Source organism: Poecilia reticulata, chromosome 1, assembly GCF_904066995.2.
Source record: "Poecilia reticulata chromosome 1, P_reticulata-male-v2, whole genome shotgun sequence".
Taxonomy (NCBI): domain Eukaryota; kingdom Metazoa; phylum Chordata; class Actinopteri; order Cyprinodontiformes; family Poeciliidae; genus Poecilia; species Poecilia reticulata.
The window spans coordinates 26,920,203-27,021,716 of record NC_088830.1 but is presented as its reverse complement, the minus strand read 5'-3'; the positions used below and the strand labels follow the sequence as shown (position 1 = coordinate 27,021,716).

The following is a 101,514-nucleotide window of genomic DNA, read 5'->3' as shown; positions in this document are numbered from 1 at the left end:
GTTCTTCAAGATATAAATGTATACAAGTCTATAAAATTAGAAATGTATTAAAAGGGCAGTATTATGTATTTTCTAGGCATAAAGTGCCATTTTACACCACAATCAAGCAACTTCAGTTGTTATAAAAATTCTATACATCAAATATACCTTAAAAATGATTTTGTAATTCTACACTTTGAAATTGGGCCTCTGTCTCTTTAAAAATTGCAGTTCTTTCTGGAACTCTGACGTCAGGAAGTCATCACATCGCTCCTCTATCAATCCTTTAACAACGTTCTTACCAGTGTTGCACTGAAAATTAGCTAGTATACTGAGCTCTAGAAGGTGTTTGCTAATTGCTGCTGACTAGTCTGAAGGAGCCAAGTCATTTGAGCTACACTAATCAGGTAATTTTGGTCTAGTTTTCATTGAAAATATCTTGGTACACGTGAAATAGGACAAAAGTGACTCAGAAGGAACTTTTCAGCAAGATATAGGAACTTGTTTTAAGATAATGATTCATTAATATTGATGAAAATACTTTAATTGGAAGATTAGTTCACTAATTACAAGACATTTTTTCATGCTATAAGTGAAATACTCTGCCAATGGAGCAAGTACTTGAATGAATGCAGGCTTAACACACTTTTATTATCATTATAATCTGTGTTCCTGCCTGTGTTTTAGGTTTATTGATTATGTTTTTGATTTTTTTTTCAGATGTAGCCCAACTTCTAATAATTTTAAAACATACGGTAGTTGTGAATTTTATAGTGTTGCTTTTTAAGTCAAAACAGAATTAGATGCAAATATATATTTAATTTTAAATGGTGTCAAACAATTTAAAATTCATTTGCTTGTTTGGTTGCCATGGCATTGATCAAAGCTGTCGCTGTCCCCTGGGGTCGTTCATTTTTTGTCATGAACGCGTGAAACTGAACTTCCGGTTTCAGCGACTCACTGGTTCTAACTTGACTTCCAACTCGGCCCGTGAAAACGGATATGGTTTAAATCTACGACACGGAATCGTCACGAGGGCGGGGTCACACGACCCGTGTTTAAGGACACCGAGAGCGGCGAGGCTGCGAACCCGGTGACCTCAGCTGGGCCCGGGGCTGCTTCCCGAGCCCGTCCCGCTGGAACCACTTCACCTCCAGACCTCCAGGAGCAGAGGCAGCAGGAATAACAGCAACTGATCCAACAAGTGTTTGTGGGTAACTTTTTTGAGGGTTTTATGAAAAAGTAAGAGTTTGTCTTTCATCCCAAAGAGTTTGTCTTTCATCCCAAAGACAAACCCAAAAATAAATGATTTTTTAAAAACATATGCTCTGAATGATGAGCTGTGCGACCAGCGGTGGGTGAGAGTACCCACAACTTGTACTAAAGCAACTACTTCAACATATTTTTACTCAAGTAAAAAGTAAAAATTAGCCATTGAAGAAATTACTCAAGTGTAAAAAATGTATTTGGTAAAAAGACAACTCAAGTACTGGGTACCTGATCAAAAGATAAATTCAAAAAATACAAAGTTATGTGGAAATTCTGGTTTTTTTTAAGGGACAAAATGACAAAAATCCATGTAAATTACATCATTACAAAGTAACCAAATCAGGCAAAAGAATTCAAATCAGTTTTTTTTAAATATAAAACTTGCAAAACTTTAACAAAACTGCAGATATGTATCTATGTGGTGATTTTGTTTAAGTTAAAACAAGCCTGTCCTTGATTCAATAAAGTTACTCAAAGAGGCTAAAGTATCTATAATTTTACTCAAGTCAGAGAAATAAAACTACCTATGTAAAAGTACAAAGTGTAGCATAGTAAAAATACTCCTAAAAGAATATTTTTTTCAAAAAAGTTACCCAAGTAAATGTAATTAGCTCATTTTTAAAAATTACTATTTAATTTAATTCAGCAAAACCTAAGATGCAGCAACATTTTTATGCACTTCTGGTTAATATAGTACTGATAATATATTTTTACTCAAGTGAAAGTAAAAAGTAGCCATTCAAGAAATTACTCAAGAAAGAGTAAATAAATATTTTTACCAACTGGTGACTTTTCAGACATTTATATTAAAAATTACATCATCAGATGGACCAACATACATAGTTAAATGGAAATGTTGGTATTTTAAGGATCAAAATGACAATTCATAGAAGTAACAACAATAAAATCAGGAAAACATGTAGCAACATGATTAAAAAAAATTTTTTTTGACATGCACAATGAAATGGGTGGAGTAAAATTTACCCTGCACCTGGATGGTGGTGGCAGCATCATGCTGTTGGAACCCTGTTCTTCAGCAGGGACAGGAAAACTGATGGGAAATTAAAACTGAACTCTGAGCGATTACCGAAGAAAACCGATCAGAGTCTGCAGAGGACATCTGTTCATTTCTAAACCTAAATCCAACTTACAAGCAGCAACACGACAACAAAGACCAGGAAGCAACTGAACCAGAACTATCAACAGTAGAAAGCAGCGAAGCAAGACGAAAAGCTAATTACAGAGGCTCAGGAAGATCCGGAGAGATGAATCACACTGAATGAGCAGCAGCTGCGAGGAATGAAAGACCAAAGAGCCGGAGAAAATAAACAGAAATAAATAATAAAAGGAAAAAAGGGAAATAACTGCCTATACACTGCAAAAACACAACATTTACTGTTTGCAAATATCTGAGTATACTAGAAATAAAACAAAACTTAGAAGTAACGTTTCATCAGTTTGTTTTAAGTCAATAATTCCTTAATATTAATGAAAAAATATTAGTTCCACTGGCAAATTATTTAACGTACATGGGAAAAACGTCTTGTTACTACTGGCACAAATATACATTTATATTAAAATCACTGTTAAGAAATTATTTACTATATCTTGCTGAAAAGTTACTTGTAGTTTGCTTTGTCTTATTTCAAGCAAACTGATAACATTTGCAGTAGAAACTAGACACAAAAAAAACTTGGTATTTTTTATCAGTGAAACATGAAAAAACTACAACAAAGCAGGAATCAGTTAAAACATTTGTACCAGAAAATAAAACCTGTGCATTAAATTATTGTGTTGTGTTTTTTGTAATTTTTCAGAGAATTTTATAGTGTTTTAAAAATAGTTTTCTTCTAGTTATATTTTTCTTTAAGATGATTTAATGCTTTTGTTTGTTGTTGTTTATCTGGGATTTTTTTGAGCGCTTTGATCAACTGTTTTTTTTTTTTTTTTTAAGATAATTTGATCATGACTGGCCTGTAGACACATGTTGTTTTTCTGAGTTGTTGCACACCAGGAGGAAGACTTAATAAAAGTGAATACCGAAAACCTCGCTAACGAGTTTTATCTGTACTGATTAGTGAAAACGACAGTTGATCATGGAAAAAAAACAGCAATAACCCAAAACCTTCTGTTGCAACAGACAAACAGAAACCAGATCATGTTTTTCTGGGGTAGAGTCTTTATCAGGCGTCTTTACATGCAGCCATCCTTATTCTGATTTGCATTAGCATTTATTTATCGGGTTTATTTTTTAACATATTTGGAATCAAGAAAGGAGAGGAGACTGTATTTTATTTTTATTTAGGTACATCATCTCTTGAAACAAGTTGTGCATTACTTGACGTTGTTTATTAACATAAAAAACATTGTTAAAGTGAAATAAGTGGGTTGTGTGTAGCTATTAATTTGCACTACAAAGGAATCTGCTTATCAACGCATGAACAAAAAGACAGGAAATGGACTAAAGCTTGTAACTGCAGCCTTGCATAATGAAATGTTCCGTATCTAAGGTACAGCCGGTTTTATATAGGTCAGCTCATATGGCTGCTTGCATAAAGATTGTTAAATCTTGATGCGTTCTCAGAGGAAAGTGGGTTGTCAGGGTGGGAGGGCACATTAAGACCCATTCTCTGAATAATTCTAGGTTGTTAGCGTTTATGTGAATGTTACTGGAGACCCATATGTGCAGAACCGGGCTGTTAGGAAGCAAAATTATGTGGTGTCTTTATTATTGCGTTGTTTAAAGGGGCGGTATTAGGTATTTTCCAGGCACATGCTGCAATTTTAAAGCTCAGACAACAGTAGCAGACTGAAAAATTCACAGTGGAAGAAGGAAAGATACCACAGGTCATTCATACCAATTACCTGTGTAACAACAGGTAATGCAGCATTAATAAATTGTTTAATTATCTGTACCTCTACCACTATTACCTTTGTTATCTCTCATCAGTTACTACTATATTGGCATCGTACTGTACCATAGCTTAAGTTTTTCTTATACATTATTTTACTAGGTGCAAAATCACAGCTTATTTTTAAATAACTAGATTTATACATTTTAAACTTATACATACGTTTTAATTTGTTTGCAGATTTCTGCCCACGTCCTTCTTGAAAATGAGATCTTGAGCTCAATGGGGTTTTACCTGGTTAAAAAAGGAAATATCTAAAAGAATATATATAAAATACTCAGATTTTTAATGTTTTTTATTATGAGTTGTTTATTGCAATTTCGTTCTTTGCCCCTTTGCAGGGTTTAATAAAGACTATCAATGAGGCAACTATTTTACCTTCAGTTATAAAAATGCTGAATATATCAAACATGACTTAAAAGAAATTTGACTGCAATTTGACGCCTTGAAATTGGGCCTCTGTCTCTTTAAGAAGCTTCTACTCTGACAGCTTCGAGGAGGAGCTTCGCTGAAATATTCCGACTCTTTTTGAGAGAAAGAGCTTAGCCCCCGCCTCCCCCCCACCCCTTCCATATCACCCATAGCAACCCTGTGGTTGCTATGGGAGCTGCCCCGTGGTTGCTATGGGAGATTCAAGAATTCCTTAAACATGAAGAATCAAAGCAACACTCCAAGTATGTTTTTGATGAGTGAATAACATTATAACCTGATAAAAAGCCAAAAAAGTCGATTTTACATACGATCTCCTCCAGCTTCCCTTTTAATTCATCAGTGGAACAGTTTCTGATGATCTTAAAGCTCATGTGTGAGGAGATATTTTGAAAACGAAACAGATTTCAGAGGCCAGTTAGTGAGAATCCATTAATAATAATAATAATAATAAAAACTCATAGCATTCTGTTCAGTCTTTGACACCCAGCTCCTTCTGCCAAAAATAAATCACTTTACAAGGTTTTTAATTCCTAAATGGGACTGGAGGAACGGGGATTCATATTTCCACAAAGTGCTGCAGCTTCTCTCTAGAAAAATGACTGCGCCTCAGATACGAGCTGAATGAACAGAGTGAATCATTCCTGCGTTTTATTTGTATCGTGTAGAAGAATCTGGACGGATTAGTCAACCTTGTTCTTGAATCTCAAGGTAATTTAACCGAACTACAGCATTAAAACAAGCAATCCAACGTCAACAGACACAAAACAGGAATGTTTTCTTTCATTTAAATCCTAAAAAATAATCCATACGTAAACCTCATATGTACAAAACAGACATTTAACTTTTTTTTTATTATTACATCCTTGAAGGACAAAATGTGAACTTTTTGAAACAGATTTTTCAAACATTAAATGTCTTCAATCAACTTATTTCCATTGCACTGCAAAAACACAAAATCTTACCAAGTGTTTTTAGTCTAGAAAATATCTTAAGTTAACTTGAAATAAGACAAAACTAACTTATAAGTAAACCTTCAACAAGCTATAGGAGCTTGTTGTAAATGAAAATGTATTTGTTTTATTGGCTGATTATTTCACTTATAACTATAAATTTTGCTTGCTACAAATAAAATTATCTGCCAATGCAACTGGTTCGTTTTTGTCAATATTAAGGAATTATTTACTTAAAACCAGCTCCTATATCTTGCTGAAAAGTTACTTGTTACTTTTGTCTCATTTCCATTGTAGTGAGATATTTGCACTCAAAGCTAGATCAAAACTACTTTGTAAGATTTTGTGTTTTTGCAGTGCATAGAAGCAGCTTTTCAGATTTTTGTTGTTGCATCGTTGAAGAATACATTTCAAACCTTTCCAAGTCAAAACTTTAGTAAAGCCTACAAAACTCAAACATGTCTGCCTACACATATATGTTCATTTGGTTGTAAATTAAATTATTTTACACTTCGTCGTGTCTTTTACAGCATGTTTATATAGCTTTCTTCGGTTTAGTTTTTTTTTCCTTTAGAGAATTCATTGTTTTTGTTCATCTTGGATTTTTGTAAGCACTTTGGTAAACTCTGGTTGTTTTAAATAAGCTTTAGAAATAATTCGCTCATGACTTTGGTCTGTAATGCAGGAGGGTTTTGTTATTGCATCCTTGAAGGATACAATTTAAACCTTTTGAAACTACTTTTTAAAACAAACTTTGTTAATCAACTTATTTCGATTACAAAAATATAAACACGTTAAGATTTTTGCTACTGCATCCTTGAAGAATAAAATTTAAACTTTTCAAAACTACTTTTTAAAACATTGAATCATAAAAACAGCTGTTATTAGCTTTGAAAAACATTTTAAAAAATGTTTGTTATTGTATCCTTGAGGGATACATTTTAAATCTTTTGAAACTACTTTATAAAACATTTCAGGTCGCAGATCAACTTGTTATAAAAGCAGCTGTCATTAGCTGGAAAAACATATTTTTTAAAGTTTCTGTTATTGCATCCTTGAAGGATACATTTTGAAACTACTTTATGAAACCTTGAGGGTCACATATCAACTTGTTTTCATATAAAAGCAGCTGCTATTAGAAGGAAAAACTAGAAAAACCGTAATATAATGACTCGATTCTACGAGACAAAATTCTTTATTGGGGTATTTCACCAACAATGCCACCAATTAACTTCACAATAACACAAGGCTACATCCATATCATACATATCCCATTTCCATCAACATTTAGATTTGCCATTTGTTGGATTTTAGTTACCGTGGAGACTCTTAACACGTGATGAAATCCATCTCTTTTTGATACTGCCAGAAGCATTTAACAGCTGAGCAGTGGGCAGTCATCACCAAAGCAGGAGAGAAGCATCGCAAAAGGAAGAAATCCCACATAGTTGACAAATGGCTGGGGTGCATTCACTGTCGGCGCGTTTGGAGGGATTTCGCTGAAGTCTTGGCTGTTCCCTCTATCAGTTCAGCGAGTTTGGCTGGGTGAGAACGATGCCATTTGGTCTCCTGTGATTCACCGACAATGAAGATGTGACTGTCCGTCTGTATGCAAACTGTTGGGTGATGAGTGGGATTGGGAACGTAATCCCAACGAGAAGAGAGACAAAGCCCAAACCACAAAAAAATAAATAAATAAAAAAATCAAGTCAGAGCCGCTTTGTCACTTTCGACAAAACGACAAAACGAGACGCCGCTTTATGAGATCTGCTGGAGCGAAACTAAAAACGAACAAATGCATCTTTACAGGAGTAAAAGGGCAGCTTCCCTTGTGTCCTTTCTTCATGCATGCCACATTATAGTCACCTATTAACTCGTTGCACGTGTGCAACCACCACCACAGCTACAGCAAAGGGCTGGGGCAAAGATACAACGCAATTTGGTCTTTCTAAAAAGTAGCTGTATTTTGATTTGGTTTCTTTTTGGCTGAAGCAAAGTGGTTTTGGAGAGGCGGACGGGGAGGGAAGGGTGTTTGAGACCGGGAGACGGGGAGTGGAGGCGGGAAGCGTAGCTGTGGTCGTGGTTGGCAGATGACACGCTTAAAGCTTCAACAGGAGGCAGGTGAGTCCAAAAAATGCTCAACATGTCAGAGGAACGGAGGTGCAATGAAGAGAAAGGGAAGGATGTGGACAGTTCGGGGCTGATGCCCCCTCCAGGGGGCGCTGTGGCATAAATATGCATTCAACAAGATAAATTCGGGTCTGCAGCCAACAATTATTTTAGTTTTTAATTAATCCATTGATTGTTCTAACAATTAATCGAATGAAGAAAATTTTCTGTAGATTTTTTTTTTAATCCTTTTCTATACAATATTAGAAATACATTCATAGACGCAAATAATTGCATTCAAATATGCATTTATTTGCATTTTTGAATGCAAATAAACGTATTTATTTGCATTCAAAGATTCAAATAAATAAGAATAATTTTTTTTAAAATAAGAAAATAAACATGTTACTGTCTAAAATGCAACAAAAGCATTCCTTTAGTGTATGCTTGATTATTTGTACCAAAAGATGCATCTGGAGAGTCTTGAGAAAACAGAGCATCTTCAGTCAGGGGTTTCTTCAGACTCGCTGCACTACAGACTGCTACAAGCTAACAGCCGTCACCATCTACAATAACTCCTTGAAGAATCTGAATCAATGAGCTACAACATCATTTAATTTTCCTTTGGGATTAATAAAGTATTTTATAATTGAATTTGAATTGAATTGACTTGTCAATACAGTGTATGGCTGATCTGTTGATTATTTTTTGAATTAATTGATTAAAAATTGGGTAACAAAAGGTGTTAAATAGGAGATTTGTTTTACAGAATTCGAACTGGGTGAAGCCAGAACTATGGCACTTGAGGAGTTTTGGGTAAAACATCTTCAATAAAATATTTTTTATATGTTAAATGCAAAATGTATATATTTTTTGTACAGTATTTTTTACTGCTCTGACTGTTGCTCTTTCAGAAAATTACTTTTTTTTGAGTCTCAATGCTCAAATGACGATTAATCAATTACTAAATTAGTTGATTTCAATAATCAATTCATCACAATTAATATGATGAATTCTCCTAAAGAGTGTGCCAATAAATTAGAGCTATTATTTTACCCATCACTGCATCGTTGCACTGGCAGATTATGACTCACTGCTGGAGTAACTTTCATTATTGTGGCCGTTCATCTCCGATATTAAACATCACCCTTAGCAACACCAGCACTGAACCGACGCCTCTGTCACACACGTCTGCATTTCATTTCACTGGCGCAGGAAGACAAGACACCACAGGAGAAAAAGACTCTGGGGTTCCTGTAGCAAACACAATCTGATCACCACACAGGCCAGGCTACCATCACTTTTTCTTAAAAATTTGAAAAATCCACTTTATGAATGCCACAGCTAGATCCCAGTGCCACTTAACACAGACTAAGGATAAAGAATTTACACAACTTCCAATCAAATATTGGAAATATATTGAAAGTTTAGTTAAAGGTCCATGACAGCCCGAGAAAGAGCACAACCCTGTCTGTGATCTGAAAAAAGGCAGATGAGAAGCCAATTTTAAAACTCCAGACTTGTCTAACTTCCTGCACGAAATAGCTGTGCTGCAGTGTTTGTGTGTGTAATGGAAGAACTGGCAGAGATTCAGCTTGGTAGCATTTCTACTTGTGCTCTCTGCTGTTGTTTGTGTTGGTATTGTTGATTTAAGCAGCCATGCTACTTGCACAGAAAGAGGGAACCGTCTACTTCCTGGACCAACACCTGGAGTGGGATTCACACCAGCCCTGTTTAGTCCACTTTAACTGAACTCTAGTTTGTTTGCCTGGACAATCTAGTTCGTTTGAGAAGGAGTGAATGTTCAATCGAACTCTGGTAAAGACAAAATTGAACCGAGTGTACCCGACTATCAGCTGTGAAAACGCTCCTAAAGTGACATTTTTAGATCATTAAATAAAAACTTCTTATTCAGAATAAAATTACTAGAGGTAAAGTCCATGTAACCTCATACTAAAAGTAAAAAAAAATATCAAAACCAATCAATTAATCTACCATAACTTAAATGAGAAAACTAGCATAAACTGCTAAAACCAGATCGCAAATTGCAGACCAACAAGCAGCAATTTCTCTACAACTGTGTCTCTGCAGCAGAACCAGACGTTTGTCTTTCCGTAGGCAGGAAATAAGGGTAGCGCTTAATCAAAAGAATCCAAGTGGATCAGGGCTGAATTGGGCGGTGAGGTCACCATGGCAACGTGGACCTCCATGGCGTGGAGCACGGAAAAGAATGTGGGAGGAAGTTTTCGTTTTGAAAATGGAGGGAATCTCTGCTCTCTGCTCGCAGTTTTTGGGAGACTCTTGCGTCAGCAGTTGCAAACTCTGCATGCTCACACTGAATCAAACACGCACACACACACACGCACGCACACACACACACGCTAACAGTTACATCACAGATAATACCAGTTATATAACAAGACCCAATGGACTCTGTGTTGATTACTACAAGCTCACATAAGTGTCCTTGCCCCGAAATAAATACACACTGAAATGCAGGTTTGCCCGACGAGAGAGCAACACACAATCCAAAATGTAAACAAATGCTAAATTAAAAGATTGCACATTTTCAAAAGGTAAAAATAACATCTACTTCTAATGTGTTTTAGTTTTTAGTTTTAGTTTGAGCACAAAAAAGAAAAACAGATTATCTCTGCTTCTTTTTTAAAATACACATCCTATAATATTCTTCAAATCTTAGACCCCAGAGGTTGCAGTGTAATCTAAACATCCGCCAAGTTTATAGAGAAAGGTGATGTTAACTTTTGAGTTGCAAAATGCTTAAAGTCAAGATTTGTATGAATCTAATAATGTTGCAGACCAAGATGTGAGGATGTTGGGAATCAGAAGTGATGGTGAAATTAAGTCCAGCAGATCAGCAGGTGGGAATTACAGGAGGCATCTGAGTCCTGGAAGAGACAGACAAGAAGGAGACAAAATGAGCAACAACATGAAAATAACTTCATTTTTACAGAAATTAGTACTAATTAACTAAATAGAAAAGTTTTGCTTTAACAAAATGAAAGTAAATCAAATTGACACACTGACATTTCCTTGACTATACTGAAGTCAGTTAAGATAATTTAAAGAAGAACTTATCAAAAGCAGAGACAGCTCCAGCCGTTTATCAGGTTTCTCAATGCATTCTGGCACAACCGGCCCTTCAAGAACATTTGTGATGTTAATGTGGCCCAAAATGAAAACAAGCTTGACGCCAGCTGCCAAGCTGAACGTACTCAGACGCTCAAATTTCTTTAGTCCAATTCAAAATACTAAATAATTTAACTGAGTCTTTTTTTTTATTTTACCTGCTGTACAGTATATTAAACATGGAATATGTTAAAAAAAAAAAAAAAAAAAACACTGCATAAACAAATAATAGTAGGCCTGAAACCTTTTTAGGTTGAATGTTTCTGGTTTGTTGGTGTGGAAAGTGCAAGTTATAAAAATGAGACTACTGAAAGAGAAAGTAAAAAAAAAAGTGTTTATTGTCAACAACTATTAATTGGAGGAGCTAATCTGCACTAGGACTGGACAATAAATCAAAAACAATATGGTAATAGAGACGTGATAAATATCACTACATAATATGTCTGATAGACTTTTCAATAATTTAGCTAAACTCCCATCCAAAACCGCACTGCATTCTGGGGGATTTAGGCAGACCTAAGACTTTAGATGCTAAATCTCTCACAGCCACTAGATAGGTGGAATCATTATACTAACACACTCACTCTTTGGTTACCTAGCAACTCACTAACTCTTTGGTTACCTAGCAACTCACTCACTCTTTGGTTACCTAGCAATTCACCAACTCTTTGGTTACCTAGCAATTCACCAACTCTTTGGTTACCTAGCAATTCACCAACTCTTTGGTTACCTAGCAACAACTCATTGAGTAACTGGCGCAGCAGTAGTTTAAGGTTTTGCCACCATGCCTCATAACTGTTTAACAATAAAAAACAATGGTGTGGAGTAAAAAACTGTGGATAAAACAGAAAAGGCCACATCAATAATTGGCAGTATTTCAGATATCTAAAACAAACATCAATAATTATCGATATGGACCAATATGAAACGCTTATGTCGTGACACGTTTTTCAGCCATATAGTTCAGCTTTAACATGTGTATTAGATATATTAAACCAAACCAAATATACCGTAAATATGTGGGTTTGTAATATATTTCCTGTCAGTGTGAAGTATACCTTTTAAGACTCTTAATTTGAAGTGAGAAAGGAAGTCGTGTGCTCCTTGAGTTGCCAGTTGAGAATGTGTTTGTTTTCTAAATTACAATAAAAAGCTGATGGACCCAGAGCAAGTGTTGCTGCTGCTTAAACTGAGACCACATGTTTCCCATTGGACTCACCTTGTTTACTCCCAGTAGTACTGCAGATACCATATAGTTTCATTCTTCAGCTGAGGACCAAACAGTGGGTTGGCCTGCGCCAAAATGGCTACTAACCAACTGAGAAAAGAAAGAGAGATCATCAGCGTAGTTTGGTATTCAAAATGTTTTTGTTTCCAGACCAGAGTTCAATTGTATTATGAATGATAGGATAAAAGTTTTATGCTACCAATGAGTTTGATGGTGAAGTTTTCTTAGCATGTAATCACGCCAAAGTTAGCAGAAGGTGGCACATCTAGCTCATGGTTTATGTAAAGCTGCATTTTTGCTGCCATGCCAACTGCCTAATGGTGCAAAAAGTATCCCAGTATTGGGACAAAAAGTTAGTCACTTCAGCTTCCAACAACTTCAGAAAGAGCGCCAAGCTAACAATTAACATCCTAATTTTCTATTATTGGTTTTTATTTTCATGTAAACTATGTGCTGCATTTATGAGTATTCTGATCTGCTGTTACTATATGCAAGAAAAGGTTAAACCAAGTACTAAGTGAATAGAAATTATACTTTTCAGAAGCCTGATATTTCAGCTTAAAATATATATTTTTTGTTAATTTTATATATTATTCAAATTTTCTGAGAAACTGAATTTTGGGTTTCCTTTATCTGTTATCCATAATCATCAAAATTACAAGAAATAAAGGAGTAAAATATATTTCACCTAGTAGTAATTAATCTATATAACATACAAGTTTTACTTTCTGAAATTAGTGGCAAAATATATCAAACTTCTTCACAATCTTCTGTTTTTATCTATATACTTGTACATATATAAATATAACATCAGGTATTATTAGATCAGGAAATTAAATTAAAGTTTTTTTGTTTTTTTTTACATATGTTAAGATATAAAAGTTCATTCCTCTTGCTGGGGATGTTTATACAGTTTCGGTGGAGCAAAAGTAATCTAGCTAGTAAGTGACGGACCTTATTCTCATTATTTAAACTTTGTCCATGTAACTTAATAACTAAATAAATGTTTTACCTTGGCTGGTAGGATTTTTAAGTCCCTAGAACTTACAAAAAACATCTGATTGATTATTTTATGCAATTACAGCATCAGAAACCCAGAAACCAAATTGACTTCCTGTCAACTTCCTAACTGCAGTGTCTACTTTACTCCAACAGGGGGCGTGCTCATTTGTAGGTAGGAGAATTAGGTGACGTGACACTGAATTTTACAAAACTACTCTGGACCTACACCTGTTACAGTGATAATAATGAAACACAACAGTGTTATTTATATACAAGGAGATATTAGAAAACATTTTTTAATCATAATGCGGTTTAGCGTTGGCCACATTCATCTTCTGTTGGACCCATGATTTCTGCTCCATATTGAGATGGTTTGGATGGTTAATGATTTGTTAGACCCAACAGATCATTAACCACAGTGGAAACACTTTTTTCACATTGAGCTTTTTTCCCCTCCATTAACTCACATTATCTCATTTAGAAAACCTTTGAATTCAGCAGCAGATGCTCACTAGACGCTAATGACTTTGCCCAAAATGCTAAAGGTCACAGAGTAATGAAAGCACAGACGAGAAAGAGCGGAAAGAAAAGAAAAAAAAAAGCCCAGACATATCGCAACTGACCTCGTCATTACAATATTTTCCAAAATTAAGTTATTGATTAATGAGTTTAGTTAAAAGTTAACTGATCTTATTGAACAACTAATGATTAATTGAAAAGCTGCCATTTCCTTAAAAACCAGATTTTTCTCTCATATCAAGAGGGCCGAAGTCATTCCACAACATAAAGGGCTACATTCTCCATAATATACTGAATAAAAAAAAACTCATTAACATTATTTTGTGTCAGCTGTATTAAATACTGGCTGAAAAAACAGAAGATTGTGTTTTTTTTTTGTTTTGCATTATTAACCAAGAGCTGTTTATAAAAATATATAAACAGCTATATATAATATATACATATATAATATATACATATATATAATCAGAAATCTTTGCCAAATAGAAAAAGAACTGATGAAAATGTATAAAATATGTGGGAAAAACTCAATTTGACATGTACAGAGAGGTGTTGATACAAGCCCCTGATTATTGGCATCATGTTTTCAGCCACCATGTTACTTATACAAAATACCGTTAGCTTTGTAGCATATCAAGAATTTTTGAATGAGAACTTGACGTCGTTCCGCATGCAGTACGGCTGAATGAGCGCTAAGAAGGGGAAACTTACGGAGCTTGTCGAGTGTTTATATTTCAATACAGAACCGCATAAAGTGCATTTTACATCTCACACCGGATTCTGTTTGGATCGTTTCTCCTTCCCGTTCTAGTGTGACTCCATCTTTAGTTCTATATAATCAACTGCCTCCGCTTCAGGGTGACCAGCAGCGCCCTCTGCTGGATGGCGGCCAGATTACATCACTAACGGGAGGTGTAAGCGGTTATTAGTTAATGGATTGGGACCCTTAATCATAAGTCCATTAACTGCTTGCGTCCCTATCACATTTGTAATATTTTCTAATACCTTACAGCATTTAACTAAACTCCCCACAAGAGACATGTAGAAGATCTGCATCATCTTGATGCAAATGCTGAATGATTTACCATAATCTTCCTCAGAAATTACAGTCAGCTCTGTCTGTCCTCATTCTCCAGCCCAGTTTGTTGTCTACAGAGGTATTTATATTTCTCCATTACCTCCCCTGGATTATTTCCCATGATGGACATAATCCAAAATCATCTCTGTTGTTTTGCTCACATTCAGCATAATCTAATGTTCCCACAGCATGTCACATTTCATTCTCCAACCTTTGGCTTTCAGGGTTATTTTTCTTATTTTATCCAAAAAAAGCTAAACTATTTTAGCCCTAACCCTTACCCACCTGCACCTGCTGTTTTCTTCAAGCTACAGAGCTCCCTCTAGTGGCGGAAAGATAAGATTGCAAGCAGCTCATATCCGTTGGCCAAATGGTTAGAGGTGAACCAAATGTTTTGTTGATTTTAACACTTTTATTTTTCCTGCCTTTGACATACTAAGAAGAAATTAAAACTACAAGTTTAAGTGGAATATATCCTGAATGACTGTGACCTTCTTGCAACTATCAACATTTTGTTGACTTCTTTTTCTCTCCTTTGCTTTCTGGGAACGGAACAGTTGGGTTCTGAGTTTTTTGGAGATACTTGACCACAACTCTAAAATGTTAATATTCTGCTTGTTTAGACATCTTCTGACTTTAGCCTTACGATAAGTTAAGTCATATTAATTGTATAACGCATGTCAGTAATGAGGCAGTTCAAAGTGCTTTACACCTGATTATAAAACAGCAATAAATATTACATTTTGTCAAATGCCATCATCAAAATAATCAAACAAATGCACATCAAATATATTGATCAGTGTTCCTGTTATTATGAATCAAAGCCAACTCTAGCAGGTAGGTTTTTAGTTTTGATTTAACAATGCTTCCATAGCTGGCCATTCAAAATTAGTTCAAATTTAGCCAGTTAAGCTCTTTGGAAAACGTTAATGAACATCAGACCACTCGGCACATTTGTGTCCCTGTGTAAGTTTTTGGCTGTCATACCTGATCATGTTTATAAAATGATGTTTTAAAAAAATATATACAACAACACAGATTATTAAATCAGAGCCCAGTTAGCTCTCAAGAAGAATAAAACATCTGTACTCACAATAAGTAACAGCAGACGGCTGTGAGGATGAGACTGGTGACGATCACACTGTAAAAAAAATAAAAACAAAAACATGAACCTCATGTTTCTTTCTAGTATTATTAATAAATGTGTTGCAGGCGGATTTAATATTACAAATATTTAAGATGCATCATCACCTCTGAACCAAATCAATTATATCATGAAGATGATTATCAAACTGATGCAACTTTTGAAATATAAACTATATAAGCTGAAACTGTGGATTAGCTTTTGTTTATATAAACATCTGGTGCCATTTTTATGGAAGCCTGTTTCTGCCCCTCTGATAAAAAATATTTCTCTTTATATTGAGATACTATTTCAATATAACGATACGTATTATTTTCTCAACAGCTACACCTAGTGTTTTAGAGGGGAACTGCAGCAACGATGACTTGTCTCATGCAGAGGCACTAGCTACCGAATGGAGGATCAATCCTGCCATAATTAAGAAGAAATACATAATTTTACTTATGGCAGGATTGGTTCTCCATACTGTGAGTGGTACACAAAAATCACCTCATCTGAATTTTCTTCAGATGAAACTGGATTTTTGTCAAATTAAATTATAACACTAGTTAGTTAGTTTTGATCAAAAATCCAGCAAACAACCAAAACAATAAAATAAAATAAAAAAAATCACTGCCTCACCAGAAAAGAGCAAAATCTGACGGAAAAGTTGTCTAGTCATTTGAAAACAGCTGAAAATAATTGAAGAATTAATGAATGCAAAATTGAATCAATAAGTGTGTAAACTTATATAACTGAAAAAATGAATCTTGTTTTATTTATTCATTTACATTTATCTAACAGATTGGAGCAAAACATGTAGCATGAAGTGTATAACATTTGTTTTGGAATACTGTTTTCATGCTGTTAATATTTTAAACAAACATAAAAAGACAGGTGTTTCAACACACTTTTCATAGTCAGCGTAAATAAATGAAACAAGAAACAATAATAAACGAATGTTTTCATTAATGTTGGCATGATTTGACCGCTGAACGGAGGAGATGACGGCGCTGGGACAGTGTGTGTGTGTGTGTGTGTGTGTGTGTGTGTGTGTGTGTGTGTGTGTGTGTGTGTGTGCGTGTGTGTGCGTGTGCGTGTGTGTGTGTATGTATGGATGCAGGGACGATGGAGGGATTATCCTTGATGACGCCAGGCCTCTATCACGATTCAAGCCAAACTCTCATTCATTTCTAAACACACTAACACAGCAAAATCACATTTTCAGGAGAAAATTATGTCAATAAAACGACTGCAAGCTTCTTAATGTTTAAAATTAAAGAGAATTTATTATAGGATGTAGCCAATTGGAGAAGCCACCTACCCGCGGTTGGGTCCTTTCGGCACTAAAAATGGAGCCACGACCCCCACCAGCGCCCATAACGTGGTGAAGCAGATCATCGGCAGGGCCAGAGAGTGAGACACCATGGCTGCAGTCGGGAAAAGCCGCAGAAATGGGAAAAATCTATCGGTTTGGCTTCGAAAAGAAGCGCATCAAAGGCTACAGTCAGTCCGTCGCACTGTTCCCGCCCACTCCCGGAGAGGTGGCGTGTGATTGGTCCAAAGCAAAAAGGCGGCTGTGTTTGATTGGTGGAGCTCCCTGTCTTTCAGTATTACAGCAGATGGCGTTAAATAGAGCTCTGCTCTCATAGATTAATATTGTTTGTGTTATTGTGTTGTCTGGTGCTGATGTTGGAGCAGAAAACCAATCCAATATTTGTTGAAATATAGGATAAATATGATTAGGGAAAAAAAAAACATTTAGAAACGGATGTTATTTTTAATAATAAAGGCATATTTTTAGGTTTGGAAATATCTATCTATCTATCTATCTATCTATCTATCTATCTATCTATCTATCTATCTATCTATCTATCTATCTATCTATCTATCTATCTATCTATCTATCTATCTATCTATCTATCTATCTATCTATCTATCTATCTATCTATCTATCTATCTATCTATCTATCTATCTATACTGTAAAGCGTCTTTACGTGCCCCAAAAAGGCTACAAAAAGTTAGACATCATTATTAATAGCACTATTTTCTTTGCAGCATTAATTATTTCATTGGGTAATCAAAAAATTTTAAATCAAAATACATTTTTGTTCTCCACTTAGAAGTTGAAAACAGAAGAATGAATTGGTTTTATTACAAAATGATAAAATAAAAATAATAAAATATTTAAATAAATGAACATCTATTTATTTAAATAAATATTACTTTTATTTAAATAGTTAGTTAGTTAGTTAGTTAGTTAGTTAGTTAGTTAGTTAGTTAGTTAGTTAGTTAGTTAGTTTGTTTGTTTGTTTGTAAAGCATCTTTGAGACTTTTGGTCAGCTCTTCTTCATAGATTCTCAAATGGATTCATGTCAGGTGTTTGACATTCTCACAGTTTCACTTTCTTTTCTGAAACCAGAGTTTGTGTAATTGTCTAGTTATAGCTTTTGCTGTAGTTGGAAGTTATGTTATCATGCTGCAGTTTTCACCAAACTGCACAATGGAAACAATAAGACAACAATAAATTTTAAGTACAAATAGACAAATGAGTAATAAATATAGTTTAAAAAGTTTACAAACTGTAAAAATCTGGTTGAATCTTCAAATCAAAACCTGTCATTCTCCATCCTGCTTGCTTATGTTCTAATGGGATGTAAAACTATTAAGATTTTCCAAACTTGTTCTGCTGCATATACAGTTTACATACAGTCCAAAGAAGTTCATTTGTAGAAAGCATCTGCAGGAATCGTTTCTTCATTTTTTTGAGCGGGGCGGAGGGCATTTACTGTCGTGTCTTCATCCATGCATATTAATAATGTAAAGAGGAACAAATGACAGCTTGCATGTTGAAGTTTCAGCTGTAAGGTTTGCCTCAGACATGTTGGAGAAAATAAAAGTTGCAAAGGTTACCAGGAAGCCGCATCAATAAATGTGGGCAACGCGCGGAAGTGACTGAAAAGAGGAGAAAAGCAGCCATGAATTTATCTGCAGCAGCGAGTCTCTTTCTTCTCGTTCTCTTCTGTGAAGGTACTGTGTCTCTACATTTTAATTAAAGTTATTTTCAACACTACTGGACTCCTATAAGTCTGTCCTGTTTAACCTGAGATCCAGTGACTGAGCTAATTCAGTTAGACATCATTCTTCTCAATGAAACTGTCATAAAAACAGGCATTTTATGATGTAATCTTGATATTGAAAGTTGTACACTTACATTTATGTATTACTGCAATATTAAGCAGTTGGAGTTGTAAATAAAATCTTAACACAGCCAACCATTCAATATCAAAGTGAAAGCAATCAGGGTGTTGGAAAGTGTGGGTTGTATGAAGACAACAAACTGTACTCAGGATGAATGCTTGTTCAAATAAACATTTTAAAATGTCTAAAGGAATTATCTGCTATGTAAAATGTGCTGTTGAAACAATGTTAAATAATGTTAGGTTTTCCATTTAATAGGATGTTTTTGCAGGTTTTAACATGTTTAAACTTAATCTGACTATGCTGATAAAGTTATATGCTGATGGTATCGTTGTCATTGTTATAAACAGTTTAGGACTGTTGACAGTTTTTCCATAATCACAACTTTAAGTTAAGTGGGCTGAGAGTGAGACTCTTATATTTACAGGCAAAGGACTGAAATGACTCAGGCTTAATGGATCTGAAAAATGTAATATAATTTAAAAAAGATCAATTTTAGTTTGAAAAGTATTGGTAGTTTTAAAAGCAACAAAATGTTAGCCTTTGGTCAGCATTGACTCTTCATCTTTTTTTCTTTGTGTCTAAAACAAACAAAAAATATGTACAAATTAATGTTGTTCTTTTTGTCTGGAAATAGAAACTATTTTTCACATGTTTTTTGAATGATATGCATTATTGCTTATCCTGTTAGAAGTTTTTAACAAAATGGAGTCCACTGGTCTGAAGTGTTTTTCATACAGATCTGGAAAAAACTGATTGAAAACCTCCTGGTTTTTCCACCAAGCACTGAGTTCTGAACTCTTCCTGAATTAAAACATCAGTATTGTTGTTTCTAAATTAATATGAACTTGTTTTCGCTGCATTAATTGAGGTCTGAAAGTTCTGCATCTTCTTCGTTATTTTGACCTTTTCTTGTTTTTTGCAAATAAATATAAAATTTTTGCTTGGAATTTCAGAGACATGTTGTCAGTAGTTCATAGAATAAAATAAAAAAATTCATTTTACTCAAAAATATACAAATGAAAAGTAAAATCAGAGAAACTGATAATTTTAAGTGATCTCTTCATTTTTTCCAGAGCTGTATTTTGTGCAGGTTATACAAAAAAGGAAGCTAGTAAGTGGAAAATATAAAATTTCCTTACTGGACAAGCAAAATATTCAATTTATATGAGTAGAAAAAATAAATTAAACAATGTTTCTGGGGGAAATGTTGACACTATGTTTACTTTGACTGCAAAAACAAAGTAAAAGCTAAATTTCTGTTTTTCTTAATGATAGATAACTTGGCTGAGTTTTTCTCTTTGTGGTATTTTGATAATGTTGTTTATTCTGTGATTGATGGAAAATTTGTTTTTAACTCTGTATTTATGTGAATGTTAAGGTAAACTGTCAAAATGAGAAATAAGTGTGTTGTTAAAAACAAAATCAACTCTTTCTTTCTTTCTTTCTTTCTTTCTTTCTTTCTTTCTTTCTTTCTTTCTTTCTTTCTTTCTTTCTTTCTTTCTTTCTTTCTTTCTTTCTTTCTTTCTTTCTTTCTTTCTTTCTTTCTTTCTTTCTTTCGCCACTAAAGACTGATCATTTTAGTTCATGGGGGTTTTGCTCAATCCTGTACAAATCTACTACATGAATAAATCAAAGTATAAAAAGCAACAAAAGGCTTCAGTGATGCTGGTAATTTTTGCTAAAGTTTCCTTTTTACATCATTCCGGTGCCTGCAGAGCAGCCAAGCAGAGCAGATGTGGTTAACTCCCTTGTGGTTTTTAATCTGTGCTTATATTTAGTAACTGAAAACAAAAAGATAATTTACTTCTGCTTCTCATATTTAAATTTTAATAGTTTGTATAAATTATATCATAGCCCTGCATTCCCTCTTGAACATAAATGAAGATTTATGTTCAATTAGCTCGATGGTCAGTACTTTGAGCTACTAAAACAGTTAGGATATAAAATCAAGAACATACAGGAGATTTATTCTGTTTAATAAGAACAAGAAACTCTGAACAAACTTAAGCTAATTGAAATTATTCCCGTCGTCTTTTTCTGCTTCTTTTGAGGGGAGTCATACTAGAATAAGCAGACAGTTTCATATCCTTAAACATGTTTCTGTTGTGCTCTGTCTTTCAGAGGTACAGACTTACTCTTCGTGGAGTGTGACTTACAGCCAAAAGAGCATCTGTGCCTTAAAAGGATCTACGGTGAAAATTAGCTGCAAGTATAGTCACCCATCCTGGGAAGATCACTTAAAAATCAGAGTCACACAAACATTTTGGTTTGCTAAAATTGATAAGGCCCCTGTAGATGTGACGACACAGGAGGAATATGCAGGTCGCGTGGAATACAAGAACAAAAACAGTTGCGCTTTGACAATTAGAGACGTGGAAGAGAGCGACTCGGCTGTGTACAAGTTTAGGTTCATTACAAACACACAACATGGAAGTTATACTGGTGAACCAGGAGTTCAGTTATTTGTCACAGGTTTGTACTTCCACATGACAAATTACTAACATTTTTGTGCTTTTATCTTTGTTTAAAAAAAATTGTACATTCTCTCCACACAGACTCAGATCCAAATCTAACTGTCAAGAGGAAGAGCTCATCCTGGAACAGTGACCTAATATGCTCCAGCTCATGTGTTTTACCTGATGATTCTACATATGTGTGGTACAAAAATGGGCACAATTTCCACACAGGAATATCTGTCTCTTATTACAAGATAAGCAACATTGACAGCATGACCTGCGCTCTGAAAGGACATGAAGATTTCCCGTCTCCTTCAGTCTGTAAGTTTATTCCAACATCTTTTTTTAGCACAACTTCATCTCCTGTCACAGTCTGTGCCGAGATGCCAGACTTCTCTTTCATTCTCATGCTTAATTTGAGTTATGGCGAGTTATAGTTTGATGACTTTACTCATGTTTTACACCAATGTTCAACTAATGGTAACAAAATAAAAATGAAAATTGTCACAGTGTATGAAGAAATGTTTCTCTTTCAGGCATCGAGAACCAATACTGCAAACAAGTGATTTACAGTCATGCAAGAATCTGTGCATTGAAAGGTTCTTCAGTGAGCTTTCATTCCAGTTACAGTCCATATTATTCTTCAAATTCTGTCACATCATTCTGGTTCAGTCCTGGACGCAGTGCACAATGGAGGAATCCCTCACTACCTGAGGACCTACAACACGACTCTAGATATATGGATCGAGTGTATGTCACTCAAACAAGACAAAAGTTCACCCTGACAATTAATAACTTAGTGGAAAATGATTCAGCAGAGTATCGATTCATATTCAAAACAGGCTTGTTTAGCTGGGGGAGTGATTTACATGGAACAACTCTGACCGTCACAGGTACTGATGATCCTACAGTTTATTAGCTTCTCATCCTGAGAGACTATGAATAATAACTGATGTGGTTCTTTATGTCATATTCCAGATCTGCAGGTGGAAGTGACAAGAACTTCAACCAACCAGGAACCAGAATATGCAGAGCTGAAATGTCACAGCAGATGCACCCCATCTGGCTATCCTTATTACAGATGGTTCAGGAATGGACAGGACATTCGTCACAATAAATCTACTTATGAAGTGTTGATTAATACGACAGACAAAATCTCCTGTTCTGTATCATCGTTTAAGGACCACAGAGCTCCTGACGTGTGTGAGTTGACTCTAAAATACACAATCACTGAGTCATTTTAAATCATTATTGCTTCTGATTTAAAAATTATTCAGTAATGAAAACTGACAGGATTGTCACAAGATCATAACAAGACAAAGAAGTTAATAAAAAGAAAGCACAACTAGTGGCAACGGCCTTCAGTGGAGCAGTGACTGCAACGTTTGTAGAGACGTTTGTTTGGATGTGTAGTCAGAGATAAGAGTGGTGGGATTGTGATGTGACGTTCTTCACTGACAGACTTCTTTCAAAGGTTTATACCATATTTTCTGCACTATCAGGCTCACCAGATTTTAAGGCGCACTTTCAATGAATGGCCTATTTTAAAACTTTTTTCATATATAAGGCGCACCGCATTATAAGGACCATAGAATAGTCGCTACAGTAGAGGCTGGAGTTACGTTATGCATCCACTAGATGGAGCTGCACTGAAGGGAATGTCAACAAAACAGTCCGACTCGGGTCGGCGAGGAGAGCCTTCCGCGACTTATAAGGCGCACTGTCGGCTTTTGAGGAAATTGAAGGTTTTTAGGTGCGCCTTATAGTGCGGAAAATATGGTAATTATAATATTCAGCCATTGTTTACAGTCGGTCTGGATTTACCAAGACTGACTTCTTCTGGTGCAGAACTATGACACGTCTCATGTCAATGATGTAAAAGTTGGATAAAATACGACACAACCTCAGACTGCAGATGGACGTCAATCAATCAATCAATCAATCAATCAATCAATCAATCAATCAATCAATCAATCAATCAATCAATCAATCAATCAATCAATCAATCAATCAATCAATCAATCAATCAATCAATCAGTTTATTCACCCAACCAAACAAATTTCATCACCAATGAAAACATTGTCTTGTAACACAGTGTTCATGAGTGAAAAGGGAGCAGGAAGAAGAAAAACCTTGTAAAAAAAACTGTCCCTTTCTCAATAATTACATAATATTTGTTTTTCCTTCATGGCTGTATACATAAAATTACAAATAATATATAATTGTCCTCATTGTTAACTGAAAAGTGTACAAGACTTAATCATTTTTTCTTATAAAGTGTTTTGACTTGGTTTAATGTAGGACATTTTTTCAAATCATAATAAAATCTATTCCACAATTTGACTCCATGCACCGAAATTCACATTTGCTTTAAAGTTGTCCGCACAATTTTACTTTTGAAATCATGCTTCCTTTGATTATTTCTGTCACTTGAGCTTCAGACAAAAAACTTTTATAAACATAAATCTGACTTTTTGGGTGGTAAAGTGGTTGAAAAATTCTTATTTCTTCCAGATGCTCCAGTTTCAACTTCTGTGTCAGTTGATCCCTCTGATGACATAGTTGAAGGCAAACCAGTGTTTCTAAAGTGTAGCAGTGATGCTAATCCACCCGCTAACTACACTTGGTACAAGAAGACTAAAACGTCAGTTCTTCAACCTCACAGAAAAGATTCAGAGTTTTACCTGAATCCCATCCAGGCGTCTGATTCTGGGGAATATTTCTGTGTAGCCAAGAACCAGTTGGGGGAAAGCAGATCTGGGAACCTCGATATTGATGTGAAATGTAAGTAAAATAGCAAGTTTGACAAATATTTTGTCAAGATTGTGAATTAATTTAACTAGAGAAATTTATTTGCTCTCTCAACCAAGTCCTTCTGATTTATTCAAGTTGTACATGTCATTTCTAGGTTGTTGTTCAAATACCTTCAAATCATAATCCAATTAATTCCATAATTTTACTCCATGCACTAAAATTCACATTTGCTTTAAAGTTGTCTGCACAATTTTACTTTTGAAATCGTAATTGGTGTTTTGGCAGAACTTATGGAAGCTAAAATTTAAATATATTATATATAATGTTCATTTGTGTTCTATGCTCCAGAACAGTTTTTTCCAAAGTGTGGGCTGTGTCCCCGCTGGGGGGCGCCAGAGCTCAAAGTAACTGCAAACATTTAGCCAACTTCACCAAACCTATATCCCGTTCATTCATCCAGCCACCGGGGGCGCTGTTATACAGGTGCTGGCTGTGCATATCTTAACTTTTACTTCTCTAAACCCCAATGAAAATTTGATGTGGCGTTACCAAATTCAGTGGCGAGTTTTTTTGACATTCAGGGTTTTTTTTTTTTGGATCCTTTTGTCGAGAGTTGCTAATTTTACTGCTAGGATCTGTTTTTAGGCCCCATTTTGTCTGGAGTTATTTTTTATTAGTTTGTGTATAAAACTAGTCAAGATAATGAAATAGAACTACTTATTATTTTCAGTTGAAGTTTTAAGAATCCTTGGCTAAACTGCCCTTTTATTTATTTTTTATGGTGTTTTTGAGATCATTTGAAAGGCTAATGCCTTTGATTGTTTCTGTGATTGGTATAATTTTGTCTGTATGAAATTATGTGGCTATATATTTATATATTCAATACTTTTTGCATTTTAAATGAAATTTACTGCTTTGCCCGTTCATTTGCCACAAGCTTCAATAACGAGTATAAAGCAGGTAAACATCACAGCATCAGTGAATGGAACATGAAGTAAAGGAAACAACAAAAAGTTGATGATTTTTTTTAGCTCTCCTAAACTTTGAAAACCCTTGTTCTACTAATCTAGAACAACAGTGAAGGCAAATCTCTGGACACATAGTTCAATGTTTCTTCTTTTCATTTTTCTTAGACGCTCCAAAACGTGCAGATGTTTCCCTGAGTCACGCAGAGATAGTGGAGGGTGATTCAGTAAATCTGACCTGCAGCAGCGATGGAAACCCAGCACCTTTTTACAGGTGGTACAAAGACAACCAAATGATGCTTCAAGGACAGGGAGGCGTGTATCAGTTCACTTCCGTCAAGTCTGAGGACAGCGGGACGTATTGCTGCGAGGTTGGGAACATATGTGGACGGATCAACTCTTCAACTGTTCTTATAAATGTGGAGTGTAAGTACACAATTGGTTCGCTCTGAATATTTGTTAAAACCTTCACAGAAGAGCCAAACATGTAAGATGGATGTTTATACCAAACCCCAAACAACCACAGTGACCTATTATTCTTCTTTGAACAGGTTAGGATAGGTTTACAAAACATATTCATTACATTTTTTTGCACAAAATCATTCTTAGATAATGAGAATGAACTGCTATCAGTTCATTGAGCTCCTTTCACAATGAGGTGTTTTAGAGGCTCTTGTCACTTTAAATCCAAATAAGCTGCTGGTGGCCACGCCCCCCACCTCAGCATTTACACTCGCATGTGAAAATGCCTGAAAATAGATTAGGAATTATAAAATACTACGTTTGAAAAGCATAAGTAGAGCCTCCTGCACAACCAAAAGGAATGCAGCAAATTTACTTTGAATTGTATGTCAACAACAAAACACTTTTCTTTTCCAGCAGCCATTGTACAACGCATACAGAAAAAAAAAAAAAAACAACAACAAAAAAACAACTGTTGACCAAACATGCTGGAGCTCTGCTTAGGTCGCTAGCTAACAAGTGTGATTGCTAGGTAACGGCTCAGTGCCAATTGATTGTGTGTCTGATTCCAGACTCCTAAAAACAATAATTTATTGCCAAAAACTGACTGGGTGTGTTTTTTTTAAAGTTTTGGTTGTTTGTAGAAGCAGTTGAAACCCAAATGGAAGAATAAAAATAGATGCAAAAAGTGAATTTTGTATAATAAATCCCCTTTAAATTGGATCTTTAGGGAATTCTCTGTATGCAGCCTTGTCACGCAGATCCAACAATTATACTAAACTGATCCAATATGCAATGAAGTACTCCAGTTCTGAAATCATGAATGGTATGCTTGTAGATTTTTGCTTACATTTTTGCACAAATAGGCAAACTGAGGTGCACATGTGCAACCGCTCTTCTGAAATATCATTCAGTCTGCTTGGAGATGCTGTCTAAACATGATTTCTTGATCATTCTCCATCAGATTCTCCGAGGCTTCCCTCCGTGTCTGTGAGTCCTGCTGGTGACGTAGCAGCAGGAAGCTCAGTGAATCTGACCTGCAGCAGTGACGCTAACCCTGCAGCTACGTATACCTGGTACACAGAGCATTCAACTTCCCCAGCAGCAAATGGACAGACGTTTACCATTGTGGACATCAGAGGTGAACATGGTGGAAATTATTACTGTCAAGCCAGAAACAGCAGGGGACACCATAACTCCACCCTTCATCTGATTGTGGTTTCAAGTAAGCTGCTGTTATTTTTAAAAATAAATATATTATGTATTCTCATCATCTGTACATATACACACATTTTTATCCTGTAAAACGACATAGAAAGTCTTCAGCATGACTTCCAGTTGAGATCCAATTTGTTTATTCTGCAGATTCAGATGTGCTTTGATCCAGTAAGTTTTTGAAATTATTCTAGTGTAGTAATATATTTTAATAAGGGTTGGGTATTTTAGTAACAGGTCTCAGATCTTGAACATTAGAAAATAATCTCCAGTTTAAAGTTGTCCAATGTTTTTGAATTGATCCTCCTTTTTTCCAGACTCATTGTACTTTCTTAAATTCTTTATGGCTTTTTATTGCAATGTGGCTGTCAAGGTTGTCAAAATAATCAATATTTCTTATATTATTAACACTAAAAACAAATTATTTAAAGATGCTCATGTGCATGTAAATGATGGGTGTCAAACCTGTTTTCATTTTGGGTCGTATCAACGTCACGATTATCCTAAAAAGGACAAGTTGTGGCAGAATGCCTTGGTAAAATATTAACAAACTATTAAAATACTAATAAATAGCTGTCTGTACATTCAATTAGCGCAGATAATATTGAAAATCTTTTCTTAATTTATCAGTATAGAGAAAAAAACTGCCTTGATTTGAGAGACTTGTCTCTACTAGGGATTGTGTTCCTTATTTTGTCGCTACACATCTGGCTCATCTTTACCATTTGCTTTATTGTGTTAGTTGGTGTCTTTCTGTGTTTACATTACTCTTCCTGCTACTTCTCCTGTATCAGATGCATACTGTTAGTTGGCAGGAAGTTTGTTCTTTTTATGTTGCCTACAAAAACAGGAAGGTTAAATAATTGCTTCATTTATTAATTGTGTGACTTCTAACTTTAAACTTCCTTTATTGGGTTTTAAAAATAAGACTGAATTAATTTCTTTAGCTTCCTGGCTCTTTTCTCTTCATTACCAGATGATTATTTTAAGCACATATTTTTCTGCATCTGTGACTATTTTAGGTATTCAGTAAATGTTCTTTCTTCTTGTTTTTGTTCCCTTATCTCAGGTTCAGTTTCATCTGCTGTTGTCGGGTCAATCATGGTTCTACTCCTGATTGGTTTGGTTTTGTCTGCCTTCATCATTTTTAGGTGATTTAAATTCTTTACCGCTGTTTTAATGCTCTATGTGGAATGTTATGTTGTTCATTCTTTTGCTTATATTTTCTTGATTTTTTTTTATATTTGTAGAAAAAAGAAGGCTGTAAGGCAAATTCGTCAGACCAGAGAGGGACCAGGAGATAACGAGGCGAAGATATTGGGTGTTAGTCTTCCTTCATCTACACACTTTGAACAGTGTTTCCCTCTCATCTAATGGGAGGCTGTGGTTCTGCAGGGCATTTCAGGAGGGTGTAGTTATTATGTTTCTCTTCTGAATGCAGCATTTGCTCTTTTGCAGAATTTGGGCCGACATCTGGAGAGTTCATCAACTGCAGGACTTGGAAATTCAGCAGCTCAAGACGACGTTTGCTATGCTAGCGTACTTTTCTCTAAAAATCAAGAGGAACCTCTTTACTCCAACTTTGTTCCAGCTGAACCCAAAACATCTAAAAACAAGGAGGAAGATGTGGAGTATTCAGCGGTGATGATCAAAAACACACCTTGGTGGGTTCAGAACGTTATTTCCTTTATATGTTCTTAAACTTAATCCAGCTGTAGTAAGTAAAGATTTTAAGCTTTTAATGATAATATCTGATACTTACAAAGTGTTTTTTTAATCCCTTTACAGTAAGAAAAGCTATGATGCTTCAGAGGAATCATCTGCACTGTACAGCACAGTCTGCAAAGTCAACAGATTATAAACAACACCTGAAACTTCTGTTGAATACTTTTTATAAATATAATACTTTATGCATTGATCAGAAATTATCCTTTTCGTTACAAGAAACATAAGGGACCTTTCACTTCCTGTTTCATAAAAAAAAAAGTTAAAATTGATTATATGCAAAGATGTGTAGATTTTAAGGTTGTTTTATGCATTCGTTATTCTATAGTGTGATCTTGTGGTTGTTATCCTTGTATTTATTATTTGCTTTAACATCAACCTGCCAAAGGGACTAGAGATGGAAATTCTCGCTATAATGTTATGTATTTATGTCAGTGTTCATTTTATGTATTGTCCCATTTAAAAATAAACTTGAACTTAAATTAACTGAGTTGATTACGTGTGATTACCTAAGAAATCACTATTTCTGTTGAAATGCCACACAACACAAGAATAATGTGTATATCTTTATTTTATTATTATTTTTATATGTTCACATTACTTGATTGGGTTTAAAGATTATATGGATGATTGGTGCTTAGTTACTTATGGTATAGTAAATTTACTTTTTCAGAGAAGGGGAAGACTATAAGATTTCTTCCATTCAAAACCTTTGTGTCAATGTGTGACATGTTCATTTTGAAGTATAAATTAATAAAATAAAACAAATAGATAGATAATGAATCTCCTGAAGAACACTCGTTTTTACTAACTTTACTCTTCTTAGTTGATCCTTTTCGGCTAACAATAAAATTAGCAACTTTATTGTTCATGTTTTATTGACCTGTCAAATGTATTTTTATTAGGTAATTGTTGTCCCTAAATCTTTAATTTACCATGACAACTACATGTTTGTTTAGGACTTAGAAGGTTAGATAAAATCTCAATAGAACTGGCTATAAGATAAAAAATTTTTAAGATAACCACAGAACTAACCTGACAAATAAATTGTGGTGAACAAAGAAAGGAGCAGTCCTTACTTTATATCAGCTGGTGGCGATAACGCTCAAATATGCTGCTTGCTAGCAGTCACTAGTAGAGGAAGAACAGGAAGCAGCGTGGTGAAGACGGGTTCAGATTGGATCAGCTGGAGTGAAAGGCCCGCCTTCTGAAACACTCTGCACCAATCAGCGCCAAGAATTACTGCAACGTCCGGCCCACGTCCTCCGTGTTTCTGATCTAATGTAACACGAGTTTAGGATTTTTCAGCACTGATAAATACTCACCGTAACTTCTACAATTTGAGAATTACATTGTTTCAAGGGTCTTTTAAAGGTGTTTTTGGAACTTTTGGCATTGCTAACTTTGATCCGCGGAAGAAAATCGTGACGGTTTCAGGAACAAAATGGTAAGAGAGGACATTACCAGACTAAGCTAATAGCATTAGCTAACAACAACTGCTCGGATTATAGTTGTAATAACTGGAAATATCCAATTTACTATGTATTTAGTGTAATAATGTTTTATAATTAAATCTCAAAACTGCTGCTACTTTTGCTTAAAGGAAAAAATGTGCTGTTTTATTGCTGTTTCTTTGCGCCTTCTGTTTATTGTTTACTTTAAAATATTGACTAGGCTGATGTGACATTGTGGACATTGGGTTTTTTATGTGTTATTATTCTGTAATAATTATAAATGGTGTCTCTTTTTAGACTTCTTTAAACCTTTTAATGTTTTGTTTTTTTTTACTACAAAATGTGATTATTGTTTATTTTTAAGCATCTCATTTGAAAAGCTCTTTTGGAAAATGTAACGTCTGAATGGTTCGGGAAAGAAGCTTGATCATTTCCCTTTGTTTTTATGTTTGTTTTTTTTTATCCAGCCTCATCGAAAGAAGAAATCATTCATTGAAAAGAAGAAAGCGGTGACCTTTCACCTCGTCCACAGAAGTCAGAGGGACCCTCTGGCTGCAGATGAGAAAGCCCCACAGCATGTCCTCCTGCCTGCTGCAAAGGTAAATATTCACAGCCTTGACTCTGGTTCTGGTTCTTTTATGGAGTTCTCAGTGGTAAATGAACTAAACTTAAACTTTTACGATCATAATAGTTATCAATTTAAGCACTTTTATAGTAGAGTCACACCCACACAGTGCTACACTGATGGGTAAAGTGTTTGGTAACTTGAAACCTGGTCTCTTGTCCAAGTCCACATCAATACACTGCAAAAACACAAAATCTTACCAAGTATTTTTCTCTGCACTTGAAATAAGACTAAACTAACTTACAAGTAACTTTTCAGCAAGATATAGGACATTGTTTAAGTAAATAATTCCTTAATATAGATTTTTAAAATGTACTCGTTCCTCTGGTAGATTATTTCACTTATAGCACATTTTCTCCATGTTGTAAGTAAAGTTTATTAGAAACAACATAGAATTTTGCAGCAGAATTGCTAACGACTTGTTCTCACTGTATAGAAATATTTGTCAGCGGTATAAATTAATGTTTGAACTCCTTATGCAAAAACAACAAACTGCTTGAAGTACAAGGTTTATGTCTCTTAATAAAACTCCATATTGCTGAAAAATAACTTTGTTTCTTCAACACCATGTTCCTTACAAAACCGCCAGAACCCAGAGTAAGACATGCAGTCTTTTCACAATAAAAGAATATAAGCAAAAATGTTTGGCTGTACTGTTTGTGAAACGTAGCAGTGAGCTTTTCACCTCTGATTGTGGAAATGCTGAAGTGACACCCTGGCTGTGTTTCCCAGGTGGACACAGACAAGAGGCGTGAAGAGCAGAGAAACTTTGGTGTTTTCTTCGATGACGATTACGACTACCTGCAGCACCTGAAGGAGGCGTCTGGCACCTCGGAGCTGGTCGCCGCCGGACCCTCACACTTCAACAGAGGGGCCTCTAATTTGAGAGATGATGAGGAGGAAAACGACGTGGAAACTGTGAGCAAGGACATTGCTGTGAGTTTGTGTCTTAATTTTTATTTCCTGTCAAGATGCACTGATCACAAATTTTTCAACTGATTTTCAACCCTCAAGCTTTTTTTTTAAAGCTTCGATACTGACTTGAGCAGATTTTACTTTAATGAAAACTCAAATGGATTAAACCTAGAAACTCTGCTGTGCCATTCAGTGGTTCTACTGTGTGTTGAAATTCTTGTTCTCTCAAAGCCTGAAAAATCACTGAGATTTCAAGACATGTAGTGAAGCTGAAAATAGTTTAATTTGAGTCTTTTCCCCTCAGAAACACCAAATAGTGATAATCTATCTGTTAGGTTTGGTGTGTTTACTGACCAGGAAAAGATTGGATTTCTGACTTTCTAACTGGCCAAGTATCTCTCTGCGTCTCTAGACCGGTTTATTATTACAAAATAGGAATGGTTAAAACAGCAGTTGGTAAATTAGCCATGTGGGATTTAAAGTTTTTTTTCTAGGCAACAAAAAAACCAAGCTAAAATAAATGTTGTAAGTTTATGTTTGCATCCTATTTTTAAAGGACATAAATCCTTCTATCATTCTGTGAAAATATGCAATGAGGAAAACTTTTGTGAGAAATACTAGTAAAGTATGTAGTTCAACTAGAAATTATTGGTTGTGTCTTGTTCTTCTTCCTCTGACGTTGCTTGTGCTTGGTCTAATATTGCTGCTTCTGGTAAAATTGCGTGGATTTTATATTTTCTCGGTTAAACAAATAAACAATAAATCAAGAAATAACCATACGAGTCTGATCCTGTCTGGTGTGATGAACAGGAAGCTACGATCCACCTGCCATCTTCGGTGTTTGCCTCGGAGTTTGAGGAAGATGTGGGACTTCTGAACAAAGCCGCTCCTATTTCAGGTAATTCACTCAAAATAGACCAGATAAATCTCTTAAACATTGTTAAACAAACACGTTCTTTATCTCTGTGGAAAAAATAAATGTGTTTTCTAGCTACTAGTTCTGTTATTTTGAATGTTTTCTTACATTAACCTAACTGTTTTCACTGTAAGCTGTGTTTTCTTTCAGGACCCCGACTGGACATGGATCCTGATATTGTAGCTGCTTTAGATGAAGACTTTGACTACGACGACCCCGACAACATGCTGGAGGACGACTTCATCCTGAAGGCAAACCGCACAAAAGGAGCTGCGGATGCAGAGTAAGAGAGAATATAAAAAACAAATGAGAAATCTGCAGAGATAAGTACCGTATTTTCCGTGCACCTTCAACGAATGGCCTATTTTAAAACTTTTTTCATATATAAGGCGCATACGCTACAGTTAGGGTTTCCACCTGTCCCGTAATATGGGACATGATTTGTTCCGTTCTCTACAAATGTGGATGTATAATAATAAAGAAGTGGTCCCGAGTGCTTTATATAGTAGTCTGCCCCAGTCGTTGTTTCACTCACGGTGTTGGTGTTGCGATATTGTGCCCAACTGCTTTCTGGGTAACACAGACCAATCGACATGCTGCCGCCGCAGCCTCTGTCTCTCTTCCCCTGCCACCCGGCTTTGGACACTCCCTAGTCCAGGAGTGTCCAAACTTTTTGCAAAGGGGACCAGATTTGGTGTGTTAAAAATGTAGGGGGGCCGACCTTGGTGGACGTTCTTTACATAGAACAGCAATATATTTAAACACATTTCAGCAAGCCATTCTGCGTTTTACATTTGCTTTTTTATTTTAATTTCAGCGATCTTAAGCATGTCTTTTGGTTCATTTGAAACATGCATATCACATGCAATTGAATATTCACTTAACTTCACTTTTTTAACACTAACTATTTTAACAGTTAACAGAAGTAATTGTACTCTTGTGTGCAAATTACATTTGAAACATAAAAAGAAATCTCACCATGGCAGTTCAATATTTACAGAATTTTTAAATGAAATAACAGAAAAAATAGCAAGTAACAGTCATATCAACAAGTGCAGGGCTCATTTGAAATATGACATTAGTAAATGTTGATCAGATTTTTAAAAGTTTATTATTCTGGAGTGAGAACTGAAAACTTGTCTGAATTTATGACTTATTTTGATCTTAAAAAACAAAAACTAAATGTATTCAGAGACTTATTGTAAATGACAAATGACTTGCCTGCATTAATGTGATACTGAGATCTGGACTGCGGCACATAGGCCAGGTCTGGCTCAAAGGCAGTGGTATTGACGCGCAAGATGTCTCGTAAGTGAGAGTCCGTTATTTAAGTTCACAACCGAGAAAGTCTTCTCACACAAATACGTCGACTAGGGTTGAAACCCGTCCCGTAAAATACGGAACCGTCCCGTATTTTACTGTTAAATGTAGCGTCCCGTATTGAACCGAAACGGGACACGATTTGTTCCGTATTCTACAAATATGTACGTGTAATAACAAAGAAGTGGTCCCCGAGTACTTTATATAGTAGGCTGCCCCAGTCATTGTTTCACTCACGGTGTTGCGATATTGCATCCAACAGCCCCCCCACCCACTCCCAGTGGCACAACTACACATTATTCAGGTGGATGCGAAAACATAAATCGGCGCCTATCCACCCCAAGGAAGGTTGAAGGAGCGTGGAAAACAAACCAGCGTTGTGACAACTATCCCAGCATGCACCGCGCACTTCTTCTGCTACGGGGGAAAATGAAGTCGGCGGCTGCTTATCGTAGTTGCTAGACCTGTTGTGGCTCAATATTGGTCCATATACAAGGCGCACCGGGTTATAAGGCGCACTGTCGGCTTTTGAGGAAATTGAAGGTTTTTAGGTGCCTTATAGTGCGGAAAATACGGTATCTGAGTCTAGAATATTCAAAATGTGAGGAAGCCCTGGAGAAGATGTGGCTTTGGTTATTCAGTCATGTTAGTGTTTTAGTATATTTGTGATGTATTAGCAATAGCAATATATTTAAAAGAAATTTGATCTATGATTTAATTTTTTTTTCCTTTAAAAGAAATTACAAATGACAGAAAATAATTTCAAAAAGGGCTTTTATTTCATACGTTACTTCTGTGGATTTACCTAAATTCAAAATCAAGGAGGAAAAAAAGCCGTAAACGACAAGATTCCTGGCTAACATCACTCTGAATTATGCAAATCCAGATTTTCCAAAATTAAATCTTGAAAAACGGAAAATTTGATTAATCGATAAAATCAGTTTGTCGCTCAACCGTACTTTCAATGCAAATAAATCTTTTTCAACTTCCTGTTTGTGTGATTCCAACAGAGGATCTGATGATGATGATGATGAGTGGGAGGACACAGACGAGGAAGGCGACTTTGACTCCGATGGCGGTTTCTCAGGTGACGAGCAGCTGGAGGGCGGCGGCCATGATGGAGAGTTTCTGTTCATGAACGAGGAGACAAAGAGTCGCTTCACAGAGTATTCGCTGACTTCGTCTGTAATGAGGAGGAACGAGCAGCTCAGCCTGCTGGACGACCGCTTCGAAAAGGTCAGAGGTCACGACCGCTACACTGAGCTCTGTTAGCAAACTAGTCAAATCATTGGGTCACTAGCAGGACTTTGGAGAACCTACTTGCATACAAAGGAGGAAGTTCATCTGAAGGTTGAAGAGCTCTGAGTAAAAGGAGAAGTTACTAATCTGCTAACGAGGCTCGTTTACGATGCGGCGTTCTTGTTTTTCAGTTTTATGAGCAGTTTGATGACGATGAGATCGGGGCTCTGGACAACGCCGAGCTGGAGGGCTTCATCGAACCGGACAGCGCCCGCCTGGAGGAAGTCATCAACGATTACTTCAAGCAGAAAGAAAAAGAGTGAGATTCTCTCCTGACCTGTGATCGTTGATTCCTGTTACCGAATTTAACAGTTTTATTGTGTTTTTGGGTCAGATCCCTGAGGCCTGAAGATTTGGGTCCAAAAGAACTTCCTGTGTTGAAAGAGGAGGAGGAAGACGAGGATGAAGAGGAGATGGAGACGGTTGTTTGCGAGGCTCCTCAGGAGAAGTGGGACTGTGAAACCATCATCAGTAAGTCTTTGTTTACATTGTTTTAGCTTCACGTTTAGTAGCTTGAACTTTTCTAAATTCTGTCACATTACAGCCAAAAACTAATATAATTTGACTTGGTGGTTCAACATAAAGTGGCACATAATTATGAAGGGAAATAAAAGAGATGCAGAATTTTCAAAAACTTTTCTACAAATAGAAAATTAAGATGTGCCTTTGCTGATGTGCTAAACTCTGATAACCTTTAAAAAAATCTAAATACGTTTATTTTTAAGTCACCTCATTGCTAAGTAGAGACCACTTGTGTGTAATTTAATCTCAGAATAAATCTATGTGTATAAATCGGTCACTAATGTTGGATCAGTGACAGTGGCGTCCCCAAGAGGGGGACAAACGGGGGCCATGGCCCCTTCTTGAAAAATGCTGGCCACCCCACTGGGCCCCCAGAGATTCATGTTATAAAGAGGGATGCAGTCATCTTCTTCAATTAAGACACATACTTAAAAGCTAATACATAACATCATATTTATTTATTTATTAATTTTCTTAGTTGTGACCCACTATAATTGTTACTGGTCTGCTCTGGTCACCAGGATGAAAATGAATAATGAGCACATCATGTCAGTTGAGACCAAAATAAAAATGGAGCAGTAATGTCCCCTTAAACCATCCAATGCCTGGAAAAGGTTCCTGTGGTGCAAATATCTTAAAATTAAAAACTTGCCAGAGTTTTACAATTTATTTGAGGAAGAAATATTGTCTTAATTTATATAACCCTACAACTTACCACTAGATGTCGCTAAATCCCAGACAATACAATATTAAATTCAGTCAGAAGTGATCAAACCTGTACATTATTATACATTATGCTTAATTTTTTTTCTAAATTAAGCATATTAATGACAAAGGAGATTGTAATAACATTTATGTTCACAAACTTCTGAGGCAGATGAAAGTTTAAATTATTTATTTTGCCCAAATCACAAACATGGCATCCAGTCTTCCTGGGTTTTAACAGAACTTTTCTTACCAAAGGTTTGAAATGTGTTTACTGTTAAATATCAATTGTTTGAATATATGAAGGGAATAAAAGAGAATATTTAGAGGATTTGGATGGAAAAGGTTGTTTTGTTCAATCAGCCTAATTTTTGTTTCCTTATTAACATCAGTGATGAATTTGACTCTCGTCTCTTATGAAGCCCCATCGTCTCCACTGACGAGAGAAAACACCTTTATCCTTCACATGAATTAAATTAACAGTCAAAAACTGAGATAAAATATTGAAACTACATAGAAATGCTGCTTCGATTTAAATGTTAACCACATACTCTTGTTTTTCAGGTACATACTCCAACTTGTACAACAGACCTAAAGTCATTGAAGAACCAGCCAAGGTATTAAATATACGATCATTTACACACATTAAGTAAGATGCACACATAATTTTCCCATATGCGGTGTGCTGTCAGGCTTAAATATCCCAGAATATTCGCCTTGTTTTGATAAGTTGTACAGTTGCAAGAGTTGCCAACTTCTAAATTCAGCTTGGAGGGAGAGTTGTTTGTTTATGGTGCAACGTACATCAACCTGATCTACAAACTATCCATCTGCACAAGCCCAGACTAGCTCAGGATGCCATGGAAACGAAGAACATGCAATACCTTGGAGATGGAACGATCACTTATTGAGCAATAGTACAGAAAAACCACTACTGTAAAGAGCATAGGAAGTTATTTTAAAGTAATTTTCAGACAGGTAGCCTATTGGTTTCATGTTGCTAGATTATGGATTTGTTTATGCAACTAATTAGATTTAAAACAAATTCCACTGAGGTTAAGTGAGTGCAAAGGGAACTCATTATGTAAAATTCACAAACGGTTTCAAAAACCTCTCGATTAGTAAGTCACAATTGCCTGGCACTGCCCTGTTACCTAGCAACCCCTGCTGAGCTTAGCCCTGTTACCTAGCAACCCCAGCTGAGCTTAGCCCTGTTACCTAGCAACCCCAGCTGAGTTTAGCCCTGTTACCTAGCAACCCCAGCTGAGCTTAGCCCTGTTACCTAGCAACCCCAGCTGAGCTTAGCCCTGTTACCTAGCAACCCCAGCTGAGCTTAGCCCTGTTACCTAGCAACCCCAGCTGAGCTTAGCCCTGTCACCTAGCAACCCCAGCTGAGTGTAGCCCTGTTACCTAGCAACCCCAGCTGAGCTTAGCCCCGTTACCTAGCAACCCCAGCTGAGCTTAGCCCTGTTACCTAGCAACCCAAGCAGAGCTCGAGCAACTCCGGTGCAGTTCAAAGGCATATGTAAATGTCAATAAGACCGTAGTCCGCTTCAAGAGCAGGACTGTAGAGCAGGGCATTCTGGGTAAATCTAGCCAAAAACAGACGCTTGTGGCTCGTCGTCTTGTAGAAAATACAAAACAGAAATCCTGAAACAGCTAAAATCTGACGCAGCTCCATCTTTGTTTACGTTTCGTGAAATATAAAGTTGCGCTCAGTGTCTTCTTCAGATGTTTCTCTTCTCCTCCTTGATTTTAATCGCTGTGGTTCACTGGAAGCCCAAAGTCTGAAGACATGTCTTTCCTAGGTTTTCTGCTTATAGAGGTTGACTTTTTCTGATGTTAAAAGTTTGCTTGATCTTAAAGACTTGAGTTTGACCAAAAAAAAGCAAAAACAGATGCTGTCATTGCCCTGAATGTTGCCATAGTAACACACATTCAGTACAGGCAGAAAAGAAGAAAATCTACATCAAAATGTTACATTAATTTCTGTTTCTATGAGCTCTAAAAGCAGAGGGAACCGAGTGCAAAAGACTAAAATCTTAAACACCAGCAGGTGGAGGTTTTAAGTTACAGGCTAAAAGCGATGACTTCATTAGCAATGTTGCTTCAAACTTGGTGAAAATATTAAGAAATTTTCAAAATGGTTCAAAAACTGCAGTGGAATCCATCTTGGTTTGGTTGTTTCAAATTTAAGGATGGAAATCTCTGTCCTTTACTGCTGTGGTGGTGCTCGATTTTCTACATTTTACTAGTTTACCGTCCTAAAATTGGGAATTTGTTTAGCCACAAACTAAACTGAACCAATTATGAGTTTAATTAAGTATCAGAGGTTGACGAATCAGACGGAAACTTCTCGTCTGTGTGCAGCCCAAGGCGATCCGTGTGTCCGGTAAGACGGGCATCCCCCTGGACGTCCTGCCCTCCAGGGGCCTCACAGCCAAGCAAGCGGAGCGCATGACGAGAATCAACGACTCGGATCTGCCGCGCGTGTCGACGCAGGCCCGAAACAAAGAGGAGAGCAAAGAGGAGAGGAGGGCGAGGAAGCAGGCCGTCAAAGAGGAGCGGAAGGTGAGGAAACCTCCAAGAGCCTCTGGTTTGGCTTCATGCGCCGTTTGTAGAGACGGATGAACACGATTGTCAGAGATCGTTGAGGTAACGTGAGGATTTCCATCGTCAAAAAGCAGATTCGTGGGTCTGTTACCATGGTAACGCATACAGATTGGTATGTTTAATATTATGGTTTTGATTACTCTGACATTTAAAGCTATTTTACACTAAAACATTGAACCAGTAACTGTAGGTTGATTTACTGAGAACCAACTTTGTTGGAATCAACCTTCTTTGTTGGTTAGTTGCAGTTTTACGATTATTTTTGTAATAAATTTATTCTGATGACTTATCAGATAAAGTCTTGCATATTTTTTAACCACAAAACATTTCTTACAATAGTAGAAATACAAAATATATATATTTTTTTAAATATTTAGTTGCCTAAGACGCAGTAACGTAGCATTCCTTTAGCATACGGTTGAACATTTGTAGCAAATAATGCTACAAATGAACCTTTTCTGCTTTAATTACTCATTTTAACAGAATTTGAAGCCAAATCTTTGGCACTTGAGTTCTAGGTAGAACATTTACAAACACCATTTTTTAATAAAAGCAAAATGTATGTCATTTTTGTACAATTTTGGTTTAGTTGCTATTCTTTTAGCAGATTTCCTTTGAGTCTCTATATTCAGTCATTTCAGCCACATATAAGGTCAAATTAGCCAAAGAATCTCAGTTATATGTTGAAGTTGCAGGCAAGTTTATCGATAAGCAAAGATGAGTCAAAGCAAAATATTTTCATTACAGCTAACGCATCTTTAGCCATGATTTGCTTATTTTGAGGGCACCACTTGTTTTTCTTGAGAAAAGGTGGACAGAGACACTCCCTGTCAGATGAGAAACATTTGAATAAACTTTGAATATTCTCTTCTCTTTTTATTCTTAGGAGAGGAGAGTGGAGAAGAAAGCGAACAAGTTGGCATTCAAGGAGGAGAAAGTGCGACAGGAGAAGCAAATGTTGAACTTAAGGACAAACATTCAGGGCCTGAAGCTGTAGCCGCCGACCGACCGCCGTTCTGCACCAACATTTCACCCTGCGGTGTTTCCAGTGGACATGTTCCCCTCTTCAGTGAAACTGAGAAACAGGACGGCGTTGACCTACAGATAATCTGGGTGACTGCAGAGGAAAAACAAACCCAAAAATAGGAAGAAGCAAGCAACTGGTTGAATGAATAAAACAGGTTCCACAGGAGGAACGAGTGTTTCATCTGCGCCAAAAACTGGACGCTGTGGGAATGTTGAGTTATTTAACTGAGCAACCAGCCCATGTCGTGTTTCTCCATTAAAAAACATTATGTAGAAAATTATTGCTTCCTGCAGCCACCTGCCTTCACAAGCTGCAGAAACAACAATGGGAAAAACAAGCACTCTAAAAATATACACAAACTTTATTGTGGGCAATAAAAGAATCAATTTTGGCAGCTTGTTATAAATCTGACAATATGGAGGTTAAAGGATTCCAACCCAACAAAAAGAGACCAACGATGCAAAAATTGGTGACGATAATATACAAAATTTGAGCAAATATGAATACATAAAATCACAAAAGTCACCAATTCTTCATGAAGTCATTTATAAGATCTAAAATGTTTCGACCTGCTTCAGAGCAGGGAGATTCTGGTTGAGCCACATGTTGACCTTCCTCCATCTCATGCAAACAAGGACGGAAGAAAACCTGTTCTACAACAGCAGGAAACTGCAGTCACTATGAGTGCAGTGAAGATCAAATTAACATTCAAACATTTATTAAAATACTAAATAAGATAGCAGCTCTGGAAAAAAGAGAAACAATCCTTCAGTGACGTAAACTTCTATAAAAAACTTCTGAAGCCAGTTTTACAAGTCGAATAGTTTCCATCTCAGTCATCTTGGGTGCGACTGTTTCACATGCTGACTGTCGTCTAGATTGATCAGGCAATAAAACATTAAACGAGATTAAAGTTTAACTTTTGGCAGATTAATCAGCACAAACAGTCAAAGCCTTTGGCCATGTGCCGCCTCTCTAATCAGAAAAATCCCTGAGGATACTTCACAGCTGCAGTAAGTAACTTTTACAAAATATTTTTTTTACATATTAAAACTGTCAGCATGTGAGAGAATCACTGAAAAGATTTACAACGCCTTATCAAAAATAACCAATCAGAGCCAGGAGGAGGGCCCTAGCGCTGTCAATCATCCCCGTGTTAATGGCAGAGAAATTACTCACTGTTACAGGAAAACTGGTCATCCAAAGTCATTGCTTCCCATGTCAACTAGCTTTAGCATTCACAACAGGCTTTACTGCACACAGCCATGATTGACAGCACTAAGACCCGCCTCCTAGCTCTGATTGGCTGTTTCTAGTAGGCACTGTGGGAAGGTAGAGAAGCTCATTTTGGGTTTTTTTCCGTAGATGATCTGCCTCATACTATACTGTCAAGACAAATATGTCAAGTTTTTTAAATAAAAAGCTGCATAGTGCTGCTTTAGCATCTACTGCACCTGTTAAAATGCTTCAGGAAGCATCTGGAAAGGCGGCGTCACCAGACTAATGCGTCTCCACCGTGAGGTCATGGATGTAAAAATGGATTTCCTTCCTGTCACTTTTAAGAGTGCATAGACGTCCCAAACATCGGTGTCCCTTTATGTTCCCTGAGGTCCATGTGAGACTCGCTGTTAACCACCAACCAAAAAGGAAAGAATCCCAGAAGCTGTTCCTGTCAGTTCCCACCATAACCAGTGACCGGCTCTCCGTCGCCCAGTTCCCTCTGGAAGTACACATGTGGCCGGTCATACGGCGATCTCTCCTCCTCCGTGGAAGATATGGAAATGCACTCCGTCTTCACGGAGCCGTCTGGAGAGTCGTCGTCCGTCCCGTTTGCCCCCGACACAAAACCCTCCGTGTCCAGGTTCGGGTTGCTGTCCTCCAAACAGCCTCCACCCGCGTAGTTTTCTTCGCCCCGACAGTCGTAATCACCGCCGTCGCCGTTGTTCGGTTCCGGTTGCTCACAGAAGTTCTGGTCCTCTGAGACGAGTGACGTCGTCTCGACGGGCGGAGAGGCGATGGAGACTCGACTGTTCTTTGGCTCTGGGTTCGGGATAAAGAAACTCCGCTGTTCGCCGTTTCCTTGCGAATTCACCTGTAAAGAATCGGAAACAAGCAAACAAGTCAGCAGGAATCAGGAATCAGGGCCATTGCAGGAAAAAAAGGTAAATTTCCCCCAGAAATCTCTGAAGTTGTTTTTTTTTTTTTAGAAAAAGACTAAAAATAAATACAATTTTGAGATTAATCTCATTTTCTAGAAGTACTTGGAAATTTCTGAGTTTGAAAAGTCAAAAATGTGCTAGAAAAAAAAAAGAAATTTTTAGATCTCAGAAACTTTCCGGAAAAGACATGGACATTTCTGAGTTTGAAAATCCCAAAGATGTTTTGAGATTAAGCTAAACATCAGAGATTTCTAGCAAATTTTCAACATTTCAAACTCAAAAAGTTTTCAATTTTTTTTCTATTTTTTGAGATAGAAAAAAAATCTCAAAGTTTTTCTATAAAATTTGAGATTTTTTTAAATAAATTTTTGACTTTTGGATCTACAAACTTAACTTTTTTTTTTTTTTTTAATTTCAAAGATTTATCTCAAATGTCAGTTTTTTTGGTGGAAATTTACTCTTTTTCTATCTACAATGACGCAAAATGCTGTAAAGTTTCTCGCAAGAAAAGAAAAGTGTTTATTCCTCTGGTTACCTGGATGTTTGGCACCAGTATCTTCACGGTCCAGGCCTCCACCTTACAGATGACGACTACAGCGACGATGATTATGATGAGAAAAATGGACCCCAGTATGATGGCAAACATTACCAGTCCGTAAATTTCTGCACCAGAAATATAAGCAGGGATAGTGATCAGATTAGGGAAAACGCCTTTCAGTTTGAAGATGTTTGGATTTTAAAACATGTCTGTTGCTTATTTTATTTCAATTGAATCAAGATCAGCTTTTTTTAACGGAAGAGGATTAGGGCCACTGGAAAAAAAAAAAAAAAAGTTCTGACTTTAATCCCAGAATTCTGAGAAAAAAAAAGTCAAATTCGGAGAAAAAAAAGTGATTTTTAATTTTTTTTTTTTTTCCCCAGTGGCCCTAATCCTCTTCCGTAGTTTTTTATTCAAATTGGTTCCAATAAGTTTTCAATCTGACAATAATTTAGTAATTGATTTTTCTATGGGTTATTCTGATGATTAATTAGATTTTAAAAATTAGCCACTTGATCTTATTTTATAATATTTACAAATAAAAAACAAATCACTAATCCAAGCTCCAATTAAAGCAAAAGTAAAGTCTTTAAGAGATTTGAGTTTCAGATTTGGATTCCATATGATCAATAATATACAGTTTGATATCAGAATCATCTATATTAGACATACATCTGCACAATTAGACCAAAATACAAGACTTTTATACGGCGGCCATGTTGAATTAGAAGTAAATGCCGTTTCAAAAGATGAATATCTGCGGAGTATCTATGCTAATCATGGTGTCTGGAAACCTTTCATGGTATGACCCATGTTTTAATGCAACGTTTTCAGTATTTCCAGTAGATACTTACCCTGTTTTTCAGAGCAGTATTTCTTCGTCTCTTTGAACGCTACTGGGTTAACACACTGGTCAAAACACAGGTCGCCCTTCAAGGTGACGCACTCCTCCGCAGAGAGCTTCACGTCGAGTTTGCAGGTTAAATCCGACACACCGCATGACCCCATAAACTGAAATCACATAATCATCACAGGTATTAGTGTTTGGTATCCCAGAAGTCCTGTTTGGATGAATTAAGTGAAATACAAACTGAGCTCCAACAAGCTGAAATAATTTGCAAATAGAGTCTGCATGACTAAAATATCAACAGGTTCCTCCTCTCCATCAACTATGTGAAGCTGTTGTCTCAGTCAATAGGAAAACGAATACATGTTTATGTGATTTGGCCTTTTATCCACAAAAAACTTAATGTCCATAAAAAAAATATTTATAAAATCTCAAAAAATCTCAAAGTGGAGATTTGATCAAACATTTTGTTTGCGTGTATACATGGGAAAACGGGGATTTAGGTTCTTATGCATCATCATCTGCAACAAATAATTCACCACATGCTTCCTTTCACACGATTCCCAATCGATGTTTGTGCTTTATTAACTTTATACTCTAAAATGCAATTTAAAAGCAGTTAAACTTTTAAATCTGTCCACACAAATGAACCTGCTGATGCCACGTTAAATTACTAACAGGAAGTGGAGGGTGTTAGAAGCAACCTGATTGGCTGACAGGTTTTAGCTTTGCACTGCACTGTCCATAGAGGGCAGTGCAGCGCCCCCTATGGGCCCCTGACCGCTCGAGGGCAAATTTGTGCAGGTTTATTTGGGTAAAAGCTTTTCTGAAACCAGTCCCATGTATAAAATATGTTTTTAATCGATACGGCGAACATATTTGTTTTTATAAAGACTCGGCTTGGTGTGTGCAAAGCCTTAGACAGCAGATTTAAAGTCAAACAACAAGAAGGTGCTTTCCAACCTCCTCTGCTCGTAAATCTGTTATCCAACAGCCAAACTCTGCCACTTATGAAGCTCAACTAAGTCACCGCCCCATAAAAAACTGGACTAATAAACCAATAAAATACAAATTTCATATTTAAAGGTAGTTGCATATTTAATTCTCTCAAAAGCTTGTGATAACTAGCATTTTAAATGAACTACACGTTATCCAAGAGGTGCAGTTTCAACAGAAATCAGATGCAACACACCAGCAATGTTTTCTTTTGCGGTGATTATTCTGTGAAACTGATGTAAAATCACTCCAAACTTTGAAAAAATCTGAGAGATTTTAACCAGAACAGAAATGTTGGCGTCAACTTGTGGATGAGATCAGGATTACAGCCTGGTGTTTTACAGCCATCAGGTCTTTTCACTGTAAAAAAATAAAGAAACACAGTTTACAGTGGTAGCTTACTTCAGATGGGTAAACTCTGAAACGGACAGCAGCGTTGCTGTTTGGCGTGACAATGCTCTTCAATTCGTCGTAGAAACGGAGGGGATTTGCAAACTTCACAGAAGCCCCATCTTCAGCCTTGTGAACCGTCACAGGAGGAAAATCCAACAAACCTGAAAGAAGATCATTTAAAGTTTATCTGCCTGACTCCTTTCACCTGAAACCCAAGTCAAGCATCCAGCGAGAGCATCGGGAAGCTGGCTGGAAACCAGTGCAAACAGCACAATCCAGCTCCAGTCAAGCTTCACTACCAGGCAAACATATTCATAACCTTCATTTATTCCTGTGTGTGTTAAACTAACGCAAAGAGAAAGGGTTGAAACACATGATTTTAACCCCTTCACCCACAGAAAAACCTGGTTTTCTCATTATACTTTAGTTTTATTTAATTTAAACAGTTTTTTTTGGGTTTAATTAGTTATAAGAGAATCATTGCTGGTTTTTATTAGTTAAATATTTCTTAGCATTAGTTTAGTTTGTATTAGTTATATTAGCTTTTAAATACTTTGGGTCATTTTGAGGTTCAGAGTATTGTGATTACAGCGATTAGGTAATAAATACTCAACAGAAGAAAACGTTTTCAAACAATATATTCAGTTATTGTTGAACTGATCTGTCGTTTTCTCCCAACGTCTGCCGTCGCCGTTTGCTGACCAGTGAAATGGCGCCAGCAGGAGAACGCAGCTAGTTTTAATATTTACTCAAGAAGCTAAAAATGCAGCCTGAAATGAATATTTAGCTTATCAAATATTTAGTTGGAGTAAAATGTTTAGTTTGTAAACTAAACTAGTAAAGTACTTTAGTACACTAGTTTAGTTATTAGTTATGATAGTTTACTAGTAGTTCAGTAAACTATTAGTAGCTTACTAGTGTTTACTAGTAGCTTAGTAAATCACTTGTAGCTTAATAGTAGTTTAGTGAATGTTTAGTGAACTACTACTAGTTTACTTGTAGTTTAGTAAACTACTAGTAAATCTGTCCACACAAATGAACCTGCTGATGCCACGTTAAATTACTAACAGGAAGTGGAGGGTGTTAGATTGGCTTCTAATCTGATTGGTTTAGTAAACTACTAGTAGTTTACTAAACTGTTGTGGCTAGTAGTTTAGTTACTCATGGTAGTAACTAAACTACCAGTAGTAGTTTAGCAAACTACTACTAGTAGAAACTAAACTAGTTTACAAGCTAAATTTATCTAGTTGGAGCAAAATGTTTAGTTTATAAACTAAAGTAAACTAGTAAAGTACTTTAGTACACTAGTTTAGTTATGATAATTTACTATTATCATATTATCATACCATTTACTAGTTTAGTTTATTAGTTCAGTAAACTATTAGTAGTTTACTATTAGTTTATTAAACTACTAGTTGTTTACTAGTAGCTTAGTAAACCACTTGTAGCTTAATAGTAGTTTAGTGAATGTTTAGAGAACTACTACTAGTTTAGTTACTATTGGTAGTAACTAAATTAGTTTAGAAGCTAAATATATTTAGTTGGAGCAAAATGTTTAGTTTGTAAACTAAATATTTTGCTTGCTTATTAACTATGTGGAGACTGGAGTTTATGAATGAATTAATAATATGGTGAAATATGACCCCCATTTTTTACAGTTGTGAAAGGCCAAATAACCCGAATTATTGCACTTCATTTTTTTTTGTTTATGCAGTTTTACAAATGGCACCCCGTAAAAGTCTGCTAGATGCTGAGTTTCTGAGCACGCTGAATAATTTTACTTACATTTGATATCAACAGTTTTAAACTGGTTGAAGGAGAAGGACTTTGACTTTACGGCTTCTGACTGTCCGCCTCCTTGGACGGCTTTTACAAAAACAACCAGGTAAGACAGGTAGCGTTCCTGAGAGCCCAACACAAACCGGCTGAGGTCGTACTGGTGGTCTGCTGTGCTCGCTTCAAAAGACCTTCAATCAAAGCAGGATAACAAGACCATCGTTTTATTTCATTGATTTTGCTCTAAATGAAAGAGAAAGGAGCATCCAGCGGAGGAGCAGCAGATACTTACCCTGCAACTCTAGATCCAGTGACGTTTACCATGAAAATGGTTTGAGGCTGATGTTCACTGTAATCCCAGCTAACTGTGATATTCAGGTTTTTGCATTTCACCATCACATTTGACGGAGGCGGAACTGCAAAAAGGAAAAGCAAATAAGACTCTGAAAGACAATTCTCCTATCAATTTCTGTTTTTTGGCAAATACAAGTATTTTACATTCTATTCATCCTCTGGTGCATTGAACAGAGTTAGGCAAACCAGAACTTCAACAATAAGCTCTGGCCAAAATATTGTAAATAAAACTATTTCCATAATTAAACCAAAACGTCTCAGAGCTGGCTTAAAAGTCCTCCTCCACACCTGTGGGGGGCGCCACAACAAAAGCCACTGAAGGAAACAAAACATTATGATATGAGAGCAACTTCCTTCTTCACAAAATGTAAACAAAAATGGAGTGGCGTCTGATTTTAGAGGTTGTAGGATTTCCATTTTATCTTTGGTAAAAGACCACAATCCATTTCTCACTCCAGAGTTTAATATTTACCCAGAATGCCTAGCGCTATAGTCTACTTCCTGCTTTTTCAGCCGTCTCCACTCTGCTTCAACCAAAGCCAGACTGGAAGATGTTTCAATTGCACATTCACAGATTCCCCAAACGATCCCAGAACTATAGTTTGATTAAAGCGAACTAAAACAGGGCTGGTGTGAACACACCTTTAGGAAACATGAGGATGTACCCAAACTCAAAGGCGAATCCCCCACTTAACATTCTGTCATACCTGCTCAGATAAAGATCTGCATAGTTCAAACAGCAAAACTCGGAGCCATCAGGGTTATAATTTCCAACAACAAGTCAGACTGCTGCCCACAGCTATAATAGAGTTTTACGCAACGCAGACAGCAACACCGCAACACTTTGTACTGCATCCAGGACCTGAAAGCCTCGTGGTGACAGATGACGGTAAATGTTTACTGCTCTTATGCATTCCAGTTACTGTTTTTTCACTGCCAGACCAGGAATCCAGCGATTCAGTTAATGGAACAAAACGATCACAGACCAAATCTAATGCAGAAAAACTGGGTTTTATTCAGAAAAACCTCAGTTTATAACGAGTTTGTAGCTAAAGTGGAAATCAATTTTTTATTTCTCCTGTTATAAAATGACCACAACCAGACAGGAAGCCTGCAGTAATAATTATTTAAAAAAATGATTTTTTTTTAAATGCAGGGCTGAAGAGATTAACCATGATGAATTGATTTTTGAAATAATCAACTAACTTTGGAATTAATCCTTAACTAAACTTGGCAAAAAGAACAACATACTGAGATTTGTAATTAAACCAAAACTATCTAAAAAAGTACATATACACATCTTAAGTTTAAGATTAAAAAGAAAAGTACTCAACAGAGCTGATGAGGCCAATTTTAATAAAAAAGAAAGTCTTTTAAACCCCTTTTGCTATCCAATAATCAGTTAATCCAAAAAACAAACAGATCGGTCGTTCACTGCACTGATGTTAAGTGGAGCGGAAAGAGCCGAGCTTTTTACATGTTGGCTTTTTTTCACTGCATTAATCACTATTGGTGAATTTTTAACTTAGGTAGTGAATTACTTTTAAAATGTTTAATTTGTGCATGTTTAAGGTTTTGTTTATTCTTTATGGGCTACTTGATTTGGCCTGTCATGGTGATAAATTTAGCTGGATAATAAATTGTGTCAGAAGTTATTGTTTTAAACGTTAATTTGATGTTTTGTACTGATAATAGCATCATAAAAGAACACAGTCCCAAAGATCAATAATAAACTTTAAATTATGATGAATATTTAACACTGGAACTGAACGATATTTAAAATATCCAAATAAAGAAAGAAAAACAGAAAATTTAAGTTAATTGTGAAGTCTAGATAAAATTATTCTTCAAAAATCCGGCTAGTTGAGTTTTATCGTCTAGTTTTTGATAAAAAAGAGGGAAAAAAAAGAAAGTAATAAATCAGGGAAATGGAAATTATTGAGCTCCTTTTAATTTATCGTTCAATTAACTGATACTGGATACTTTAATTTCCTTCTGCCTGAATAAGTCATTTAACAAAAGTTAAATAATCTTTGCAGGCAAACCAAGATCATTCTCAGTCGTTTCCTGAAAGAGTTTACATCAGCAACTAAATGTTTTTGACCTTTGCTTTACAAACTGGAGTGTTAATAGTTTTATAATCCTTCAGTTGCAGGTTAAACTCCACAGATGATGAGGGAGATTAAGAAACTCACTGAAGACAGAGCAGCAACACCAGGCCTCCTTCAACCGGTTAGTCACGTTCCAAAGAAATATGAAATAATATTCGCAGAAATATTAAGACACTCGACAAGGAAGTGGAAAAGGCAGCAGATGACCTCTGAGCAACAATCCTCCAGGAATACGTGAAACTTCAACTTGTGCCAACATGTAGTCAGATAACAGCCCACAGCCAAAGAAGAGAAATTCAGACCTACAGTCACTTTTTACACCCCACATTTTATTTATAACTGATATTTTGAATAATTTTTGGGATCTATAAACACAAATAGTTAAATATTATTCATACTTTGGATCAGTTTAAGACTCGTTTTCATTTGACAAGAGCTGACATTGTATTATGTTATTTCAGCTGTTGTATTTTATTGATTTATTGATTGATTAGTGTTTGATGATCTCGTAAAGCACTTTGGGCCATTTACATACATTTGAAACCAGAAGTTTACATACACTCTGTTAAAGACACCTACGCATTTTTTTTTAACCACACTGACAAACTTTTCCCATTTTAGGTCAATCAAGATTAACAACAGTAGCAAATGTATTACTTTCTTTAAAGTCAGAAGCTTAAATGAGCCTTTAAACCAGGGGTGTCAAACTCCAGTCCTGAAGGGCCGCTGTCCTGCAGCTTTTAGATGTGCCACAGGTACAAAACACCTGAATCAAATGGCTTAATTACCTCCTCAGTTCTCCAGAGCCTTGCTAATGACCTAATTATTCTATTCAGGTGTGGTGCAGCAGAGGCACTTCTAAAAGTTGCAGGACACCGGCCCTCGAGGACTGGAGTTTGACACCCCTGCTTTAAACGGTTTGGGACTTTTGATGCCATGTCTTTGGAAGCCGATTCATAACCTCTGAGTTAATCAGAGACACACCTGTGGATGTCATTTAAGGTGCACCTAAAACACACGGCTTCTTCGTGTAACATCAGTGGAAAGGCCAAATAAAGAGAATTGTGGCGTTTCTTTTATAACGTACGTCAACTTCTGGTTTCAGATGCGAGACGTTTATAAATAAAACTGACAGGAGAAACGACTTGCTGTTTGTGGAGAGACAGAAACATTCGTTTTGGAGCGCCGCCCTGCAGCCTGAACTCTTTGTAGACCAGCAGGTTTTCTCTGACCGGCTGAATGAAAACAGCCTGATTACCACCAAGCTATTTTCATTCATTTATTTATTTTCAAACAGACATCAAGTGAAAACATGAAAAAAAATGAAAATGCAACAAATCATGCCCCACTGACATGCAGTTTTACACATTTGATCTCATGATTTCCTCCTGCTCTCATATTCATCAACCTACAAACATTTAAATCTCCACACGAGATGAACTCTGAAATTATTCCCACATTGAAATGCACTTAAACCTCTCATTCTCTTCCTTAAATTATTCATAAATTTCACATTATGTTATGTAAAACATATGAATAAGCTTCTTTTATATCAGTTTTTTAAGGCTGGTTTATATCTGTACTTTGTTTAAACTCATCATTTAATCCAGTCCGTAGATCTCCCACTGATATATAAAAATTACATTGTTTTTTTTTATTTCCTGCTAATCTTAAATTATAACAACCCCTCGCACCCCCGTGTCACAAAACATTTTTTGAATGTTGGGTGGAAATTGATGGTTTTACAGTTTAATTTCAGTACATTTGATTTAAAAAAATAATAGATTTTATGTTCCTATGCTTCACCTCTGGTTGTTGTTTAGGGTTTTTTTCCCTCTCGAACCGTTTTGAATGCTGGTCAAACTCATCGGTTTGGTCTCATGTAACCAGAGCCTCTTCTGCCACATGTCTGCTTTGTTCCCTTCATGGCTGCACATCTTTCAACAGAGGCTTTCTTTAATCGCTCTTCAGTAATGGACTGAGACCACAAACAAATATTGTTTTTTCCCTGCTGAGCCGTATTTCTGCTTTTAACAGCTTCTCTGCTCTGGATAATAACTCGCCCCGCAAAGTAGGTCACTTTGGATGGTCGTTTCTTGTTGGTTGTGTTGTTGGTTTGTTCTAGTTTTGGATGATGGATTGAACTGTGAGACATTTCAAGCTCAGGATCTTGCTTAGAACTTTAATAAAATTTTTAAAAAGTGATGTTTTTACATATATATATATATATATATATATATATATATATATTTTAAACTGTCACTATGTCAGGACTGTTTGCTGTGAGAAAGATAGTCTGTGAAAATATCAATCTCCTCCACTTTCTCCCTGAGCTGCTATTGCCGTCTATTGCCATTCAAAGCGCCACTCGAATGTAGCAAAAACAACCAATCAGAGCAAAGAGGAGGGTCTTAGTGCTGTCAATCAACCTTATGTTCTCACTGCTAAATGGTCTAATGGCAGAGAAACAGCTTTCCGTTAGAGTAAAAACTGTTTATCTGCCGTCATCAGTGGCCATGCTAACTAGCCTTAGCATTTACAACACGCTGCTACACAGCAGAGTAAAGGAGGGAGAATGAGCAGCGCCACATGAGATTGTGATCGACAGCGATAAAACCCGCCTCCTGGCCAGGGCTGCGTAGTTTGATCAATTCCATCTATATTCATCGATATTTTGTTTTTCCTCAGAAAGTAGACATTTTTCATCCGTGAGTGTCGATACACTGAGTTTTATGTTAAATCCACATGAATTAAATGACAGCCATCACACATGGCATTTTTTACCCAGATGCACATGTACATTAAAAATGACATGTAATGAAACAACCAGTTACAATTAATTAAATAATTAAATGAAATAAACCACATTATCTAAGCGAATAAGACGAAAAAGGTTCCTTTCCTGCATAACCAAATACACAAAGCCACACAATTAACATTTAAACAAAGCAAACGTATAACAAAAACATTTATTACACCAGTATTATCATCAGTTCAATTAATTCAATCCAAGTCTATGGAACAGTCACAAAATGTCACCAAAATCACTCCGTCTCTCCAAAGCCTGTCTGGAAATCTTAAAAATGCATCAAATCGTATCGAATTGTTTGTTGAATTCCATGATATACATCGTATCGTGAGCAGAATATTGTATCGAGAGATTAATGTATCGCTACAGATCTACTCCTGGCTCCGATGAGTTATTTCTAGTTAGAACTGGGAGAATGAAGAAGAGCTCAATTGTTTCCCAGATTATACCATCACAAAATGATGACAGTTTCAACAAATATGTAAAAATAATTCATTTATTATTTACAAAAACTTATTTACAAAAGCTACATGCTCCAGTTTTAGGGAAGTAAAAAACAGATTTTTTGGGGAATTAAATTATAACTAAATTGATAATGAATTTAAAGTACTGAAGCAGATTTCCCAAATCTAACTGGTGGAAAAGTACAAGCTGTAGTCTAGCTGCATCCAAGCAGGTTGGGTAAGAGTTAAAAGAAGAGGAACTAAAAGGTATTTCCACACCTTCTGTCAAACAGGTCAGCCCTGATTACTTTCAGGTGACAACATCTCACACAATGGCCACTTTTCGGCCTTGTACAACAAAACAGAGGTTTTGATTCACAACCTCTTCAACTGAACAGATGAGACATTTACCTCAACATCAAAAAACTGATTTTCTGGGATTTCCATCAAGTTTTCAGATTTAACTTTAAAGACCTTAGTCAAGTTAATTTGTGTTATTTATATTTTGTCATGTATTCAGAAAGAAAGACCAGAAATCCACTTATTTTGTTAAAAATAAATGAAATAAGTTCATTTGATGGCTAAGTTTTCAATTGAAAATTCAGTTTTTCATTCGGGATTTTCCTTTGGTGCATTTTATCAATCACTTTGAAATAGAAACGAGATATTAAAACAGCAAAGAAACAATCCTTTCCTTATCAGTTCGTGTATGTTAGTTCTTTAGGTTGTTATACAATATTTTCTTCTAATATTAGATATATTACAGTCACGTTCTCATAAACCATTTTTAATTCTTTTTTTAAAATGTATATATATAGTCTCTAAACTAGCTACAAAACCTTATTCCAGCCAAAGAAACGTCAATACTTTTGTTTTAAAAACTGTCAAGGAAATCATCTTACCGGCGTCAGAAAAAAGCCCGCAGATGATGAGAATCAGGGCCGTGAACGCACCATTCCTCAGCATGGCTCAGGCCTTTGAAGGGTGATTGACGATCAGGTTGGACTTCCTCCTCAGGGACCGGCTGCCAGAACTAAACGAATTAAACTTAAGCTTCCCCACATTTGGTAAAAAGGATCAAAAGCCTCAGCAATTCCGTGATTTCACATCGGAGCTATTTTTAAGTCGATTTCCTCTCAAACGTTCCGTCAGCAGAAATGAGTTCGAGTTCCGACTAGTCCTCAGGCGTGTGTAGTAAAAACACTGATGGCTCATTAACCTGTAAAACACCTTGACTGACGTCACGGGTGAAGCCTTTCAAACGTCTGTTGGTTGTGCACTATCGCCGTCTAGTGGTGGAAGTCAGAATCTCAATCAAATAAATAAAATCTGAAAAGGTCCTGCAACTAAAGGACCTTGTGACATTTTTTTTATAGGATAAATGCATTAATAAAATGCTTCAGTTTGGCTTTAAATACCTAAATGATGCTTAAACCATGTTTCCACTGTGTTTTGGGTTCTAATTAACAAGACCTTTCTGGTCAGAATTCATTACTTGTCGAGTCCCGCAAAGCTGCATTTTAGACCCCATTTTGTCTTCTTTATGAAAAATTTGCCTTCATGTGACACATTTAAGAAATGTGATTTCTCGTTCCACTGCTTTCCTGACACTATTTGATTTTATTCCCACATAGAGAAGAAAACATTTATCTTGTTTTAATATTTTCTTGTTCTCTAGCTCAGGGTTTCTCAAACATTTCCATGCCATGACTTCTCCAAACAGTTTTTGCTTTACAAACCAACACACAATGCTACAAAATATTTAAAGAAACATTGACTTTTGGATTTTTTTCCCCTCACTTTTATTCTTTATTTAAAGAGACACTATTATGTAAAATCGACTCTTTTTTTTTTTTAGCTTTGCATCAATTTATGTTATTGCCTCATCAAAAACATTCACTAGCGATTTGATTCTTTTGAACGGCTCCTGAACGGTAGGACTCAAGTCTCAGTTAGTGAGAACTGTTCTTCGCTTTTTTTTTTTTTTTACTTTGCTTACTAAAAATGCTCTGCTTGCACGACAACAGCTATTGTTATTTTTAATTTAAAATGGTTTAATTGGGAAATAAATACAATTTATAGATCTGGGTGGATAACTTTTATATGTAATGGTGCAGAAGAGGATCTTTATTTCTGCCAAAGCAAGTCAAGTCTGGTTACAAATAGACCTAAAGTGTTATTAACAACTTAACTTCTTTTGTGATTTCCATGTGTTGGACGTCATTGAAATTTAAGAATCTGTGAATAACTCAAAACGCACCGAGTTGTTTATTGTTTTGTCGTGAAACGTTGCTTCAGACCAACTTCTCGCTTTAGCTCAGACGCTTGGGAGACTTTCCTAAAACACACGTTACTATTATGTCATTTTACTCCACGTGACTGAGGTTTAAGACAAGCCACGCCCTTTTCTCTCGCCAGGCTTTCCAGTTACTGTGATGAAGGGCAGACAAAACAAAGATAATCCCGTCACTGGGCAGTTGCTCCGCTGCATGTGTAAGCATGTGAGCAGCTGCTTAACCTCTGGCCCCTCCCACCATAACTGGACAGAAACACGCTCATCTCATCCTTAACTCAGCGCAGCTTTCTCTGCAGACACATATCCTGCTGCTGCAAACGGCCCCTCTCCATCCATCCATCCATCATTCATTCATTCCCTCCAGCAGCAGCTGACCATGACCCGGATGCTGCTGGACAGCAGCTGGATGAGGTTTGGACCAGCAGGCGATGGGCTGGACGACTGGGAGACAGGACGGCTTCCAACACAGGAGCAGCAGGTGTGTGACGTTACATCATAACCGAATAATTATTATAATAACACAGAGCAGCATTTTAAAGTTCCCTGCAAAAACACAAGATATTACCAAGTATTTTTAGTCTAGTTTCTAGTTTCAGTATCTTAGTAGTTCACTTGAAATTACATAAAACTAACTTACCAGCAGAGGTGGGTGGAGTAGCTAATAATTGTACTCAAGTAAGAGTACCACTACTTCAACATATTTTACTCAAGTAAAAGTAAAAAATAGCTGTTTTTGTTAAAGTTTCATAAGTTTTTTATCTAAAGAAACTGGTTTGGAAATATTTTCTTTTGCCTAAATTAGTTATTTTTTGTTACTTATATCAATTATTGTCATTTTCATCCTTAAAATACCAAAATTTCCACTTAACTTTATATTTTGGTTCATCTGATGATGTAAATTTTAAATGTTAAATTATTGATAATCACAGTTACTCAGCACTTGAATAGACTTTTTACCAAATACTTTTTTACTCTTACTTGAGGAATTTCTTGAATGGCTACTTTTTACTTTAACCTGAGTAAAAATATGTTGAAGCAGAGCTACTTTTACTCGAGCAACATTACTGGGTACTCTACCCGCGTAAGCGATTACTGGGAGGGAGCGGGGATTTAGAGACACTGAAGTAAACAACAGCAACACAACATGCAGCAGCTGGAAGGCTGCAGGATCAGCTTCATGTGTGGATCAAACATAAATTCAGCTTTTGTCTGATCCAGCTTTACGTCAAGACAAAATCCATCCATTCTTTCCCAACTGGCAAATCCCCAGAAACCTTCAGTTTTAGTGCACTATAACGTCGAGCGTCTGAATCCACACAAATGGGATTTAATGGCGTCTTGCTACGGAAAACAAAACAACATGTCTTCTACCTACAGAGGAGAAAGTAAGCAATTTGAAATAACAAAAGGTCCTGATTTTGGTCAGCTGTGCTAATTAACTGACGCAACTGACCAACATGTGACACAACGGCATAAAGAAATTAATCTGTAGGTCCAAAAGAGAAAAACACAACATAACAGAAAACAAACAGCCTTCTGGATGTTCCAGAATAACTTTGGGTAAAAATGAGAAAGAACTAAATCATTAAACACAATGACTGTAATAACAATTGCAGATTGCAGCAGTTTTTCAGTGTTTCAATCGAGTATTTGCATAGAAAAAACATGGTACCTTTAGAATTACTGCTATTAAAAGTACCAGTAATATTTTATTAGGTATATTTTTTCTTGCATTTAGGTTGGAAACTTTGCACTTTCTTTCAGAGTTTTGTAGTTTTTAAACTGGAACAGATTCAAGATGCTTAAGGGAGTGAATGAAAATGTGCATTTAATGAATGTGTTTTATTTTGATTTTGTCATTTTATTCTATTCTGATTTTATATTTTTCAGGTGTCCTTTGGTGCAGCTTCAACTTCTTTTTAAAGCAAAAACAAAAACTTGAGATAGACAGTTATTTGCATCTGCTATCATAATTTAATATATTTAATAAATTGTTAATTAAATAAAAAAAAATTTAACATTGAATTTAACGTTTATTTAATTCAATTAATGATTTAATGACGTATTTATTTAATTTTGTCCCTTTTGGTCCTCTGTAGTTATAATGCAGATTGTAAAGGTTCTAATCACTTTGTTCAGGTTTTAAAAGCAGAAATTCAGTGAAATTATTCCTTGTTTTCATGTCTGACTTTCCAGATACCATTCTCTCTATACCTGATCATGTAAGAAAATCAGGTTTTTAAAATCTTAATCTTTCTTGCTGATCTTCAGATCAACACCTGGCCAGATGTGGAGTTAGAAGAGGACAGAGGCTCAGATCTGGCATTGTACATTTGTCTCCCGATCGTCTCCGTTTTTCTGCTGGCTCTCCTGGCTGGTCTGGTCTATCAACGCTGTTTCCGCCACAAACTTAGCCTGGCCAACATAATCGCCCTGGACGTCCAGGACGCAGACGCCAACGCAGAGTTTCTAGCCTCCCTGACCAGGAACGCCGAGCGCCACACCAGCACCAGCTCTGACGGATCGGACGGCGTCTTCGTCATGGTTTACCTGCCGCCGCCGTACGAGGAAACGCTCACCAAAATCAGCCAAGCCGCCAGCCTGTCCAGCTCCAGAGATGTAGAGGCGATGAAGATAGAAAACCTGGAGGCCATGCTGGGCCCTGAGCTGAAACATAACATCCAGACTGTGTGATGAGCTCTTAAAGCTGCTCCTCATGCATTTTTATTTTATTTAAAAAAATATTATTTTGACACATTTGTTAAAACTGTCACCGTGTTGTAACAGTTTGTTATGAGAGAGATTATCTGTGAAAAAATGTATCTCCTTCTCTTCCGCAAGCTGCTACTGCTGTCTGCAGAAATGGAAAAACATCCAATCAGCAGTGGCGGAGCCAGAGGGGGGGCCAGGGGGCCAATGCCCCCCCTGTCATCTGATTGGCCCCCCTAGTGGCCCCCCCAGATGATTGACATGTAACAGCACCAGGTCATTTCTGTACATTATTTGGAATCATTCTAAGCCAACCTAATATCTAAAGAAGAAAAACAATAATAAATATATCAAAAGAAAATGTATAAAACTTTATATAAGTCCATGTGATGACATAAATAAATAGATTTTTATCAGGCGCGATACCAGCCTCCTTTATACTCATAACAACAAGCTGATATTCTTCTCCTGGGTGTTTCAGTTATGCTGCGCTGTGGTGCAACTCAAAGGCTAAAGCACTTCATACCTGGTGGTGATGGTAAAACACCAATAAGTTATTTATTGATCCTCCGCAAAAAAGAGAAAAAACCGAAGAGGGGCCGACAATGTTCCTAGTTTGGAGCAGAGGTGGCGCTGGAGTTTTTTTCGTTGTCCGTCAAAGAAAAAAATAATTTTATTTCCAATTTGTAGTCATCAAACGAAACATTTATTATTTCTCTGCTAGAACGTTTTTGAAATCAGGTAACAATTCACGAAATGACGTGATTAGAAGACGACAGAACTCTGATCGTTTCCTGATCCCGCGTCACTTCCCTCTGCGGGAGAAAATCCCTGCAGAAGCAGATCAGCTGCGCTAGGAGCTCCAAAGTGTCTGGTCCGTTAAAGCGTCCAGATCAGAGATGATTCTCTGACTGATATTGTTCTTATAATGATTAATAATGAGCTCCACGATGTTTTCTGTGCGTAAAGTTGAAACTGTCTGCGCACCAAGTGGTCAGCTGATCACATTCTGGACAGAAACCAGCGAACTGCTCTCTGTTCTTATCAAGACGAGGGAGAGGAGGGAATCTGGCATATTAACTAGGTTAAGTTTTTACTGGTTTTGTTTTTAAAACACCATTACCGTAAGCAGTGTAACTATATATTGTATATTTGGCGTTTGTCATCTCATGCAGTGGCGCAACTACACATTATTCAGGTGGATGCAAAAACATAGATCGCCCCCCCCCCCCCCCGAGGCGACGATACGTGAAGGGTACAACTCGCTACATTTACCTCGTTATGTGCGCGAGGTGAAGGAGCGTAAGGCGCGCCGCCCCCTCCAGACGGGGTTTTGGCGCCCCCTCTGGTGCTGCGCCCCTATGCGTTGCATACCCTGCATACCCACTTTTTGCGCCACTGATCTCATGTGTGATTAATTGGTGCGTAACGGTGGAGCATTTATGCGCATTTATTGCCCAGCGCTCTGCGCTTGTTTCTGCCTAACGGATCTGCACTTTAATTTATTTCCTCTCTCAACAGTCAGCTGTTATTCCTCTACTTAAACTACAATAAGTAGATCACATTCTCTTTAGGTTTTCTCTGTGTGCTCCAAACTCATTAAATGTAAACTCATTAGAAGCCCGAGCCACCATCAGGCAAACAGTTCTGGTTTGACCCGAAATATTGTTACCCGTCAAATTACCTGTCACAACAGAGTTTCCTAACCAAGGTGTCCATAACTCTTCAACACGCTGTCAGCTCCCGGTCAGAAAGACGCATTTAGTTCAGTGTCCATGAGATGATATTCAGAAAGGATCTTTTATTTGATTGATTTTAGTTTCCTCTGTGATGAACTCTTTGCGTAAAGTCTATCATGTCTCCATGTGCGACAGTCAAAGGTGTTAATTATAACATGTCAAATGACAGAGGGGCTTAAAAACTAACCAAATATTCAGTTTGGTTATTTTTTTAAATTATATATATGTGCACACACACATTTAAAATTTTGCCCCCCCAGAGGTAGTCCTGGCCCCCCCTTGGCCCCCCCAACTTTAAAAGTCTAGCTCCGCCACTGCCAATCAGAGCCAGGAGTCAGGTCCTAGAGGTGTCGATCATCCTCATGAACATGCTGCTAAATGTGCTAATGACAGAGAAACAACTCACCGTTACAGGAAAACCGATTATCTGCCGTCATCAGCTGCCATGCTAACTAGATTTAGCATTCACAACAAGTTATGCTAGCTGCAGTGTAGCAGAGAGCAATGGGGGAGGATAAACAGCGCCACATGAGATTGTGATTGACAGCGCTTTGACCCTCCTCCTGGCACTGATTGGTTGTTTCTCCTCCTACTTGAGCTGCTATTTTTGTCTGAAGGAGTGGAAAAACAACCAATCAGAGCCAGGAGGCGGGTCTTAGAGCTGCCAATCAATCTCATGAACATGCTGCTAAATGTGCTAATGGAGAAGAAACAATTTATAGTTACAGAAAAACAGTGGCCATGCTAACAAGCCCTAGCATTTGTTAGCTCTGTTAGTTTCACCTATAGGGGGGCAATGGGAAAAAAAGAGTCGCGAGCAGCGTCACATCGAAAATGATTGACAGCGCTAAGATCCGCCTCCTGTCTGATTAGTTATTTTTAGTTAGCCCAGGGAGAAGGTGGAGGAGCCTGATTTTTTCACAGATTATCTGTCTCGTATCAAACTGTCACAAAATCGTGACAGTTTCAACAAAAATGTAAAAATATAATTTGTGTAAAAAGTTACAAACTGCAACTTCAACTCCACTACCTAAAAAAAGATTTTATAACAATATGTATAATCAGTCACTAAGGTTCTGGAGAGTATTTATCTGTTTTGCTCCAGATTTTGGTTTTAGAGCTGCTTAAGGCTACATGTTCAATATTAAATGTAGTTTTTGTAGTATCAGAAAAATGGTCAGGGAAATTACTGGAAAACAAAAGAAACAGACAAAGTTACAGACAAGCAAGAGATGCTCATCCTACCAGATCAAGATATTTTTCTAAATGTGTAAATATGGATTGTGTGAGAATGTTTATATGGATATTTCATGAGCTCTAATCTCAAAGGAATAAAAAATGTTTATTCCGTTCCAATCTCTGCAGTGATCTGCCTTTTTGTGTGGGAAATAATAAAAATAATTTTCTTATCAGTTCAGGCGTGACGGGACAGAAATCATGAACATTTTGAGTAAAATCATTTTATTCTTGCCAAGTTTTACTGTAAGCAAATAAATGCTCATGTGAACAATATGTGACATTGATTATGTAAAAAATAAGCTAAAATGCCACAAAATTACCATAACGTGTTGCTCAGCAGTTTAGAGAATTGCATTCATACATGCAAAAATTGTCCAATGCAATAATTCCTATTCCTTGAGGTACAACACACATTAAAATGTAAAACATAAATGCTTCAAAATGGTCTAAAGCAGTCTTTCTCAAACTGTGGTCGTCGGACCTCTGGTGGTCCGCGGGCTCCCCCTAGTGGACCGCGAGGTACTTCATGTAAACGACCGTTTATTTGCCGTGACGTCAGCTCAAAGTGCGACCCTGCAGCTAGCTTAGCAAACTATTGTGTTAAAAATACTGATGAAAAACTGGCGCAAAACCAAGTTACTCAAAAGAAAAGCTGCAGATACCGGTGGAAAGAAAACAGCTCCAGGACTATTATATGATCACAAGAAGCTAAATAAATCATAGCTGCTGATTGTTGGTGTGTCGTTCACAGCTGGATTCCTTCAACGGCTCGTTGCGGTCAGCGGTTGGACTCGCCTCGGTTAGTGAGAACAGTTATTTGTTTTTTATTCATTTTCTTGCCTATTATGCTCTGCTTACATGTCTACAGCTATTGTTATTTTTATTTAATTAAAAAAAATATTAAATAAAATAAAATAAATACAACTGATAGAAATGGGTGGATTATTTTTATATTTAATGGTGCAGAAAATTATTTTTTGTTTCTGTTAACGCAACTCAAGTCTACTTTTCAAGTGGTCCTAATTGTTATGAATGCACATAACACTTGGTAGTAAGGAACAAATTATTTTTATTTCTATGTTTTTGATATCATTGGAAAGCTCAGACACTTTCAGAATCTGTGAATAACTCAAAATGCCCAATTAGATGGCCTTCATGTTCATGGCTTTGTCATGGCCAGTCACTTTTACTAAACAGCATCACATTAGGATGAACAAAGAAAACAACAATAAGTGAGTTAAAGACTTATATTGTCATTTCAGGTTGCATTATATATGAATATGTGTTATCGCGGGGCAATTTCAGGTTAGGTGGTCACAGTGGTGGGAAGTAACGAAGTACAAGTACTTCGTTACTGTACTTAAGTACAGTTTTCGTGTATCTGTACTTTACTTAAGTAGATTTAATAATGGGGACTTTCTACTTTTACTCCACTACATTTTACAGTAAGTATCTGTACTTTCTACTTCACTACATTTCTACAAAACTGTCGCGTTACTCGTTACATCCAAGTCGCGTTGCTCTTTTCTTCCGTTAAAATGTGACGTTCAGGGATTTAAGGTGGCGCCGTAAAATCCGAGCAATAACGTGACTTAGTGTCTGTTGTCACCCATCGGCTCAACCTTTACTCGCACGCGGAGCTCCAGACATGCGCAGTGGTTTCCTCTGAGCGGGAGGAGATGTTTGTCTATAATATAATAGCGCTGCATAAATTGATATGGCGACATGTAAAATCAGCAGCGCTTCGCTTTCACAGACGGTGGGGACTTCGTCCAACTTTTAGCGTCACTTGGAAGGAAAGCTTAAAGAAAGGTAAGATCTGTGCTAGCAAAGTTAGCTGTACTGAGACACATGTTGCATCTGATGAAAAAAAGTTGTCACTCATGCGCTGAATTATTGTGTGGAGGTTTTGACTGAGGTGTCGCATATATGGGACAACGCTGTGACCAAAGTCTGCAATATAGTGCTATGACATTCAGGAACGATCCGATTCTTCTGGACGGATCTTTACTAAGTCCTAAGGACTGAAGCCTCACTGAGAGCCGTTCTTTGTTCTTGTGTACACTGCGGTAGCTATATATATATATATATATATATATATATATATATATATATATATATATATATATATATATATATATATATAAAAATTCCCTTCTCACCCTCCGTGGGTGGTCTGTTTCATCCTCTGAGCTCGGGTCCTCTACCAGAGGCCTGGGAGCTTGAGGGTTCTGCGCAGTATCTTGGCTGTGCCTAGAACTGCACATTTCTGGACTGAGATGTCTGATGTTGTTCCTGGGATCTGTTTGAGCCACTGCTCCAGTGGCTCATTGGGTCATTGCCTGTGGCCTGTGGTCATTGGGGCCCGAGGGCCCCAATGACCACAGGCACCACTGTGGTCTTCACCTTCCAGGTCTTTTCCAGTTCCTCCCTGAGGCCCTGGTATTTCTCCAATTTCTCATGCTCCTTTTTCCTGATGTTGTAATCACTTGGTATTGCTACATCCACCACAACGGCTTTCCTCTGTTCTTTACCCACCACCACAATGTCCGGTTGGTTCGCCATTACCATTTTGTCTGTCTGGATCTGGAAGTCCCACAGGATCTTAGCTCGGTCATTCTCCACCACTTTTGGGGGTGTTCCCCACTGTGATCTCGGGGCTTCCAGTCCATATTCTGCACAGATGTTCCTGTACACTATGCCCGCCACTTGGTTATGTCGTTCCATGTACGCTTTCCCTGCCAGCATCTTGCACCCTGCTATTATGTGCTGGACTGTCTCAGGGGCCTCCTTGCACAACCTACACCTTGGGTCTTGTCTGGTGTGGTAGATCTGAGCCTCTATTGCTCTGGTGTTTAGGGCCTGTTCCTGGGCGGCCAGGATGAGAGCCTCTGTGCTGTCCTTGAGTCCAGCTTTCTCCAGCCATTGGTAGGTTTTCCTGACATCAGCCACTTCAGTTATATGTCGGTGGTACATCCCATGTAGGGGCTTGTCCTCCCATGATGGTACTTCCAGCACCTTGTCTTCTGTTCCCCATTGCCTGAGACATTCGCTGAGCACATCGTCTGTTGAGGCTTTGTCCTTGATGTATTTATGGATCTTGGATGTTTCATCCTGGACAGTGGCTCTCACTCACTAGTCACTAGTGTATATATATATATATATATATATATAGACATTCATTTAATCGCTGAATAAGTAAAAGTTGAAAGTATGAACACAGAGCATGCTCATTGCTCATTGATTGATTTCGTCTCCTGTCATGGTGGCAAACATGGCAGTGGGAGGGAGGATGAAAACAGTCACGGTGCTCATTCTGCTTAGTTACTTGTTGCGCCGTTGGACAGTGTTCATAGTTGAACGTTATTCACCGTTAATTGCGATGTTTCAGTTGTGGTTTCTGACATGCATTATGGGCAACCGCCCAGGGAGTTATTTTTCTAGGAATAGCAGGAGACCTCTGCGGATTGTAGCACAGCGATGAAAGCAAAACAGAATGAAGTGAGTTTTAATTGATACTGGTTAAATATATTTCAGCTCTAAGTATTTAATATCTAGGTGTTTTTATGGCAATGTGGATCTTTCAGATCAATCTGAAAACCAATTTTGATAGGTAAACTTAATGTTATTGTGTCATTTAGCGCGGGGCGCTGGTCTTGGTCTCGAGTTCGGTGGTCTTGACTACAACTCTGCTACATGGCTCCTTGGTTGCATGTCCTCCACCCCGCCCGCACCTTCTTTACATCCCCTTTCAGTTAGATTTCTTTCTAAATAAATGTGACTAATGAAGTTCATGCTATGTTAGGACAGGAGACAAAATGTTTCCATCCCTGAAATTATGATTCATAGAATCACATATCTAAGTCTAAACTGTTACAGAGAATAAACACAATAAGAACATGTTTAATCTGTGGTAGTGTTAATTAAAATGGCACATTTCTGATGTATTAAAATTAAATACGATCGGCACACTTAATGATATTAGCGATTAGGTTATGCATTCAGCGAGTACTTTTACTTTTAATACTTAAGTATTTTTAAAAGCCAGGACTTTTTTACTTTTACTTAAGTAAAATGTTAATGTGGTACTTTGACTTTTACTGAAGTACATTTTTGACTGTGTATTTGTACTTTTACTTAAGTAAATTTTTTGAGTACTTTCTCCACCACTGGTGGTCCATGACTGTTTGTTAAATGTGTTAAGTGGTCCTCAGCCTGAACAAGTTTGAGAAACACTGGCCTAAAGAGAAATAAAGCAACATTTTTATTGGGCTGATGGAAACCAGATTTGTTTTCAATCACAATATTTTAATAAAACAAGCAAAGTAGATGAGGAATCTCTGTAGATCCACGATTAAAAAAATCATCTCACAGGTTTACCTGCAAAAAAAATTATATTTTCTATTTTTAAGGGTGTTTTAAGGCCTCTTATCAGTAGAAATTAAATCTTCATCTGTAACAACCATCTGAGTTGGCATAACCAAATGGATACGATTCGTGAATTGTGTAAAGAATCATTGGGAAAATGGCCCCTGGGTCGCACTTTGGACATCCCTCCCCTCAGTAATTGCTTTTTCTTTGCAAAACTGATCGAAACATAAACTTTCTTTTCATAAACACAACACATGGCACATGCTTCATATTTTTTATTCATTCATAATTCTCAATAGTTTGGTAAAGGAAGACCGATCATTCTATTGAGATTAAGGGTGAAACAAAGTTTCTCAGCAACCACTGAAGTACTGGTCCAGGTTGTTGCAGTTGCCACCCACAAGTTTCTTGACACTGCAAACAAACAGAGGGGATCACTCAACAAAGAACATATTGCCATTTGATAATCAAGCTGTCACAAAAATACAAAAAACTAACAAGAGTAAAACATTTCTGTAAATTAGACTTACACTTCCCAAAGCTCCTTTGAGTTCTTCGCCATGAAGTTTTTTGTTCTGTTGAAGAATGTAAAATAAGAAAACAACCAAAATAACAAAATATGTTTGTCATTTTGTAATGTTTCCTCCTTGACTTGTTTAATTTTAACATGGTTTAGTTTTGTTGGGGGAATCTGTTTATTCCCCGACAGATTTCTTCTGTTTTTTGCTTTTGTTATCACAATATAATATTTTAGATCATCCAGCCCAACAATATGCAATCCAGTGGAAAAAAATTATGATTTCTTTGATGATATGAACATGTAATTGTGGCAAAAAAACAACAACAAACAAAAAAAACCCCAGAAGAAATCTGTAAGGGGTCAAACACTTTTTTGTCATACTTCATATAACTCAACCACCATCATGGAAATATTTAAAAACACCCAGTTTATCATCAGAAACTTGGTGTCCCTCTTTGCTACAACATACAAAATAAAAATAAAAGTGAACAAATAAGAACTTACACAAGCTCATTGATGATCTTCACCACACAGATGATGTCATCAGAGATGTCGTCATCAGTTAGTTCTAAGAAAAAAACACAAAAACAGTATTTTCCTGTTTCAGATGACAGAACAAAGAAACTTGAGACAAACAGTAAAAAGTGTTAACAGTCCTCATATCACTCTGCATGTGACACCTAAGCAATGAGTAGCTTAAAGTGTAACTCTAACCCTGCCCCAGATAATTATTGAAAAGAAAATTCCAGAAAAGTGGGCGGAGCTAAGATACGCGGATGGGCGTGGCCAAGTGTGGGTATGACCGGAGGGGGATTGTGGTACCATTGCTATGAACTTTGTAGCGCCTTTTTTTTTTTTTAAACAAACCAACAAGTGGCAAATCTAAACTTTCTTGTGCTGTTTTATGTTTGAAATGGTTTTAGACCTGAATTCAGACCTACATAATATAAAACAGAACCGTTTTAAACATCTTACGTTTGGTGAAATGAGACATTTTTAGGCAAAATAATATGAACTCAACAAATTTGCACAAAAATACCAAAATTTGCACAGAACTTTTAAGACAACCTGTCACTTAAAAAAAAGTTGATAACCCCGCCCCCACACAATAATTGAAAAATTACACAGAAGTGGGCGGAGCCAAGATACAATGAGGGGCGTGGCCAGGACCAGGACAACAGAAGTTCTGTTGCTAACTTATAAACGTTCTCACTGTATTTAGCAACTTTTTGTCAGAAATACAACGAGTGAGAAATGTAGCGGTATTTTTCTGTGTTGAAGAGACTTTTACGTTTGAGTGAGATGTTTTATATCCCTAAGTAAGCTGTGCTTGGTAAAGCTGGTCAGTTTAAAATAACAGGAGAATCAACTGCTTAGGCACCATTTGACCAAAGTAGGCCAGCACTGAGACGGTTTTAGGCAAAAATAATGCAAAACTAAACAAATTTGCACAAAAATGTCAAAATCTGCACAGAAACACAAAGACAGAACCCTAAACAACCTGTTCAGACGGTTTGTCTGAACAGGTTACCATTATAATTTTGTTGATAACTGAAAATTTAACCCCACCCCCCAACACAATTTATAGAAAAAAATTCCCCCAAAAGTGGGTGGAGCTAAGGGGGCGTGGTCAAGTGTTTGGATAAGCGGAGGGGGGCTAAAGGGGCTGTGGTCATGACAAACAAAGAATTGTAGGGGCCAGCACTGAGAAGGTTTTAGGCAATATAATGCAAAACTTTACACAAAAATGGCCAAATTCACACAGAAACACAAAGATAGAACCCTAAATAACCTGTTCAGACAATTTATCAGCAAAAAACAGTTGATTTGTGGGTTAGTTACACAATAACCGTATGCTTACTGTCGCAGCTGATACCACACAAGTTGAGTGAGGCGCTGTTGGCGCTGCTGCAGACCAAATCATCGGGTAGTTGGAAAAGGCCGTAAAGGGTCACATCCACATCGTCCTCGTTGCTTTCAGAGGACTTGCCCTGACCTTTTCCATTTGTCCTTTTCTTGCCCTTCTCCTTGGATTCAGATGATCCGCTCTCAGTTGAATCCTCCTGACTCTCTTTTCCCGTCCCATGGCTCAGATCGCTCACGGCACTGGTGTTGAAGTCTGAAAGCTGCTCCGCGTGGCAGACCACTGAAAAATTGAGAATGAAATCAGTAATCCATCTGACTGATCAGTTTTCACAAATCATTTTTCAACAATAAGCAAATACCATTATAATTTAACTTTGCCTACAATCATTTGTCCTTATCTAAAAAGAAAATCAAGTACCAACCCTTGGCTAAGAAGGCATCTTCAGTCAGTCCGTTCACCGTCACATTTTTCGGTAGGGAGCTGAACGCCACCAGCAGCTGCTGCCTCAGTTCACATTTGGTCACTTTCCGAGCCCCGGCCAGGCTGCATCCCAGCACGACGAAAGCAAAAAGCACAAGTACCTTCATCTTGACACCAACTATCTTCTCTGACTCAGCCTGTGTGTCATGGTGCTTATATGCCTCCTGGGGATCATTGGCAGCAAAGAATCACGGGACACCTATTGTCCTCCTGAATAAAGGCCTGTCCCTGAGCTCTCAATGATGATGTAAAATCTCAAAGCTATTTTGAGTTTTAGATCACCAAAGAAGCTTGGGGAAGAAACTGATACATCCACCTGAAACTATCTTTTCTCATTTTTAGGTCACATCTGATCCAGTTGAAAGAAGACTGAAAACCTGGTAAGATGAAACGATTTATCTTCCCCACGTCACCATAAGGCATTTATAATTTCCATGAACATAGAGTGGGAGTACAGAATGAAATAACATCCTGGGCACAGCTATCAGGTTAAAACAGTCTCCAAAGGAAGAACAAAAGTAAAAAAAAAAACAACAAAAAAGCAGCATAATTAATCCCTGATCATTTAGAGCACCAGACGTCTGAAAGCAAAATATAGAACAGTATTGTGGCAAAAGAAAGGTTTCGTTGTAGTCTGTCCTGAAAACCCAAACCAACAGAGGGTTATCATGTGTTAAAAAAGCTGTATGTGATGTTTGAGGAACAAAATTAGTGATAGTTTTATTTGTTTTTACGTCAGTGTCATGTGTTATTACTGTTAAAAGAGAACCTGAGTGGTTTTATTCCAGTCAGAACCATCGAAACCTTCTGAACAGAAACGGCTCGGTTCAGAGTGTCTGCAGGTTTCTGGGTGAACCAATCAGAGTCGATCGCCGGGTGGATTTCAGGACACCTCAGGTATCGTTAGGATCATCCTTCCCAGAGATCAGGTTATGTGGTGAGGTGGAAAATGGTGTCGTTGCTGCTGCTCACCACGAGACGCAGATTTTAGCAGAGAATTCTCTTCAGTTGTTCATAAGCTGAGTTTCAACAGGCCGTAAAATTGGAAATTGGAACTGTGAAAATAAATAAATTTTGAGTTTTTGCAATAGGTCAGGTGGTTTTTTTCGGCTGTATCAAGTCGTGATCAACAGCTGGATGCCATTATTTGCGGAAAACACAAAGAAAACGACAGGAAGTGGTAGGAGGATAATGGTGGCCATGATTTTTAATGACTTATCGCATGAACAAACTTATTCACATGTGATTTTAATTGTGTTTCTTATTTAATGGAAACACCGTAAATGCAAAATGTTGTCCTTTTGGCATTAGACAAAATGTTGTGCACATTTGTAATGAAAACACAGCTACTGCTTAAAAACACAAAATCAGAGAACATTCACAAGAAATGCAAACTGTTAAAAAATTCACTTGGTTTTTTAATAGACCACAATTAAAAACATGTGGATACCCATAATTAAATGTATGTGCAGTAGATTACAACTGTCCTTAAATCCATCTTTTCTCATTTATGGGTCAAAATTGATCACACATATAAGAGAAAGAGAGAACCTGGCTAGAAAACTAATTTGTCATAATAAAGGACAGAGTGTACTAAATGTGAGAACACCCCGAGTGCCGCTATCATGTTAGACAGAAACAGAACAAAAGAAACAGCAACAAAGCAGCTATTTCAGTTGGAGCAGAAGTGTTTCTACTACTTTAATCACATGTTTTCAAAATGTCTGCCTGTGCACATCTGTTGGAGAGGAGAGCAAAATTACGGTGTAAGAGAAAAGAATGAAGGTAGGCGTACCCCGTTTGAAACCAAATACAGCTGGCAGGTGATGCTAGATGTGAACCCAGGAAAACCACATGTTGAAACTGGATTAAAATGTTCATCCGACTAAATAAACATATACCTATATAAGTCTGCTGCTTAATGTAGAAGCAATGCAGCGTTCCTAAAACTAAAGCCAGGAAGATTTCAAACACAGACAGAACATGTGATGTGGTCAGTAATACACTGACGTAAGTAAAATATATCTCATTTTAATAGGTGCAGAAACGGCTAATTATGGTCATTGTAGATAGAAAAGAAAAGGAGTTGTAAATTTCCACCAAAAAGCTCAGAAATCTTTAGATTAATCTCATGAATGTTCTAGAAAATAACTTGTAAATTTCTGAGTTCCTAGGTGGATTTTTTTTCCCATATCTACTTTGGTTCAAATTTTCTGCCATAATTCAAGAGCACACATTTTCAGTCTGAAAGATTTCACGTCTTTTGTTCCCTACAAGCAAGCAGAGAGGTTTGCAAGCGAAGATTTGCTCCGAGCAGCGACTATTTCTGAGCGCGAGGAGAAGCTTTGAGTACAAGCATTACAAGTTTTGAGAAGAAAAATATGATGTCCTGCCTTCTAAATAAAAATGTAAGCAAAAGTATTACAAGTTTTAACAACAAAAGAAAAATTCTCCCATAATCTACAACGACCCTAATACACCGTTGTAAAAATGGAGAAATGAGATAAAATAGAAATATTCATTGTGCGACAGCAGTAAAGTAAAGTGATTAGACAAATATCACAATAAGTGACAATAAAAAATTGTGCATATGAAAGAATTAACCGTATAGGAATCTAAAATGAGCAGCAGTTTATCTGTGAAACTTAAAACTCCAAAAGTTTTACAAAATATACTCCAGAAATAATTTTTAATTTTAGTGTTTTATAAAAGTTATCACGTTTTGACGCACCACACTTAATTTACAGAAAAATAGATTAAACAAGTTATTTTGAGGATGAAACTGGAAAAACTGTTGGTGTTATCCATATTTAAAATTATTATATCAGGATTACATGTCATGCTTTCTTACCTCTGTTTATTTTGTCCACCATAAAGTCATTTTCTATTGACTACTGATGAGTCCATTTCAAAGTACCCAACCATCCATAAATTATTCAAAAGTGTGATTATAATACTGGACTCTAGATGGCGCAGTTGGTCCAACCAGAGCTTAGGAAAAAGTTGTTCCCATCATCTGAGGCCCTGAACGTTCATACATGACAAACTGGACAACAAATAAAGTTGAATCTGAAACAGTAGCAACAACTAAAAAATATGATTTGAATGGGGATTAGAAAGTATTAAATAAAAAAGTACAAGAATAATAGTTGTTTTTGTTTTTTATAGACCCTCATTTGTACCAGACTTATTGAAAATCTTTTACAGAAATTGTTACAGAAATCAGTCCATAGCTCCAAGTCGAATATTTCTGCATACCTCCTGGTTTACTTTTTCAAATAATAGATTTCATCTGTTTTTGCTTTTTGACTCACTTAAATGTTCCAGATCAAACACTTTTTTAATATCAGTCAAATATAACATGGGTAAACATAAAAAAGCTGCTTTTTAATTGCAATTTATAAAGGGAAGAAGCTTTCCAAATAAAAAAAACTTTTTATTTAATAACTAGTTGTGGCAGTAGCTTCACTAAGCACATTTAATTTTCCTACAGTTTCTTAACTTCACAACTAAACTCAATTAATCCCAAAATGTATCTACCTGCCTATTTTACTCATTTATCACAATATCATCTGCAAACATAGTAATGCATGGCGGCTTCTCGTTGACTTCCTGTCAATCTCTCCTTTACCACTAAAAACTGCTGCTGTGTGGAGTTTGTTGTTTTCTGATGTAATTTTACCCCAAACTTAAACCAATCTCTCACCACCAACACTTACTCCTCTGCCAATCATAACTTCCTCATCCAGTCCCACGTTTTGGACGCTAGATGGCGCAGTTGGTCCAAGTTGTTCCCATCATCTGAAGCCCTGAACGTTCATACATGACAAACTGGACAACAAATAAAGTTGAATCTGAACCAGCTCTATGGTTTTTCTTGTCTTCTCAGACATCCTTGTGCATTTGAGTATTGTGTACAATCTCATTGAAAAGTTAGATACTTTCAACCTAGATTGCTCTTTACCTCTGCAGGTGTGCCATCTGGACAGGCTACCTTTTAATCTTAATTCCCCTAATCGCTATCCTCACTTCCTCCTTCCTTATCCTCGGTACTTTCTTTTTCATAAAAATTCCTCAATTTTTTGCCTCTTTCTTTTCAAAGGTAAGTTTTAGTGCTGATATTTTAGAAAAACGTACCACTTAACACAAGCACATTTATCTCCACACGACCACAAACACACACCTACAGGGTCGTAGAAACACACGTTGGTATTCAGAAACGTAGCCTGTCTACTTTGATGGTACTTGATCTAGTCTTGAATTAATGAAGTCTATCACCACCTTGAGATATTTTGCAGGGAAAAACTGATATTGTGCATGAAGGTTTTTCTATATGAAATGCCAAGCGAGAACAAAGGAATATGCACAGGAAAAGAAAACAGAACAGAAACAGTTGCAATTCAAAGCTTTGTGGCAACATTGGAACGATGACAATGATTGGACTTCATCCTCTAGTTGGTGGGTTTGATCCCTGCTCTGTCCACCTCTGCTGCTGTGCCGTTGGGCAACACGCTTCACCCTCCTCTGGGCTTCAATTGCTATTCAAGTTCAGGCGATTTATGATGCAATAAAGATCCTTGACCCTTTTACGCCCAAGTTTCAAATGTCTGCCTATATATTTCTTCCTTATTTTAATTGTAAGTAGTTCTTTAAATGTCCCGTGAGATGATGTATTTACCCATGCATCCATAACAACTAAAACTTTCAATATCCAGCAAGTTATTTTTGCAATTTACCATCTATTAAACGAGTGCCCCCCGGATCAATTACACTCTCTGCAGCTGCGAAATTACCGTAATAACCTGATATTGGCTGGAAAGTGCAATGTCTCCTTCACTTTGGACGAACATTCAATGGGTGGTGTTTAAATTTACTTTATTGTCCTTTTGGTTTATCTAAAAGTCATTACATTAATCAGTGTATCAGTATGTGTTCTGATGTTACAAGAACCAGTCAGACCATCAGCAATTGGCCTCATATGAAGCAATCACACAAATTCACAGTCGACCTTTCACCTTTATTGTCTTTAGTGATTAGGTATTAGATAAATCATCATCAAATAACCACAGAAAACCCCAAATCAAACTGCTCCAATGTTTTTATCTCTATTGTTTAAAGAAAGCAATTACACTGATCAACAATGGAAAAGAAAGTAGTACTTCAGACTATAAGTCGTCTTATGGTGGAGTTACACCTGGTGGCAGAAAACATGCTCTCAGAGCCTTAGGAGCAATCTTTGAGGAAGGTTTTCCTCTCATTGAAGCACTCATGGGAGATGCTCCTGAAGATGTACCTGTTTAATATAAAACAATTAAAAACTGTTAATGTAACAGCAAAAATCTGCTTATAAATGTCAGAGAACAAAAACATGCAAAACTTTATCATGACACAAAGACAACGTGAAGGATCCGAATCAGGTCAGTTAGAATTAATACGATAATTTTGTATGTGTTAAATGCCAAATAAGCACGTATTAACATGGATTATTAAAGCTACAACTTTAGGTATAAGTTGGGAAAGGCTATATTATCCTAGTATATAAAGGTTCTCAACATCTGAGTGAATTGATTGAACACCTTTGGGTTTATTTGAAGGAAACACCGTAAACACACTGACTCCTCAAATGACATCATAGAAAAATCAAAATAAAAAAGACAAAATATCAAAAGGGCATATCACAGTGTGGTTAATCCCAAGGTAATCCAAATCCAGATGCCTAATTGTTCATTGTTAATCTCTTCAAAAAATTATACTGAAGCATAACATACTGTATTAGAAATGTCTATCAATATTAAATTGAAGAAGATAAGTTCTAACTGAACTGAGCAGCATGACTGTAGCAGCAGCAATTTGTGTCTGTGTTAAGCAGCAGGAGGAACTGGTGCACTTCATAAAATAGATGGCATCATTAGGAAAGAACATTATATGGAAATATTGAATTAGCAGCTCAAAACATCATCCAGAAAGTTTAAACTTGGGCACAAATCAATCAGTTCTGTCAGGAACAATTGGTGAAAACACTTTTTAACGACGTATTATATTAGTTGGTTTTAACTATGTGTGTTTTCACCCCATGATAGTCCGGTAGAGTCGGATCGATTGAGGGCCAAAATAACAACAGTTGTTACATTTTCAGCTGGCTTTCAAACCAAACAAACCCTTTGCACCAAGAACCACTGAAGGAAACGACACGAAAACATCTGAAGAAGACGTTGGGCATGATTTCTTCTTCACAAAATATAAACAATAGTGGAGTTGCGTCAGATTTTACCGGTTGTAGGATTTCTCTTGTGTCTTCGTCTGAAGACCAACAGTCATTTTTTCTTGCACATTTGTTTTGGTTGTATTTACCCAGAATGCCCTGCACTAAAGTTCACTTCCTGCTTTTGGGGCGGTCTCTGCTCCCCTTGTATTCACAAATGCATTCAAACTATGCAAGTCGAGTTCAACCGAACAGAGACCGAGGATTTTATGTGGGCTTTTTTGGTCCTCATCAGAGTTTGGTTGCGTATTCACACCTCCCCAAACGAACTGGATTTTCTTGGCAATCGAACAAGAGTTTGATTAAAGCGGAGTATTTTAGTAAACATTTTAAAATGTTGACTTTATTTCGGCTTTTTTTTGTCCTGCTGGTAGACTGTCTCCTGACGGCAGTTCAGAGGATAATAAACCTTCAACAGTTGTTGCTTTATATATTCTGCTGCAGACTAACCTGTTTTACTGCCTTCATTTTTTCTGCGTAGCTTCCCTGAAGGAAGGGAATTTGAAGCTGGTTGAAACAATGCACGAAGATAAGTGTTTACTTTCTTAGCATCAATCATCCTTTACACATACTTTAAGACCTGAATGTTTCTATGAGAGCATTAGCGTGTATTCATGACGAAATACAGAAAAAAAACTGTTCTGTTGTCTTAAATAATTTACATATGCACTACTGTATACAACAATCTTACGGCACAAATCGTTTGTTTTGCTGTTTTTTTTTTTTTATTCAACATCAAATATGAAGTTCACAATATTTTTGAACAAAATTTCCCAGGTTTTATAAAAGTTGTTTAAAGTTTCTTCAAACAGGTCAACTTTGTATTGATAATTATGTAATCTAATCAGCTCGGTACAATCCAATCACGGACATATTCAGCTTTTTAATGTAAATAGATTTGTTTTCACACATAAGGACTTTAAAAAGCTAAAAATATTTTACTTACTTTTCTGCAGTAAAATCATCTCACAAAAATACAGCTTTTTATTTTGCGTACATTCATTATTCGTTTCTTTTTACTTATAACAAAAAAGCTCTTTGTGTTTGTGCTACAAGCACCTCCTGTATTAGTTTCTGAAAATGACCACTGGTGCGAGAGTAGGTATTATTTAATGATTCAGAAATCGCAAATACTTTAGTTTTATGTCCACATTCTTACCATCTATCAATTACAACTGAAAAAGAACAAAATACACAATTGAAGACCTCTTTAACAATTAAAGCATGTAAAACAGCTGGTTAAAAATGTATGAAATTAAATTGTCAAATTTGTTCCTTTGTCCGTATCATAACAGTGGAATTGACAAATTTGGAAAATGAGGCTCCAGGTATAAATATTACCCATGAAAAGTTTAAATCTATATCTTACCACATATTTAATCAGTGTTTGTTTTGGTAGAAACTATTTGTTTACATGAAAGAAATAAAATTTGAAAATTGTCAACAAAATTCACCCAAGCGATCACAGGCACCATGAGTGTGTATTCAAAATAAATGAAATATAAACTTTTAAAACAGCATACTCATCCATCCATCCATTTTCTTCCACTCATCCGGGGTCGGGTTGCGGGGGCAGCAGCTTCAGAAGGGAGGCCCAGACTTCCCTCTCCTCAGCCACTTCTTCCAGCTCCTCCGGAGGAATCCCAAGGCGTTCCCAGACCAGCCAAGAGACAAAGTCCCTCCAGCATGTCCTGGGTCTTTCCCGAGGCCTCCTCCCGGTGGGACATGAACACCTCTCCAGGGAGGCGTCCAGGAGGCATCCTGACCATCTGGCTCCTCTCGACGTGGAGGAGCAGCGGCTCTACTCTGAGTCCCTCCCGGATGACCGAGCTTCTCACCCTATCTCTAAGGGAGAGCCCAGCCTCCCTGCGGAGGAAACCCATTTCGGCTGCTTGTATCCGTGCATACTCAGTTCAAAAGAAATGTACAGCTGAGTAGGTAGGAAAAAATGTATAAGTATGTCAGCCTGGTAAAACCAGAACCTTGTTCTAGATGTTGCTTCATTCAGAGGGTCTGGACTCTTGGCTATTGAAAAATAATTGCTTTCTGGAGATGTGGACTCTTAAGTTTTAATCATGCATGTCTTTCGACAGTTCCACGCTATGGAGCTCGAATTTACTGCACTAACTGCAAATAAAGCTGTGTTGAGCTGAACAAGACGGCTGTTAACGTGTGGCTACACAGTTGTTCATGCGACTAAATAAATGAAACTGCGATCAAACTTCTGTGTAAAGACTTTACATCCCAAAGCGACACGTATGTGTAGAAGACCTCACAACAGCCAAGTAATAATGGATCTGTGGCTCAATTTTAACGTTTATTCAGCAATGGCAGCCAACAGTATCGTCACAAGATCATAATAAAATGGCAAAGAAGCTGATTAAGGGACAGCTCAGCTAATAGCTATGATCTTTTGTGGTGCATTGACTGTCACTTATTTAGAAATGTTTTTTTTAAATAGTGTAGTCAGTACCTGGAGGGACCTGATTGTGATGTGCTTCAGTTCAAGTCCATAATTATACCGTTTAGCCACTGTTTACATCCAGGTAGTTCAGGCTGCTGTGAAATAGTTGGATTTTGGTTATATTTGGGTAAAAAAAAAAAAAGGATTTTGAGTCATTTGCCTGCTGTGTGAATGTAGCCTATTTACGAATAGTGAAAAAACTGCAAACAGGCCAGGGATTATTTTTGCAAGAAAAAGACAAAGGTTATTAAACACATTTTTAAAAGATTACACAAACTGCTCTGTACCAATCAAATGCAATGAATGCACATAGGTTGGGCCCCCATTTGCATTCATAGCAGTTTAAAACTTGCTCAAAGATTTTGGTTTCCTCGTGATTCTGCCATACCAAAAGGTGCTGTTGACTGGAGAGCCTGTTGGAGTAGTGAATGTATCGTCATGTTGAGGAGCCCAGTTGGAGATGATCTGAGTTTTGTAACATTCTTCTGAAAGTAGCCATCAGATGGTGGTACATGGGTGGTAACCTGTGGTGTTGAAACGCTGCTCAATTGGTACGAATGTGTCAAATATTAAATAAAAACAACCATATTATCAGTCATTTAAATCACCTTCCCCATTGTGATGCTCAGTTTTAACTTTAGCAATTAATCTTCACCATGATGCACAGATGCATTTTAGTATTCAAGTATTTAAGCAGATGTGACTAACAAAGTTAGGCAAGTGTGCATGAAGTAATATAAAGAAATCAGTGCGACAAGGCTTGTCACAAGAACAAGTCTATTTTTGTTCAGATTAGTCAGAAGGGGAAACTGGTTTGTCAAGGTAATCGTCACGATGTGGCGACTCTTTGCAGGAAGTCTAGACTCTTAACTGGAGCCACAAACAAATGCGTCTTTCTTTAGAACAGAATCAAGATTATGTTAGTTTTATCATAGTAAAGGTATAGTTAAAACGTGTCTTAAAGGTATTTCAACAACACAGAAAGGAATTGGAAAAAATGTAACTTAATCTTTGCTTCTAATACTTGATTGTTCTTAGTCTAATAAATAATAGAATGTGTTTTGCACATAATATGCTGTGCATGATCAGTTCTCAAAAACGAATTTACTGCAAACTAAATCAGAAATGAGGCAACCTGCGTGCCAACTGAAAGTCATCCAAATGAATTTAAAAAATGTATAATTCCCTCTTGGTGTTAACTTTATTTATTAGGAGTTTATGTTAATTTATGCTCTTCATACTTACTTTGTAAAACCAGTATAAGATGTCCTACCGCAGTGAAGGGTCTGTTTTTCTTAAGGTTTTGGAGATGTCCCTTCTCCAAAAAAGATTGAATTACGTTCTTGGTTTGTCAAGAGGTTCTCCAATGGTCTGGTGACAAACTGTCTTTGTTTAAGGGTCTCTGCAGTCGAGAAGGGGGCAGTTCCTGTAAAGTTCCTGGATGTGGGAATTTATGGAAGACAGTGTGCAAGCGTTGTTGCACGGTTGCGCCGTGCAACCATTTTTTAAAAAGTACTTTTTATCTCAGTCATATTTACTTACATAATGTACCTAAAAGATGTTCAACTGGATCTGGAGCTGTTACAGTAAGAAAAAACTGTTTTAATAAGAGTTCCTGTCATGGTTAACTTGAAAAGGAATGTGTCTGGCAGTAACTTTTGTCTTTGTGCTCACACACACAACCCCACCAAAGCCAAAGGAGCCATTTGTGACAGCAGCTTCCTTATTCTGTGCACTGTAAACCTGTAAATAAACACAACGAGACAAGTGGAGCATTTCATGCCATCATACTCCTGTGGAGGAACTATTCTCTGTGCTACCTGCATGTATCTATGCTTCCTCCATTTCTTGAATTTCTTTCACCGGGGTTGACTGTGATCCAGAACCTTCCTTCCTCTGGTGGTCATGTAACATCACAGCACAGAACCACACATTTCAAACTGTTTTAGAAATGGGACCATTGCACTCCGGAAGTGAAGGGGGCGCTATTTCCTATATTATCCGCGGTCTCCCGTTTTAATTTTCTTTTGAAATCTGTGATATATCTTCAACTGTAGAAAGGAGTTTCTCTCTCAGCATGTATTTCAACTTCTCTCTTTTATTTACTTCAGCGCAGCTCACAGTTTTTAATAATTTCCGTTGCTTTCTGTGTACTTCTAAATCTGCTCCTTTTTCGCATTTTTTCGGGCCTGCTACTGCCTCTAGTGGCGTGGTGGTGGTAGCACACCTAATATAAATACATTACTAAATCAGAATACCAAAGTCTTTATTATTTATTATTAATTCTCGCATAACTGGAACCGCAAAAGATAAAGTCCCTCACAAAACACCATACCTTTTAATTTTCTTAAGGAAGTAGAGCTAATTAAATGACATAAACAAGACCTGAAAGTGGTTCCAGTTTCACTCGTTGGCCAACCTGTTGGAAGTGTGGCAAATTTTAAATACCTTGGATCATTCCTGGACAATCAGCTCAACTTTGCTGAAAACACTGGCTACATTTTTAAGAAACATCACTCTATCTTTTAAGAAGACCCAGTGATCTTGGGGTTACCTAACAAGTGCAACTCGCGCAAAACCTCTAGTTAGTTAAAGGTAACATTAGCTAACATTACTTCTAGTTAAGTAATGTTAACATTTTAACAATGAGTTAAATGTAAACATAAAATATTTCAGCAGAGGGCATCCATCCTCTTTATTTATCAGTTTGAGCTCATGAAGGCGTTACTCTGTTCCTCTGGTAAATATAGAACATCTATTAGACGTCATTCACTGACAGTGCAATAATTATTCTTAGCCAAATTAAATGATAACATTTACCTGCAAAATGCTAAGTGTTTACTTGATGCACAAATTGTTGATATTGTGATGCTATTAATTAGTTTTATTTTATTGTTTTAGAGTCAAAGAAAAATTTCCACCTTGGAAGACTAAATAGTTTAATCATATTTTTTCCTATATATAGGACTCTACCAACAAAACAAAAATGTGGCTTATTGCTTGTTTAACAACCCTGGGTATTTGTCTGTGAACCTAATTAATTTGTTCGTTATTGACTTTTGCTCAATTAAATTTCTTATGTATACATTGTATATGGTATTTTTTATTGTTGTTGATAATGTTTTTCATGTCTTATTTCTTCTGTTCCTCCTATAATTGATGGAGATACATAGATATTATTTATAATGTATAAAGGTATTGTTTATGTAACCTAATTAGCTATACATCCTGAAGAAAAATATGGTATTTTAGAAAATAATTTATCTTTCACGTTGCCAGTAATGGCGAAATTAATAGTAAATAATAAAGATTTTGTGGTAGTGGCATAATTATATTAGTTGTGTTACCAACCCCTCGCCACTAGAGGCAGTAGCACTGCAGGCCCGAAAAGATGCGACTAAGAAGCAGATTTAGAAGTACACAGAAAGCTACGGAATTTGTTAAAAAACTGTGAGCTGCGCTGAAGAAAATAAAAGAGAGAAGTTGAAATACATGCTGAGAGAGAAACTCCTTCCTACAGTTGGAGTTATATCACAGATTTCAAAAGAAAATTAAAACGGGAGACCGCGGATTATACAGGAAATAGCGCCCCCTTCACTTCCAGAGTGCAATGATCCCATTTCCAAATAAGGTAAGAGACTGACAGTGGTTCGTCCCCGCCCCTTTCTGTTTGCTGCAGCGAGGTGTACTTGGTTCACACTGGTGAGTGAAGTTGCCCCCACACTATCTTCAAATCAGACAAAATTGGTGTCATACGTTTGTGCGGGTTTGTGCAGCAAAAACTTTCGTTTGTGCTGCTATCATTTTAAGACAGGAAGAAATGTCATCCAAGGTCAACCAGCCCCCTCACCTTCTTCAAATCAAACAAAATGGGTGTCAATCAACTCAGCTACGTTTGTGCGGGTTTGTGCAGCAAAAACTTTCGTTTGTGCTGATATGGCTTTGAAGATATGAAAGTGTAAAGATCAAAAGGTCAACTGCCCCGCCCCCACTTTTATGAAATCAAACAAAATTGATGTCAAACGTTTGTACTACGTTTGTGCAGCAAAAATTTTCGTCGGTGCCGCTATCATTTTAAAGACAGAAAGAAAAATATTTCTTTATGTCTTTAAAAATGTTCTTCAGGCGTCATCAGAGGTCAACTAACTCGGCTATGTATGTGCTGGTTTGTGCAGGAAACATTTTCATTTGTACTGCTATCATTTCAGATATTAATAATTGTTTATGGAGGTCAACCCCCCCCCCACACACACACACCTTCTTTAAATCAGGCAAAATGGGTGTAAATCAACCTGACTATTTTTGTGCTGTTTGCTATGGCTTTGAAGATAAAAATTTAAATTTAAACTTTTTTTAAAAAAGTGCTGGTTTTACTTTGAAAGTATTACTGAAACCTTAAAGCAGAGAAGCTTCACTTATTTCATTATAACCAACTCATGATCACAATGGTTTACAAATGACTTTTATTTATCTTGATTATCTGGCTTTACAATTAATAGCACAGAATATTCAACAACATTCTACAATAAAAGATTAATTTGCTAAATAACAAAAATAAATGGGCTGAATTTACTTCTGGCCCTCCATGTGCATTGGGTGACGTCGGTGCTACGTCATCTGAAACCCAGCAATAAGACGCATGGTTCAAAAAAGTAGCAGCTTATTGTCCAAAAAATATGGCAAATTAAACCAAACATAAACCAAACTTAATGTGATAATTAAGGGGTATAATTATCACAAATAATTATAGGATATATGAAAAGCCCCATAAGCCTTACAGTATGTTAGCCGGGTAACTTAAGGAAATCACTTGCATTAAGGCTTAAGCCAACCCTAATCTTTAAAGACCCTTCCGGATCCGGACTGGTCTTTAGTCCCCATTAAACCTGTCAGTCTTGAGAAGGTTAATGTACCACAAAGAGTCCTAAATAGGTAACAAAAATGAGTACACACACACTCATGATTACTTTGTTAATCACATAATTAGAGTACTGTTTGGAGATTTCCTTTTTGTAGAGTAAAAGGTTCCTGACACATGCAGGCAACCAGCTCCTCCTTGTGGTTGCTCCTGTAAGTCTGGCAACAAACACAAAATAGCAGTAATATTGTTTTCCACTGTTTTCCTGTAAAGATTGGATCACTTTTTATTTGCTCTCAGACTTTATTTCAGTCTTTTTCACATAGTAATTTTACAGCAGCAATGTATTTTTTATTCATACGTTTTCCTACATTGTAATGAAGGATTTTGGTATTGAAGCCCTTCCTTTTGCTGCCATCATCAGGCCACGGTTGATGTTTGCACTTCTTTTTTTTTTTACTTCAGAAAAGTTAATATAGTTTTGTTTATTTTCAGTTTAAAAATCAGTATTTTAAAAATCAGTGTCCTTTGATTTCCTCAACCATACTTGTCTCCTATAATAAAGGCCATCTTCTTCCAGACGTGGCATTCTTTACATTTTCAGATTTATTTAATTCATATAAAGTGTTTCAGTGGATAATAGTCTTTTTTTAATTTTGCCTTAAAATGGGTTTTTTATCATGTGTTTTTAGACAATTCTCATCCAATTTCCTTGGACAGTGACAGTTTTTAACTGTAATATTTAACATTGAGTTGTCTGTTCCATGTCATTAGTGACTCTAAATAAGATTTATTAGGCCGAACCAACAGTAAAAATGGATTTTTGAATCGTACATGTTGCAGAACTCTGGTGTCGTCCTTGTGTACAGTCAGATCCAAAGTTATTATATCTTAAAGAAATAGGGTTAAAAAAAACAGTTATGACCAGACAAAGAATAACCATTCATTTGATTCTGTTTTATTCACCTGTGGGGGTTTTAACATTACAGTATTTTTTCTAAAATAAGCAATGGTGAACACTAAAATGTCAATTGATTTCTTATACGTTGTATTTCATTTGTTATGTACCAACAACTGATGATGAGAAATGTCCATAGGGCAAAGACTGCATCGGGTGTGAAACAGTGAAGCGGTAAAATGTCAAAATTACATTCGGTCACAAGACAAAAACATAATTAGTAAGCAATTCACACACGTCTGTATCGTAAAACAGCAGACTGTCCTGATTTGCGGTTGAGAGGTGGTGAGGAAATAATGGTTTAATGATGAAATGAAGCACAAAATCCAAAAGTCCAGGCAGCACAGATGAGCAGAAGGCTAGGAGCTGAAAACTGGTAGCAACTGGTAAGAATAATCCATAAACGAGGGCCCATCGAGCACGCAGGTGGGTTTAAATACACAGGGAGACAATCAAGGGAAACAAGGAACAGGTGTAACTTATCAAGGGGTAACCGGGACAACACAGACTCAATTTACACAGAAACCAAAATAAACACAGAAAAAAACAAATCATCACACAGACAAGATCATACTTAGAAATAAGTATAATCTAAGCATGTAGATGTTTAGAACTTAAATTTTAAAATTGCAGGTGTTTGGGATATAAACACCTGTATATTTATAATCTAAGCTCACAGGTGTTTAGATTTAGGTATTTTTTCACTCTTCTTTGGGTTGTGGTTGCCACTAAATACATCTTGTATTAACTTGTACCATGGAGTTTTCAGTGATCCATCCATTTTCTAACACCCTTGTCCCTAGCGAGGGCAGGAGGGTTGCTGGTCTCCAGTGAACGTTTCGGGTGAGAGGCGAGGCTCACCCTGGACAGGTCGCTAGTCTGTCGCAGGACTTTTCAGTGATGTTATATATGCATATGTTTGTTGATGTAGTTTCTCAGTTTTGTTTTGTTTTGTTTTCTCTCTTTCTGCAGATGTAGAGGCAGACTTCACGATACTGGTTTGTGTTCTCTCTTTGCATCTCTCTTCTATTCCAATCTCCTTACCCTTTAGATCAGGGGTCCCCAAACTTTTTCCTGTGAGGGCCACATAACTTTTCCCTTCTCTGGAGGGGGGCCGGAGTCAGTTTGTAACAGAAAAAGTGTGACGATTGCAGGAGTGCCTAAATGTAAAAATTTATTGTTTTCCAGAAAGCACAATCAAATAACATTCTCTGGGTTCTTCACAAAAAAAAAAAAATCCAGGAAATAACACTATTTATTAAATAAATACCATATTCGCAGATATCTCTGCCGCTCCAGGTTTTCCACAACGATGCAGCAAGCAGTCGAGGGGGGCGGACACCCAAAATTTGAGTCATAACAGGTCAATTGAATATCACATTTATTACGTTGAAAAAGAAAAGTTGCCAAGTTTAGATTTAACTGAACTGATTACTGTAGTTTCCGAACTGTAACAGTAAAAGTGCAGATCCTTCGTGTTGCTACTAGCATGTGACAAATGAAAATGGGCGCCTTCTTCTTCTTTTTCTTCAGATTTCAACGGCAGCTTGCAGTCATTATTGTTGCACTACTGCCATCTACTGGATCCTAACATCTATGCCTCAAATTCTCATAATGATCCCAGTATTATTTAAAAAACGAAAAATCTCCTTTTCCCCCTCAATGCTATTTAACTGATCAACAACATTCTCAAATTTCAATTCCCTATTAAAAACTAATTCCGTTTTAATGGACGCTTTCTTCTTTTATTTCCAATTTTGACTTTCAATGATTCAATTCCTGCTAAAGAGCCCCCTGGTGGTTGAAGAAAAATCCACATATAAGCCACAAAGTTCAAAGCTTAGGAAAAAAGTAGTGGCTTATAGTCCGGAAATACGGTATATGAAAAAAAATCTAAAAGCTCTCTGGTATTGTTCAGGGGGCCGGACCAAATGTGAAGGCGGGCCGGATTCAGCCCACGGGCCGTAGTTTAGGGACCACTGCTTTAAACATTTTCTCCACCTTTCTCTTTCTTTTCTCCTTTCTGTAATGTTCTGCTTGTGAAGGTAAGTCTGTTAGGCCTCAGCTTGACACTCAGACCATAACTCATCATTCACATGTCCTCTTATCTGTTCCTTTCTAAATGGATGTCTTCATATTTTTTTCCACTGTTATTTCAAAGATCTTTGAAGGTAAATTCTAAAAGAAGATTTTGCATTATAAAAACTTGACAACAGAGAACAATTTTAGAGCATTTTTTATTATACACCTAAACTGTTACATTTTGGATAAACGTCACCAGGTCCTATTGATGTATCTAAAACGTGATCAGTCACGAAATAGATGATAGATATTATATGAACTGTTTATAGATAGTCAGATAGTTACACTCGCATCATTTTTCACCTTTATTATAAAGAGACTGCTATAAATCACAAGTTACTTAAATCATAAAGTTTTCAAACATCCACTGTAAGCCCTAAATCCAACAAAACATTTTTTGTTATCTTTAAGAAAATAATTGATGAAAAGGTAATGCTGTGATAGTCAACAAAAAAGAGAGCAATGCTTCAATTCAGCGATCTACAACCCGCAGTGGGAGTACACCTGGTGGAAGAAAATGTGCTCTCATGGACACTTAGGAGCAATCTTGGAGGAATGTTCCTGCTTCATCTTCACATTGGTGAGAGTGGGACCTCTGAAGATACCTGCGTAATTAAAAACAGACATCTTAAAAACGATTCAAAAAGCAGAACAAATAGATTAACAGCTAGCCTTTTTGTTTTTTCTGGCACTTGTGTTTTGTTCTACTTTTCATTACAATATAAAGCAATAAGAATTATCAGTACACTATGAGGAAAACAATTTTAAAGGGGTTGTTAACTTTTTTTAAAACATATCTGTATTAGTGTTTGCACATTGCACACATACAAATGTATGTAATTATAAATAAACGTAGATACAGAATTTAGGAAGCATTCAAAATCATCTAAAAATAACTGCAGCAGTCCTTTATAGCATAACTAATCTGCCTGAGAAAGCATAACTTGATGGGCTAGGATAACCTGACAAATTTAGAAAAAGTCCACCAAAGTGGGCGGCACCAAGAGATGCAGTGGGCGGAGCCAAGAGATACAGTGGGTGGAGCCAAGGGACACAGCAGGGTGTGGTCCAGTTTGGGGTTGAGCGGACAGGGGAAGCAGGGTGTGGTCAGGACAAGAGAAGCACTGTTGCCAACTTAGCAACTTTGTCACTATATTTAGAATTTTTTCAGAATCTGAAGTGACTTCCAAAAAAAAAACTGGGATTGACTAATCTAGCAAAATGTTACTGGTGTCGGAGATTTTAATGCCACAAAAACTTTGCAGTGTTATTGGCACTGCCAACCTGACTTTGTCCTGAGCAAGCAGTGATGCTGCCATCAGCCCCTCCGGCTTCCTGTTCTGCAGTATACCAATAGTCAGAGCGGAGGAGAGCCATTGCACTCTGTGTCCGCACTGTAACGCCATCGATTAATGCTCGCCGCGGTCACGGTCGCTATTGAAGTTCCTCACTCGCCACTGGGAATGGACATGTCTGAGTGAGATGGTTTTATGCCCGAGTGCAGGTCTGTAGCGAAGTTGTACCAAGCATCACCGCTGGTACAACTGAAATTTTAATATGGATACAAAATCAATGACTAAGTGTTTTAGTGTACTGAAAGACTATTGGACTAATAAAGTAAGGAACAAAACAAATGTATAGATGTATTTTGGTTTACCCATCAAAGAATGCCGTCAGGAAACACTCGATGTCATCTGTTATGTCATCATTGGTGAAGTCTTAAAAGGGGAAAAGAACAATTCATATCATTAACATGTGGGTAGTGAGTTGATTCTTTGTTTTTTATTTGTTTCGGTGTAATGAACTCACCTGTGCAGGACTTCTGACAGAGATTTCTGGACAAATGGTTACCGGAATCACAGAAATAGCCATCACTCAGCTGGAAGATACCATAAGAGGCAGAGGCTGCAGTTGTCTCATAGCTCTCAGAGCTGTGCTCACTTCCACTGCTATCATGCCCCTTCTTTCCTTTGTCCTTTCCCTTTCTTTCTCCCGAGTTGTCTCTTTCATTGCCATGGGCTCCACGCTTTCTTCTGTTGTTTCCAGGAGCTGCAGTTGAGTTTCCAGGAGCTGCAGTTGAATATGAGGGCACTTTTTCAGTTGTCTCATGGCTGTCCTCGTTGCTCATGTCCTCACTTTCACTGCTATGATGTCCCCCCTTTCTCTCCTGAGACTTTCCTTTGTCCTTTCCCTTTCTTTCCCCCGAGTTGTCTCTTCCATTGCCATGGGCTCCACGCTTTCTTCTGTTGTTTCCAGGAGCTGCAGTTGAGTTTCCAGGGGCTGCAGTTGAATATGAGGGCACTTTTTCAGTTGTCTCATGGCTGTCCTCGTTACTCATGTCCTCACTTTCGCTGCTATGATGTCCCCTCTTTCTCTCCTGATACTTTCCTTTGTCCTTTCCCTTTCTTTCCCCCGAGTTGCCTCTTCTATTGTCATGGGCTCCACGCTTTCTTCTGTTGTTTCCAGGAGCTGCAGTTGAGTTTCCAGGAGCTGCAGTTGAGTTTCCAGGAGCTGCAGTTGAATTTGAGGGCACTTTTTCAGTTGTCTCATGGCTGTCCTCGTTGCTCATGTCCTCACTTTCACTGCTATGATGTCCCCTCTTTCTCTCCTGAGACTTTCCTTTGTCCTTTCCCTTTCTTTCCCCCGAGCGGTCTCTTCTATTGTCATGGGCTCCACGCTTTCTTCTGTTGTTTCCAGGAGCTGCAGTTGAGTTTCCAGGAGCTGCAGTTGAATTTGAGGGCACTTTTTCAATTGTTTCATGGCTGTCCTCGTTGCTCATGTCCTCACTTTCACTGCTATGATGTCCCCTCTTTCTCTCCTGAGACTTTCCTTTGTCCTTTCCCTTTCTTTCCCCCGAGCGGTCTCTTCTATTGTCATGGGCTCCACGCTTTCTTCTGTTGTTTCCAGGAGCTGCAGTTGAGTTTCCAGGAGCTGCAGTTGAGTTTCCAGGAGCTGCAGTTGAATTTGAGGGCACTTTTTCAGTTGTCTCATGGCTGTCCTCGTTGCTCATGTCCTCACTTTCGCTGCTATGATGTCCCCTCTTTCTCTCCTGAGACTTTCCTTTGTCCTTTCCCTTTCTTTCCCCTGAGTTGCCTCTTCTATTGTCATGGGCTCCACGCTTTCTTCTGTTGTTTCCAGGAGCTGCAGTTGAGTTTCCAGGAGCTGCAGTTGAATTTGAGGGCACTTTTTCAGTTGTCTCATGGCTGTCCTCGTTGCTCCTGTCCTCACTTTCACTGCTATGATGTCCCCTCTTTCTCTCCTGATACTTTCCTTTGTCCTTTCCCTTTCTTTCCCCCGAGTTGCCTCTTCTATTGTCATGGGCTCCACGCTTTCTTCTGTTGTTTCCAGGAGCTGCAGTTGAGTTTGAGACCTCTTCAACTTCCTCACTAATCTCAAAGCTATCTTCATCGCTGTTGTGCTCACGGTTTTTCTTTGTCTTCCTTTCCTGAATCATGTTTTCCTCATAACTATCTGTCTCCTCTGAGTGGTGCCTCCCTTTGGAAGAGGCTTCTCTCTTATGTCGGCTGCCAGATGTGACATCTGAAGTCTGACGATGGTGAAAGTCCGTAGTCTTTACCAGGCTGGTGTTCAAATTAGATCTCCTGTTGACCTCACAGATAACTAGAGCAAACCAGTCATGCAAGGTGAGGAAGACAGCGGACAAAGACAAAAGGAAAAAGGAAAGCAGATTAGAAGGATGGGATTTAACTTGACTTTTCCAGCCCCTTTCAGATCACCCTTTTGTTTTGTGAAATACATGCACACAAAGACCAGAGGTAATTCATGACCTTCCATTGTCTGTCTGATTTGAGAAATACATTCAAGTATATGGCAACATGTTGATGGTACACAACAACTTTTCTTGTATTTAATCGTCTGCAGTAATTTGCCAGTGTTAGGATTGTGACATAGAGCTCAGCACTCTGGGATACCCCACACATCAAACGAAGGAGTCAAGAATCTTTTGTTCTCCAATCACAGAAAGTACATCATAGCTGTGTCCGAATTCAGGGTCTGCATCCTTCGAAAGATGGATTTGTAGGCCGATTACGTCATAGCGTGGCGACAAGGCATGTCCGAATTCAAAAGCTGTGTCCGAATTCAGGGTCTGTATCCTTCGAAGGATGCATTTGTGGGCCGATTATATCATAGCGTGGCGACAAGGACTCTCCGAATTCAAAGACTCTTTCAAATGCATCCTTCAAATGCGTCCGTCTTTTCCCCAGATTTGAAGGATAGGTCTGGTGTATCCTTCACGGCCCACGATAGCCCATAATTCATTGCGGGTTCCAACTGGGTGTTTAGGAAGAGCGTCAATGGCGGTGAATAGCAACAAATTACTTAGCTATATAACACTTTAAATGACACAACTTGATTTGGTATAACGTTTTTAGGTGAGAATGTAAGTGTGTAAATCTCAAATATCTTCTCGGTTCATCAAAACATCACCTAATTGCAATATTGCTCTGACATTTTCGGACCTGTCTGCTACCGCTGCGTTAACAGCCAGCTCCCCCCCGCCAGCTGTCAGCTGGCCGGGCGCTCCGGGTTCGGTACACCGAGAGAAAACGCCTAACTCCTGGCATATTGTTATAAAAACTCACGCTAGCTTTCCCCAATGAGTGGGAGTTTAACACCGATATTATTTAGACAGGTCTGGTTGAAAAACGTTTGATTTGAGCACATCGGTGTGATTGATTAATTAAAGTTAAGCCTTCAAACATAATAGGTTTATTTAACCGTAATGTCCTATCTGCGATGTGGAGAGTATTATATTTGTAAATGAATAATTTGTTTATATGTATTCCTTGAAGAAAAGTGCAGTACACATTTGAACATTTTAGAATCAAACTAAGAGATTTCCTGTTTACTATGGAACATCCTTTAATATAAAAGGTGAAGAATAATATAGAAATCAGTAGTGATGGGTAAATGAGGCGTCATGAGGCGTTTTGACTCATAGCAACACTGTATTGATACTGTGTCGATACTGTGTCACTCAATACTGACACCTGCTGGACATTAAAAATTCCTACAGGCAACGTAGTGATTTGATGACCAAGTCTATACAATAAGATTTAAGTCTTTGTATTTTATTGAATATTATATGTTGTATTATGTCATATCTTCAGTTACATTTAAAATACATTTGATATAGTCAATAAAGAATGTGAACATGTACCATAAAGTGAAAATTTAAGTGAATGTGTTTGGAATGAGGATGTTTTTTTCCCCACACATTTTTATAAAAAAGAAAGTTTTTACAACCTTTTGAAATTTAACCTGTTACGCTTTTTTGACAAAACTTCTGCTGTAGAAAAAAATTAAATAAACTCTACATTTACAGCGAACCCTTGTTTTTCTTAGGGGTTGCGTTCCGAAAATAACCCGTGATAAGCGAAATCCGTGAAGTAGTTACCTTTATTTTTTACAGTTATTACACGGCATAAATAAATGCATTTACATTGAAACCAAAGAACAAAACCTGTTTTCAGGTCAGCGGATGTGGGTGTGCATCAATCGGGCCTTAATGTGATCCGCAGTCATGTCATTAAAGCGTTTCCTCCAAGCTGCCCCGCGAGATTCACAGCTGTAACTACGGCAGAGAGACGGATCTCATCAAACGAGCATCCGGTCGGGTTTTGCGCCACAGTTTGTTTTTTTTTTCCAGTAGACATTGAAAGTTTCAGTTTCCATCTCCTGAATGGCAAATCTGTATCAAACACCGTAACGTTATTGGCACTCAGGTAGAGAAGAAGCGCGGAGACTGTTTTTTTACCAATCATATGGTCAATCAGGATGAAGAACACTGTGGGGGAAAAAACTGCACAAAAAAATCTGCGAAGCAGCGATACCGTGAAAAGTGAACCGCGTTACAGCGAGGGATCACTGTATATGAAATAATTTATAAAAAGCAACTGAGTAATTTGTAGACTGGCTGCATGTCTGAGTTTATATCTGGGACTTCATTCTCATGCCTGGCCTCAGCATTGAAAAAGTGGATTTATTTAAATAAGACAGTTTAGTTAAACATATGCGACACTTAACCTGCAGAACATAATATGAAAGTAAACTAAAAGTCAGTTTCAGCTGAATTTGGGTTCAGATAGATCAAGTAGAAACTGACAAGAACCGGATGAAACGACAAAAATGAAAACAAATTTATTTTCCAATATAAGATCAAAATGGTCCCACACTGCAGAAACATTTCCTTTGAAGCTGCTCCATAGATGACAATGTAAAAAATCAAGAATTTGTTTGGCAAATGCTTTTGACAGATTCTCTTCCTTATAAACACAGTTTGGCGCGTTAATGTCATTTCGAAACAGTTCCTGTATCCGTCACGTGACTTGTTGATACCAATACGCGCACCGACACGGGTTTTGGTCTATGGGCTTGATGCATGCGTCGATGTTGCTGGACCCATCACTAGAAATCAGTAATACATGACTGAAAAACAAACTTCGGCTGCGTTGTTTGTTTTTTCTTCTCCCCTCTCTGCTTCACGCTGTCACGGTTGCTAGGCAACATGAGTTACGCTGAGGTGGGGGCGGGGACAGTTGGTGAATTCTAGACCTGTCCGAGTCCACAGATATTTTTCTTCCGGTCTTAGTTTATTCCCGGCCTTCGAAGGACCCGTCCTACGTAGACCAGTCCTTCGAAGGATGCAGACCCTGAATTCAGACACAGCTCGACCTTTATATGGATGTGTGTTTACAGAAGCACAATGATCTGAAAGGGGCAATTATTACATAATATATTTTTGATTTGCTTAAAAGTGTTGTGGGTACTAAATGTCATGTCACTGTTTGGTGGGAAATGTGAAATAAACCAGTGGTCCCCAAAGATTTTCTTCTGGGCCCCCCTATGGATTACAGTAAAATCTCTCTGGAAAAAAAATCAACTGGGCACACACATCGTTGAACCAGACACAAACCTACACACACATTTTGTTTTCAAACTCCACTGAAGTTTATTTCACACTTCAGGTTGCAACAAAACAAACTACAAGCCATCTTTACAGTGAAACACTTTTGTGAAACTGTTTTTTTAGTTCTATACTGTTGAAGTTTTCTTTGCTGTCAGTATTATTTCAAACATATTTATTTTTTTGTTATTTGTAACAATATTCAACTTTGCTGTCATCAGTACATTTAAAAAAAACAGTGCAAAAAGGGGTTAAAACATGAACAGCTCGCCCCCCTGTGCAATGGCGCTGTGTCCCCCCTAGGGGGCGCGCCCCACACTTTGGGAACCACTGAAGTAAGCCACCATATCTTGCATAAATTGCAGACTTGTTTCCCAAAAGTAAGAGAACCTTATTAAAACAGTTTTATGTGGAACTGAGAAAGCAACATATCATTACTTTTTCAAATGCCATTTTTTTCCTAAATCTATTTTTCCAAGTGATTTTTTTTCTGTGGAGTAAATAAGTCTCAACCACAAGTTACAGTCATGAAATGTAACTATATAACTTACTTTCTGCCAAAATGTCTTCCGTAACCCCATCTGGCCCTCTGGTCTTATTGATTGCCTCTGCAAGTTTGTCCTTCAGCTCGCATTTGGAGACAATGCGACTGTCAGAAAGGTTGGGCAGCAGTGCTGCCAGAACCAGCAGCGCCAGCAAACCCAGCTTCATCTCAGCTCTAATAGAAAAAATAAGGATTGTTTGTGAGTACAAGAAGTGACATCATCACTGAGTTTAATTTAAAATTAAAAAAAAAAATTATGAGAATGGCATAAAATACTTTATGCATTCAGGGAAAAGACATTGGGAAAATAAAGCATCAGTACTCTTTAAAAAATATGACAAGATCTCAAAAGGTTTTGGTTTATTATAAGCAATTATTTTTCATGCATTACCAAGAGGAAATATAGCTAAAAGTTATATTTAGCTCAACATTTTGTTGTATTTTATGTGTTGGGACATATACTGGCAGCATGCACACAAAGGTAAAAAAATATAAAAACAACACAGAAATAAAGAGACGGTACAGGAAGGGCAAGTTCACAACGTAAGAATAATAATACAGCAGTTTTAATAATAAAAAGAGAAGACTTCTTACTTTATTATTTCTGCTGGTCGACCCGTATTCAGCTGATGAATCCGGAGTGTGAGAAACTTGGTGTGTGTTGTTGCTTTTTAAATGATGGGCTCCATGGTCAGAGCAAGTTGACCAACCTGTTTTACCACAATTTGCATCGCCTCCCTGTAGGTTGGATGTTTTAAAAGGGAAGTGAACGCTGTAATCTGCTGGGGGGGTTTTAGATGGGAAACTTTAACCAATTTAAATAATTAAACTCGACTGCATTATTTAGAGCCAGGATCAATTTTAGACATGTGGACGAGGTGGAATCTGTCTGACCTGCTGCACTGACTTAAAAACTGAAATTGAATGACTTTTCATTTATATCAGCACATAGACAAATAAAGCATCACTGCACCGTTCTGAACTGAGACCTGATGTCAAAGTGAGTTTAAATGTAAACAATATGCAAAAGTTTTGAATGCAAATCTCCTCTTTTGAATTTTGCTAAAAGAGAGCACTATGTCTGTTTGTAGTGATCCTCTAAAGTCGGCCACGGAGCTCCGAAAGCCTTCTGGAGGTTGTTCAGAAGTTAATTTTCAAGATTTTTAATAATTTAAGCACTCTAACCCAATGCAGTTTGGATTACAAAGTACACATCAGAGTTGTTGAAACCTCTTTAGGAACCTTCTCTTAAAGACTGACCTTTACTTACTTCTTTTTCTGCATATTCTCGACATTTTTGACACATTTGATTGCAATGAGCTATTTGGACGATCATCTTTTATGTGTGATAGCTTTTAAATATTTGTTGTGAATATAGTTTTATGTTATCTGTTACAGCTTAGTTTTCTGGTTTATGTTATATTCTTTACCATTTCTCTGTTTTCCTTTAAAATATGCTCTGCACCATTATGCAATGATCAGTCCAATGACTCTATAAAAATGTTTGTATTAATGCAAATAAACGATCTATTTACCAGTTTCATTATCTTCTTTCTGACTCAGAAAGAAGATAATGAAACTGGTTTGACAGGATTTTTTTTTTTTTTTGCTGTGTCATGTGAAGATCTTTGTCTCGCAGCTAATGAGCGTCACAAATCTTTAAAGGAAGTTTGGGCAGTAATAGGCTGTAATCTAAGGTGTGTAATTAATAAAGAAGCAAATTAGCTGACATAACCTAGGATTAACTTCTAGGTACAAATCAGACGCTGTGTACTATTGTGCCATAGGTATTTTTATACAGGGATTTTATTTCTCTTTTCTGTTCGTGACGTATGAAAAGTGCACCAAATGGTGGCATTTTGAGTATAAACATACAGGCAGCACTGGAACATCTGACGGTCACGGGACACAGAGGATGCTTTATGCATCACACACAATTACAAGGGTTGTTGTCTGATGAAGTTTGCATTCTGGGTTTGCATAAGGCCGGGTTTTCAAATGCTGCAGTCGTGTCTCACGTTGGGTGGAAAGTTTCCAGAAAGTGAAGACAACACTAAAGCTACAGGTCTTGATGTTCAAGATATTTTTTTTTTCTGAGATTTTGCGTTTTTGCTAATTAAATATCAATCAGGAAGGTTTAAGTTCCCAAAGTGAGCCACATGTTGAGCTGTAAACACTGTTTACAGCTGTAATAATGGATGTCGCTGTTTAAAGTTATTCAAAGCTTTAAATATTGTCACAAAATCAAAGTAACACAAAAGATACTAGTAAAAGATAGAACTAATACACTGCAAAACCAAAAAATTTTACCAAATATTTCTGTCTAGTTTCTAGTGAAAATACCTTACTACACTTGAAATATTTTATTCATTTTATTACAAACAAAACAATTGTATACAACAGAGGAAAATATACAAATCAATAAAATGAAAGGCAGCAGAAAGAAGGAAAAAAAATCTCATAATATCTACATCTTTTGTCCCATAAATGCAATAAAACAATAGAGATTTATATAAAACATACACAAATATCAACTCAAAAAGCAATTCGTACGGATTCACATTATGCTTCTTCATATTCCTTCAAAAAACTAACTTTTACCATTCTCTTAAATAAGTATGTTGATCTGGCATTCTTCATATCATTCTCCAGAAAAATCCTAACTTACAAATATCTTTTCAGCAACAAATATGAGCTTATTTAAAGCCAGTAATTCCTTAATATTGATACTTTTTCATCAATATTAAAGAATTATTCACTTCAAACAAGTTCCTGTATCTTGCTGAGAAGTTAATTGTAAGTTAGTTTTCTCTTATTTCAAGCGTATGAAGATTTTTGCACTAAAAAACAGACAGAAATACTTGGTGATATTTTGTGTTTTTGCAGTGAAGCGATGGCGTTTTGTAAAGCATTGGCTGCAACTTCTGTAGGGAAGTCTAGAAAGAGCCCAGAGTCATTGTGATGTGATCCACTGATACAGACTTCCTTCATAAGTTCATAATTATAATCGTCAGCCATTGTTTACGCCTGGTGTTACAACGCCTGGCTTCCTGTGGTGCAGAATTATGATACATGTCTCAAACAAAGACAGAAAAGTCGGATAAAATGCGACATGACCGTTCTGACTGCGTACGCTTTGAAAACAACCGGATACGTGTCTGTTTTAGTGCAGCATGTGGACATATTCCTTCCGATTCTCATCTCCCTTCAGTTTTGTGTCTGGAATTTCTTCCATAGAATTTCAACAGGCTGATATCGTTGATTTTAGATCTATGGTCTTCTCGTGTTTGTAGTTTGGCAACGGCAAAGAAAGTGACAGACTGACAGAGCATAAAACTTGTTTATGGTTGAGATTCTATGTTTTTTTAAAGACTCTAGCAACTTAGCATGTAAGATTTTAATAAAAGATTATTTTTAATTAAAAATGAAAGCTTCTGGAAATCCCCTGTCCTCAAAGTGTAAATTCAAGGCTCATGTCATTTTGTTCAATGGCATCTGACTTTCTGACATTCAATACATTTTTGCTACTAATCTGTGCGGAACATGACAACACCAGCTATCGGTTCACACACTTTGGCACAAGCTGTTCTTTCCATTCAGAACAAAGAGGCTGTGAAAAAAGCAATAACCAGAATGAAATCAGACACGACCTGTACACACTGTGCATACCCTGAGATTTTCTTTTGAGTACCAAAAGTAAAAATTAGAGCAGAACCAGAAGCCCTGAGAGATCTGGACGGTTGAAACAACAGCAGCAGATCTGTAATGTATTTTGGTGGTAAGCCAATCAGTGATTTATAAACCAACAACAGGATGTTAAAGTCTATTCTCTGAGGGACTGGCATCTGCTTCTGGTTCCACTCTGCATCCCCAGAACCAGACATGGAGAAGCAGCATTCAGCTTCTATGCACCACAAATCTGGAACAAACTTCTAGAAAACTGCAAAGCAGCCGAAACACTGAGTTCCTTAAAATCTAAACTAAAAGCTCACCTGTTTGGAGTTACTCTTGAAACATTAATCAACATTTTGATGTGAATTGATGGCACTTCCAAATTGTTTTTTGTGTTCTATAACTTTGTATTTTTTGTGATTTTATGATGTAAAGACATTTGATCTGCCTTGTTGCTGAAATGTGCCAGACAATTGAACTTGATTGATCGATTGATTCAGAAAACACAATATTGCAATTGATGTGTTTCCTTTAAGTGAGAAATTAGATTTAAAAAATAAGCTCATTTATGTCATTAAAAATCAGGTAAACAGTTTCATGAGATATATTTACAATTCATCCATGACTTTAGCGCTCATCATCCATCAGCAACCACAGGAAACATCAGCGTCTTATTCAGGCGTTGGAGCAACAAACCTCTTATCACACACAGCTTTTTATGAACTGTGCGATGCTGTGAGAGCTCTGAGGGAGCCAGATGCACATTGTCCAGAAAAAACAAAAGCCAACCATCATCCTCCTGCTACTTCCTGTCGTCTTTGTTGTCGTTTCTGCCAGTGGTAACGTCTGGCTGTAGATCATGTGACTCGTGTAATGCAAAAAAAAACGTGTTTCGACTCAGCTGGAAAACCCACCTCATCCTAGCCCAAACTATTTTCAATGACAAACGTGACATTTTTCCGAAACTGGAGCGTTTCCACTAAGCACATTTATGCTCCTAATTTCAATTTGTGCAGTTTTACGGTTTATGAAAACGCATCTACTGTTGCAGTAATCAATACGACTAAAGATAAACGCATCTATGAGTTTCTTTACATCTTGCTGGGACCAAAGTTCAGGACTTGATGGCTTTTGTTCAACACCTCGATTTATCTATGACAAAATTATTTGTTCTGTCAACAGATTCTGTCAGCTGAACTTTACGCTCCACCGTAAAGTCAAGTGGCGCTTTGAGGGAAGCGCATTAACAATGAGCTTCCCTCAAAAATCGAAAAGTCAAGTGGAGCTTTGAGGGAAGCACATTGTCAATGAGCTTCCCTTATTGTCACTAAGGGAAACTGGGTTTTAATGGCGTGACTTTTTTTCATATAGTATTCAGTAAAGAGACCTGTAATGGACTCAGGGAATCATTTTGTTTTGTTGTTTGATTGTTCTAAATAATATGCTTCTTCCTCTTGCCTCCAACCATTAGTTCAAATAAAAATATGGAATTACTATCGAGATTCACTCAGCCGTTGTGGTTCAGAAAGAAATTGATGTAATACGCAGTTTAGTCTAGTTTTTGGTGCAAATGTCTTAGCGCAGTTGGAATAAAGCAAAACTAACTTACAATGAATTTTTCAGCAAGATATGGACGCTTGTTTTAAGTAAATAACTTTTTAAAGTGTTTGTTTCTAGCAAATGTTCAAACTTTTCAAGTTTTTTGGTGAAAATTTACATGGGACAAATGTCTCGTTATAAATTAAATAATCTACCAGTGGAACCAGTACTTTTTCATTAATATTGAGTAAGAATTCAGGAATTATTTTTATCCAAGTAATTCTTGAATATTAATTTTAAATACTACTAGTTCCTCCGACAGGTTTTTTCTTTTTACTTTTCTGAGTTTCAAATGTCAAAAACCTAAAATTTCTGAGGTTTTTTTTCCTGCAAATGTTCAACTTTTCAAGCTCAATTAATATGTTTAAAAAGAAATTCTAATGGAAAAAAATGTTATTATAAGTTAAATAATCTACCAGTGGAACTATTACTTTTTCATCAACATTAAGGAATCATTAACTTAAAACAAGCTTCAATTTCCTGCTGAGAAGTTACTTGTAAGTTCGTTTTGTTTTATTTCAAGATATTTGCACCAGAAACTGGACAAAAATACTTTTTTGCTACCAAGTTTTTTGTTTTTGCAGTGTAATTTGCCTCCAAGGAGCAACATTTTCAAGCCATCCTTAAATGGGGTCTTGAGAAATGTCTGTACTTCATGCATGTCATAAAAACATATCCATATTGCTGGGTCTATTAAAAGCACACTTGGCACAATTTTAGAAGATCTAAGCTTCAGTATAAAAAACCAGCAGCATTTTCCACCCTGTCATGATTTATTAAGCAAAGAGAAACTTGCGTGTAACAAACTGGATGTACCTGCCAGGTGTGGTGCCTTGGAGAACAATGGCGTCATGCCAGCCACTGGGCTCCGGGGCGTAGAGGCGGCGGTTTGTTTGTTTTGCAGAGACAATGGCCGGGCACCTGCTCCATCATGAACTCATCTGTTTGCCAAACTACTCATCCTGGAATCAAACCTGTGCTCACCTGTCAGCAGGAAGGCCTAATCAAAGTCTAAGTGTTCTCCTTTTAATCAGCTGAAAACGCTCAGTGTAGTTTGTAATTAAAAAATAACTTCATTTATATTTGCTGTATTCCCTCAAATAAACCAGAAGTCTTAAAAATAAATTATTTAAAGCTACAGGCTTCTGGAAATCCCCTTGTGAAGTCTTTGTACCTTTACCTCACATGGGTTTAGTCACATTCTGCAAACTCATGTTTCTGATCTGCTCTAAATTTAGCCCCAGCAGCTCCGTGCATGACTTTGTTCATCCTCCTTGGCGCAGCAAGCAGAGAAGAATGCAAAGGATCAAGTTTAGTTAATGAAGGTGTGGTGTGATGTTTACTTTCCAAGAACGCAGCTGCTATTAAGAAGAAATGGAAAAAGAGACAATAGTGAAAAGGAAAAATATTAAAAGACGACAGCGGAAAACTTTAGTTATCTTGTAAGTATTTTATAAAGATCAGCACTAAAAAACAAGATTCTTGTTATTTTAATGCAAATCAAAAGAATAAAGACTATTTGCTTTCTGTTTCATTTATTTGAATGTGTTTTCACTTTTATTTATTTATTTTTATCCACCTACATCAGTATGAAAATATTTGATGTTTTTTCTTTGTTGTTATTTTTGCCATTTACTTGTTGGTGTTTATTATTTTACTGTTGCAGGTTATTACTTGGATTTTTCTGTCTGTTTTGCACTGTAGTGTGAAAAATCAGAAATTAATTATGCTTAAATAAAAAGAAGAAATACTTTTCTGCATGTTTTTTCTTTGAAACATGTTGTTTTCCAACATGAATCAGTAAAGTCGTCACACTGTAAAACATTTGAAGTTGGTTTAACTTGAAAATGAAAGTCCACCTCCTGCCTTGAAAATGTAATTTAAGTCAACAATGTCATGATTTGGGTTTGAAGTGGTGAGGATGGACACGGCAGGACACAGGAATGGTGGAGAATGATGATTTAATGGCAAATTGACAGAACACAAGAAATCCAGGTAGCACAGGTGAGCAGTGGCAGTAACTCTGACTCTGGTAGCATCTGAGGAGTAACTAAAGCACAACCGTAAGACAAGGACCTGACAGATACAAGGGTGGGTACAAATACACAGGGATGGGAAACGAGGGAAACGAGGGACAGCTGGGAACAGAAACTATATCCCCACAAACAAGAAAATTGTATTTGTTTTAACTCAGAAATTAAAGTTCATGAAGTCGATTTAACAACAAGAGACAATTTGTCTAAACATTTTTTAAAGTAAAATAACCTTGAATTGTGAGTTTTAGCTTAATGCTGCAATTTAAACCAAATAATTATTTCACAATATGCAAGAAAAAAAAACTGCCCTCACCTGGTTAAAGAGCCACATTTCTCTCTTATTTCACTCACAATATCAAGTTAATATAACTACTTATTTTACTTTAGAATAATTTAAATTCTTGCTTCAAATTGCACGAACAAAATTTCTGACCTGACAACATTTGTCTTAATAAAACACCAGAGTCAGATCAATGTAACGCACTTCCATCTCAGGATACAGAAACATGCCGCTAAGCATTCTGGGAAATAGTTCCCACTCCCGTCTTTTTCCTCTGTTTTTTAAGTGCTAACCTAAAAACTCTAGTTTATTCAACTCTTGGAGGCTTAAAATAAAATAGTTAACACAACTTACTGCTGTAAGTTTATCTTTCACAGACTCACATTTAGGTTCAAAATCTAAAACTGGCTAATTTTTTTGACTTGAAGAGTAAATGATAGTAGACACAACTGAATGTGGCTTAAATGTTTTACAGTGTATGCAATCCAATGAGGCTCATTTATCAGATTAAAAGACCTTTTAAAAACTGAAACACACTTTTCAATAAAGCTACAATATTTAACTTTTATATTTAAAAAATATATAGGTCTTCTACATTTTTGCTATATTGTCACGTCATGACAGATAATCGGTAAAAGAATCGAGCTCCTCTGCCTTCTCCAAGTGCAAACTAGAAGTAACCAATCAAAGCTGGGAGGCAGGTCTTAGTGCTGCCAATCACCTTGTGTGAAGTGCTGCTCGGCTCCCCTTGTTTAATAAAACTTTAAAATCGACCCGTATTAACAGTTTGGTGTTGTGTGACGTCAACGTTCTTCTTCTGTGTACAATATTTGCTTTGGGGCTGAAAAAGGGATTTCAGTAGACAATCTGAACTGAGCATCAAGACCTGCTGTGTGAACGTAGCCTTTGTCTCTCCTGTGATGAATGTAAACCTGATGACCAACTACAAAAATTATATTAAGACTCTGGTTGCAAGGCAGTGAGATCATGCTTTCAGCAGACACCTAGAGCTGCGTAAACAAGGTGGTGTGGCGTGACTCAGCAGCAATCAAACAGGATGTGCAGAAAAGGCGGTTATGGATTTCCCCCGTACCCAATGGAAACCAGTTTAACTCTTTGTCACATTCTTCATATTCTCCCATCCTTGTTTAAGTGCATTCATGGCTTCAAAACACAATTAAAGTTCCGCATCTCATGATTCGCTTCGGATTGTGCCAATCAATGTTTCGTAAACGTTCTTCTTGCAACCCAGTTTCTATCTAAATTTTAAAAGTTTGATCAAAACCACATGGTAGCGAGAGTTAGATTGTGGCAGCTGCATCTAAATAAACCAAATGCGATCAAGAGCAGTTGTGTTTTTTGGCAGAAGAGCTCAAAAGTGAAGACAGTTGGGCTGCTGTGGTGGCGCAGGGGCAAAGCACGACCCACATATTGAGGCTTTGGTCTTCGTGCAGGTGGTCACAGGCTCAATTCCCAGCCTGGTGACATTTCCCCCTCCTTCCTGTCAAACTACCTTCAAATAAAGGCCACTAGAGCCAACAAAACTTTAAAAAAAATAAAAAATAGTAAAGATGGTTACCAAAAATAAAATTTCAGCTCATACGAAACTAATACTGACTGTCATGCATGAAGGTGGAGTGGTGATCGCTCAAACCTGGTTTTAGGCCAAAGTGAACATGAAAACATTAGTCACTTCTCCATGGGAGCAGCTTCACAGTGAGACTTTACAATGGAAAAGCAGTTATTGAGTAAACCATGAACAGATTATACCACAGTATTCTATCAATGCATCTGATCACTGAAGCTCACAAAGGTACTAAAAACTGCAGCTAATCAACACAGTGTAAGGCTGAAAAAGAAAATATTCAACATATTGTCATGGTCCTGTCAGAAAACTTTTCCAGAAAGTCTGATTAAAGAAGATGTTTCTGTTTTACTACAACCGCATTGACATATATTAAAATAATGATGCATTTTTCAGGTCCTGTGTCGATTCTCTGGATTTGTTCATTTGTTCTGAAGATTCCTTGAGTTATAAAACCACATCGTCTGTCACTTTGTTCTTCAACAACAGCTTCTTTCACAGAGTTTATTCACACAAGCCCCTGTCTAGTCCGTTTTATTGCAACTCCAGTTCGTTTGTCTAGAAAGTCCAGTTTGTTCTGGGGAGGCGTGTTTACGCAATCAAACTCCGATAGGCTTGGTCCGGTTTTAGGCGGACCAAGCCTAAAAACTTCGGTCTCGGTTCGGTTGA

The 101,514-nt window shown here is 37.2% G+C and overlaps 7 protein-coding genes across 7 annotated transcripts; 3 read left to right on the top strand and 4 right to left on the bottom strand.

Moving 5' to 3' along the window:
- Positions 1-6,718: 6,718 nt before the first annotated feature.
- atpv0e2 (ATPase H+ transporting V0 subunit e2) lies at positions 6,719-17,303 on the bottom strand. Its single transcript, XM_008418177.3, has 4 exons — positions 17,076-17,303; positions 15,722-15,769; positions 12,021-12,119; positions 6,719-10,560 (listed from the first exon to the last, which is right to left on the bottom strand). Exons 1-3 carry the CDS (start codon positions 17,177-17,179, stop codon positions 12,026-12,028), a joined length of 246 nt encoding a protein of 81 aa, XP_008416399.1. The 5' UTR covers positions 17,180-17,303; the 3' UTR covers positions 6,719-10,560; positions 12,021-12,025.
- Positions 17,304-18,271: 968 nt separating this feature from the next.
- On the top strand, positions 18,272-29,020 carry LOC103470941 (B-cell receptor CD22-like). The gene is made up of 12 exons (XM_017304441.2): positions 18,272-18,782; positions 21,078-21,428; positions 21,512-21,733; positions 21,949-22,305; positions 22,391-22,615; positions 23,928-24,197; positions 25,301-25,558; positions 26,559-26,819; positions 27,879-27,960; positions 28,060-28,132; positions 28,268-28,473; positions 28,598-29,020. The coding sequence occupies exons 1-12, from the start codon at positions 18,731-18,733 to the stop codon at positions 28,668-28,670; spliced, it is 2,430 nt and encodes an 809-aa protein (XP_017159930.2). The 5' UTR covers positions 18,272-18,730; the 3' UTR covers positions 28,671-29,020.
- Positions 29,021-29,761: 741 nt separating this feature from the next.
- ltv1 (LTV1 ribosome biogenesis factor) lies at positions 29,762-40,095 on the top strand. The gene is made up of 11 exons (XM_008418165.3): positions 29,762-29,981; positions 30,456-30,587; positions 31,346-31,549; positions 32,339-32,426; positions 32,595-32,727; positions 34,775-35,000; positions 35,195-35,322; positions 35,398-35,534; positions 36,855-36,907; positions 38,661-38,861; positions 39,790-40,095. Exons 1-11 carry the CDS (start codon positions 29,979-29,981, stop codon positions 39,898-39,900), a joined length of 1,416 nt encoding a protein of 471 aa, XP_008416387.2. The 5' UTR covers positions 29,762-29,978; the 3' UTR covers positions 39,901-40,095.
- A 178-nt stretch (positions 40,096-40,273) lies between these two features.
- ifngr1 (interferon gamma receptor 1) lies at positions 40,274-53,529 on the bottom strand. The gene is given in 7 exon segments (NM_001360840.1): positions 40,274-42,022; positions 42,625-42,752; positions 43,482-43,638; positions 44,873-45,024; positions 46,649-46,830; positions 46,932-47,055; positions 53,259-53,529. Coding segments are annotated over 7 exon segments (1,227 nt in total). The 5' UTR covers positions 53,323-53,529; the 3' UTR covers positions 40,274-41,602.
- A 660-nt stretch (positions 53,530-54,189) lies between these two features.
- smim28 (small integral membrane protein 28) lies at positions 54,190-57,777 on the top strand. The gene is made up of 2 exons (XM_081610474.1): positions 54,190-55,130; positions 56,924-57,777. The coding sequence occupies exons 1-2, from the start codon at positions 55,029-55,031 to the stop codon at positions 57,344-57,346; spliced, it is 525 nt and encodes a 174-aa protein (XP_081466600.1). The 5' UTR covers positions 54,190-55,028; the 3' UTR covers positions 57,347-57,777.
- Positions 57,778-64,970: 7,193 nt separating this feature from the next.
- Positions 64,971-67,721, bottom strand: LOC103470023 (uncharacterized). The gene is made up of 5 exons (XM_008418142.2): positions 67,519-67,721; positions 67,092-67,376; positions 65,735-65,798; positions 65,241-65,285; positions 64,971-65,124 (listed from the first exon to the last, which is right to left on the bottom strand). Exons 1-5 carry the CDS (start codon positions 67,682-67,684, stop codon positions 65,064-65,066), a joined length of 621 nt encoding a protein of 206 aa, XP_008416364.2. The 5' UTR covers positions 67,685-67,721; the 3' UTR covers positions 64,971-65,063.
- A 16,616-nt stretch (positions 67,722-84,337) lies between these two features.
- On the bottom strand, positions 84,338-92,428 carry LOC103470017 (uncharacterized). Its single transcript, XM_008418129.3, has 5 exons — positions 92,268-92,428; positions 91,681-91,847; positions 86,011-87,822; positions 85,859-85,919; positions 84,338-84,806 (listed from the first exon to the last, which is right to left on the bottom strand). Exons 2-5 carry the CDS (start codon positions 91,838-91,840, stop codon positions 84,737-84,739), a joined length of 2,103 nt encoding a protein of 700 aa, XP_008416351.2. The 5' UTR covers positions 91,841-91,847; positions 92,268-92,428; the 3' UTR covers positions 84,338-84,736.
- Positions 92,429-101,514: the final 9,086 nt, after the last annotated feature.

Coding starts and splice junctions, on each gene's coding strand:
- atpv0e2 (XM_008418177.3), bottom strand. CDS start 17,179: ATGGTGTCTCACTCTCTGGCCCTGCCGATGATCTGCTTCACCACGTTA. Junction 15,770..17,075: donor CCGAAAGGACCCAACCGCGG/GTAGGTGGCTTC, acceptor TTTTTTTTACAG/TGTGATCGTCACCAGTCTCA. Junction 12,120..15,721: donor GCCGTCTGCTGTTACTTATT/GTGAGTACAGAT, acceptor TTCTTTTCTCAG/TTGGTTAGTAGCCATTTTGG.
- LOC103470941 (XM_017304441.2), top strand. CDS start 18,731: ATGAATTTATCTGCAGCAGCGAGTCTCTTTCTTCTCGTTCTCTTCTGT. Junction 18,783..21,077: donor TCTCGTTCTCTTCTGTGAAG/GTACTGTGTCTC, acceptor TCTGTCTTTCAG/AGGTACAGACTTACTCTTCG. Junction 24,198..25,300: donor CCTCGATATTGATGTGAAAT/GTAAGTAAAATA, acceptor CATTTTTCTTAG/ACGCTCCAAAACGTGCAGAT.
- ltv1 (XM_008418165.3), top strand. Junction 36,908..38,660: donor TCATTGAAGAACCAGCCAAG/GTATTAAATATA, acceptor GTCTGTGTGCAG/CCCAAGGCGATCCGTGTGTC. Junction 38,862..39,789: donor CCGTCAAAGAGGAGCGGAAG/GTGAGGAAACCT, acceptor TTTTATTCTTAG/GAGAGGAGAGTGGAGAAGAA.
- smim28 (XM_081610474.1), top strand. CDS start 55,029: ATGACCCGGATGCTGCTGGACAGCAGCTGGATGAGGTTTGGACCAGCA. Junction 55,131..56,923: donor TTCCAACACAGGAGCAGCAG/GTGTGTGACGTT, acceptor GCTGATCTTCAG/ATCAACACCTGGCCAGATGT.
- LOC103470023 (XM_008418142.2), bottom strand. CDS start 67,684: ATGAAGGTACTTGTGCTTTTTGCTTTCGTCGTGCTGGGATGCAGCCTG. Junction 65,799..67,091: donor GTGTGGTATCAGCTGCGACA/GTAAGCATACGG, acceptor TTTTTTTCTTAG/AACTAACTGATGACGACATC. Junction 65,125..65,240: donor TCAAAGGAGCTTTGGGAAGT/GTAAGTCTAATT, acceptor GTTTGTTTGCAG/TGTCAAGAAACTTGTGGGTG.
- LOC103470017 (XM_008418129.3), bottom strand. CDS start 91,840: ATGAAGCTGGGTTTGCTGGCGCTGCTGGTTCTGGCAGCACTGCTGCCC. Junction 85,920..86,010: donor CTGTCAGAAGTCCTGCACAG/GTGAGTTCATTA, acceptor TCCCCTTTTAAG/ACTTCACCAATGATGACATA. Junction 84,807..85,858: donor CTGACGGCATTCTTTGATGG/GTAAACCAAAAT, acceptor TTAATTACGCAG/GTATCTTCAGAGGTCCCACT.